Here is a 144,179-nt window from a genome sequence, read left to right on the forward strand (position 1 = left end):
ACACACACACACACACACACACACACACACACACGAATATTACTTAGCCATGAAAAAGAAGGAAATTCTGCCATTTGCAACAACATGGATGGAACTTAAGGGCATTATGCTAAGTGAAATAAGTCAGACAAAGACAAATACTGTATGATCTTACTTATATGTGGAATTTTAAAAAGCCAAACTCATAGAAACAGAATAGAGTGGTGGTTGCCAGGGCTGGGGGGTGCTCAAAATGGGGAGATGTCTGTCAAAGGGTACAAATTTCCAGTTACAAGATGAGTAAGTTTTGGGAATGTAATGCATAGCATGGTGACTATAGTTAACAATACTGTATTATACACACACACACACACACACACACACACACATCCCTAATTATGTGAGTTTATAGATGTGTTAAGTAACCTAATTGTAGTAACCATTTTGCAATATATAAGTGTATCAAATCGTCACACTGTATACCTTAAACTTACAGGATGTTATGTGTCAGTTACACCTCAATAAAGCTGGAAAAAACGGAAGAGACATCCACCTTTCTGGGAAATGCAAAGGACAATTTGGAATGTCCTTTACCCAGGGGTTAAGGGACCCACTTGATCAAGTTTATTTCAGAGATAAAAAAACAGGTCAGCTGTGTGACCATGACTTTCCACTCACCTCATTTCAACTGGAAAAGCTAGAGCTCCATCAACTCAAAGGTCTCCACTCCTAATATTACTTGCTCCATCAATCTTTGTTTTAAAGTCAGCTAAACAAGAAGCACTTTTCCCCCTTATGGACAAAAAAAGTAAAGAAATCTACTCTGCTTATACTTAATGCCCATTACAATTGTGTATGAGAATCAGGAATACCTCCTGTTTAAATATTTACCAAACACAGATTAAGTTTAGGTCTTGAATTGAACAATATAATTTAGTTCAGTTTCATTCACTCTAAAATAAGGATTCTCCACTGTAATTATCCAGGTAAAGTCATTTACTCTCTAAAACCTTCCTTGATTCCCCCAGGCACAGTTATTAATAGTTACGCCCTTCTCTGTGCTCCTGCAAGACTTCCATTACAGCTCATTTTTGCATTGAACCGTAAATAACTTGAGGTCTTTGAAATTATTTTTCTGGCTCTTTCACTGACTGAGGCCCTTGAGGAAAACAACTTGGTCTTATTTGTTCATGTATCCTTGGTACCTAGCAGAGCGCCAAGGTCATAGTGATAAAACTCAATAAAAGTTTGAGTGAATAAACAAAAGGCACTGCACAAATCTAATTTTATTATAACAAATGGAGAAGGGTGACAACTGACTCGACTTGGACCCTGAATGAGGAGACAGCCATGCAAAGATCTAGGCAGGAATAGCATTCAAGAAAGAATCACCAGTGCCAAGGTCATGAGGGGAGGAAAAAAGGATATGGGAAGAAGGCTACTGGGAGAGCGAAAGAGAGTAGAGAAGATAAGGTTAGAGGAGAGGGGCAAAGGCTGAACAATGAGGTCCTTCTAGGTCAGGATAAGAAGTTTGCGTAGTGTGCTACGTACAAGGGAATTCACTTTCAGCAGAATTACCTGATATAATCTGTATTCTTAAAAGATCATTCTGGCTATTGTTTGGAGAATGGACTATAGGGGGTGCATGTTTGGGAGCAGGGAAACCCTAGAGGCCTACTGCAGAAGTTCAGGCAAGAGAAGATGGTGCCTGCGCACTGCATCTCGAGCTGCCCCTTGATCACTGGCTTCCCAGCTTTGCTGCTCTCCTCCCTCCTCCCACCCTCTGGCCCATCTGAGTCTGGAAACAATTGCAAAGGATTATTGTGTTAGGGTTTTATATAACATGGAGTGAAGTGTAGAGCACAAAAAAAGAAAAAGAAAAAAAAGAGAAGATGGTGCCCAGGTCTAGAGTAGAAGCCACTGAGGTGGACAGAAGTAGCTGGACTTAAGACATGTTTTGGATGTAGAGGCGACCGGACTTGATAAGTTGGATACGGGAAGGGCTGCTGTTTCACTGCTAAGTCCCTAGAGAGCCCACCCAGTGACCCAAATATTGAAATATTCTATACTAGTTGGTAAACAGTCACTGCCAAAAGCCCCCAAGCAGTGCCCCACTTCAACACCCTAACACCCTCAGACTTCCCCTAGAACCAAAAACTAAAATATCAATGCCTGGCATGGTAGAGACCCCCTTGGACAGCTCTACTGCCTGACTCTGTTCTGATTGGTGGGTCCCATGCCACACTGTTTGCTAAAAATCACAACTGGATTTAAAAGACAGGGAAAAGAGAGAAATGGAGCTCTCCTAGGCTTTTGGCTTGAGCTGTTGGATGGATGCATTGCTGTTGGCTGACATGTGGAGGGATAGGAGATGAATAAGTCTGGTGGGAGGAAAACGATGATTCTGTTAAATTTTATTACTTATTAAACATCCAAGTGGAAAGGACTAAAGGCCAAGTGAAGGTTCCCAGTCACTATGTACACCACAAACTTCAATGCAACAAAGCTCTAGAATGATCAAACTTTGAAATAATCTTGAGGATTATTTTATTGTGAATAAATCTATAATGCTCTGGATTCCATTAAAACCTTGAAGGACCTCTAAGCCTTTTATAAATCCAGGCTCTTATGACCCATTTGGCTGACCAGTGGTAGGCTGAATAGTGGCCACCCAAAGACACAAGGTCCTAATCCTGGTGTCTGTAAATACTGCCTTATTTAGAAAAAGGGTTTCTATGGATGTGATTAGGTTAAGTATCTTAAGACGGGTAGATCATTTTGGATTATCCTAAATGCCATCACATGTACTATGGACTGAATTGTATACCCCCAAAATTCATATGTTGAAGCCCCAACCTCCAATGTGACTATATTTGGAGACAGGACTTTTAAGAGGTAATTAAGGTTAAATGAGGTCATGAGGGTGGGGCCCTAATCTGAGAGGATTGGTGGCCTTATAAGAGAGGAAGAGCTTTTTCTCCCTACCCCCCAAAAAATGTGATGACACAGAGAGAAGGTGGCTGTCTGCAAGCCAGAAAGAGAACTCTAACCAGGAACAAAATTGGCCATCACCTTAATTTTGCACTTTCCAGCCTCCAGAACTATGAGACATACATTTCTGTTGTTTAAGCCACACAGTCTATGATATTTTGTATGGCAGCCCAAGCAGACTAATACAGTATGCATTCATATAAGAAGGAAGCAGAAAAAGATTAGAAACAGACCAAAGAAGAGAAGGCCATGTGAAGATGGAGGCAGAGATTGGAATAATGTGGCCACAAGCCCAGGAATGCCAGCAGGCAGCAGATACTGGAAGAGCCAGGGAACAGATTCTCCCCTAGGGCCTTCAGAAGGAGTGTAGCCCTACTGACTTTGATTGTGCCCCAGTGACACAAATTTCAGACTTCAGACCTACAGAACTGTGAGAGAGTACATTTCTGTTGTTTGTAATCAGCATGTTTGTGGCAGTTTGTTACAGTAGCCACAGGCAACTAATATATGGGATGAAAAGTGGTGTCATGTCCCTCTCACAAATGAAAACCCAGAGACAGGAATGTTTATAACATTTTGCCAAACTTTCATGACTTCTAGGGCAGCACACCTGCCCCACTCCTGCTTTCTTCAGTGGGAGTAGGGCAGACGGCTTTCCCCAGGCTTCCTTTTTTTTTTTTTTTTTTTTAGTGAAAACTTTTATATTTAGAATTAGCCAGCTGGACTCAGTTTAGATGATCCCATTTTGTTGGCAACATCCAAAGCATCATAGTCAGGAGCCAGTTGAACATATTCCTTCTTCTCTCCATCAGGCCTGATCAGGGTGTTGGCCTTAGCCAGGTCAATGTCATAGAGCTTCTTCGCAGCCTGTTTAATTTGGTGCTTGTTGGCCTTGACATCCACAATGAACACCACTGTGTTGTTGTCTTCTATTTTCTTCATGGCTGACTCCGTGGTGAGGGGGAACTTGATGATGGCATAGTGGTCAACCTTAGCCAGGCTCCTCAGAGCGCTGTTCTCAACTAGGCCCTGATCTTGGCCCCCATCCTGTCTTCAGTCTGCCTACCCAGTCTTAGTAAGAATCCTGCTAAGTCAGTTTACTGAGAATCCCCCCACCCTTGATATCTGATCACTCAGATACCCCCACCCTTGGTATCTGATCAAGTTCCCCATTCCCCACCTTTGATGTCTAAGTTCTTGGCCTTCCTTTAGCAAGAATCCTAATAGGTCAGTTTAGCAAGAGTTCCCCTACATTTGATGTCTCTTCTTAGTAATTTTTGATCCACTGACCCCTTCATTCTGCTCCTTGGCTATCAGTCCCCATTTGTTCTTGCATTCAAAGTTGAGCTTGATCTTTCTCCTCTATTGCAATAGAGTTCACCCTTATTGTACAAGCCTTGAATAAAGTCTTCCTTACCATTTTAACAAATGTCAGAATACTTTTTTTTCTTTAACAAATGTGGCACTGCTGGTATATCAACTATTGCCTTCCAGAAGTTAGGGAACTTTAAACAGCTCTCCCTTCCAAATATAAAGGTTGCTGCTGTCACTAAAAATGTTGCATAGGACTAGGACAAAGAGGAAATATCCCTATTCTCTTTGGAGATACTTGTCTTTGAGTTGAAACCATCGTAACTTTTGTATTACAAAGAAGATATAATAAGTAAGCTAACCCTTTCATATCTTTTCTCTTTCCTCCTCCCTGCTTTCCTTCCTTCCTTTCACTCACTTATTCATTCATTCATTCAGGAAGCATTTACTGAGCCGTGACTATGCACAAGGCTACATGCTCTGTGCCTTAGGGTTATAAACATGTAGACATTGTAGTCATTGCCCTCAAAGAAGAAAAGAAACCACAGTAAGACTCTGAGCTGCTGCCATGTTACGTGTCACCATTTTTATGTGTATTGTCATATTTAATCCATCCATAGGACCAGAGAGATAATTGTTATTTTTCTTTTTTTTTTTTCTTTTTCTAACAGATGATAAAACTGAGTCTTAAACTGAGCAACTTACTCAAGACCACGCAGCTACTGAGCTTTGGAGGTAGCTCTCAAAAACAAATGTCAGACGTCAAAATCTGTGCCTTTTTTTCTCTCACTGTGATATATAACAATTAAGATATACACCCACATAACTATGATACAAGGTAAAGAAGAATAACTTTGCTGCCCTAGAAGAAATAAATACTCTTGGAATTCAAAGAATTAAAAAATGTAGAGGGCTTCCCTGGTGGCACAGTGGTTAAGAATCCACCTGCCAATGCAGGGGACATGGGTTCGAGCCCTGGTCCGGGAAGATCCCACATACCGCAGAGCAACTAAGCCCGTGCACCACAACTACTGAGCCTGTGCTCTAGAGACCGTGAGCCACAGCTGCTGAAGCCCACACGCCTAGAGCTCGTGCTCTGCAACAAGAGAAGCCATCGCAATGAGAAGCCCGCGCACCACAACAAAGAGTAGCCCCCGCTCGCAGCAACTAGAGAAAGCCCGGGCGCAGCAACGAAGACCCAATGCAGCAAAAAAAAGTAAATAAAATAAAATTAAAAGAAAAAAAAAAGAATGCTTATCTTTAAAAAAAATGTAGAAAGGAAAAAAATACTGCGTGTCTAGTATTTGCTAGTCATTTTACTTTGCATATCCATGTGCATAATCTTTTCATTTTATTGTGGTAACAACACTTAATGTGAGATCTACTCTTTTAACAAATCTTTAGGTGTACAACAGTATTGCTGACTACAGGCACAATGTTGTACAGCAGATCTCTACAAATTATTCACCTTGCATAACTGAAACTTTTTGCCCATTTTGGAACAACTGCCTGTTTTCCCTTCCCCTCAGCCCCTGGCAACCGCCATTCTACTTCTGTGCATAATCTTGTTCAATCCTTTCAACAACCCTGTGAAGAGAGACATCCCACTTTCAGCGAGAGAGACTGGGGAAACCTTCAAGGAAAAGGTAATGCCAGTCTGGGCTTCGGAAGATGAGGAGAGCAGAGCATGCGGAACTGGAGAGAAGACACGTTCAAAGGGAAGAAACAGGGTGCTCTAGAAAAGGAGGGTATGTTCTCAAAGCAGCTGCTGGTGAAACTGGCTGGAGCAGAAAGAACACAACAGGAAGGAACAAAAGGCAGAGGGTCTACAAGGCCATGCTCAAGTATTTGGCCCTTGTTTGGTGAGCCATGGGAGCTCTTGACCTGGAGGCCAGAGCTGAACTTTGGGAAATATGTAGTGTGAGGGTTGAATTGAAAAGGATGGAGGGAAAACCTGGGGTCAAGAGAACAGGTGGGAGGCTATAAATAACCTAATGAGTGGTTTATCTCCTAAGGCAGAGAGGCTGGGTAGGAGCGACAGGAGAAGCACATAGCGAGACGAAAGTACACATCATTTTTCAAAAATGGCATTAAAGAGAGGAAAAACTGTGGCTCAAAATAAATAGTTCTCTTCTGGAACAGAGGTAGCAGTGGGCCTATGATGCTTTCATTTAAACCTATATTTGTTAGATGGCAAGGGCGGCAGTTGGCCAGCAGTAAATTGCCCCTTATCTCTAGATCCAGGCCATTTCACTCCTCTGCCCAGAGTCTGAATAATAAATATTCTATTTTTCCAAAGAAAACAATGTCATTGAATGAGGCAGAAATATCAGGAATAGGACGGTTTGATTTTTATGGACAGAGTTTCATATGATATATCAGAACTCATCTGTTTCTTTCCCGGTTGACCCAGAGCCCAAATACCTGACCTTAGAAAGTCATTTTCTTCCTCTTTTCGGTACAGTTTAAAAAAATCAAAGTGTTTTTAGAACTGGAGAGACAAACCTAGGAATGAAGCTTGCAGCAAAGAAAGGATAATCGATCTATTCAAAGGACCAGAGTTCTCCTGATAAGACTGAATGGGAACAGCTGGAAGTGGGCCCAGCAAAGGCTACAGATTAGGCAGTGATGGGAAAGGGAACTAATTTATTGGCACCCGTTTCTCTTCAAATACTGAGCTTGGTGAATTTAACAATGAACAAGATGATCCCTGCCCTCAGGGTGCTCACAGACATATAGAAAAATCCCCATACAGTGTGAGGTGAGCACCAATATGGGGGCAGAGGTTTGGGGACTCGGGGAAGTTTCCCAGAGACCTGAGTAAACACACATCATCCAAGGCTCAGAACATCAGGCCTCCATAATCAATGTCTCCTAAACGTCCACATCACACTTCCTGATTTCAAACTATATCACAAAGGTATAGTAATTAAAGTAGTATGGTACAGGCATAAAAACAGATACATAGACCAATGGAACAGATCCAAGAGCCCAGAAATAAACCTTCGCATATACGATCAACTAATATTTGACAAGGGAGCCAAGAATACTCAATGGGGAAAGGGTAATCTTGTCAACAAATGGTGCTAGGAAAACTGAATAATCACATGAAGAAGAATGAAATTGGACCCCTATCTTACACCACTCACAAAAATCAACTTGAAATGGATTACAGACTTAAAACATAAGACCTGAAACCATAAAACTCCTAAAGAAAGCATAGGGGAGAAGCTCCTTGACATTGGTCTTGGCAGTGATTTTTTGGATTTGACTCCAAAAGCAAAGGCAACAAAAGCAAAAATAAACAAGTGGGACTACATCACACTATAAAACTTCTGTTCAGCAAAAGAAACAACAAAATGAGAAGTGCTGTTACGAAATGGGATGGACTGTCTTGAGAGGATGCACACCCTCTTATTTCCGCAGATGTTCAAACACAGATGGGATGAGCACTGGGCAGGGGTATGGCAGAGGGGCTCAAAATAGCAGGAGGTCATTTAGAATAGATAACTTCAAGCTTCCTTCCAAGCCTGACATTCTGTGACTCTACATTGAAGGTTCACGCTAGATTTGCTCCAATGCGCTCTTGAGTCCTACAGAGCTCCCTGCCCAGGATCATGCTATAAGGAATGGTAAGTGGCATCTTGGATGGGCCAGGCCCAGGGCTAGCTGGAGATAAGTAAATAAACACATAAATACATAAAATCATAATAGTGCCAAACATTTATGTATGATATGCCTTCAATCCACTCATGGAATGTAATCTGATGGCAACTTTCTGTTTCCCTTCAAATTGTATTCAGTGGGCTAAAAACTCAGGCAATCTCGTGATATTTGGATCAATTTCTGATCAAAAGTTTGACAACCACTCTGAGCTGCAAACACAGTATAAACCCTGTGATTACAAAGACCAGCCTCCTGTAATACTAATCAAAGTTGCCTCCTCATTTGAAGGAAAGACTTTCCCCTACTTCCCAGGGAGGGTGGGGACTGGAGGTGGGGGAAGGAGTGTGGTAGCTCCTCCCCCTGCCAAGACTCCCCTCCCCCAGCTTGTCAACGGCAGTTTCTGATCCCTTCAAGGTTGGGGTAGGGAAAGATCAGGTGGGGATGGGGGTAGGAAAAAAAGTAAGAGTGGCAGGAATGTTTTACCTGCCTATCATAAGTAGGTTAGGCCCTGGAGATGGACTGATATTAAAGTTGTTTTCTGGGGCAGTTCACTGATGAGCTCTCACAGGCCATGCCCTTGACCCAGGCAAAAGCCCTCTGGGTCTAGCATTGCTCACTCTCTCCTCTACCTCTAGGAATCCAGAAGCACAACTTCGACTTAGCCTCTATTGAAGGGTACTTCTCTCACCTTGGTGACTCTATTGGACAGCAGACCAGATGACCCCACCCAGAGTTGCCAGATAAACCATCTTGTCTTTGCCCAAAATCTAGGAGTGAAGAGCAATCCCCAAGCAGGAGCAGTTCTCCTTTGCTTTGCTGCTACGTCAGCTAATAGCCCAGGTTTCATCCTCTGACATCCTGGGTGGGCACAGTGGTGTGGGACCAGACAACAGGCCTGTGTGTTTCCCTAACTGCTCTCTGGTCCCAGTGAAACTCCTCTCCCTTGACAAGATGAGGGGGGAAGCTCCCTTCAACCCTTTTCCTTGGATGGGGAAGGAGGACTCACAGCACAGCCACAACTCTCCAGGGAAATCCTCATAAATTTCTCTAACTTTCCACTCTTCTAACCTTATTATATCCTTGATATGTCTGGGGGTTTGGTGAGCTGTGTTTTTCAACTTAACTTCTCTGTAATTTCTGCACATGGCCTAGACTCTCCTTTACATTGTATGGTATTGCATCAACTGAAACTTCCAATACAACATCCTGTTTAATTTTCAGTGACAAAATGGGTAAGAAACTATAGAATTTATTTATAGCTATCTAAGTGCTTGATGCTCCAAAGCAAAGCCCTTGTAAGAGAACAAAGAATGCAGGTGAGGCCTGAAGCCCCTTGCTTCCCACTCATGAATCTCTGCCTCTTCTATTCCCCAAACCCAAGGGTAAGATGTTAATCACTGCCGTGCAAAGAAAAACCACAGTGAACCACAACTACCAGAGGAAGTGGAACTAGTCAAAGCACTAAAAGGACCACATTTGATCCCAAACCTAGTGCTGAGTATTCCAGGCATCTTCTTGTGGGACGAGAACAGTAGACAAGGTCAGGTTGTCATTGGGGAGAAATTAAATCCAACTGGAGATGGCCAAGTCTCCTCCAACACAGTAGAGAAAGACCCCAATCATTCAACCAATCCTTGGAGTAGGAAGTAAAAGAGGAAGGTGCAGGAGAGCCTATCATGCATAGATTCAAGAAGTAAAAGAGAAAGAGGATGGCTTGGTCCCTGCCCCTGAGTAATCCAGAGCTTCCCAATGGGCCAAGTTGCGGTGCCATGAATGGGTTCCAGATGTGCCACAAGACCTTAAACCCCCAAGCCTTTGGGGGCTGCAGGAAACCCCAGACAGGTCAACTCTGGTCATGAGCAGCCTTATTTGGGGCTCTACAGAGGGGGGTTCCAGATAAGCAGGACCTGTCTGTACATCCCACAGTCCCTACAGGCAGAAGTGTACTAAGCACCACTGAGCATAAATGGTCAGCCTCAACATTCTGAGCAGAGCTAAGCAGGAGCCCTTCGATGTGGATAGTCATGCCAGCAACTAAGCATGGAGCCCAGGTTGCCCATCATGGACAAGTGGTCCATGGAGCTTCTGGGGGAGTTTGTATTCCTGATGCCCAAGGAGCGTGGTGCATAGCCCAGGGTGCCATGTGTCTATGGTCAGAGAGGTAGACCAGGAAGGTTGAGCTCCTGGTGGTGGCCTTCCCATACATTTGGGACTTCTGCCCATTTGTAATTGATGTGTCCTGTCAATGATGACTGCTCTCGTAATGTGTGAGAGTTTTGCACATTAATATTTGGAAGTACTAGGTATGAAAAAGTTCTATTATACTTAAAAACATTTGCGTTATCACAAGAAATTTCAATATTAAGCTTGTAAATAAAAGGATGGGCTGCTATAGTCCCTAAATATAATTTCAAGTACTACAAATTTTGAAATAGTTGTAAAACAATGGTTAAACAACTTTTTATGACCTCCTCATGCAAAGTTTCTCGTTGATGGTGAATAACCAAAATTTGAAGAGATCATTATTAAAAACTTTTGATCAGGAATTGAGTTCAGCCATTTCAAGCATCAAACTTGATATTAAAAAGTTACATTTCTAGAAGCAAACTCATTTATTTTCTCATTTTGAAAATTGACAATGCTCAGTTTGGATGTTTTATGCAAACCTAATGTCCAATACCTTTCTCAATTTAAAATTTTTCTTGCAATTCCATGATGTAAAAAAAAATGATTTTTTTCACCTTGTCCCACATAGGTGCCCCTGGAACCCCTTCAGTCTACCCACAATGTGCTGTAAGACTATTGCCATCTTCTGTATGAGCCATGACACAGAGGTAATCCTTGAGTTTGAGCACATGGTCTAATAATCAGATTAGGTAAGGGCTCCTTCTAACACTCTTAAGCCAGGTGAGGAAGCTTAGAGGGAAATTTTCTAATGAGGAAATTGCTTTGACATACATATTTTTAAGTTTGCATGCTCTATCAAGAACATATCCATTGTGTATAGTGTGTCAAAGGTGTTTCCTAAAACACTGATCCTCAACTATGGATCTCAGCTCTCCAAATTGCTGCATGAACCCCATCTTGGGAGGATTGTTCATGGCTACCTCCTTCCTCAGGATTCTCCCTCCCGTGGGAAGACAGAGAACAATCTGGGCTCTTCACTCTCCCAGGTGTTTCATATTACCAATCCACGTTTTCTTATTTGGTTGTTTGGCCACCTCAAAAAAACAAAACCAATTTAATCTAAGTCTAGCATACTTTTTGGCTAATTTTACTATTTTCATGATTTCATCTTTAAAATATTTTCTCTATTCTTTTAACTTATTTGTAATATTTTATCTCTTTTCTCCTAGTCCTTCCCCATTGTGGAATGGGAAGATTGGAGAGATGAAGGTGTGACTTACATAAGTGACCCAGGTCAGAGGACAATGTGCGGTCAGGCCCAGGCCTCAGGAAACCTTGCTGAGTTTCTCCTACGCCCTCATTCATTGTTCACCTGCTATGTGCTAGGTACACACACATGTGATTGCTAGTCAGTACAAGGACCCTGCAGTACAGGTATTAGTAGGTCCAACTTACAGATAAGGACACAAAGGTCCAAAGTGACTTAGCAACTGCCCAAGGATACATCTCTAGTGAGTGTGTTAATGTCAGGAGCTACTGTAAGATCTGTTTGATTTTGAACCTGTGCTCTTTGTACTCTGACAGTGCTTCTCAAACTTGAATATGCTCATAAGGACTTCCCTGGTGGCGCAGTGGTTAAGAGCCGCCTGCCAATGCAGGGGACATCGGTTTGAGCCCTGGTCCGGGAAGATCCCACGTGCTGCGGAGCAACTAAGCCCGTGCGCCACAACAACTGAGCCTGTGCTCTAGAGCCCGCGAGCCACAACTACTGACCTCACGCGCCTAGAGCCCCTGCTCTGCAACAAGAGAAGCCGCTGCAACGAGAAGCCCGAGCACCGCAACCAAGATAAGCCCCTGCTCGCAGCAACTAGAGGAAGCCCACGCAACAAAGACCCAATGAAGCCAAAAATAAATAAATAAATTTATTTTAAAAATACATATGCTCAGAAGTCACCTGGGTGTCTTAAAATGCAGGTTGGGGGCCTCCCTGGTGGCGCAGTGGTTGAGAGTCCGCCTGCCGATGCAGGGGACACGGGTTCGTGCCCCGATCCCGGAGGATCCCACATGCCGCGGAGCGGCTGGGCCCGCGAGCCATGGCTGCGGGGCCTGTGTGTCCGGAGCCTGTGCTCCGCAACGGGAGAGGCCACAGCAGTGAGAGGCCCGCGTACAGCAAAAAAAAAAAAAAAAAAAAAAAAAAAAAAAATGCAGGTTGGATAGGTCTGGGGTGGGGCCCCAAGAGTGCATTTCTAACAAGCTCGTAGGTGAGGCAGATGCTGCTCCTTGACCTCACTGGAGTTAAAATCTGCCCATGGGTTTAGCCAGGCCCCTCTGGGTACACCAGCATCAGGGAGACACCCCAGACAGAGCTGTCGAGGTTATCATTTACAGCTGATTTCTCCCTCTTTCGCTGACTGGCTTTTGATCAGGGTTCCAATGGATGGCTAGCAAAAGCTAATTACAATCCCAACTAATTCACTGTGTCAGTTGTTATTCATTAACAAATTATGTTCCTGACAAACTGCTCTAGTGTGGTACCCTAAGTACTGTAATTAAAATCTCAGAAAGTTGCATGTGGGCCTAATTGATTTCCTTAATGTATTACTCAGACTAAACATTCCATTATTTCATGTCTTGATGTTTATGAAGGGGTGGAACTGCCGCTGCCACCCAGGCAGCAGATAGATGGGCTCTGGCTTAATGGGGAGCTTGGCTGCTCTTGGGGACTGCCCACTTCCCCAGCAAATGACAGTGGGGACTGCTCTCCACCAGAAATATTCACGGAGAAAGGGATGGAGAGTAATTTGACTTGTGTTTATAATTAATTTGTGTCCTTGGATTTCCAGACTTTGGGGATGTTATAATGATTCCCTAGTGTACTGATGGAGAAATGGAGAGATGCTCCCCGAGGCTGTCATGGCCGCATGTCATATAGCCTCTCCCTTTCAGCACTGAGCACCACAGGGCAGAATTGGAGAGGAAGCTGGAGACAATGTTTACATTCCATCTAAAGGTGTGTGTGATGCAGACAAGTCCAAGTGCATCTGGCAAATTTGGAATGTTACAGACAGCCAATATCTATACTGCAGGCCACTGAATTAGACTATATGTACTCATTCATTCATGTGTTCAATAGCCTCTTAATGAATACGTAGGATGGGCCAGGCCCAGGGCTAGCTAGAGATAAATAAATAAATACATAAAATCATAATAGTGCCAAACATTTATGTATGATACGCCAGGCACTGTTCTAGGAACTTTAAACATTAATTCGTGTAATTCTTGCTCAGCTCCTGTGAAGTAGGTATACTTATTAGCCTTGTTTTACAAATGAGAAAACAAGCAACAGAGAAAGTGATGAACTTGCCTAAGGCCACACAGCCAGGATTCAGATCTGAACAGTCTGGCTCTGACTCCTTGCTTGAACCCCTGAACTATTCTCTTAAGTATAATAATAATAACTAATAAGGACTTAGTGTGTCCTCATGAATAACTCTAGACTCACAAAAACCCTAAAATGAGGTAGGTACTGTCATTATTCCCATTTCACAACTGAAGACACTGAGGCATAGAAAGGTTGCTTAACTGCCCCAAGGTCTCACAGCTGCTAAGGGGCAGAGTCAGAATTTGGGCCCAGCCCAGGACCACAGCCTATATTCTTTTTTTTTTTTTGCGGTATGCGGGCCTCTCACTGTTGTGGCCTCTCCCGTTGCGGAGCACAGGCTCCGGATGCGCAGGCCCAGCGGCCATGGCTCACGGGCCCAGCCGCTCCGCGACATATGGGATCCTCCCAGACCGGGGCACGAACCCGTATCCCCTGCATCGGCAGGCGGACTCTCAACCACTGCGCCACCAGGGAGGCCCAGCCTATATTCTTAATCTCTATGCATCTTAGATAAAACTAGCAGAGATCTGGGAAGTCATATGGGGGTTGGGAGCCTGCATAGGTCAGCCAATTTAAATAATTAAACTCCAGGTGGCCCTGCCCTAGATTTCCAGTGGATGAAAGTACAGAGCTGGATGTGAAGGCAGATGGTCCGGTGCCTAGGGCTGCCCCTGACCTCTATTATCACGCCTCTTGACACTATTTCCCTGCCCTCCGCCTTACTCACTCAGCATCCAGCACAACAAGGGTGGACCACGCATGTCTAAGGATAAACACATTTCTAAGGAAATGTGTTGCATTATTTGCTGCACACTGTATGTTGAAGAAACTAAAATGTACTTAATTTTGGAACTTCACTTTCATTTTTTTATGAAGGCAGACATCAAAAACTGCAAACTATAAAAGACAGATGTTTCTTACATTTTCCTGATTTTGAAAAAAAAAGGTGTCAGTTGTGAGGTCTTTGGAAGAACTAGACTATTTTGTTTGCTGGAACAGGAGACTGGGCTTTTCAATAGGTTATTTCTCACACTGCAGCGATGTGCTCAATGAGGACTCCCATTACCCACCCACTGCCCTAAGTGTGAAGTGCTTCATTAGTACTTTCAAGCTCTCCCCTCAGTTCTGGAACCACAGCTTGACATGACTCATCCCCGCTACCCTCTGAGTCACTTCCTGTGTCACCGGTTCACAGGCTCCCTCATCATGAATTGCATTATTTCTGCTTCTCTCAGACAAGTGCCTTTGCGTACACCCTAACCCAGAGTCAAATAATCTACACCCCATAGATCATTTGACTCCCAGACTTCTGCTCCAGGCATCACAAATTCCTTTGCCTCTGGTTTCTCTGACTATGTGCCATCCTTGGGGAGCTCCTTCTCTCAGCAGTTTCCGCTCATTATTAGGCATGTTTTCCTCTCAGTAAACTGATTGTATGTCCTTCCATTGGACTATCCCACCAGTAGAACAAACTGGCTTTTCATTCATCCCTTTTAACACGTCATATTCTCCAACTATCTTTAATGTACATATATACATATATTTATATTTTAATATTAGCAGCCAATACTGTAAATGTTTGTCATATTACTAAGTTCAAAGAAATTTGAATTTAAGTTCAAAGAAACATGTAGACATATATGCATCCCTGCAAACTCCATTTTTCACTTCTTATGCAGGACCTTGGAGCATTGATGACTTAGCTAATAGAAATGCTGTCGAAAGCTAAAAGTCGCTTCTTGGGGTAGTGCTACCTTTCTCTAAGAAAGTCCTTAAAAGCACTTGACAGAACTCGGTTGCCGATGACAGATTTTCCCCTCTACACTAGTTACCATTTGCAAGCAGAGAAGGAGGCAATGCAATCATCAGAAAAGCTTCAACCATTCTTTTCAATTTACTTGATATAAAGGAAAACATCTGGTTTAGGGTATGTGTTCAGAATACAGACTATCTGTGAGGCAGGCATGATGTCGGTACCCAGGAAAGACAGAGTCTCTTTTTTCTTTGCTGGAACTGCCATTGGGAGGTTGCTGGCAGCTTCTAGTTTGGGGAGGCTGAGAAAGCTCTCAGAATTTCTGGAACCGATTCCTTTTGTTTTTGGAAAATTACCAGGATTGGCTCTGTAGTTTTATAAATATAAAGCAAGTCCCCACCTATTGTCCTTGGCCACTGCAGTGAAGTCACCATAAATCTGAATGCTGATGCTGCAGATCAAGATGCCAAGTATTCTGTCCAGTGATGTAAGTGGGTATCTTCAGCCAGAACCATGCCCTTGAAGAGGGTGAGAAATGTTTTGCCTAAATGTGAATCTAGAGCAGGACCACTGGTATTTACAGAGTAAATTAACACCAACCTTGTGAAATGTATTTTCAACTATTTGAGTGTTTTCAACTTTTCTGATTAAAAAAAAAACATTTAAAAAGATATTTTGTATTTTACATAGTATTCCAGTGAACATATGCCACAAATCTAACAAATAAATTTCATAAAGCAACACCTGTCCTTATTATGCATAATGCTGATATTTCTATATATTCTTTGTCATTGTTTTTAATGTTGGTCATGTCCCACTGAATTCATATTATGACCTGTTAATGGGTCACAATTTGCAGTTTGAAAAACATCCAACTCTTGGGTCCAGTGGTCAATCTGTGGAATCCAAGAGATTGGGGGCCTTAGACTTTGAGGTTTGGGGACCTATAATGATGACAGCATTTTACTTTAAAACACTTCAACATAGACAGGGAGATTTTATATATGTGCCAGTTAGTTTCAGTTTTAACTCTATGGGTAGCTGGGGCAGTCAGCTAGCATTCTGATATAAAGTCCATCCACCAGTGCCCCTGGTGTCTGTATCTCCATCAATAGTCATACATGGCTTTGTTCATTTGCACATGGAATGTAAAAAATTGGTTTTTATTGTGGAAAATGGTGTCCTGTTGATCAGCATAACAGATACCAGAAATGAGCTCCTTTTAGTGAAATTAAAAGGATTTTCAGTCAAATATATTTCAATTTAAAAACGTAAAAAAAAAAAGAACATTTATAGTAAAGATGTTTCTAAGAATGTTTTAAAAAAAAGTGTTCTTCATATGTGGACTAGTTAAAATATCTCTACCCTCTCTACACGACCAGGGTGTCAGAATCCAGAGAGCTGGGCAGCCTACAACCCTTGGAAGACTTCATTGCTAAAGGTTCCATATGCATCACCGGTGTGTGGCCATTGACGTGGAATGTCCCTGTTGTTGGATATTGACTGAAAGGGTGACAGAATCCTGCCTCTACGGTCTTGGCTTTTGTCTCCAGTGAACAGAAGTTTATGCAAGGTGTTCATCAGACCATCCAAAAGGCCAGACAGAGGCTGTGACTTCATCAAGCTTCCAGAATGACAGTGTGAGCTGTTCTGTGCCTGCTTGTTAGTGAACGTCTGCTCTGTGGCAGTCGTGGTCTGAGACTTGCTTTCAGTATAACACAGTGGTGAGTTATATGAGAGTAGCAGATTGTCCCCCACATCAAACTTTTTTGGGTTACCATGTATTCTTTCACATATATTAAAAAAAAAATGAAGAGTTGTGTTACCAAATTGATTAAATCCAGTTCATAGGCCCCTTCGGCTCTTGCAAATCTATACAGAGATCAAGGCATCACGGAGAAGCAGGCCACCTCAAGGGTGAATGGCTGACAAACACGACCAGAGAACAGATATGTAGAGCATGTGAGTGTCCTCTTGACGCCCAGAATTCAGTTGGTAGGAAAACTCAGCAGAGGAAGGATCTTCAAAGGATGAGGACTTAGGGTCATTTTACTTTAGATCATAAAGGGAAATATGACCTTCTTTGGTAATCAGAGGCTAGTGAGGCCTGGAAATCCTTAAGTCACATTTGGAATCACGGTCTATAACAAGAAGGATTTTGTTCACGTTCCACTCTATGTAAATGTTGGTGTTTTCACTGTGAAGTTCATTTTCTCAGGATAACATTGTGGGAGGAAAAGTGGCAGGACTCCCAGTTGCGCCTAAGATATATCCACTGCTGAGTTTCAGACCATCCTGATGAGTCAAAGAAGGGGACAGACCATAACTGAACAACCACTGAGGAAGGGGCTTTCTGAATTATGGGGTTATTTGGAGATAGCGAGTGGAGGTTTGAAAAGTGTCCAAGAGCAATGAAGATGAAAGATTTGGGATCTGCCTTGTACATCACTCCCTGGCCCAGCCCATGAACTATGGGTCTGGTTAGATCTCTCAGGGCTGCAGGCAGAAACAAAAGGAGACATGAGAATATTGCTCCCGGTGTATTAGACCCGGGGAATTAAGTATAACCCAGATGGGAAGAAGGATCTTCTCTTCATTGCTGTCTGGATCCAACATAGAGAAGATCCAAGGGAGTGCAGAGCCACTTGGGAGCTACAGAGTTGGGGTCTGCACCTTGGGTATCACTTGGAGAACAGACAGTGCTGTCACCCAATGCCCTGGGATCAGTGACAGTACTGGAATGTGGCCACTGAGAGGCTTTTCCATTGTGCACACTGATTATGTAAGCCAGAGAAAAAGAATCTGAGGTCAGTGTCTGTAGACTCATGCAGTTTGGGGCAAAGACAAAAAATTTTGGTCATTACCCATGCTGAGCTCCACTGTACCTATTTATGCAGGTAAGACCTGAGGAAACTTGGATTAAATTTAGGACTCTCATTAGAATTATGGTGATTCTGGATTCTCCTTCAAAAATAGAGCCTGAGACGAGGTCTTGTGCGCGAGCAGTTTATTTGGGAAATGATCCGGAAAAGTGAGGCCAAGAGGGAATGGCAATACCAGAGTATATTATCAAGTGGGTCACTCTGTGTTACTAGGGCTTGACCCAGTAAGACCCTCTGAGAAGTCATGTAGAATATGCCTCATTTATCCACCAGCTCTCATCCCCCATTAGAAAAGAGATGCCCATTGGCTTTAACTCCCCCGCCCTTTCAGGTTCCACGTGCCTGAGTGGGTTTCCATAGCCATCTCACGGCGCAGCATTAGAGAAGTCCCAGGGCAGGAAGACATGATGCAGGTGAAGTGAGGCGCTGTCAGAATGTTTGCACAAAGCTAGTTGCTACAACACCAGCTGGAGTAAAAGGTGGGCTGAGAAACCTCGAGGATGTGGAGGGGCACACACACAGTGATACGGTACATCTCTTGCATGGCTCAGATCCACTCTCATCCGACATTAGTCCCATTCATCAGACAGCCTTCAGTGTGACAGCTTTCTACAGTCTCTACAAAAGCCTTACAGGAGGCTTCCTGGAAAAAGCTATAGTTGCTCCTGATACAACCGGCATTGCAGGAAGGGGTCCCATAGCGTCAATCTGCTACCAGATGCCTGGCCAATACCTTCCCCATACGTTCACAAGAAAGGGAAATTCTCAATTATGCGAATTGCAATTCAGTTTCAAGTAATAGATAACTGACCCAAAGTGGTTTAAACTAAAAAGGGAATTTATTGGCTCATCTAACTGAGCAGTCCAGGAGTAGATCTGGATTCAGATAGCGCTGGATGCAAAATATATGTGGTATTGTTGCCATAGAACAGAAGGAACTGATGCGAGGCAGGAAAAAAAAACAGGTGTATATTACATCAACATTTAAAAATTTTACCGATACAATAAATGAAAAAAATAGCATTTTTATTTGCATTTCCCCAACCACTGCTGGTCTGGTGGTTGAAGTGGGATTTGAACACAAGTCAGTTGACCCAGAAATTCATTTTTTTTTTAATTTTACAAATTTAATCAGTTATACATATACATATGTTCCCATATCCCCTCCCTTTTGCGTCTCCCTCCCACCCTCCCTATCCCACCCCTCCAGGCGGTCACAAAGAACCGAGCTGATCTCCCTGTGCTATGCGGCTGCTTCCCACTAGCTATCTACCTTACGTTTGGTAGTGTATATATGTCCATGCCGCTCTTTCACTTTGTCACAGCTTACCCTTCCCCCTCCCCATATCCTCAAGTCCATGCTCTAGTAGGTCTGTGTCTTTATTCCTGTCTTACCCCTATGTTCTTGATGACATTTTTTTTTCTTAAATTCCATATATATGTGTCAGCATACAGTATTTGTCTTTCTCTTTCTGACTTACTTCACTCTGTATGACAGACTCTAGGTCCATCCACCTCATTACAAATAGCTCAATTTCATTTCTTTTTATGGCTGAGTAATATTCCATTGTATATATGTGCCACATCTTCTTTACCCATTCATCCGATGATGGACACTTAGGTTGTTTCCATCTCCGGGCTATTGTAAATAGGGCTGCTATGAACATTTTGGTACATGTCTCTTTTTGAATTATGGTTTTCTCAGGGTATATGCCCAGTAGTGGGATTGCTGGGTCATATGGTAGTTCTATTTGTAGTTTTTTAAGGAACCTCCATACCGTTCTCCATAGTGGCTGTACCAATTCACATTCCCACCAGCAATGCAAGAGTGTTCCCTTTTTTCCACACCCTCTCCAGCATTTATTGTTTCTAGATTTCTTGATGATGGCCATTCTGACTGGTGTGAGATGATATCTCATTGTAGTTTTGATTTGCATTTCTCTAATGAGTAAAGATGTTGAGCATCCTTTCATGTGTTTGTTGGCTGACTGTATATCTTCTGTGGAGAAATGTCTATTTAGGTCTTCTGCCCATTTTTGGATTGGGTTGTTTGTTTTTTTGCTATTGAGCTGCATGAGCTGCTTATAAATTTTGGAGATTAATCCTTTGTCAGTTGCTTCATTTGCAAATATTTTCTCCCATTCTGAGGGTTGTCTTTTGGTCTTGTTTATGGTTTCCTTTGCTGTGCAAAAGCTTTTAAGTTTCATTAGGTCCCATGTGTTTATTTTTGTCTTTATTTCCATTTCTCTAGGAGGTGGGTCAAAAAGGATCTTGCTGTGATTTATGTCATAGAGTGTTCTGCCTATGTTTTCCTCTAGGAGTTTGATAGTGTCTGGCCTTACATTTAGGTCTTTAATCCATTTTGAGCTTATTTTTGTGTATGTTGTTAGGGAGTGATCTAATCTCATACTTTTACATGTCCCTGTCCAGTTTTCCCAGCACCACTTATTGAAGAGACCGTCCTTTCTCCACTGTACATTCCTGCCTCCTTTATCAAAGATAAGGTGACCATATGTCCGTGGGTTTATCTCTGGGCTTTCTATCCTGTTCCATTGATCTATCTTTCTGTTTTTGTGCCAGTACCATACTGTCTTGATTACTGTAGCTTTGTAGTATAGTCTGAAGTCAGGGAGCCTGATTCCTCCAGCTCCATTTTTCGTTCTCAAGATTGCTTTGGCTATTCGGGGTCTTTTGTGTTCAGAAATTCATATTTTTTTTACCAATATCCTACACTATATCTTTCACATCAGCTCCATTTGGAATCCTGAACTAGAAAAAGGCAGGAAAGAAATAAAACACTGTCTATAAGATCTAAGAAGATGACAAAAGATTTAGAAATTCTGCCTGGGAAAATTTAATGGAAATGGGGATTTTCTCACTGTTAAATTTGTAAAGGCTATGAAATAATGTAACTTCTCAAGAACTTTTAAGTGTTTAACTGTTGCCTTTTACTGACGGAGAATCATGAAAAGATTCTGACCAGGCAGAAGAGGAAAGGAATTAGCCAGAGGGAATCAGTTTAGTCATAACAATTACATTTCTCAACAGAAGAGGTATAACACAGGGATGGGTATAGTAGACACACATTGTCTGTCTACCCTGCATCCTCCCCTGGTCATGTGGTCCTAACGCAACTGTGAATAGTGATGCCACCCTACCCTCAACTCAAGAGTGGTCATGCAGCCCAGGCTGACCAATGAATATGCTCATCCTTCTGGTCATGGTGAGCGGTTCAAAGATGGGCATGTGATATAAGCAGAGCGATGATTAGTGAAGTAGAAATAGAAAGCATATAACATATTCAAGGAGATTTAAGGATCTATACCCAGGCCACAAAAAAGGAGGGAAAGGAAGACAAAAGCAGAAAATAAAATAGAAGTAATACCAGTTACCACATGATTTCTTTAGTATGTAATAGAATGTGACATGCAATAGTGCAATTTTCTTTACTAGTCCAGCAAGGCAAATCTAAGTGGAGTCCTCCCCAAGACTTTTCTGCCAGAGTAATCAGAATACCTCTTTTTCATTGGGGTTGATAACCTGGCATCTAAAATCAGCATCATCCCTGAATTTCCAAATCATCTGAGCCAATAAATTTCCTATTTTGCCTGAGTTGACTTGTTCAGATTTCTGTTTTCCAACAAGAAGTTTTCGACCAATATACTAGCTCACTCTCAAATCTGTTACAGCTTCTTCTTCTGAGTCTATTTATGTGAGAGGCTTTGTGTGCGGAAGGACGATGGCCAGTCGACACCTCTAGACGCCAGTCCCTTCACCAGGTCCCATGGAGAGTGTAATGGAAAGAAAAAGGAATGCAGGGCAAGTGTGAGTCTCACTTCAGATTCCGGAAAGTGCATTTGTTCCCCCCACATTCCTTAAATATGATTCCAGAACCCGTAGGCGAAGGATATTTAAGTGATTTACAGTGTGTAAGCTATAATCCTTTTTCCTTTGTCGCATGGGAAATGAAAAGTTGATGCCTATGTACAATCATTTAAAGAAAACAGATTCTGGACCAAGTGTCAGCTGTTATGTTATCAGCCAATACAGTGCTTTTTAAACAGTCCTTCCTAAAACTCGTCCATTAGAGCCAATTGATAAATCAGGATGTGAGCTGGAAGCAAGGCTGTGATGAATAAAGACTAACTGCAGCCCAATTAAAGCCTTTCTGAGGAACTTTGTAATGTGGGGTTTCAAAGGAACAAAAAAAGGAGCCGAACTGAGTCTCTGACCCAAAGGTGCTTAAGTTCCCTGGAGAAGGGGAGGGACATCAAACCACAAGAAGAATAGCCACCTTTTATGGAGCTGCTTCTCCATGCTAGGCACGCTGCCTGCTTTATCCCACTTGATCCTCACAACTATTTTATAAAAGAGGCATTTTTAATCCATGGATATTCACATGGAGAAACAGAGGCTCACAGAAATCAAGGTTTGCCCAAGGTTGTATAATTGGTCCATGGAGGATCTAGGAGTCAAGCTCAGTTCAAGCTTGTCCAAGGCCTGTGCTCTTCCCAAAAGCCTGTATTTTTTTCCACAGCATTATGTGGCCATTTATAGCTGTGTTTATGAACAGTTTTGCATTTAAGGCATTCCTTCCAGAACTAAACTTCTAGTTAAGACCTCTGAAGGAATCAAATCACACCCACAGTTATTACAGTATTGCTTGGTCTTCTTTTCTAGAAGGATGCTCTTCTAGAGGAATTGTTTACTGCCTTGAAATGCTCTCTTATAAAATCTCAGTTCAAAGGCTGTGTGTGTCCCAGTAAAAAAAAAAAAAGCTTTTAAATCTTTTACCACCGGCTTAAATAGTGCATTATTGTCACTCATGAGTCATATCCTAATCTATGGTAAATCACAGGATATACTCAATTTGTATTATAGCTAGTGCCCTAATTATATGTATCTTTAACTGTTTATACAATTGTGATAGAATCAATTCTATTAATTTTGCAGTACCCACAGATTTCCCCTCTTACCCAGTCTGCCAAAGAGATCCTGTAGTTAATTATCTGCTCGGTTTTCCTCCTTAGGAGACAAGAGAAAATGAAAAAATTCCTCTAATTATTTTGTGCTTATTTGTGCCTCTATAAATCCAACCCTTCTCCAAAACTGAAGCACCTGGGACACAGCTTCTATAGCGCTGCACGACAACACCTGTGAAAAGCTAGTAGTACACCAGGTACAGAATCACACATGCCTGGCGGCATGGCAAGGTGGGATGATTCCTGGAGTCTGACCATCCCTTATGTGTTCTTCACAGCATTATTGGGGGATTACATGAAATAAGATACATGAACATCCCTTCTTAACTACAAAACACTGTGCAAATGTGAGCTGTCCTAACCAGGTGGTGTGTGCAACGGAGATTACCTTTTGCCAGGGGGGTAAGCATTTCAGTTTATATAACACTTTTCATTCCAGGAGCCCCAAACCCTTGTGAATATTATCCTAAGAAATATCACTTGAAATAAAATGCACATAAATAAACAGAGTCGAACAAACGGAGGCACCAATTAGGATGACAATGATGAAGGTCTTAAAAGAGATCGTCAATATTTTTTTTTTTTTTTTTTTTTTTTTTTTGCGGTATGCGGGCCTCTCACTGTTGTGGCCTCTCCCGTTGCGGAGCACAGGCTCCGGACGCGCAGGCTCAGCGGCCATGGCTCACGGGCCCAGCCGCTCCGCGGCATATGGGATCCTCCCAGACCGGGGCACGAACCCGTATCCCCTGCATCGGCAGGCGGACTCTCAACCACTTGCGCCACCAGGGAGGCCCGAGATCGTCAATATTTTGACAAGTCAACTCTCAAGGGTGCTGCCACTGTAATCACAACACCTTCTGAGGGGAAAAATCAATTCTCAACATTAAAGGTTCCCATCAGTGTTGACTGTTTGGGTGAGCGGGGAGGACGAGGGAAAAAGAAGTGGGAAAACATTTTAAAATGTGAATTTTATTTCCCGTAGCAGTATACATCAGAAAACTGAAATGTAACTCCGCGACTCTTTCAAGAGTTTCTTTTTGTTTTCCGATGGTAAAGGGGGAAAAAATAAGCTGTCATTATCAGAATGATCAAATGCAGGGAGAAAAGAGGCAGAGGTAAGGAAAGCACCAATTACAGCGTTGCCAATCTGTGTGCATTGGGCTCCTTCCAAACCACGGTGCAAACGGATCAGAGGATGTGGGGAGGGGGACGGTGCGGGTAGGGAAGGGAGAGCTGCCAAAATACAAGACGGGAGGCGCAGAGAAATTGCCCCCTGGCGCTCTGGCAGCAGTTTAATCAGCCAGAGCCCCTACATTCCCATGCACCGATTCCACTGTGTGTGTTCACTTGCGGATTTGGCTTCTGCCTCAGTCTCTTTGTTTGGGTAGTTAGGCATGAAAAAGAATCATCCGCAACCAGAGCTCCACTTAATTCCCAGTTCCTCTCTGGAAACTATCTGTTGGCATCGTGTAATGTTCTGTGTAAAAGGCCAGGCTTTGGCAGGTCAGAAGAGAAATTTCAGACCCTCCATCAGGATCCTCATGGATAAAGCTAAGTCAATTCTTGGAAACTGACAGAAGAATCTGCACCTCTGGAATAATGTGTTGCCCTGGCATCTCGCTGTTCTTGACAGTGACGAATAGGAACCCCTGACAAATTTTCCTCCCTCTCCTAGCGTATGCAATGATGGCACAGCTGTTTTCTCACTATAAAAAGACAGTTACTCCTCTCTCCCTCCAGACTATAGCAAAAGTCCAACTTACACTAGTGATTGAACTACCATGTGTCATATGAAGAAATAAAAAAAAATTCACCAGGAGATGCTCTAAGATTTCTAATCATTTTATCCATGTCCCAGTACCTAAATTTGAGCATCATGTTCACAAGTTTTTGAATGAGCAAAAAACAAGAAATCTGGATAGATATTGCATTACCTGCTGTTTTCAGAAATCTTCATGCAGGGTAATTTTAATCCCTGCCTTTTGTCCCCATGGGTCAGGGAAGCCACTTTGTCATATTATAACTGCTTTGATTTGTATCAAGTACCTAGTGGGTTCAAGATACATTCAAGAGTGCTCTGAGAGACATAAGAAAAACTGGAAGAAAGAATAAGTGAATAGACTTCCAGTAAACATGAAAGATTATACACACGAATTTGCCTTTCCCTTCCCAAACCCCTCTAAAATGACAGTAAAAATTAAAAGAAAAAGAAAACATGAACCTACAAAAACAAAGAAAAGAGAAAAGGAGATGACAGCAGATTATAGACAGCCACAATATTTTGGAAATGGAAACCCAAGGAGGGAAAGAAAAGGAGGTACGGGAGGAGGACTTAACCAGAAACACACCGGTTTGTGCCTCAGAATCCCCAGAAAGTCTCAGGATTTGAGGATGCCAGGTGCCTCCCAAGGAAGAAATGCTGAGTGGGTTTGAAAGCAGGACAACTGACTGCAAGTTTTGTAAGGAGTGAGCGATCCCTCCAACCCCTCACCAGCCCTCTGTGGCCAGGCAGACACAATCCCTGCCCCAGTGGAACCTCAGCGCTGTCCCCCGGACATGTCGTGCAGAGGTGTCTGGACTTGGGAACATGAGGCACCACAGTTAAATAAGGAGACTGTGTGATAAATCACACAGTAAACAAACAGTCCAACCAAATCCACCCCCTTCTTCATGGTAGTTCTCAGAAATATTGCCATTCAAGCTTCAGATTGCAGACAAGAGGGGAGTTCCCTGGTGGCCTAATGGTTGGGATTCCGGGCTTTCACTGACGTGGCCCAGGTTCAATCCCTGGTCAGGGAACTGAGATCCCACAAGCTATGCAGCGCAGCCAAAAATAAAATAAAAATTAAAAAATAGAACTACCAATAACCAAAAGGACCTACTGTATAACACAGGGAACGATACTCAATATCTCAAAAAAAAAAATAACCCTGCAGATAGGAAAGAGAAAACTAGTCACAAAAAAGTAGGGATAAGAATGGCATCGTCTTCTCAATAGCAACACTAGCAGCTTGACCCTGGCTGACTCTCCTTCAATCCCACCCCACATCACTCCACATGCTTGGTTCTGCGGCTTTGACTTCATACAGAGGCTCCCACAAAATATCAGTGTTTCCCTCCGTAAGTGCTTGGTATGGCATATCCACCCAGCCCCCTCTTACCAAAGAAATGGCCTGGGTTCTCAACCTACAGAGATAATGAGGAACTGCCTTAGCAAAGGGAAGAACCAGCACGGATTGTTTCCCTGGTCTCTCTGTTCTCTGGATAGTACTTTACTCTCAGTTCCCTGTCCTCCTCTTGTGATTATAACCTAAAGTGCAACGATGGCAGCCAATCCCAAATATATTCCTGATTCCTGCAATGTAGCCAAAGACTGATTTCACCACCCTTTCCTTTTTTGCTGCTGATTGGAGGAACAAATGGATCATGGGCCTGGTTTGATGAATAAATAAATGGCCTGGTGACATCTGGAGTGGCAGTCTTCCAGATCTGCAATTGGCATAAAACACACATAATGAACCTGGGGTGGAGACATTGGGTTTAGGGACCACAGATTTGGTATTACCTCACCATCCGAACATCAGCCTAGATTTCCCTTTCTTGGCTGCGTTCAGGGGCTAAATGCCAGCTCCTCATCAACTATGCAGTGGAGACAAGAAGATGATGCTTGGAAAGTCCACCATAGTTTATGAAGCCTGCAGCAGCCAGTTTGCTTGACAGAGACTAATCCTGTTGTTACAAGTGTCCTTTTAATTTAAAAAAAAAAAAAAGAAAGAAAAAAGAAAAGGAAAGAAAAGAAGAATAATCTCATTGTTAGGTGACTGATGGAGAAGATGATTGTTTTTGCTTTCAGCAAACCAATGGAAGAGAAAGTCAACCCACATGGTCTGAAAAGGAAAATGAGAATCTCACTCGTATACTAGGAAGAATTTAAGAAAGACAATTTCCAGGCACTTGAATGGATACAACTCTATTGTGCCTCTGGTTCCTGGATTTTGTGTTTGAGCTTGGTCTCTCTGCCTTTTTGTGTGTGTGTGTGTGAATGATTTTTTTATTGAAGTATAGTTGATTTACAGTGATTCAGGTGTACAGCAAAGTGATTCAGTTATGTATATATATTGAATGTAGTTTCCTGTGCTGGACAGTAAGTCCTTGTTCTTTATGTATTTTATATATGGTAGCTGTGTATCTGTTAACCCCAGACTCCTAATTTATCCTCGTAAGGCCGGCCCCACCTCACTCATGAGGAGGAAATGTGTACATTTCCAGGTTCAGATGCTGAGTGAATCATGGAAGATAATGTTATTTGCAATAGAGGAGAAGCAGCCATTGAAGGAAAGAAGATGATAAGTTTGCTTGGGGGCATGGAGAGTCTGAGATATACCTGCAGAACGTTCAGGCTGAGGTTCCTGTGGACACTGAGGGTGTTACAAGGTAACTAGAAACCTAGGTCCTGAGCTCAGGTGATCAATTCAGTTCAGTTCAGTAGATTTGGAATTCATTTGATTAGAGGATAAAGTTAAAGCCACAATCTTGGATAAACTCATCAGGGGCTGAGGTGAAGAGTTTAAAGAAAAAAAAAAAAAAAGAAGGTTATTTCAGTCAGGGTAGAGCTAGATTATGCTGTAGAACAAATAATCCCCAAATCTCAATGACTTAATACCTCAAAGGTTTATTTCTCATCCATTCTTTATGTCAAGAGTTGACTAGGAATGCTATTCAGTGTCATCTCACTCTGGGATTTGGACTGATGAACAACCGCCCACCCAGAACACTGCTGGTCTCTGCAGCAGGTGGAAAGCTGGGTCTCATACTGGCAGTTAACTGTTGTAGCCCAGAAGTGACAGATATTGTTCCTGCTCATAATTCAAAGGCCAGAACTCATCACTCAGCCCCACCCAACCACAAGGAAGGCAGTACTTGTCATCCAACCATGTGTCTGGAAAGAGAGGAGTGCTGACATCAGGAGCCATGTTAATGACTGCCCCAAGGCCCAGGACAGACTTTGTGTAAACATGTCACTACAGAGATGCAAGAACTAAGAGTCGGCACAGAAAAAAGACAGGGAAAGAACACTTAGGCATAGGAGGAGGACCAAGAAAGCAAGGGTCATAGATGACCAGGAGGAAGGAAAGAGAGTGAAGAAAGGAGCAAGTCATCAATGCAGAAGTTTCTAATAGAAGGGTACACCATGCACAGTAAGGCAGAGGGATTTAACACATCCAACCGGCTATCTCACAAGCGACACTTCAAGATGGCACTCATTTCCTTGATGATTTTCTCAGTCACAATTTCTGTCCCTCAGCCTAACCCTAACCCCACAACTAGTCTTAATTATAATGATGCATACATAGGGCTGCCTCAGCCTGTGGCCACCAAACATTCTAAATGTCTAATCCCAAACTCCTTGCTCTGATTTCATTCTTATTAAGCAAACTTCTGCTTATAATTTGGCTTTCCTTGAAGGTCTATCTTCAGTAAGAGAGTGTTAGCTATTGTATATTAGAGCATTTGGGACCACGTGACAACTCCACTGCTCATTTGGGTGAATTTAAAAGACAAGATTCTGATTCATCAGTAGGATGAACATGGTATATATGAATCTCCTCCTAGATGGTTCCACCCTTGATATGCAGGTAAATGTATGATATGTAGGCAAACATAAGGCCTACAGGCCTTATGTGCAATACCTGACTTTTTTCTACAATAAGCATTTAGCAGGAAAAATCCAATAAAAATAAACTTCACATTGAAGAGAGACAGAGGAAGGAGTACGAAGAATTCAACAGAGGAAAAAACTGGGTAAAAGGAGTTAGGAAGTAAAGGAAATGGGGAAAAGAGACCCTGAGAGGAGACCACAATTTCAGCAACCTAAAGACTTTGGTGGCATTTTAATTTTTGCTGAATTTCAAACAGGACTACAATTGTTTGCAGACTATGAAGTCTACAATTTGGCCAAGTTTAAGTTAAGGTTATTGATGGTGGGATGAAGTATCAAAACTGAACACATGTCAGAAGCCAAGTATGTACCATATTTTTCTACTTCTAGAAACAAGCAAGCTGGGAATTATTAAATAAATTATAATAGAACCAGATTGTATATTTTAATATTATACATAACATGTATTATAATATAATAAATTATAACATTATAATATGATGGAATATAATTTGGTCACCAAAATTAGATTGTTATATAATATTAAATAGCACAGGAAAAAAATGGCCTCAATAGAACATTCAGTGGGCAAACAGCAGGGTTTTGAAATATGTGTGGATTATTATACCCAGTTTGAAAAACAGAAAAGGCTAGAAGGTCTCCAGAATGGGTGGGGAAGTACTGCTGTGATTATGGCTGATTTTTATTTTAGTCTTTATATTTTCCTGTGATTTTCAAATTTTCTATAATGAACCTAAAATTCCTTTAGATAATGTAAATGACTTGTATAGAGAAGCATGCTTCCATTAGCAACTCAGTTTTTCAATTATTTTGTTAGTTATATTGGAATTAAAAACTCATTAGATACATTAAATGTAGCATATTTAAATGCTCAGGGTATATATGTTCCCAACTGCTTTTAAAATGAAATTGTAATTAGATGGAATAAGAGAATTGAGACTAGAAAAGCTCTCTGAGGGTAATGCCAAAGGCATGAAATGCCCTATTTCAAATACTATAAAATACCAAACAAATGGTAATCTTGTGAACATATTTTGCAGAATGCAATACATATAAATTAAAACTTGACTTTAGATTGTCTCATAAGTTTTAGCATGAACAGAAAAAGTTTTCTAAATTTCAAATTAAGCTCAAGGTTTATTTTTACAATATATGAAAATGAGATGATAAGCAAACCAATACTGAAAATAAGATTATGGAGAAAAGAGTCTACCTGCCTAAGAGAATATACGATTGTCAAATAATGGAACCATCCTTTACATATTTACAATATATGTGTTAATTAACAATTAATACTCTAAGTACAGTTCTAAGCTCCATTTGGCGATGCAGAAGAAATGAAGAGTTTCCTCCCTTCTGATGAATTCTGCTCTTTCTGCCGAGACTGAGGCAAGATCATCTGAGAGTAAGGGGGCAGCATGAAGCTCAGGGATCAAGGAAGGTAGAGAGGCTCAAGGTAACTTTGCAGAGAATAGGACGGTGTGTCCACCAGAAAAAATGCTGTATTGCCATGGCTTTAAGGTCTCGACCTAGCTTCGGACTGAGATTATTTCAATGATATAACTGAATGATATCACTGAGCAAGATGGACTCCTAGGGTGCAAAGAGAAAACAATTTTATTCTTCAGCCCCAACTGCCCGTTTGAATCCTCTTTTTTGAGCCAGCTCTTCCTTACCTTTCAGATGAAATATTAGGAAGGTCTTCTAACTCTCTGATCATCTCAGATAATAAAATGTCCTCTGGTCATTTCATCCCCAAATCACAGCTTCAGTTTATAAATTAATATGCCCAGAACTATTGCAACAAAACTCCAAACTTCACTGCAAGCTTCGATATGCTTTAGAACAAAGGGCCTGCAGTGGGGAATGAGGTTTCACCTCTGTTTCCCCATTAGTGCTACTTCTCCTGACCCCTCTCCGATCTCCCACCACTTGGCTACCAAAAGGTCTTCCAAGATGGGAGCAGAGACAGCAGGAAGGTAAGCGGAAGGAAGGCCTTACTTGACTGACACAAATATAAGTTGGTGTAGCTTCCCCCTGGTTCTGGCTGCTGTTTTAAGCTGGCATTTATTCTCTCATTGGAGTATCTGTGGCCTCCCCAGACACCCTCCTGCTGGACCCTTCCAATTGGAATTCCTTTGCCTCAGGCAGTGCCTCTCCTCTAACCAGCCACCTATAATCCCTCTCTGCTTGTCTACCTAGTAGAACCTCCAACCCCTTTTTGCTGAGGACATCTCACTGACTGCAGGAGGTCCTTTGGGTCAGAATTCCTTTTAAACAACCCAGACTCACATTCCTTCTGTGGGTCCCTGGAAAAATACAGCTTTGGCCTGGCATAGACCAGAATGCGGTTATTTCCTCAATGCAGCCCACGGCTGTACATTTCAGTCAGTTCATTTCAGTCAGCCCCTCCTTGAAGACGTTCTTCCCTAGGCATGAATCTAATGCCTGTCTGTGTCCCCCAGGCTTCAGAAGATACCTATCGAAGATGCCTGGGAAGCTCCCACATGGCTAAGGTGTGGGGAGGGAGGGAGTGTCAGATAGGAAGAACTCACAGCTCAAGGTAAGTGAAAGATAAAACTCAGAAAACCTGCTTCCACCCACCTTCTTCACAAGTCATGTACAGGTGGGCCAAAGGATTTGCCTTGGAATATGACAGTATTTGGCATCCTTGGTCTTCGGGCCTCAGTGAAAACTGGGACAGAGGATTCTATTTTACTTTTATCTTCCCTCTGGGCAATTTTTTCACTACTGCTCAGCCTCCCAGTTGAAGAGAAACAAGATGGTTGGGATCACGTTATGTCAAAGAGAAATGATGAAAAATAGAGCAGCAAGGGGATTTGGGCTCTGGTAAGAGTGACCGAATTGATGCAGCATGGAACCAAAGCTGGATACGGAAGGAAGTAAAGGAGGTCAGTGGACTAAATGGTTCAGAAGATTGAAGAATGAAGGAATGGCTGAGTAAACATTCTGGAAAGATACTTTTAGCAGTTGATTGACTAAAGGGAATGGAGATGAGAGCAGCTGAAGAGTCTTTGGGGTTTGGAGCCTTGTGGACTGGTCAGTGATTATGGAATTATTGGCGGGGTTGGAGTATTGGAGAGGAGAGCTGGTTTTCAGACGAGAATGATGAACTCTACTTTGTTGAACAAGCTGAACTTGAGAGGTTAGTGAGACATCCAGGTAATGTGACTGGAGGGTTGGAGCTCAGAAGAACAGCATGGTCCATGACGTGCCTTTCAAAGTCAGGACCAGAGATAATTTGGGGAGTCATAGGATTCAGTGATGTCTCCAAAGGAGAAAGTAGAAAGACTGAACGCAGAGATCAAGGACCACTTGGGAAATGCATCTTGTTTGAAGAAAGGGGCATAAAAAGAGACTGTTAACAGAGAACAAATAAAGCTCTCTGCCATCCCAGAGAAAGAGCTGCATCTGGAAGTCAGGCTAATCTGTTCTGAAGAGTGCTTCATCCAAGAATACCTTTTCTTCCGCTTCCTTTCTAATCACATTTATTGCCTGATTATGCAGTTAAATCTCCTCCTACCTCTATGCTTAGTTTCCACATCCATAAAATGAAGTTAGTAACAGTTTCTGCCTCTGGGGCTGTGGTGAAGATACAGTGAAACAAAGGGTGACATGCCTGGCCTACAGTATAAACCCAGCAAATGTGAGCTATGATTATTATTATCATTTTTTGTCATATTTATCTCTGCTTAATCAATAATTACTCCTTTACAGGATGAGTATATCGAACTTATTTCCAGAGGCTTTGTCTTTTTTTGCCTCTCAGTTAGCTCCTCCCTCTAATGCAGATGGCACTGGGAAAGAGAGAATAACTAAAATGTCCCACTCCTCATGCCCTGGCATGGTTAAGATAAATATGTTGCCATAATGATACTGGTTTGATTTTCAAATCTAATGCTCAGAAGCCACTATTTCCTCTTAGGGACTATGCCTAAAGTTTAGACACATTGTCCCCAACTGGATGATGATGGCTGAATTATGACATTTATTTACTGTATTAGTTTTCTATTGCTGTGTAACAAATTAAAACGAACTCGGTGGCTTAAAACACCACTTCTGTCTTAGTTCACAGTTCTATGGGGCTGAAATCAGGGCACTGTGTGGGTAGGTTCTCTGCTCAGGGTCTCCCAAGGCTAAAGTCCAAGTGTCAGCTGCAGTCCTCATCTGGGGCTCAGAGTCCTCTTACAAGCTCACCAGTGTTTGGTAGAATTCAGTTCTTTGTGGCTGCAGGACTGAGGTCCCTGTTTTCTTGCTAGTTTGTTGTCTGGGGAATCTGTCTCAGCTTCCAGAGGCTGCTCCTTTCCACTGGCAGTTCACTACATAGCTGTATGTATTCTCCCAGGCCAGCAGGAATGTTTCTCTCTGATGTCTTCCTTTGCTACCAGTTGGAGAAAACTCTGATCCTAACAGACTCACCTGATTAGAGCAGGCCCATCCAAGAGAGTTTCCCTTTTGCCATATAACATACCCGAACCACTAGACTGATGTCTCATCATTTTCATATGCTCCACGCACACTCCAAGAGGAACGGATGATACAAAGGCAAGGGTCACTGGGGCTGGCCTTAGAATTCTGCCTCCCACGCTCACTTGTGGAACAGCAACTATGTCTCATGCACTGCCCAAAGCACTGTGGGTACATGATAGATTAGATGTTGCCTTTCAGTTGCTCATCCTCTTCCCCCCACTGTCCAACACAGGAGCCCCTGCCACATGTGGCTATGGAGCACTCACACATGGCTAATCCAAACTGTGGTATGCTGTAAATGAAGCATGCACACTGGATTTCAAAGAACTAATACCCCCCAAAAACCTGTGAAATATCTATTAATATTCATGTATTAAATACATAGCAAATTGATAATATTCATGATACACTGGTTTCAAAAAATATATTATTAAAACTAATTCTACCTGTTCCTTTTTACTTTTTTAAAGTGTCTACAGTTGAGCCTTGAACAACACAGGTTCGAACTGGGTGGGTCCATGTATACACAGATCTTTTTCAGTAGTAAGTAAAACAGTATTACACGGTCTGTGGTTGGTTGAATCCACAGATGCCAAGGAACCTTGAAAAGGGAGGGCCCACTATAAGTTATACACAGATTAACACCCTGTGGTCAAGGGTCTACTGCTTAAGAAAACTTAAATCACAAATGTAGCTGGACAGTACTGGTCTAGACCAAGAAAAAGACAAGCATTTCCATGCATACCAGGTGCCAACAGAGGAGAAGCCAATGATGTTTTGGGCCCACAAGGAGGAGTGGTCAGTTCAGCTGGGGAAGAGACAGCAAATAGGAAAGGCTTCCATTGCTTGACTTCCCATTCACAGCAGACAAGGTAGAGCACATGGGTCCTGTTCCAATAGATAGCAATTTATGTAAAACTGCAAAGCAATTACTAGTGACTTTTTAATTTTAGAAGGCACACTTCAGAGCAAGATTTTAAAACAAATGCAAATGCCCAAATACAAGTGAACACTTCCTGACAAACTTTTTTTTTTAATTTTATTTTACTTTATTATTATTATTTTTTTAATTAATATATTTATTTATTTTTGGCTGCCTTGGGTCTTCGTTGCTGTGCGCGGGCTTTCTCTAGTTGCAACGAGTGGGGGCTACTCTTCGTTGCGGTGCACAGGCTTCTCATTCCGGTGGCTTCTCCTGTTGCGGAGCACGGGCTCTAGGCATGTGGGCTTCAGTAGTTGTGGGTCATGGACTCTAGAGCGCAGGCTCAGTAGTTGTGGTGCACGGGCTTAGCTGCTCCATGGCATGTGGGATCTTCCCGGACCAGGGCTCGAACCCGTGTCCCCTGCATTGGCAGGCGGATTCTTAACCACTGCGCCACCAGGGAAGTCCCTTCCTGACAAACTTTTAACTGCTCTCCATCCAGCTGGACTTTCCTCTTTTTCTTGGACCCCAGCAGACAGAGCCAAATCTCTCTTTGAGCTATTTTGTAGGGTCAAAACTTCAAGGCTGTCATCACGGAGAGCGGAGAGTGGCCTGTCTTCCAAAGTCCTCGCTGGCAGTGATTCTCTGGCTTTTAATCTCTACAATAGAGGGTGGCTATTACCAGCTTAATTAGAGAGCAGTTAATTACCCTCTTGGCCTTCCCAATTAGTTCAAAGAGCTGTCTTTGGCTTCCTTGACTTATGGCAAATCAGAAAAAGAAATGCTTAAATGTGATTTATAAAATTTTGTCTATAATGGTCTTTATTCCCATTGGGAGATTCCCTGTCAATTATCTTTTTAGACTATATTCCACTTCCTGTAAAGACCCCTGTAAATAATGTGTACTCAGACAAATGCTTTTATATGCAAATAGTTAATACCCTTTAAGCACATGTTATATATCAGATGTTGTGCTCAGCACTTACATCATCTCATTTAACCTTTACAACTCAAAAAGGTAACAATAGTAGTATGATACTAACAATTATTGAGTGCTCGCTAGGGGCCAGGTACTTTTCTAATCTCTTTTTATTTGTGATGAAGTTAATTTAAGGATTAACTGAGATAAAATATGGGAAGTGCTAAGAATAGTGCCTGATACCAGGAGAAGTGCTCAATAAGTGTTAACTAAAATTTAATCCTCACAAAGGTCTTGTGTCATCAATAGTATTGTTATTATTTCTATTGCAAGATAAAGGTAAGTAAAGTGAGGCTTAGAGGGCTTAAATTCCTTGCCCTATATCAGTGTGTACCAGAATCAGCTGGAGAGCTTGTTAAAACAGGCTGCTGCCCCCACTCCCCACCCCGCCCTTGAGTTTCTGATTCAGTGGGCCTGGGGTGGGAGCCGGGAATGTGCATTTCTAGCCAGTTTCCAGTGAGGCCCGTGATGATGCTCAGGGATCACACTGCTCTGGTCACACAGCTCATAAGGACTTCGCCTCTGCTGCCCATGCTCTTCACTACTCCACACTCCCTCTTTCCACCTTATGTTAATGAAGCTTAAAGTGTCTAAAAGTCAAGCTAATGTCAGAACTTAGACAGCTTTAAACAAATTATAAGAGTTTTAAAGGACAGTGTAAAATGATTGACTCATACTACATACTGGGAAATCCTGAACCAGATAGGGCATCAGTTCTTCTAAGGACCATTAGAATGCTCATTAGTAAGGGCCTTTTGCTCACTTCCAGCCACCATATATGCCAGCAAAGATGAGTACTGTCTTGCCTAAATATGCATGTAGATGGGCCCTTTCCATGCAAATTATGGCTCGTTCTTAAGGAGGAGGGATACACACCATCTTCATGATAAGGGTTTTCTCCAGAGTGGAGTGGAGAAAACCTCCCTCCAGGAGGGCTATGGGATTGAGAGACATTCACAAAGGCTTTAATTAGAATACCAATGTTTTTATTCCTTAAAAAAATGTGAAACAATTCTGGCAAAATGTTGAGATTTGCTGAAGCTCACTGATGAGTACACAGGTGTTTATTGTTATTCTCTAAATTTTTCTGAATCTTTGGACTATTTTTTAAATATATATATTTAAAAGAACCTATGCCTACTAGTTAGTAGGGAAATCTCATAATGGAAAAACAGACACAGACCCAATTCCCATAGGAGTCACTGTCCAGTGAAGGAGGTGACCCTGAATCAAACAATCATAGATAGAGTTTCAAACCGCAGTCTGCTTTACAAAACTAAGGTTTAGAGTACAAGGAAACCTTTCAACTCTGGTACCTGACCTAGACTTGGAGTCAGGGAATGCAGAAGTTCAGCTATGAGCCGACAGACTTGAAAGTGTTGACTAGGAGCAAGTGGGCTGGGGCACAGAGAACACTGTAGAAGGGCCAAGTGCTGGGAAGGAGCAAGGAGTTTTCAAAGGGATGAAAGCATGTCTGTGGGTCTGAAGAGCTGGGAGCAAGTAAAAGGGTGGCATAAGATGAAGCTTAAGAAGCAGGCAAGGGGGCTTCCCTGGTGGCGCAGTGGTTGAGAGTCCGCCTGCCGATGCAGGGGACACGGGTTCGTGCCCCGGTCCAGGAAGATCCCACATGCCGCGGAGTGGCTGGTCCTGTGAGCCATGGCCGCTGAGCCTGCACATCCGGAGCCTGTGCTCTGCAACGGGAGAGGCCACAGCAGTAAGAGGCCCGCGCACCGCAAAAAAAAAAAAAAGAAGAAAAGGAAGCAAGCAAGGGGCAGGTCATGCAGAACCATATTTAGGATTCTGGATGTGACCAGTGCCCTAGCAGAATGTAATGTGCCTTCATGGTCACCTGGAAATAGGTTGAAACTATAAATATTAAAGCCTTGACTACTAAGCATCTACAGTTTAACAAGTGGTATACTGGCAAACTGGCTTTCCAAATAAAAAAAAAAAAAATTCCTGGTTGAAGTGTTTGCCTATGTCTGTGGTGGAAATACTCCCACCATGTCTGATTTCAAGTCACTCACGTGATGTTACAGAAGAGATGTGTAGCCAGAGCTGATACAAGCTGGCTTCTGTTCACCACCATATTGTAACTTAGTTCTAGACACATTCTAAATGGAAGTGATATTGTGTATTTTGGTATTAGTGAGAAACAACAGTTGTTGAGAGCAGATAGAATAGAATGCATTGTTTTCACAGAGAATATAAGATGTTCTCTTATTTCCTGAAACAAGTCACCACTGTGAATTTTAGGTTTTGTCACTTAATGGAATCAAATCAGAACCGACCATGATTTCAATCTAACCTTGAGTTTATAAGCTTCGTTCATCCTTTGTTTCCTCATGCATAAAATGTGGAATCCCTTGAACAGATAAAATCTTTATTATTTTATGAAATGAGGTCTTTTATAACCAAGATCTAAGTTATGCCCATTAAGGGTTATAGCTTTCTAAGTTATGCCCATTAAGGGTTATAGCTTTCTAGTTTCATTGTCAGGGTGTGGGGACACAAAAAATCAACCATCTGCTGCTTGCTAGTGGTTTCTGACTCATAAATCAAAATTTCCCTCTTCTCTGTATGTGAGAGAATCACCACTGAGGTTGGTTAAGTGATTTGACTTGGCATTTTCAGCACTTAGTCCTTAGCCTACTATGAGGAGGCATCTAATAGGTCAAATATCCGTATAACTAATGCAAGCAGTCTTTACGTCCAAAATTTATTCCACCAGGACTTGGAATTAATTCTATCATTAAAATGTTAGACACCTGATTTCCTACAGCTACTCTTGGTGATATCCCACTGTGTATGAGGGCCTCTGGAATCCCTGACTTTCTAAAGAAGTTTAAAAGAAAAAAAAATCAGTATTATCTCATGAATCCCAATTTGGTACCCCATAGGTATTTATAAACCAGATTATACAGAACGTAGAATTTCCTGATTGTGAAGTTTTGTTTTCTTTTGTTTCTTTTCAAGAGTGGTCTCCTTAACAAAGGGTATAAGACAGAATCTTCCAGCATCATTGGCAAGGGGCTATGATAATTTCCCTTGTAAAATATTCCTGTATGATTCATTTATTTCATGAAATAAAAGTGAATGGTGGCACACACTTGCATGGAATATAGTTTGAAATCTCTCCAAGGACTGCTATTACTTTAAAAACATTCCATTACAATAATTTATCGTGAAATCTTATTCATTGAAGCTAGCTTCAAGGGCTGTACTTGGAGCCCCAAAAAGCCAAGCAGGGGCACATGGCCACGTACTGCCCATATTACTCAGAGAAACTTTCTAAATTTTTATTATAGACATGCACTTTCATACATATCCCAAATGAGGGAAAACAGCAGAATGAATCACCAGGTACCCACCACCTACTTCAATAGTTATTGATTCATGGCTGATCTGGTTTTATCTTTACTCACACCCCCTTTTCATTCATCCAAGCCCACACTGAATTCCTGACAGCTTTCAAAGGAAGTTGCGGAATCTTAGCCTGTGGCAATAACAACTTCTCACATTCCTTCCTGGAAACTAGACTTTCTTGTAACCTTACAATTTCAGCACAGCCATCAAAGAAGGAATAAACACATTTTCCAAGGCATTCTATTTACATGCTCCGGGTTTTTCATCAATCATGTAAAACAGAGTGACATTTTCAGTTCAAACTAAAGTGACTCATCAAGCCAGAGGGATGGGTCATTGAGGACATACAACACCTTCCAGTTTAACCTGCTCTTTGACTATGAACACCTGTGTAGTCATCTTGCCATAAATCTTTCCCTGACCCTTCTGTAATGAGAGACCCTGTTTACATAATCCTGAGCCTTACTAGTACAGTAAGAAATGATTTCAAAATTTATTGCAGGAAACCTCAATTTTTGGAAAGTATAAATTTATATCAAATTCAACAGCAGGTCCATACTTTTACTTTAGAAGTAAAGCAAGCCACTGGGAAAAGCAATGGGAGAGAGAGAGTTTGATTCTTTCGACTAGAAATTTTTCTTAAAGAAACAATCAAGCAGTTCTTCAAAACTGTATGTTAGGGTGTTGAGTGCAGTAGATTGAATATACGAAAAATACTGGAAACAATTAATTATCCAACAATAGAGGATTGTGGAAATAAACTCTGGAACATCCACACAGTGGAATATTATGAAGCCTTGAAGAATAATGGGGAAATGTTCGTGATATATTAAGTAAAAGAAAAATGTTATCTTTAATAGGTAAAGTGCTAAAAAATAGATGGAAGAACCTATAGATTAAAAGAAACTTAAGAGAAATATTAACCAACTGTAGTGTATTGTATTGCCCTTGTAAGTCTAAGCATGCATACATGGGCATAGAACTGAGGAAATCTTAACAATGACCAGTTATTGAAAGATACTATGGGTATTTTTATAACTATTTTTTAAATGTAATAGTGGCATATTTTTTAAGTTCTATGTTTAGAGATGAAATGCTATGCTGATGGGGTGTAAGGCTATAGATGAAACAAGTTAACAAAATTTGAGGGTTCATCACACTCTCTACATCTGCACATGTTTAAAATTATGCACTGTAAAAACATGCTTAAGTTTGAAAACAGTATACACTCTGTGACTCTGTTTATTAATCTCAGTTATCTTTTTTCTCATTCTATATGAAACATGATCATCTTTAAACACATTTTTGTAATAAATTATTTAACAACTTGAACGAATGAGACAGGAATGCATGGGGGCAGGCACAACCGTTAAAAGAATGACACAGCCATTGAGAAAAACGGGATACGACAAAGACTGGTAAAAACAGACCAGGCCCAAGATGGCAGAAGATTCGACCTCCAGGAGACCTTGAGCCTGAGCATCTGCTCATTGTAACACATCAGCTAAATGACACACCCACAGGCTCCATGGCAACTCTGAGGCTGACCATAAAAGGCCAAAAAGTGGGCGGGGGCCCGATTTCTGAAGTCCCCACCCCTTCCCCAAAATAGTTAGAATATTCCTCCCACTCCTTAGCATATGAAATTACCCAGCCCATAAAAACTAACAACTCCATACCCCGGGGCCGCTCTCACTTTCTGATACAGCCGGCATTATGCCTGTGGAATACATCTCTCTCTAATAAACCTGCTTTCACTTTAATTTGGCTCGCTCTTGAATTCTCTCCTATGCGAGACCAAGGACCCTCACTTGGTGGCCTGTCCCAGGAACTCGCCCGAGACTTGGGACATGACCATTCTCTCGCTCCCCCTTCTCCTGCAACACTAATTTATGATAGACGTTAATCACCAAAATTTTGCCGTTTTCTCATTTTGGCTAGTAAACCACTGTGTTCATAAACTGTTAAAAATAGCAATCCAAGATGAAGTCACATATTGTCTCAAATTAAATTTGGTGATCTTCTATTGACCTAAGGCCCATACACCAGTTATGAAGTGACTTTTATCCTGTGGCCTGGGAGCAATTTATGCCCAAAACAAGCAAAGAGACAAGCACAACCCTTTTGAAATGCTTGGCTTTCAAGTTTCAATACGAAGCTAAACTTTCATAAACAAAATAAGTAAGCAAACTGAATCTCCTAACAGGTGAGTGTAGAGAAACAAACAAAAACTTATTTTATATAAATGATTTGGATAGTCTATAACATTTTAGGGACAATTCTGCCCAAAGTGATAAGAAAATGCAATTTTTCCAGGTACCAATTTTGCTTTTGCTTTGTTAAGGTGGCAGGATTTATCTTATGTTGGAAAAACTAAGTCACCAAGACATTGAACTTCCAAGCTCCTGAAAGAGGCATTTAAGCCTGAAATGGGCTTTCCAGAAAGTGACCGTAAGCATACAAAATGGAAAAAGGAAAAATCACATATAAAGTACTTACCATATCAGAGCCCCCGTGGATAGGTGTGTGACGCTTTGTAACTTGATCCTGCTTGAAAACTCAACCACAGACCCTGTGTGCAGGAAAGAGAACAGTCTGGAAACTGGATTTTTGTGATCCTGCTTGAGTCCTCCAAGGCTCCAAATTGTTTAACTGACTAGAAAATTCTGCTTCGCTTCTAGTATTAGTCTCTCCTCCCTGGCCCTCTCAACTACAGGCCCTGAGCCCCATTGGGGTAATTTAAGTTCTGTCCCACTCACACTCCTGAGCCCAAGTTCATCCTCTGTCCTGGGTGAGTCTCCACCCCCCAGAGAGTGGGGTCTGGAATGGGCCTTGCTGCCCTGTTGCCACAGGCAGCAGGAGGCTTCTCCCCTCACTCCTTCTCCCATGGCACCTCAGGACTTCTGTTTTGCTTTCCTGATTGCTCCCCTGGTCAATACCCAGAAAGAAGCCCTGAGTCTCAGCCTTCTGCCCCCAGATGTGGCCCTTATCCTTCTTCCTCTAGTAACTGCAGGCTGAGGCCTGGCTCCCTATATGAGGGACCACCTGGAAGCACACTGCCCCCTGGTGGATGCCATTCTTCCTGCCTGGAGATCCCTGAAGCCAGCACACCCCTCATGCGGGGTGGCTACCCAAATACCTCCTTAAGTGGGGAATTAAACTGTAATTAGCCACACCTGTAAAAAACATAATTAGAACTGTGGGATGTTCCTCGGTGGTGTGCCAACTGATACATTTTTAGGCTTTCTACAAGTTGTACTGTTAAACACTGTCATTATTAAAATTTAAATTGTATAAACTTAAAATTAACTTACATTAAAAACAAAGGCCATACATACCCAAAACTCATCCCTTCTTAATAATCTTACTAAATTTTACTATTTTCTATGCTCGTGAGTTGTTTATATCTATTGGTATCTGGATGGTGGAAATTACTCCACTTGTCAAATCATAGCTGAATTGCAACCATAGGTTGGCAATGGATACAAGAGTTCAGCAAAAAATCAATGAAGCCAGTGTGAATCAACTGGCTATATGGAATTTAAAATAAAGAGCACTGTATATTTTATTATTTATAAATTGTGTGCTGCATACCCTTTACATCAGTAAAATTTATAAATGGACATCATTTTTTTTTCTAGAGAGCTAATTGCTAAACATTTTGAAGCACACTACAGTGTCCCTTCCTCCCACTCCAGGGCCAGTTGTAGGGTCTCATTAATTCTCCCAGTTCTGCAAATACCCCATTACTGACTTTGAGAGCTGGTTGGAGGTGGGAAGCTCATACTCCCACCCTTACCCTCACCACCCCCGATTAATCCTGTCCAAGTGGAGGGGCATCATTAGCATACCACAGCTGGCGTCTTCTGTTTCCTGACACATTCCTTCCCTGCGGAAGGTGAAGTGACTTCCCTGGTTGGTGAGTTTAGAAGGAGAAAGAAATCATGCATGGCCTAGCTCCTGCTTCTGTTCCTTTTCTTAGAAGCCACCCACAGGGGGCATCTCCCTCCACATGGGGAAGTCTGCCATATTCTGGTATTGCCTGAGGCTGATGAGCAAGGTGGTCAAATTCTGGAGTTTGGTATGAAGAACCCCACTTGCTCAAAGATAGAAGCTATGCTCTGTAAAGTAGCATTGATCATAATGAGGGCCATATATTGGCCTCCATCTGCTAACTCCTTTGGCTTATTTCTCACTGGTTTAAAAACTGAATGGGGAAAAGGAGTGCTATTTATTGGGTCCCTCAGAAACTCCCAAAGCCTCCTCTTCCATCAGCCTTTGCTCCTGAGGTCACAGAATGCCTTGTGGCTGTACCCATGTGTACTGGTATGCATAAGCCTTTTCTAAGGTGAGAAAACTTGACTGGCAAATTTATTTGATTCTAATTCCTTTTATTACCTATACGTGTATGTGGAATAATAATGCTTACACAGCTGAGCACCTTGTATATTCCAGATATTGTACATAGGAACACAGATCTTAGAAAGCAAGTATTAATGACCTAGAGTGTTAAAGTAACTTTCCCAAGGTCACAAAGTAACAAGCTAGTTGTCTGATTCCAAGGCCCTTGCTCTTTCCAGTACATTTTCCCTCACTCCCCTTTTCTTTCTCTTTCCTCCCACCCCCAGCCCTCTAGTCTTCCCTCCTCTCCTTTCCTCTCTCCTTCTTTCACCCATCCATCCTTCCACCACTACTACCTTCCCCCATTTCCACATTTTCTAGCCCTTTGACACTACAGAAAACTAAGACAGCATCTGAAATCTCAGAGTGTTTTTTTGTTTGTTTGTTTGTTTGTTTTTGCGGTACATGGGCCTCTCACTGTTGTGGCCTCTCCCGTTGCGGAGCACAGGCTCTGGACGCGCAGGCTCAGTGGCCACGGCTCACGGGCCCAGCCGCTCCACGGCATGTGGGATCTTCCCGGACCGGGGCATGAACCCGTGTCACCTGCATCGGCAGGCGGACTCTGCACCACCAGGGAAGCCCTCTCAGAGGTTTTCATACATATATATAATTTTAGAATTTATACATATAATTATATATAACTCATATATAATTATATATAAATTCTAAAATAAATAAAAGTTCTACAAAATCTTACCCCAACAGCTGGGCCCTCAAGAAACTTGGTGGCAGTCATCAAGAAAACTGTAGCTGTCTTTTTAGTATCCTCCTCGGGTTTCTCATGAGCAATGTCTAGCATTCCATTCAAGATCCTGGGGGAGGAGGTCACAAAGAAATGAGTGTGTGTCAAGAGAGACCACAGGACTGCATCAAGCTAGAGTCTGTGCAGGCTTGACCAGGGGGCTGGGCTCTATGTGGAAAATGCAGCCTTACCTCAAATGGAGTGTTTTCTGTTACCTCCACATCAAGCTTTCTTTCCCTGGGGTCAATAGTTGTGCAACAGTTTCAGAGACTGAGCAAACAGTTTAGAAATTATTTGGGGAATGATTACAGGAAGGGGAAAAATAAATACATATATATATACACATATATACCTATTATATATATTTTTAAAAATGCATTCTATATGGGAGGTAACATCATCCCCAAGGGGGTGAAAATTTGTTCTCAGGGGAGAGGGTGAAAAAAATCTCTTTTTACATATAAAGCATAGATAATACTGACATACATATAGTGCCTAAACAAATACAGTAAGTCTTTGGTATTAAAATTTCATGGAGGGGATATTAAGAAAAACATGTCTAAAAAGGCTCCTTAGGGGAACAATAATTTTTTTAAAAATGGTTGAAAAACAGTGATGTATATTGAGAGCCTAGCAGACTATGTGACGCATGGTAGGTATTCAAAACATGAGACCTGTAGGTGCTATTATCATGGTTAGTTGTTCTTACAATTGTCCAACAAACTAACTAGAGAGCCATGCCATCCCATCATGGTTAGGGTGGAGAAGGGGTACTGTGGCCAGTTCCCAGATGAAGTTAGCTTAGGGTGGATTCTGCATGAGCTAGAGGTCCAAACTGCCTGGGGGTCTAGAAAATAAGCAGATTCTTACACACCACTGCGATGACCTCTGGGATGCTCAGGAACACTTGTGCAGGATGGTGTTAAAATCCAAAGAACAAGGCATGGCACAGACGTTTGTGAGCAGCGCATAGGCTACCACAATGCCCATGTTAATCCTCTGGGGAAAGGACGCACTCCTAAATTCAGTTTCTTCCTGGCTGAGAACTCGACCACCGAGTTTTGTGTGCCTGCCTGTGTTTCTCTTTAGAGAATCTGGCTTCTAGGAGGCACTCAATATTTGAGTTAATACAGGGCTGGAGCAAATATTGAGCAACCTCTGCTGCTGCATGTGCTCTGCAGGCTGAATTACCCAATGATTATTCTTAAAACCTGCATTTGTGTTCATTTCAGCATACGAAGTGGTCTCATACATAGTATCTTATTAAATCATCATAATAACCTAGTAATGTTATTATTCTATCACTACTTGAAGGATAAAGAAGCTGAGGCTTGGAAAGTTCACTTATTTTAGTTATTTGTCGTTTTTTTTTTTTTTTTTTTTTTTGGCCATGCTGTGTAGCATGCAGGATCCTAGTTCCACGACCAGGGATCAAAACTGTGCCCCCTGCAGTGGAAGCATGGAGTCCTAACCACTGGACCTCCAGGGAATTCCCAGTTATTTGTCCTCTTCAGCTGCCCAGTAATAAGTAGCAGAGCAAGCCTCCTTTCTACTACGCTACACCACCTTTGATATTCCTTTCCCACAGAGGAGAAAGACACATGAATGGTAAAGCTACAGAGGAAAAGTCATATGCTGGAATTTGGGGACTCCGAGTGAGGGATATGGTAATATCTATGAATTGACACAATTAAGTCATGCAGAAAGAGGAGTTATCTCATGGAATATGAATCTAGCATATGGCGGAGCCTGCTGAGGCTGGTCAAACTATCAACTGCCAAGTTACAGGGAAATGAAAAGCCGTCAAAATAGAGATGGAAGCATCTCAAGATGCTGTGAAATTTGGAACATAGAAAACTTAGGGCACAAATGTGGAGAACAAAAATATGACATGAAAAATGAATGGCCAGGGGACTTCCTTGGTGGGGCAGTGGTTAAGAATCTGCCTGCCAGTGCAGGGGACACGGGTTTGAGCCCTGGTCCGGGAAGATCCCACATGCCGCGGAGCAACTAAGTCTGTGAGCCACAAGTACTGAGCCTGCGCTCTAGAGCCCATGAGCCACAACTACTGAGCCCATGTGCCACAACTACTGAAGTCCACATGCCTAGAGCCCATGCTCTGCAACAAGAGAAGCCACCGCAATGAGAAGCCCGTGCACCGCAACGAAGAGTAGCCCCCGCTTGCTGCAACTAGAGAAAGCCCACATGCGGCAACAAAGACCCAATGCAGCCAAAAATTAAATAAGTAAATAATTTAAAAAAAAAAAAAAAAAAGAATGGCCAGGTACACACTTGGTGCAAATTTTCATTTCAGGGCCACAGCTTCAAATGTAGGAATGAAGGATATTTGACTAAGAATGGAGAACATTTTTCAAAGACTGAAAAGAATGTGTTTAGTCAGAGACCAACTCATCTGGCCAAAAGGGCTGTAAATGGAAAACAGATGGGAAAGGAGAAAAAAACACCTAGATAAAACTGAAATGGGTTTCCATGGATGACATGAAGGAAGGCCTGGGAAGAATTTCAACAGTGAGGGAGGTGCCGAGTGATTCCATGAGAAAACTATTGGGAAGGACATCAGAAACAAAATAGGCAGCAGATGTCCTGATATCATGCACAGAACATAGTAACCTTGAGATTACAGCACAGGGTGACAAACAAGACCTCATAGATACCAGGAGAGTTGGCAGGATGGAACAGGTCCATGGGAACATAATGATAGAAGGGTGTGCTGTGCACAAAAGACCCATTGAGAGGAGATGGAACAGCATTGTAGGCTGTAATAACAATAGATTCAGAGGAATCCCTGAACACTTGGATGAAGATGAAAGGAGAGAGGAAGAGAAGTAATGTTTTTATGGAAACTGAGCTGAGCCACATGGGGGAAAGCCACAAAATTGGCAGAGCACACACGCTGGGGATAACATTCTGGATATCTCATTCAGATAAAAGCAGAGTTTTTCACTTGCCTTCACATCCTAGAAGGTAGAGGAAGGAATAAAAATAACTATGCTCTGACTGATTCCAACCAATGGGAAGAAGCCATTTGTTAGAGTGGAAGGGATGAGACCCTGGGAGAATGTGGCCATGTCATCTTCAAGGGAAGATAAGGATGAGCTGGATAAAATGCGTACAGAGGACTTAAGGAAGCTAGACTTCAAAATATCTTTTAAGGGCCTCCCTGGTGGCGCAGTGGTTGAGAGTCCGCCTGCCGATGCAGGGGATACGGGTTCGTGCCCCGGTCTGGGAGGATCCCATATGCCGCGGAGCGGCTGGGCCCGTGAGCCATGGCCGCTGGGCCTGCGCATCCGGAGCCTGTGCTCCGCAACGGGAGAGGCCACAACAGTGAGAGGTCCGCATACAGAAAAAAAAAAAAAAAAAAAAAAAAAATCTTTTAAAATAGGCATAATTCCACAAGTTTCGAAAAGAAGACAGTACCAGGAAGTGCTCAGAAGCATGACTTTGGACAATTCCAAAGAAGAGAAAAGAGGTGGGGATATTCTTAAAGAAATTACAGAGATGGCACAGAGCTCTTTAAAGTAGAATATAGAATGAACACTCAAAAAGACGGGGGCAAGTGATCAGAGTGACAGAGAACCATACAAATAGTAGCAGGAATGTTAAAATCCTGGAGGAATCAAAGCATGCAAAACTGACAAGGACCAGAGAATGTGTTACAGGTACAAGGGAATTATGATAATGGATGGTAGAGAGGATGTACTATTTCTCAAATTTCTCTTTTAGGGTCTGAAAAAGACTGCAATTGTGGGGCTGCAAAGACAAAAGTGGATAAGAATATGTTGAAATCCAAGGTTGGGGAAGATGTTACTGATCCCTTTTGAAAGCTAATACAGGATCAAACTTGGTGGTCCACAGTCTATGGATCAAGTGGCATTCATTTGCCTATCTCCACACATTCTTCCTTCTTCCTAAGTATTACTAATAGCATGTCAGCAAGTTGATCTCCAAATTCTTATAGGAGATTGGGGGTATCACTGTTTCAGATCAGAAGAATTGATTCCATTTGGATCAGCTGCATACTTTCCTATTATCAGAGTGCTCTTAGTTGAAATATGTCTAGTTCAAGGCTTAAAACTAGCTAACTAATTACAGAAGAATAGTTTTGAAAGTCCTCAGCGGCATACTGTTTATACTTCTAGTAAGGTATTCCACCTTTACCAACACAAAATGAAATGTGTTGGAGTTTTCCAAGGGTTGTCTAGAGTGGTTTCTCTTCAAAGAACTTGGAAAAATGAGTGTCACTGTCTTTTATAAAAATTATGCAGTTAGCCCATAGTCAATACATCATTTTATGAAATTACAGAACAGGCAAAACTGATCTGTGGGGAGAGAAATCATGATAGTGGTTGCCAGGATAGATAGGGGCAGGGATAGAATGGAAGAGACCGTAGTGAACCTCCTAGGATGATGGCATACTCAGCTGGAGTACTGGTTACATGGATATCTGCAGCTGTCAAAACTCATCAAATTGTCACTGTCGCTGTATGCAATTACACTTCTATAAAAATATATAAAAAGTATATAAAAAACCTGGGCAGTGATATGAAGTGAATAAAGAATGATTTTCTCCCATGACTTGACAGCGATCAAATGAAGTTAAGAACATCAAAGCATCAGAGAAAAGCAGTCTCAGAGTTTGAAATTAGCAGTACTCTACCAGTAGATTTAGTGAAAAGTCAGTCTTACCAACACCCTTGACCTGTTAATTTCCTATTGGCAAAGTCTCCCATATTGTAGAAAAGGGGCACCACTACCCTTTTTCCTGGTTACACTGGAACCAAGTACTGCTGGTCCCCAAACTTCCACGCACATAAATGTCATCTTGGATGTTTGTTAAAAATGCAGACTCTGGGCTTCCCTGGTGGCGCAGTGGTTGAGAGTCCGCCTGCTGATGCAGGGGACACGGGTTCGTGCCCCGGTCCGGGAAGATCCCACGTGTCGCGGAGTGGCTAGGCCCGTGAGCCATGGCCGCTGAGCCTGCGCGTCCGGAGCCTGTGCTCCGCAACGGGAGAGGCCACAACAGTGAGAGGCCCGTGTACCGCAAAAAAAAAAAAAAAAAAAAAAAAAAAATGCAGACTCTGGTTCCATACCTGGAGATTTTGATACAGTAAATCTAGGTTAGTGTCTAAGAATTTCCATTTTAGTGAACATCCCTGGGGAGACTGATGGAGGTAGTCAATGGACTTATACTTTGAGAAACACTTTAGATAATCAAATCATAAAACTAGTTCCTAATTCCTCTAATTTCAGGCTCTCCAGGCCACCTTCTGATAATATAGCCTTTTTCCATTCCTTCACAAAGAAAATATGTTGCTTATAGCAATACGTGTATTCCAGCCCATGTGACCAGAACTCTTTCTTATTCAGTAATAAATAGGCATTGGTTTTGTACCTCAATCTGACGGACTTGGTATTTAAATAAATATACATACCCTTATAAATGTGGTAAACGTTTCACATGATACTGAAAAGCCATACTTCTCGGACTGAGGGACAGATATGAGCCAAATTTATGCCAAATTTACCAAGACAAAGGGTATTTACAAAATTCCCTCCTTAAAGAAATCCTATGCCTGACATCATTACGGTTGCTGTGTTCTTTTCTTTAAATTAATAGACTTAATTTTTTTAGAGTAGTTGTAGGTTCACAGCAAAACTGAGTGGAAAGCACAGAGAGCTCCCATGTATTCCCTGTCCTCTCACACACACAACCTCTCGCCTTGCGGACATTCTGTGCCACAGGGTATGCTCTTTATGAGCAATGAAACTGCACTGACGTACCATTATCACACAAAGTCCACGGCACAAATTAGGATTCACTCTGTGTTGTACATTCTATGGGTTTTAGCAAGTGTTGTGTTCTTCTAAGCCAGTAAGCTTAACAATAAACATGTAAATATAATATTTCCATTTTAAACGTAACTCAACAAATATTTAAATAATTTGTGTTGTGGTTTACTTTTCTAATGCTAAATAAAAGTTCTTTATTGACATTTTGGAAAAATGAAAACATATTTAAAAACCGCAAGTGGGACTTCCCTGGTGGTGCAGTGGTTGAGAGTCTGCCTGCCAATGCAGGGGACCTGGGTTCGATTCCTGGTCCGGGAAGATCCCACATGCCGCAGAGCAACTAAGCCTGTGCACCACAACTATGGAGCCTGAGCTCTAGAGCCCATGAGCCACAACTACTGAGCCCACGTGCCACAACTACTGAAGCCCATGTGCCCTAGAGCCTGCACACAGCAACTACTGAGCCCACATGCCACAACTACTGAAGCCTGCACACTCTAGAGCCTGCACGCCACAACTACTGAGCCCACATACCACAACTACTGAAGTCCATGTGCTCTAGGGCCCACGTGCTGCAATGACTGAGACCACGTGATGCAACTACTGAAGCCTGCATGCCTAGAGCCTGTGCTCCACAAGAGAAGCCATTGCAATGAGAAGCCTGCGCACCACAACAGAGAGTAGCCCCTGCTCACCACAACTAGAGAAAGCCTGCAAGCAGCAATTAAGACCCAACGCAGCCAAAAAAAAAATAAAATATTTTTAAAAATTAAAAAATATTTTTAAAAAATAAAATTTAAAAAAATGAAAACCACAAGTTATTCTACTACCCTGGGCTAACCATTGTGAATGTTCTGATTCTTTTTTTCTTCAGGTCATTGTTCTGTTTTTATGTACATATATTTATTGTGGTGGTGGTAATGGTGGTTGTTTATTTCTTTACAAAACCAGGATTATAATATATAAACAGTTCCTAACACTGTATCATTCTATCATATTTTAACAGTATTAACCCTCCTCTGCTCTGATTTTATTTTTCTTCTTGGCATTTATTGCCACCTGACATAATATGTTTGCTTTTTTATTTTCTGTCCTCACTGAATGTATGTTCCAGGACAGCAGTTGTTCCAGAAGGGAGTTCTGTTCATTATGAAAACACAGCACCTATAACAGTGCCTGACCCATGTTAGTTATTCAATACATATTCGCAGAATGAACAAATAAATGAATAAGTGGCATTTTATTGTGTTAGTAAATATGCTTCAAAATCATGATTTACAATGATTAAGCAATTCCATCAAATGTATACAACGTAATTTGTTGAATCATTCTTCTAAGTGATCAACAGTTGGGCTATTTCCACCTTCTAGTTTTTTACTATTGTAATTAATGAGGATATGTAAATCTTGTTTATAAAAGGGAGTTCATAGTTCATATTTCTGATATTTCCTTAGGACTAATATCTAGAAGTAGAGTTATTATATGAAAAATTATAAAAATCTTAAAGATCTTTTTACATACTGCCATTTAACTTTCCAGGAATATTGCAATTCATTTGTCTATAAACAGTGTAAGAAAATGGCCACCTCTTTTCATCTTTGCTAATAGTGAGCACTGATATTATATTTCAAAAAATTCTGTCCTGAGAAAGAAAAATGGAGATGTGGGAATCAGGTTCTCTGACTTCAGACTATACTACAAAGTTACAGTAATCAAAACAGTACGGTACTGACACAAAAACAGAAATATAGATCAATGGAACAGGACAGAAAGCCCAGAGATAAACCCACGCACCTATGGTCAACTAATCTATGACAAAGGAGGCAAGGATATACAATGGAGAAAAGACAGTCTCTTCAATAAATGGTGCTGGGAAAACTGGACAGCTACATGTAAAAGAATGAAATTAGAACATTCCCTAACACCATACACAAAAATAAACTCAAAATGGATTAAAGACCTAAATGTAAGACTGAACACTATAAAGCTCTTAGAGGAAAACATAGGCAGAACACTCTTTGACATAAATCACAGAAATATTTTTTGGATCCATCTCCTAGAGTAATGAAAATAAATACAAATAAATGGCACCTAATTAAACTTAAAAGCTTTTGCACAGCAAGGAAACTATAAATGAAACGAAAAGACAGAATGGGAGAAAATATTTGCAAATGAAGTGACCAACAAGGGATTAATCAAAATATACAAACAGCTCATGCAGCTCAATATCAAAAAAACAAACAACCCAATCAAAAGAACAAGTGTTCTTTTCACTTGTGTTGAGCTGAAATGTAATTTTTTTAATGTGTATATTGACCACTTGTGTTTTATATTTGTTTATTGCCTGTCCATATCATTTGGCAAATTTTCTATTAGACTTTTTCTCATCAATTTGTAAGCATGCTCTATTACTTAGAGATATTAACATAGCACATGGTTTATTTTTGTCTTCATTTTAATTCTGCTCTTTTTCGTGAATGAAGTTAGCTGGAGCACTGACCCCTTTCTGTAACTGGCCTAATTTCTGCAGTACAAGCTTACTATTATTGAAACATCCATTCTTCTCCCACTGATTTGAAATGGTCACCTTTATTACATTCTGTTTATATGGACCAGTGGTTAATAGTGAAAACCCTGGGATAAGACCACTGCCGTCCTCTTTGTCACCATTTTTTATGAGGTTGTGAGTGAACTGGGGCAGTGGCCTTCAGCACATAGTAAATGGTACTTAAGTGATAGCTGTTATTATTACACTGGCTAAATGATCTCTCCTGTTGTGTTTTTTGTTTGTTTTCACATCCTGCTTCATTTGGTGAGATCAGTCTCAGTAAGCCTTGACCTTTGCTCTTGGAATATTTTCAGCTATGCACCTCCCTAGAGACAGTTTGGAAACTCTCTCAAGTAAGATAAACGGAGTTCTCTAAATTCTTTGCTCTGATGCCCTCCCCGCCACCATTAGAAAATTGCCAAACGTGCCAGCTTCTGTCCTTGGATATTAGGGATATTGCAGGAGGTTACTGCGGAGGTGATATGCTGGACTTGTCATGACATGCTCAATTTACCATGGCAACCTGAAGGGTCACTGCAGCCACCAAACCCCTTACTCCTGTGATCCAGGAGCTGGCTGTGGCACACCCCTCCCTTAGCCAGCACGCCTAGCAAAGTGAAGGTCCTTAAGCTCACAACCCCACCCAATTCTTTGCATCTCAGGGCTGGCTCCTGATAGCATTGCCTCTGCTCTGAGCCTGGAACACATATAGGAAGGTCTACCTGCATTTGTTTGTTTACTGTCAGTCCACTTCCAGATGCTTTATAGCTTCTAGAATGATAGCCAAGCATCAATCAACCCAAAATTTCATGGCTTAAAACATTAACGTATTAAGATCTCTCATGACGTTATGTGTTGACCGTGTTCAGCTGAGCAGTTCTTCTCCTGGTGTCATTTTAGGTCTCTCATGCAGTTACACTCAGACGGCTATGCTGCATGGGGACATCGAGATGATGTCTTCTCTCACATATCTGGCCCCTTGGTGCTTCTCCAAATGGCCATTCTCTCCATCCTCAGGGGTATCTCATCCTCCAAGGTCTTTCTACATGGCCTCTCTCTATAGCACGGTAGTTGGACTTCATACATGGTGGCCAGCTTCCAAGAGTGGGTAGGGGCCAGAATATGCCACCCTAAAATATGCCATTGGCATAAGGATTATTTTGAGCTAGAGGCAAATGAGAATTGACAAGTGCAGAAAGACACCTTCCAGGAGCTTCCCTTACCTGACAAAAAGCAGAAACTTCTGAGAAATGAGAGCTGCCATAACTCCCTCTCCCGGGGAAGTTTTATGGCCATGAAAAAGATGGAAAGTCAACACCGACATGGACCTGCAGAAACCAACCTCACTCCATTAGCTTCCCCCACATATTCACCTTCCCACAGTTTGTCCCCTTGGAAGCCTAAAACCATCTCCCTTTGTCCTGTCACTTCTCTACAAATTTATTGTTCTTTGCTAAGATGTCATATAAGCCCAAGTTCTAGCCACTCCTTTGAGCAACCCATCACTGAGCATACACATAATGCAAGTGTTAATAAAATTCTTTTGTTCTTCTCTCTGTCTTTAGGCAGTTTAATGGGCAGGGCCCCAGTCAATGACCTAAGTTAGATACAGAAAAAAAGGTTTTTTTTTTCCTTCCCTGCAAGTGTAAAAGAGGAAGCTGCCAGGACTTTTAAAGGCTTAGATACAAAATGATCCAGTACCACTCCTGGTATTCTATTGGTTAAAGTTCTGCTTCAATATGAGAAGGGTACTACACAAGGACCTGAGTACCAATGTGCCTGGTTCATTGGGAACGCTTTTATGTAACTATCACATCACCTTCCTGGTTTTCCAGAGCTGTTATTTAAAAAAAAAAAAAACTGGATTATTTCAAAAAGATTTCAAGGAGAGAAAAATGGTGAATTCCTAGTTTTAATTCATCTTCTTCAAAGTGGAAATATTTGTCTTGAAGATGGCTATGTAAATTATTTTTTGCTATTTATGTCATCCTCCTTTTACATATGTGTATTATGTAATACAACATTTACAATACTCTACTAATTCTCCAATCCTCTCAATATCACTTAATTGAAAAAATAACCTTTCTTTGACAATGAGATCTCTCAGAATAAGAATATATTTAATTCTTATTTTAATAAACATTTTTAAAATGCTAATTATGTGCTGGGTCCTAACAATTAGGGTACAAACAGACTAATATTTTCAATTCAATTCAATAGTCAGGAACAACAAAGCATTTTTTTCGAGTGCATTAAGCTGTTGTTAAATGCCTGGTACTGTAAGGGATATAAAGAATTATAAGACACAGTGCTGTCCTCAAAAGTCCTTCTTGCAATATAGAAAATTAGCAAATGTAATAAAAATGAACATCTAATATCCACGTGCAAAAGAATGAAACTGGGCTCTTACCTAACACCATATGCAAAATTAACTCAAAATGGATCAAAGACCTAAACACAAGCTCTAAAACGATAAAACTTTTAAAACTGGGGAAAGCTTCATGACATTGGATTTGACAATGATTTCTTGGATATGACACCAAAAGCACAGCTACAAAAGAAAAAAAAGGCCAATTGGACTTCATAAAAATTAAGAATTTTGTGCACTAAAGGACACTGCTATGTTTGTGTCCCCTCAAAATTCCTATGATGAAATCCTAACCCCCAAGGTGACGGTATTAGAAGGTGGGGCCTTTGGGAGGTGACTGGGTCATGAGGGCACAGCCCTCATGAATGAGATTAGTGCCCTTATAAAAGGAACTCCAGAGAGCTCCCTCATCCCTTCCGCCATGTGAGGACACAGCAAGAAGACTGCCATCTATGAACAAGGTATGGGCCTTCATCAGACACTGAAGCTGCTGGCACCTTGATCTTGGACTTCCCAGCCTCCAGAATGGTGAAAAGTAAATTTCTGTTGTTTATAAACTACCTGGTTTACGGTAATTTTGTTATAGTAGCCCAAATGGACTAAAACAGACACTATTATTAAAATAAAAAGGCAACTCACAGGAGAAAATATTTCTGGATTATATATCTGATAAGGGAGTAACATCCAGAATATATAGAGAACTCCCAGAACTCAACAACAAAAAAACAAACAACCTAATTCAAAAATGGGCAAAGGACTTGAATAGCTGTTTCTCCAAAGAAGATATACAAATGGCCAAAAAGCACATGAAAAGATGCTCAGCATCACTAACCACTAAGGAAATGCAACTCAAAACCACAATGTGATACCAGTTCAAATCCATTACGAGGGCTATTATTTAAACGAAGCTTTGGCAAGGATGTGGAGAAGTTGGAACCCTTGTACGTTGCTGGTAATAATGTAAAATGGTGCAGCCACAATGAAAAACAGTATGGCAGTTCTTCAAAAAATCAAACACACAATTACCATTTGATCCAGTAATTCCACTTCTGGTTATATACCCAAAAGGACTCAAAGTAGAGATTTGAACAGGTATTTGTACACCCATGTTCACAGCATTATTCACAACAGACAAAAGTGGAAACAACCATGGGCAGATGGTTGGATAAACACAATATGCTATATACATATAATGGAATATTATTCAGACTTAAAAAGGAAGGAAATTCTGATATATACTACAACATGGAAGAAGGTTGAAGAAATTATCCTAAGTGAAATAAACCAAACACAGACCAAACACAGAAGGACAAATACTGTATGGTTCCATTTATATGAGGTACCTAGGGTAGTCAAATTCATAGACAGAAAGTAAGAGGGTTACTAGGGACGAGGATGGGGGGAGGAGTCGGGGGGGCAAGGGCAGAATGGAGAGTTATAGATTAATGGGTACAGAGTTTCAGTTTGGGATGATGAAAAGTTCTGGAGGTGAATAGTGGTGATGGTTGCACAACAATATGAAAGTACTTATTGTCACTAAACTATATATTTTAAAATGATTAAAATGGTAAATTGTTATGTTATGTATATTTTGCCACAATAAAATAAATAAAATAAACATATACAATAGAAAGTGATAAATGCTACGAGAAAGGCACAAGTAACCTTTCCCTAGGATTTCCCTCAGACATGGAATCTAAAATTTCAATCCTGGACTTCCCTGGTGGCGCAGTGGTTAAGAATTCGCCTGCCAATGCAGGGGACACGGGTTCAAGCCCTGGTCCGGAAGATCCCACATGCCGCAGAGCAACTAAGCCCGTGCGCCACAACTACTGAGCCTGCACTGTAGAGCCCGTGAGCCACAACTACTGAGTCCATGTACCACAACTAAGGAAGCCTGTGCACCTAGAGCCCGTGCTCTGCAGTAAGGGAAGTCACTGCAACAAGAAGCTCACGCACCACAACAGAGAGTAGGCCCCCCTCACCGCAACTAGAGAAAACCCACGCGCAGCAATGAAGATCCAACGCAGCCAAAAATAAATAAATAAATAAATTTAAAATTTCAATCCTATTTCCACTCTGATACTTCTTTCCCCCCACATCTGCTTTCTTTGTTCTTACCGCTATTTAATATTCTATAAATTTAACTTTATTTTTATTGTCTGCCTTCCCCCTTAGAATCTAAGCTCCATAAAGGTAGACATTTTTGCCTGATTTACCCATTGCTTTAACTGCAGTGACTAGAACATACAGTAAATGCTCAATAAATATTTGTTGAATCAGTAGATAAAATGATGCGGGAATTGAGAGGAAGGAAAAATGATTTACTGAGCAGTTGAAGGAAATCTTCAAAGAGAACGTGCCTTTAAGGATGAACAGGATTTGAATTCTTGAGAGGCAAGAGTGATGTGCCCATCAGATTGGCAAAGAAGAAAATTACAGAACCTATGAAGTGTTGGCTGGGGGGCAGGGGAAACTGGTACTCTCAAACCGTGTTGATAGGAATATACATGGCAATTTCGATAGAATTTTGGTAGGACCTATTAAATTGAAAATCCACATTCTCTGTTGACCTAGCAATCTCATGTCTTTGCATCTTTCGTGGAGTAATTCTCAGACATGTTCACAGAGGAGGGAAACTGAAAGGCACAGAAAGATTAAATAACTTGACCAGAGTCATCTCATAATGGATGTGAAGATTAAAAGTTAATATATTAGGCATTTAGAAAAGGACCCGAACACATAATAAGCACTGTATAAACAATGGCCCACGGGACTTCCATGGCGGTCCAGTGGTTAAGACTTTGCCTTCCAATGTAGAGGGTGCAGGTTCGATCCCTGGTCAGGGAGCTAAGATCTCACATGCCTCGTGACCAAAAAACCAAAACATAAAACAGAAGCAGTATTGTAACAAATTCAATAAAGACTTTAAAAATGGTCCACAGCAAAAAAAAAAAATTTTTAAGAAAAAAACAACAATGGCCCACATTATTATTTACTGGCTAAATGTACTTTTCCTGCAAATTTTCTGCATAAACCATTTGTGCTTTTGCCTAATTGGATTGTAATGTTTTTCTTTTTAATTTGTATGAGTAATTTATATATTAAGGCTATTAAATTTGTCACATGTTGGGAATATTTTTCAGTTTGTTGCATGCTTTTTATTCTGTTTACATTGTTACCACATGATGAGATAATGAAATCTTTATCTAGTCAATCCATTATGGCTATTTTTTTTAACTTGGATATTTGCTGCCAACCAGAAATTTGATAAATATATGCTCCTTATTTATTCTGTTTCCATAGTCTGACTTTTTATATTTACTAATCAATCCATCTGGAACTGTTGCTAGTGTACCTAGAAGTTTTGGTATTAGTTTCCTAGGGCTACTGTAACAAATTACAGCAAACTGGGTGCCTAAAACAATAGAAATGTATTGCCTCACAATTCTGGAGGCTAGAAATCTGAAATCAAGGCATTGGCAGGGCTATGCTCTCTCTGAAGGCTCTAGGGGAAGATACTTCCTTGTCTCTTCCTAACTTCTGGTGGCTGCTAAAAATTCCTGGTATTCCTTGGATCATGGCAGCATTGCTCCAATCTCTGCTTCCATTGTCACATGGCATTCTTCTCTTTGTCTGTGTCTGTGCCCAAATTTCCTTCTTCTTATCAGGTCACCAGTTGCTGGATTAGGTCCACTCTAATCCAGCATGACCCCATCTTAACTGGATTATATTTATAAAGACTCCTTCCAATATGGTAACATTCACAAGTACTGGGGGTTAGAACTTAAACATATCTTTTGCGGAGACACAATTCAACCCACCATGGTTTCTACATAGCTAACCAATTATTCTACTACTAACACTTTTCCCTATTAAAGATTATTAAATAGTCTTTTATTGTTCCATCAGATCCTAAATTGAATGGGTATATACTAAAGTCTCAGGCTGTCAGTTTTTACTCTGTTTCTTATACCAATGAGAGGTGATATATCTTTAAGTGGCTTATAATCACTTTTTATAAGTAGCTGAATATGATACCTTTTTAAAATGTCATATAAATGCAACAACACAACCAAATTATTTCCCTCTGCCAAAAACCTATACTTTGACTAGCTGAGTCTTCTTCATTCCTAACTTTCTCGGAGCCAGTGGTTTCATCATGAAAGCTACATGGAAGAGTAAGAGGTACAGTTCTGCTACGTTTAGGAGCACACCCTATTCACAGCCCCCGTATTTTTTGGTTTTATTTTATTTTTAGCCCATATTTTATGTAGCCCATAAACTACAACATGGGTTACAACTACTTTATAATAATTTGGAACTGGCAGTAAGGAGACTCAATAAGAAATGTGACAGACTGGGAATACCAGTAGAACTAAAACCATAAAACCAATTTCACTCAACAATGAATATGCAAGAAAAGATGTATCAGTGCGACAACTATCTAAGCTTCAAACACTTTGGGTCCTGGGACTCTTCTTAATTAATATATAGTGCAACAGCTCTGCAAAACACATGTATTGCATGTATTGCAAAACCACAAATAATAAACATGGGTCTGGGAAAAGGAACCCATACTTTCTATTTAAAGTAGAAAAAAAAATTTAAATGCTCTAAAGTTTCTTTAGAGAAGCCCATAGGATTATATTAATTTATTCATAGTTTCATTTATGACAAGATAATAACTTTAATATAATTTTCGAAACACTTGACCAATATATAGATTAGATAACCAGCTGTGAAACAGAGATAGACAGCTGAAAAGATGTTGGATCCCTGTGTCCATCTCCCACCCCATCAAGAGCCAATCAAGCCTTACTGCCTTCCTGGAATCTACCTCAATCCCAGCACATAACAGAGATCTTTGACTTGTTTATTTCTCTTAGTAACCTCCTGAGGGCAGAGATTCAGAGACTTATCAGACATAGGTAGGGCCTGGCATATAATTGCTCCCCAATAACTATTGGAGAATAAATGACAATAAACTAATAAACACATAAACGTGATTTCAACAAAAAGCCAGCTATGCTTTTTAGCTCAAAAGACAAGCCAGGGGCTTCCCTGGTGGCCCAGTGGTTGAGAGTCCGCCTGCCCATGCAGGGGATGCGGGTTCGTGCCCCGGTCCGGGAGTATCCCACATGCCGCGGAGCGGCTGGGCCCATGAGCCATGGCCGCTGAGCCTGCGCTCCACAATGGGAGAGGCCACAACAGTGAGAGGCCCGTGTACAGGAAAAAAAAAAAAGACAAGCCAGGTATACTTGAAATAAATCATGTATTAAAATCAGGTTTAGTGGACTTCCCTGGTGGCGCAGTGGTTGAGAGTCCGCCTGCGGATGCAGAGGACACGGGTTCGTGCCCCAGTCTGCGAAGATCCCACATGCCGTGGAGCGGCTGGGCCCGTGAACCGTGGCTGCTGAGCCTGTGCGTCCGGAACCTGTGCTCCGCAACGGGAGAGGCCACAACAGTGAGAGGCCTGTGTACCGCAAAAAAAAAAAAAAAAAATCAGCTTTAGCTAGTAATGAAAAAACCTGCTGAAAGAAAAAGAATGTTGAACTGGGAAAAAACAAAAGACCAAAACTATTTAAACATATTGAACTTCAGCAAAAGATCTATTTCACAACTTGTTGCTAACAATTTTTTTACTCTCTCTTGCAAAATTAATGAGAAAATCAGTTCAAATGAAAAAAAAAAGAAATTGGAAAAGAAATAAAACTGTCACTGTTTGCAGATGACATGATACTATACATAGAGAATCCTAAAGATGTCACCAGAAAACTACTAGAGTTAATCAGTGAATTTGGTAATGTTGCAGGATACAAAATTGATGCACAGAAATCTCTTGCATTCCTATACACTAACAACAAAAGATGAGAAAGAGAAATTAAGGAAACAATCCCATTCACCATTGCAACAAAAAGAATAAAATACCTAGGAATAAACCTACCAAGGAGGTAAAAGACCTGTACTCAGAAAACTGTAAGACACTGATGAAAGAAATCAAAGATGATACAAACAGATGGAGAGATATACCATGTTCTTACCTTGGAAGAATCAATATTGTGAAAATGACTATATTACCCAAAGCAATCTACAGATTCAATGCAATCCCTACCAAATTAACAATGGCATTTTTTACAGAACTCGAAAAAAAAATCTGAAAATTTGTATGGAGACACAAAAGACCCCAAAGAGCCAAAGCAATCTTGAGGGATAAAAAACGGACCTGGAGGAATCAGACTCCCTGACTTCAGACTATACAACAAATCTACAGTAATCAAGACAATATGGTACTGGCACAAAAACAGAAATATAGATCAATGGGACAGGACAGAAAGCCCAGAGATAAACCCAAGCACCTATGGTCAACTAATCTATGACAAAGGAGGCAAGGATATATAATGGAAAAAAGACAGCTTCTTCAATAAGTGGTGCTGGAAAAACTGGACAGCCACATGTAAAAGAATGAAATTAGAGCACTCTCTAACACCATACACAAAAATAAACTCAAAATGGATTAAAGACTTAAATGTAAGGCCAGACACTATAAAACCTGTAGACGAAAACATAGGCAGAACACTCTTTGACATAAATCGCAGCAAGATCCTTTTTGACCCACCTCCTAGAGTAATGAAAATAAAAACAAAAATAAACAAATGGGACCTAATGAAACTTAAAAAATTTTGCACAGCAAAGGAAACCATAAACAAGATGAAAAGACAACCCTCAGAATGGGAGAAAATATTTGCAAATGAAGCAACTGACAAGGGATTAATCTCCAAAATACACAAACAGCTCATGCAGCTCAATATCAAAAAAACAAACAACCCAATTCAAAAATGGGCAGAAGACATAAATAGACATTTCTCCAAAGAAGACATACAGATGGCCAAGACGCACATGAAAAGATGCTCAACATCACTAATTATTAGAGAAATGCAAATCAAAACTATAATGAGGTATCATCTCACACCAGTTAGAATGGGTATCATCAGAAAATCTACAAGCAACAAATGCTAGAGAGGGTGTGGAGAAAAGGGAACCCTCTTGCACTGTTGGTGGGAATGTAAATTGATACAGCCACTATGGAGAACCGTTTGGAGGTTTCTTAAAAAACTAAAAATAGAATTACCATATGACCCAGCAATCCCACTACTGGGCATATACCCAGAGAAAACCATAATTCAAAAAGACACATGCACCCCAATGTTCATTGCAGCACTATTTACAATAGCCAGGTCATGGAAGCAACCTAAATGTCCACTGACAGACGAATGGATAAAGAAGATGTGGTACATATATACAATGGAATATTACTCAGCCATAAAAAGGAAAGAAATTGGGTCATTTGTAGAGATGTGGATAGACCTAGAGACTGTTATACAGAGTGAAGTAAGTCAGAAAGGGAAAAACAAATATTGTTTATTAACACATATATGTGGACTCTAGAAAAATGGTACAGATGAACAGGTTTGCAAGGCAGAAATAGAGACACAGATGTAGAGAACAAACGTATGGACACCAATGGAGGAAAGCGGGGGTGTGCGGCATAGTGGTGGGATGAACTGGGAGATTGGGATTGACATATACACACTAATACGTATAAAATAGATAACTAATAAGAACCTGCTGTATAAAAAATTTCAAAAAAGAAAAGAATGTTCGGTTGCATAAATGATACTGTTTATGGGGCTTCCCTGGTGGTGCAGTGGTTGAGAGTCCGCCTGCCGATGCAGGGGACACGGGTTCGTTCCCTGGTCCGGGAAGATCCCACATGCCACAGAGCAGCTGGGCCTGTGAGCCATGGCCGCTGGGCCTGCACGTCCAGAGCCTGTGCTCCGCAGCTGGAGAGGCCACAACAGTGAGGGGCCCACGTAGCACAAAAAAAAAAAAAAAAAAAAATGATACTGTTTAAACATAAAACATGTGAATGCTAAGCCTTTGCCCCAGTGGCTAGCTGACTGCATCATTATATCAACTTTTCAAATCATAGTTAGATAGCTAAGCTGAGAAAAGTAGTTTCAGAGGTATTCATGTAGTGTGTACAAGAGTTGAAATTCCAGAAGTTAAGAACCACCTATATGCTAAGTGGCTTTCCAAAAGGTTGTAACAATAGTAAAATCACCAGCAAACTATGAAAAACATTTTTCCTATAGACTTTTTGATATTATTGGAGGTTATTAAGCCTTAAATGTTCATTTTAACATGTAACAATATCACCTTGTATTACTTTGCTTTTTTGTGATGGGTGGCTAAATTTTCCTTTCATTGCTTAGTTCTTTCTGTTTCAGGCACTCTTCCTGGTGCTTAAAGAATGTAAAATAGACAAAGATCCCTGTGTTCTAGCAGGGGAGACAGACACTAAAGAAGAAACATAATAAATAAATAATGCACTGTGTTAAAAGAGGAGGAAACAGGGTAAGGGGCATAGGGAGTGCTGGACTGGGAAATGGGCATTTTGTCACATTACATAGGGTGATTAAGGGGTTAGAGCAGGTTTCATTGAGAAGGTGAAATTTGAGCAAGGGTTGGAGGAGGTGAAGGAGAGGGCCCATATCTGTAGAAGAGTATTTCAGGACGAGAGAACAAAAGATCAGGGAGGAGTGGACCTGTTCAACTCAGGGGACAGCAAGGAGGCCAGTGTGGCTGGAACAGATTGAACCTGTGTAGCTGATGACATCAGAAAAGTAAAGAAGAGGATGGGGGAGGGGGCAATGTAAAGACTTGGGATTTTACTGATTGAAGTGGGTAGCCAGGGTAGGGTTTTAAGCACGAGTGAACAGATCCATGTTTTAAAAGAATATGGCTATTGTATCTAGAATAGACTATAGGAAGCAAGAGTAGAGACATGATGAGTAGAGTGACCATGGTGGCAGAGATGGAGACTAGGCATGGCCTCTTGGCATGAACTCTTGGTAAGGCTAATCTAGCCACCATCACCTCTGAATGTCCAACCTGCCCAATTCCCAATGTGGTACTATTCTCTGAGGGACCAACTGGTCCCTTGGTGACAAGTTGACTTCATTGGGCCCTATGCATGCTGGAAGGCCAAGCAATTTGTTCTCGCAGGAATAGACATTTATTCTGAGTACAGGTTTACATTTCCTGCCAGCAGAGCTTCAGCCTATACCACTCTACAGGAGTTTACAGAGTGCCTGATCCATAGACCAGAACCCTACCTATCACAGCATCCAACAAGGAGACCCACTTTACAGTGAAGGAGGTTTGGGAGTGGTCCCATGGTCATGGGACATGTTGGTCTTATCACATACCACCCTCCCCAGAAGCACCAGCCTGAGAGAGTGACAGAACAATCTGCTGATGGTGCAGATGAAGCACCATCTCAGGGGCAATACTGTGTAAGAACAGGGTCTCATTCTCCAGGGTGCAATCTACAAACTGAATAAAAGTACCCTCTAGGCCCTAGAGTCTAGGGCACTGTGTCCACAGCAGGAAGACCAATTGGGTCCAGGAATCAAGGCAGGGAAGCAGAATGGTCTCATTTACCATTCCCAGTGTGACCTACTGAGGATTTTTCTGTCCCCACAACTCTGGGACCTGTGGCATTAGAAGTCTTGGTCCTCAAAGGGGGAGTACTTTGCCAGGGGACACAGCAATGGTCCCACTGAACTACAAGCTATGTTGCTTATATTAAGAGACAAAAAAGCAAGAAGAGTCATCAACTTGGGAGGGGCAATTGATCCTTATCAGCAAGAGAAGGTAGGACTACCTTATACTCAGAACAAGAAGGAATATATGTGGAATTGACTTGGATGCCTCTTGCTACTCTCTTGCCCAGTTGTCACTATGAATGGACAAGTACAGCAACCCAGGCCTGAGAAGAGCAGAAACACCAAAGGCTCATCCTCTTCAGGAATAAAGGTTTGGGTCACACCACTAGGCAGTGCACCAAGACCAGCAGAGGTAACTGACGAGAACAAGGGGAATTTAGGATAGATAGTGGAGGAGGGGAATGATGACTACCAGTAGTGGCCCCAAGACCAGCTGCCAGGATGCAGTGTGGGGTTTGTCCCACTGTCCTACTTCATTTAGGTTTCCCTTTAGTAAGAGAGGCTCAGTGGGCCCCTGGAGCAGCTGTTTCCTGAGTGTGTATGGAGAAACGGGTTTACATGGTGCAAGCAGATGTCTATTTCAGCCAAAAAAGTGCACTGCCTGGATAGCCCTTCAAGAAAAAAATTACATGTGAGAACTTAGCTATGAGGAGTACAGTTAGCTGACAGCTCTTCCCGGGCAGCCTCTATGACATGACATGGGATACCATGAGTATCATGACATGACAGGGATACCAGAGTCTGGCAATTCCATCCAAAGAGTGACTGCTCTAACAGGTAATCTTCACACCATTTACTCCCATTGGGTTGGCTAATACTTTGTCAGATCTGCATCACAATCTGAGTCTTTCTCTACCCAATGTTTCCTTCTCTCTTTCCTTTTACAGCAAACGTATCAGCATTGTGCTCTGAAGCATTCTACTTCCTCCCTTGTATTCTTCACAGTTGATATCCACCAAAAAAAACTTCTTGTACTCCTAACCCCATTTCAGTGTCTGAACTGACCTAGTGACTGAACAATGAATGAGACTCACAGGGCTGAGAAACTTGGGGTGGGGGAGGCAGGGTGGAAAATGAGGAAGGCAGAGTTAGAAGACAGAAGAAATTTTCAAAGCTCAATTGTTATGGGCTGAAATTGTTTTAAAAAGTATATTTAATTGCAAAAAGAAAACGTTTTAATAAAGAGTTGAAAACTTTAATTACAATAAGGAAATATTTGTACCACTCTATAAACATCTACAACTTGGAAAGAGTTTCTATTAACATAAAGCTTACATCATAAATCACCAATAGTTTTTATAACCAATGGAGATGGGAGCCATGCGCCTTGCCTTTGGAAGGGCTTAAGTCAAACACTGCTATTTTTTTGAATAGGATCCCTAATCACTCTTTGTCCATTACTGTATATCCAACACAATGCCTGGCACAGAGTAGATGCTCAGAGAATATCTGCTGGACAGGGCGGTGCCATACAGAACACCGTCGGTCAGGACAGACACTCTTGAGTCAGGAGGACCAGAGAATTCCAAGGAAGTTTCCTAATGTGAAACTCACGTGTAGTGAGCCTCTTTCTCTCACACCCTGCATCAACCCCATCAGCAAAACCTGTAAACTCTATTTTCAATAAATTGAGAATCCAGCCACTTCTTACCACTTGTAAAGTTTCCACATTAACACAAGTCACCAGTCTCTTATGGATTATTGCAATAACCTGCTAACTGGTCTCTTTGTGTACATCCTTGCTGTCCCCCAAGCCCACACCAAGAAGTTCTCCAGGCAGCAGAGTAATCCTTTTAAAGCCTAAGTCAGATCCTGTCACTCCTCCACCTTAAAATTTCCAATGACTTTCCAAGTTACTCCGAATAAAAGCCAAAGCCTTTACAGTGGCTTTGTGCTCACTGCCCCACTTCCTTTACATCTCTAATGCCACCAGCTACTCTCTCCCCACAGCTGTCCCAGCTCTTTCACCCGACATCCTGGGTATTTCTCCAATATGTCAAGGATGCTTCTACCTCATGGCCTTGCATCTGCATGTAACAAATGCTATGTGAGTGTGAACATTTATGGCTATTATTGTTGTTTCCTCTACTTAGTCCCCTCTAATTCTACTCAGCAGCTGTATGTCTGCCTTCCTTACTTCTCTCTACTCTAGTATCAACTATCAGGAAGACTTTCCTTGATTAACCCATATATCAGGCAGAGTCTCAGCAGAAAAATATACCACAGTCAAATGAGGTATTGTTACAGATTGAACTGTGCCCCTCCAAAAGATTTACCTTAATTAGTTAAATTAAGTCATACTGGAGTAGGGTGGGTCCTTAATCCAATATGACTGGTATGAAATAATAAGAAATATACCTATTGGTCTCTGCCCCTGGTTCTTGCTAATATTTGGTCTTTGACCTTGGTTCCTGACACAGGGCCCTCCAAAACTCTTATAATTTCCTGAGTGATAGCAGTATCTGGCACAGAGCTCCTAACCCCCTGGAATTTCCTGAGCAATAGGAATGTCTTTTGTTGTAATGAGGGGACTCTTGGTGGGCTCCTGGATGGGGGCTGGTCACCAGAGAGACTAAGCCATGATTAGAAGGCTGTAACTTTCAGCCCAACCCCCCATTCTTCAGAGAAGAGAGAGAGGCTGGAAATTGAGGTAAATAATTGATCACCCCTGCATGATGAAGCCTCCATAACAATCCCCAAAGTACAGATTTTGGAAAGCTTCTGGGTTGGTGAATGTATCCACGTGCCAGCAGGGTGGGGCACCCCAACTCCACAGGGACACAAGCTCCTGCACTTGGGACCCTTCCAGATCTTGCCCTATATATCTTTTCATCTGGTTGGTCATCAGTATCCTTTATCATATCATTTATCATATAATAAGCTAGTAAACATGTTTCCCTGAGTTCTGTGAACTGTTCTAGCAAATGATCAAACCCAAGGAGGGGGTCGTGGAAATCCCAGTTTATAGCTGCTCAGTCTGAAGTACAGGTGACAAGTTGGGACTTGCAGTTGGCATCTGAAGTGGGGGCAGTGGGACTGAGCCCTTAACTTGTGTGATCAGGTGCTAACTCCAGGTAGTGTCAGAACTGAACTGAACGGCAGGACACCCAGCTGGTGTCTGCAGAGAACTGGGGAATTACTTGGTGTGGGAAAAAAGCTCACACATTTGGTGATCGGAAGTAAATATTAAGAGTAGTAATTGAGTGGTGAGTAGAGGAGAAACAATAGAGTTTTTCCTATTCTACTGGTGTCCTTATAAGAAGAGACACACAAGGACAGACATACAAGAGTTGAACGTCACATGACGATGGAGGCAGAGACTGAGGTGGTGCAGCAAGCCAAGGGATGCCAATGATTGCCAGCAAACCACCAGAAGCTAGGAAGAGGCAACAAAGAACTCACTGTGACAGGTGTCAGAGAGAGCACTGCCCTACCAACACCTTAATTTTGGACTTCTAGCCCCCAGAACTGTGAGACAATAAGTTCCGATTGTTTTAAGCCACTCAGTTCATGGAGATTCAATTAAAAGGACTCTTCACAATCATGTAGGGAAGCATATAGGGACAGTACAGCACCCTGGAGTGAGAAGTAGGGGCCCTCTAGGCCTGAAGGGGCAAGGTGGGGAGCAGGTACCAGAACCTGGAAGGAGAGAGTCACCTGGAAGGTCAGGATACAGAAGCAATGACCTTGCATCAAGAGCACTGCCAACCACAAAGAGGAATACATGGCCTAACTTCACTCTCCTCCCTTAGTCCTATCTCCTGCTGGGACTCCCCAGGAAGCCAACTGTGTTAGCCCATACAGGGCAGCCCTCTTGGGGCCAATTGCTGGGTGAAAATGGGGTAAGAAGATGGGGGAGGGGAATGAAAAATATCTGGCACAATCACTGTAGCAATACTATTTCAGCTCTGTACTATTGATCTTCTTCATGTTTTTTTTTTTAAAAAAGCACTTATCAGGGCCTCCCTGGTGGCGCAGTGGTTGAGAGTCCGCCTGCCGATGCAGGGGATACGGGTTCGTGCCCCGGTCTGGGAGGATCCCATATGCCGCGGAGCGGCTGGGCCCGTGAGCCATGGCCGCTGGGCCTGCGCATCCGGAGCCTGTGCTCCGCAACGGGAGAGGCCACAACAGTGAGAGGCCCGCATACCGCAAAAAAAAAAAAAAAAAAGCACTTATCAGTACCCCATATACTATAAATATTGATAACTTTGATTTTTAGTTTATTATCTGTTTATCTATTATCCCACTAGAATACAGACTCCATGAGGGCAGGGACTTTGTTTCTTGTTGTATCCTCAGCACCTAGAACAGTTCCTGGCATGGAGAGAGTCTCAAAAACTATGTGATGAATGAACGGATTGGAGTGTGGCATTTTTACCCTGGTATTTTCTAAGTCAGCAGCTGCTGCATCTCTGCTTGCTCATCTTCCTCCCTGAAATCACTTGACTGATTTCCAAAAATGCAAGCAAAATTCCCTGGCTTGTTACCAAGTATTTGGAATCAATGACTCCCTCCCGTCTTTTTATCTCGGCCCAATAGCTCTTGAAGAAGCCCAAGACCTATCCTACAAGGCCTTGCTCATAAGCACCCTCATCTTGGTGGCCTTTGCATTGGGGGGTTGGAAGGGGTCCTATCATCTGTCACGTGAACAGTGGGACTCTTGGCAAATGCACCTACATCAGACGAGGAGGCATACAGGCTGTCCAACCTGTACTATTTAGCCAAGCAAATAAAAAGTAATAATTTCAGGTAGAGCCATGAAAAACTTTAAACCAGGGTACTGTTGTACTATCACATGGAGTTTTGCGGGGCTCAGATGAGATTATCCATGGAAAGTGCCTCAAATGGTGCCTTGCCTAAAGGGTTAATGTATGTTTATTATATATTATTAAAGTTGTTGAAGAAGTCCTCTGTGAGGAAGTAAATTATGACTTAGACCCTGAATGATGAAAAGGAGATAGTCAATTAAAGATCTGGGAAGAGAGTTTCAAGCTGAAGTAACCTCAGCTGCAAAGGCCCAGAGACGAGAACCACCTTGGCCTGTTCGAGGGATGATGGTGAATGAGAGGGAGAGAGAAGGAAAGAGATGAGGCCAGAGGGCTTGGCAAGTATCAGATCATGTGAGCTCCCCAAGGCCAGGTAAAGAGTTTGAATTTTATTCTTAAGTATAATTAGGTATTAAGAATAGATGTGACATGATTTATATTTGAAAAAGACCACTCTGCTGGGGAGGTTGACAAAAGAGTAGAAGTAGAGAGACCAGTTGGGAGGCAGGGGAAAGATATTGATGCACTAGCTTAGGGTTGTAGAAGTAGAATTGGGAGAAATGGCTGAATTGGGGATATAACTTGGAGAATAAAGTTGATAGGACTTGATAATGCATTAGGTGTGGTGGTTGGCGGGGGTGGGAGGAAGAGAGGGAAGAGATTTATCAGGGATGATGACTAGATTTTTGGTCTGAGCACCTGGGTAGATGGTGATGCCATGAGCTAAGATGGGGGAAAACTGGGAGAGGAGCAGGTTTCAGAGGGAGGGGAGGTCCAGAGGGACTCAATGGTTCTGTTTGGCCATGGTAAGTTTCAGAGGCTTACTATATTTCAAGTGAAGATATTGTGTAGGCAGTTGGCTAACTCTATCTATAGCTAAGGGGAGAGGTCCAGGCTGGAGGTATTTCAAAACAAGGGGCAGGATGAGATCACCTGGTGACTAGCAGTAGATATACAGGAAAACAGAGGGTGGAAGGTTAGATACTGAATAACAATACAGGGAGATATGTGCTGTGAATGGGGCAACACCAGGTTAGTGGAGAGGGAGGCTGATCAGCAAAGTTCCATGGAAGCATTATATCCACAGAAAACCAAACAGTGACATTTTATCAGTGAGAATGCTGGTCCAGAGAGGTAATTTGCAATTAATTAGTCACACAGCTAGTGACCTAACTGTAACTTTATACTTGAATTACTTTAAGTCAAACCCTATTAAGAGGCAGCATAGCCAGGCACCTAGGAACACAGGCTCTGGAGTCATTCTGCTTGGGTTCAAATTCTGGACCTGCCACTTACCAGGTGGGTGACTCCAGGTACATTACTCATCGTCTCTATACTTCAGTTTTCTTATCTGTAAATGGTCATACTATCTATTTAGGGACTGCTTACTATGTTCCTGGTACTAAGATTTTACATACATTATTCAACACCCACCTCCAATAATCAATGAAGTTGAATGATATTATTATCCCCATCTTACTGATGAGAAACCGAAAGCATATTTATGCATTCACAAATATTTACCGTGCCTGCATTACATGTTTCTTCGTGCTGGGATTACATCAGGAGATACAACAAAGTCCTTGCCTTTGTGCAGCTTGTCTGTGATTTACTGAAAGGAGAAAGATGATAAACCTAATAAATATGTACATTATATGGCAATTAGAAGATGATAAATGCTATAGGAAAAACACCAGGGTAATGGAGCTAGGAAAGTTGCTGTTTTAAGTCGGGTATCCAGGGTAGACCTCTCTGAGAAGGCGACATCTGAGCAAAGATTTGAAGGAGGTGAGAGAGCGAGCCACCCAGGTAGCTAGGGAAAGAAGACTCGTAGCGGAAACAGCAAGGGCGAAGGTAGGCTCTCAGGTGAGAGCGTTTGTCTAACATCCACCAACAACGCCTAGGGCCAGCTGTGAGAGTACGATATGAAAGGAAGGGGCTATGTATCCAGTTCTAAGAACTTTGACTTTTACTCTGGGTGAGATAAGGAACCACTGGACAGTTCTGCCCGGGGGAGTGATATAACTTGACCTTGTATTCAGGCTCAAGGTCCATCAAGGCAGTCTAGCGCTGGAGTCAGTGCTCTCAGAATAAAAGAATCAGTCGCCAGCACAAGGACTCAGCCACACAGCAAGCGCCCTGCAAGCGCCGGCCCACTACTGTGGCTGTCACGATCCTTTCACTTAAACCCCGCCCCGACCTACCGCCCTCTAGTTTCCCAGCTCCAGGGCTCCGCATCCACTCAGTCCGGTCTCCACGTAGCGCTTCCCCGGCTACGGATTGCCCAACTCAGACAACCGGGCGGAGCCTGGACGTGGGCGGAGTCTGGACGTAGGCCGAGCAGCGGCGGGCTGGAGAACGCCCTGGCCGCAGACGCACCATGGAAGCCCCGAGAACCCCGAGACCGCCCACTGACTGCGCCTGCGCACGCGCAATCCAGGCCGCCGACCTTCCAAAACGGTAATCCGCGCCGCCCCGCCCCAATTCCGGGGCGGAGTTCTTGGCTGCGCCTGCGTACAGCCTCGCCGCACCCTACGCCTGCGCGTTCAGCCAGCCCGACCCCATCCCCCAGGTTTTTCGGGTGGGGGAGGGGGCGCGTCTCGGCGAGTCACGATGATGGCGGCCACCATCCTGTGGTGAGGTAGCGGATTCTCTGCTGCTCTTGCAGAGCCCCTGGCGCTTCCTGCAGACTCAGTGGCTGGCGCCGGGCGCGTGAGGAAGCACGGTGGCCCGTGCTCGCGAGAAAGGCCGCAGTCGCGGAGGCAGCGGCGCGGCCCGGGGCCAGGGCTGGGGGAGAGGCCGCTCTTCAGGGCGAATGTGACAAGCCCCCACCCCCACCGCTTTCCTCCCGAGTGTGCGAGGAGCGCGGGCGACCCCGGGGCCCCGCCAGGCCACAGACCCCGCCCAGCGGCCAGCACCCGGAGCAGGCCCGGCAGCGGAGCTGCGCGGCGGCACCATGCTGGTCACCCTGAAGACCCTACAGCAGCAGACCTTCAAGATCGACATCGACCCAGACGAGACGGTGAGTGCGGCGGGAGCGCGGAGCCCGGCACCGGGCAGGGGAGGCGCGCGAGGCGCTCGCCGGGCCTGGGCTTGGGGCGGTGCGGCGGGCCCGTGTGCGGGGCCCCGGCCTCAGCTTCTAGAGGGTCCCGGCGGCGCGCCCGAGCTGGGAGACCTCCGGTACACCCTAGAGGGCCCGGCGAGCGGGGTCTTGGGCCCCGGGCGCTGGATGAGGCCTGCGGGCTCCGAGCGCGGGCAGGGCCCGGGGGCCCGGCGGCATGCGGCCCACCGGACCTTCAGAGTTGGCTGTGGGCTTTGTGGCAGGAGTAAGGGGAAGCCCTGGTGGCAGATGGCGTGGAGTACACGCCCGCGGGGCACGGGAGGCCTCGGCCTGGGCGCTCTCGGCGGAGGGGCCAGAGGGGGATGGGAGGTCAGGGCTGCCTCGGCGGTCTAGCCGGGCTCCCCGATGGTGGGTGCACGGGTTGGGGAGGGAGATGTCGGCGTCACCACTGTCCCTGAGTGGACCTGGTTAGGCGCTGAGGTCTAGGAAGCGCTAACTGGAGATAATGAGCCTTAAATAAAAAGTATCAGATTCTGTCTGCTGCACAGTGAGAGGCGAGTGGTGAGGGGTGGTGAAAATGCATTCTTTGCCCCCTTCGCCGCAGAATTGGTGACCCTTTTATTTGCCTATATCTTGAATCGTTTCGCTGCAGTTCTCCCACCACCCAACCCACACCCATGTGTAGATTGCCCTTTGAGCCCTCTTTGGTGGTGAAGTTTGTTGGATTAGAGCCCTTCAAATCCAGGCTCAAACTTAACTCCAGATTAATGAGTTCCCTGTGTTAGAAGTCTTGAAGTTGTAGGAGTCGGAACTCTGCACCCAACCCCCAAATAATAGCCTTTCAGGGGAGAAAAAAAGAAAATAAAAACTTTGAATCTCTTCTGTAAACTTTTGAACACCTCAGAAGTTCACGTGTCAAATTCTCATGTCATCCTGTGTATTTATGACTGCAAAAAGGCACTGTGTTGAAATCAGTACAACTTTTTGCCAAGATCTAAAAATGCCATTCAGTGTAAACTTCTTGTGTTCTGGAATTGTGATGCTGTACACCATTGAGATTGTCATGAGGCTGTATTTAAAGCAGCAACTTTCAGCCCATCTATATTTTTTAAAATAGGTGATTCAATTTTGGTGGAGATCTGGAGCCTTAGTGTTAGTTAATTAAATAATCCTGAGCTCCCATGTGTGGCTCTAACTTATTTGCTATGTGCCTGTTTTGCACAGATGTGAAGATTAAATATTATTTAATTGGTGGTCAGTAAATGTAATCGATTATTAATCACTCTGTACCTTTGAGTGAGGGTATAGTGTTATGTTTTACCTATATCATTTAATCTAAAGTTTTCTACACCTTTAATTATTTTAAAAAAGTAGTTCCCAACCTTTTTGGAATTGTGGTACTAAATGATTTTAGTTCAAGATATTTAATTATATGTGTAAATATTCTGTGTGGTAAATTCTTAAAGGTGCGGGAGATAGCAATTTTAGATGAGAAATTCAGTGTTCTCAGAAGTAATTGACAACACCCTGTGGATTGCTATTACTAACAGAAATCATATTCTTCCTGAGTATTCCTTTACTGCTCGGTGTATACTTAGAAGTTAAAGGATGAAAGTTAATATGCAGCTGTTTAATGTTTTCAGACAAAACTTTTCATAAAATGTTATTGACTTTGGATTTTTGTAGTGACAAGTGTTGGTGCTGCAGGAACTTTACCAGCTTATATTCACAATTAATTCCAAGATTATTGAAACCTAAAGGATTTTTTTTTGGTAAATATCTTGGATTTATTGAAGTTATGCAGTGACTTTCTACAGCTCCACTGAATTATTTATGTTCTATAAAATTTGTATAGCTCTTTAGGCATTTTACACATTCGTTATCTTAGAGCCAATATTGTATTTGTATAGATTCTTAACCATACTTGCTGTTTTCCAGTTTATTTCCAAGGGGGTTTAAGTTATATGAAACATACTTCTAGAGGTATATTTTCAGAAAGCTCAGTTGTTACAGAGTTGCTTCTTCAGCTTTTTGTTGCTATTTGTCCAAATATAATTTTGTTGCTGTTTATGTAAATATAAAAGCTAACATTGTTAGGCTGGGACAAGAAATGAAAACACTTAATCTGGATATACTGAAACATTTACATTAAAATGACTTGTGGGTTTTTACTTTAATGGACTTAAATTTTAAAAATGGGAAAAATGTTAGAACTATTTTAATTCCATCTTTATAGTGATTTTTAATTAAATATTTATTTTTGATACAGTATTTGAGAAAATTCTAGTAAGAAAAGAAGCAATGAAAATTACATAAATAGAGGGAGACTGTAAGTGTCCTGTTTGTAATTTGTGAAAACTAGATAACCAAGGGTATTAGAAATAGATCTAAAATAAAGGGGAAAAAATAGGATTTTATTGAGACCTCTAGGGAGATTCACATAAAATGAACAGATTTTGGTCTCTAAGACCTCTATTTTGGCCGCTCAGAGGTTTTATTTTTACCTAGAAGGAACTAAGAAACCTTAAGGAACTTAAGTAACTTGAGGTGGCCGGTATAGAAACTCTTGTGAGCTTGAGATGAGCAGGAGCGAAAATGAGTGAAAGGACTGAGAGATAAGAGGAATCATGGGAGTGAATCATTTGCTCAACAAGTAAATGTTCAGTGAGCTTTGACGGGCAGAACTGGAGGAGTACAGGGACATGGGGGACATGGTCTGGGTCTTCTTGGCAGCCATACTGACATAGTCTTAGCTCTGTCAGTGGCTATAGAGTAGATGCACAAAGTAGAAAAAGCAAGAGGATTTTTTTTAAGGTGTTTGTATTTGCTTTAGTGTTTGAATGTTGAAAGTCCTCCCCTGCCTTATTTTTAACAAGTGAAACTTTAACATTCATTTGCCATTTTGTACCATTTACTTGACCATTACCATGCACTGCCTTTAGTGTTAACCATTACAAAACAGTGATTTTACTATTACAGTAATAATTCATCTCCTCATAGAATAACTGGGGAAAAAACCAACAGTAAGTTTCAGGTGAGACTTTAAATGCATAAGCTGAAATGTGATTGTATTATATAAGTGACATCAAAGTTATGTGTATACATTGGAAGTTTTTGATAAGAGAATTGTGAAGATACAGTAGTTTTAATTTCTGTAGACAGTATATCTAATATGCTATGCAGTAATCTGCAAAGAATTAACCTCACTTTGTGGTATAATGGTGATTATGCTGTAAAATACTACTTGAGTACTAGTCTTGTACATGGGATTTACTAGCCATCATTTATTAGCAAATTGTTCCCATTGTGGCTTATTGTATTTTAACAGTTGTGCTGAAGATAGTACCTTATTATGGAAGTTCCCTAGATTATTAAAACATTAAGTAGTAAACGTATTAAAACACTATATCACAGAGGTAAAACTAACGTTTCTTGGCATATTGGTAAAACAAAATACTGTAGTACCTGGGAAACTTGGTATGGTTTGTATCAGACCTTTGCTCTTTCTATACTTGGCACACAGTAGGCATTTAATATAGATCTTTTGAATGAATTAAATACATTTTTTTGTGAATTGCCAAGTCAGTGATCCCTCAATGTTTGCATGTTGATTTATTTAATGTTTGTTGAATACTTACTAAAAATATCAGGTCTTGCTGTTATGGTGTGTACATTATAGTGGAATAAATTAGTCGAAAAGCAAATTTTAAAAAACAGATAGTGGTAAGAGTTATGTAGAGAATTGAAATAGGGTGAGGTAATTTGATAGTGCATGACTGGGTGGCTACTTTTAAATTGGTCACAGAAGGCCTTTCTAAATAAGGTGACATTTAAACTGAGATCTGAATAGTAAGCACTCAGAGATGGGGAGAGTGTTTTCTGTAGGGAAAGACCTTTAAGAGTGTGTTTTGGGAATCAAAAAAGGCCTGTATTGTTGATCTAGTAGTTGAAGGAGAAGAGAGGTAAGGGATTAGAGTTAGGCAAGGGGCCAGGGCCTGTAGGGCTTTGTAATAAACTGAAGGTTTTCAATGTAAAATAGGAGGCCTTTGGGGGCTTTTAAGCAGAGGAGAAAAATTATTTCTTTTATGATTTGAAAAGGTTACTTTGACTGCTGTATGGAGAATAGATAGTAAGAAGACCATTTAGAAGACTTGCACAACAGTCTTAAGGGGTCAAGGCTTTGACCAGGGAAGTAGGAGTGGAGATACAAAGAGAGGTGGAGGGATTTGAGATATGGTTGGGAGGATAGAGTTGAGAGAATTTTTTGATGTGTTGGAGTGGGGAAAATTGAGAAATCAAAGATTAAACATAGGTTTTGGTTGTATAACTTGTGTGAATACTTGTGTTCTTTCCTGAGATGTGGAGGGATGGGAGAGGGGCAGGTTTAGGGGTTGGGGTGGAAACTCAAGACTTAAGTTTAAGATGCCTATTAAACATTCAGGTGGAAATGACAAGGAGATTTGCTATGAATTTCCATCCCAAAGGGGAATTTGGGCTGGAGTTAGAGACATGACAATAAGCAGCATGTATGTTTGACCTCGGTCCATTGGACTGGATGAGATCATCTTGCCACAGTCTTTTTCAGTGCCCATTCTTTGCAAAATTGAGTCCAAGTGCCTAGATTATCCCTTATGTGTAATTAACTTCTCTGCTACTGGAATTGAGGAACCCTGGTGAGAATGTAGTGGGATGGGGCTTAGGGCTGAAGCCTGGGATGCTATAACATGTGGAGATTGAGTACTGAAGAGGTCAGTTAAGGAGCAACCTTTGAGGTAGGAAGAATCCAAGAGAAGAAAAAAGTTTCAAAGACGAGGAAAAGGTCAAATGTATCTACTGCTTGAGAAATCAAAAGTAAGATAAAAACAGGAAACATGACTTTTGGTTTTGGCAACTTGGAGGTCATTAGTTACCCTAATGAGTAGTCTCCATGGAGTGTTAGGGCCAGAATTTAGTGGATTGAGGAATGAATGGGAAACATGTGAAAATGATCACAATAACTCTGAGCGTCACAGCCTATGGTAGGCATCGTTTAAACACACACACACACACACACACACACACACACACACACACACACACACCCCAGAATTGTGGAAAAATATGTAATAGTATATGTTTTAAAAAGCAGAAATGGGGACCAGCATGATTAGTAACTTGCCTGGGGTCATACAGCAATGGCCTTGGTAGTTTCACTGTCTGTGAATGATGTTCTTGCCCATACTCTGACCTTCTGTTCCTTAATCGCTCATCCAGTGATCTTTCCTTCTACTCTACCTCAGTTATTCAGACTCATGACTGGTAACTAGCTCTTATCACAACCATAACTGTAGCTCTTCCCCCCATCCACAGTAATCTGTTTTTAGTATCCCACTTTAACTTCCCTCTGATGCCAATGCTAATGAGACTTACGGTCTATTCGATCCATACTCCTTTTCACTGGCCCTCCCCTCGTGTTATTGCTTCCACTTTTGCCCAGCTAAAATAGAGTCAGTGTCTATAATCACTCCCTTGCAAGGGTCAGGTATAGCATGTCTCTTGAGCCAGGCTGCCTAAGTTTCAATCCTGGCCTTAGTACTTGCTGTGTGATGTGACATTTGGCAAGTTACCCGATTTTGCGCCTGTTTCCTGATCTGTAAAAAGAGAATACAGCCATGGAAGTACTAACATCACAGGATTGTTTTGAAGGTTATGTGAGTTTGAGATGATACACAGAGTGCTTAGTGACAGTGCTTAACAACATGGTCCCACTCTCACTCCATTATTCTTGTTTGAAATACTCCAAATATGATTAAATTCAAGTCTGTTTGTGCTTGCACCTGTACAGCTAGAAGGCGAACACATAGACACCTTGACTTGTCTCACTTAAATTCCTGAACAATAATTGTAATCAGGCCCTTGTAGTGACAGTCATACATTTCACTATTCACTTTTCCACTGTCATAGGCAGATTTCATATCATCTTCTCTCTTTATTCTCCATCAGTGACCCTAGATTTTAGGTTTTATTGAAAATATAGAAACAGTCGGGACAGAACTTTTACAAGATCCTACTAGAGCTCCCTACCTGCTAGCCTCCTTTTATTGTGGAGATAGCTATGTATTGTGGATGGTGCTATCTAAGGCCAATCCCCCCCACTTTTCCACAGCATCCTAAACTCTTGTCGTTTATGAAGGACATCACTCCATCAGTTCTCCTTTTCTACATCATTGGTTTTTCCATTTCTAAATTTATTTATTTATTTATTTATTTAATTTATTTCTGCATTGGGTCTTCGCCGCTCTGCTCGGGCTTTCCCTAGCTGCGGCAAGCAGGGGGCCACTCTTGTCTGTGGTGCTCAGGCTTCTCACTGCAGTGGCTTCTCCTGTTATGGCGCACGGGCTTAGTTGCTCCGCAGTACGTGGGATCCTCCCGGACCAGGGCTCGAACCCGTGTCCCCCTGCATTGGCAGGCAGATTCCCAACCACTGTGCCACCAGGGAAGCCCAATTTTTCCATTTCTAGAGTATCTAAACATTTTCCTTGTCTTAATAAAACCCTCCCTTGTCTCCATATTTGTCTACTCCCCCATTTCTCCCTCTTCCTTACATCAGAACTTAAGAGTAGCTCTTGAGTCTGTTTGCTTTTTTTTTTTTTAACATCTTGCTCTTTCAAATACATCATGCTATTCCTAAGCTAGAGGAGAGTTTTCTCCCACTTTATAGTTGCCCTGTGCCCTTGAGCATAGTACTTAAATCTCTTTTCCTGTGAGTACAATGGGAGTAATAATAATTTACCTACCTTCCTCGTAGAGTTGATTTGAAAATCAGATGAGATTATGGATCTGAAAAATTTTTGGTGAATTGTGAAATCAGAAATAAATCTATGCAGTTTCTTTTTTTAACAAGTCCTGTTTGATCAGTGTTTTCACTGTCCTTTTTGAACAAGGTTTGTGTAAGTGAGATATCCTCATTTTCTTAGCTTGATGTAATCAGCAATTTCAGTGTTGAGAGCAGTGTTGTGCCTTTTTTAGCTTGGAAATTGAGATTATTTGATAGATAATGTATAAAATTTCTGTTACCTTTGGAAAGAAATGTGCTAAATTTAAGCCTGCTGTAGAACAGTGAATCCTGCTGAAGGACACCACGTCTGTTCCCTATAAGTTTGGATAAATACATTCCTTGTGTAATGTCTCAAAGAGCTAATTTTATAATAGAATGAACTTTATAAACCCTTTAACATTACATATACCTATTCCAGCAGAGGAAGTAGACCAGCTACAAATGACTAATATGTACGAATAGGTCCTAGATACTTCAACAGGTAGATAAAAATTGTTATTTGTCTCTCCCTCTGCCCTCTCCGCCACACACTTCTGGTTGAATGAGGTAGGTGGCTTCTTTGTAGTATGTTAGATCCATTCTCTGCCAATATAGAAACTTGAAAATTTACAAGTAACTTGGGAGTTTCTACTTTTCCATTTTCAAAGTCTGTGTCTGTTTTGATTGTTTGAAACCATACTGTTAGGAATATATTTTATAATAGAAGAGATTAAATTGGCGTAAATAGGTAGGTTTAGGAGCCTGAATACCATAGTTTCTGTGAGGGAAAATTAATTCTGTATATAAAATTATATTTTAAAAAGTAACCTTTTGGATCATAACCCTAATTTGAGAATTGGTTGCCTTTGTTTGCTGTTTATCCACATATTATTAATACTGTAGTCTTAGTTATTCTTTCAGTTAAAAACAAAAAACTCTTGTGCCACATTTTTTTCATTCCTTGGGTCCAGTGGGGGAGATTTTTCCTGTTGCACTGATGTCAACCGACATCTTCATAATTCTGTTTTTAGAATTAGCAGAAACCGACCTTGTGGAAGAGATTCAGGAAATACTCCTTGGTGCCTGCACCAGTTTCTCAAATGGAAGGATACCACCCAGGGAACCAAAGAGGAAAAAGCTTTGCCCATAGCGTAAATCTATGAAATCCTTTTGTAAACATATTTGGCTTTAGGTCTCTTTTTCCTTTTGCTAATGGTTTAATTGCCAAAACTTATTTGCTCTTACTAATTTTTTAATTTGCTAGGCTATGTAGTGTTAGAACTACTGTCCAGAATTTTCTTTTTTAGTGAAATCTCTTAAATTGCAGCATATACTTGTGTAATATTAGTAATGGTGGCGGGGGGTGGGGTGCGATGAGTTTTTTTTTTTTCTTTTAAACTATTTAAATTTCCTCTTAAATGACTAAAAATAACCCAGGCTTGTTATAGTAAGTAAAGTGTATAAAGTAAAAGAACGAAAGGCTTTAGGCTCCTGGTCTAAGTAACCACTATTGGATTCTGTATATGGTTCTGGTCTTTTTAAAAAATATATATATATATATGTACATGTAATACATAAACACAACAACACTATGTTTTTAAAAATCAGTTGCTTAGCAACTAGCTTTTGTCCCTTAAAGATAATATTTCATCCAGTCATTTATATATGCATGCATTCCGTGAATATCTTTCATATATAGTCATCGTTCTTATTGTATTTCATAAGTATTCAAATGGATGTATGAGCAGTAATGTATTTTACCATTTCACCATTGATGGATGTTTAGGGTTGTTTGCAGTATTACAACCAGTAGTGTACTGCACATATTTTGTTCATATATCGTTGAAGTATTTGTGTGAACATCTCTTTAGCATTGATTCTTTTTTTTTTTTTGCAGTATGCGGGCCTCTCACTGTTGTGGCCTCTCCCGTTGCGGAGCACAGGCTCCGGAGGCGCAGGCCCAGCGGCCATGGCTCACGGGCCCAGCCGCTCCGCGGCATATGGGATCCTCCCAGACCGGGGCACGAACCCGTATCCCCTGCATCGGCAGGCGGACTCTCAACCACTGCGCCACCAGGGAGGCCCCTTAGCATTGATTCTTAGAGGTGGAATTATTGGATCAAAGGATGGCAGATTGTCTCAGAAATGCATGCATCAGTGTTCACAAATCTCAACAGTATTTGTTGTTCTCAAATACTAATGTCCATCTGAGTTACTAGCCAGGATTCAAATAGAGATCTAGCACAGAATAAATGAGATAAATATTGTGAAGCTCTTTGTACACTGCCTGACACATGGTAAGTACGTAGCGCCCATGAGCTGTCATAACAGTAATGAGGAAAATATGCTGTAGCATTGAGGAAGCTGGGTTATTTTATGAATATTCAATTGCCAGCCTAATCAACAAGCAGTAGTTCTAGAAATCTTACGCAAAAGTTATGTGTAAGAAGACTGACATGCAAAACATCATGGTACTATGGAGATACGATTTATAAGACATTATTTTTGTATCTGAAACATACAATTTAAATTCGTTGAGTGGAAAGAACTACTTTTAATGGTGGTTGGCCTGAGCTAGGGTAGTCCCATGGGATGCAATATAGTGTTCACATTGGGAAGTAGTTAGATGGTAAGTTGGAACCACTGGATAAATAATTTAATGTGAGGAATATAGGAGAAGGAAGAGACAAATACCTCACAAGGGAATGGGATGAAAAAGGATAACTGATCTGCTTTTGTGCTGGCACTTTTTCATAGTGATTATCTCCCTTTTGGGGAAAAAATAAAAGCCATGTCAACTATGTTTAGTATTAGATGTTGAGTATATTTTTCTTTTAAAATGCACAATTTCATAAGAGAGAAGTATGTGGCTAGAAAAAATTTGACTTCTTGAGTGTTAACCATGCATCGTCTCTAGTTGAATCAATGATAAACTCCCATTCTTTATCTAGGGGGAAATAAGCAGCAAAATGAAAGTTTAGTTCCTGCTTCTTGTTTGTTAGCCTTAGAGAAGCCTGGTTATTTACTGGGATCATAGTGCTTAGTTTTAGATCCATCCTGTTGAGATGACTTATTGGAAGTATTGGCACGGGGCTCAGCACAGAGGAGTCATAACTACATCAGCTGCTGGACATAACCTTTCCAAGAGAAACCATGTGCAGAGTTGCTACCTTTTCCTTCTTTGCAACATCCAGAAAGAAGGCCTTTCTTTATAGCTGTTTTAAAGTGTGCTCAATTTGATTGAGTTAGGGAAGACTTAGACAAAGTAGTCTAGAAACCGTCTTTCAGCAATTACATTATGGTTGAAATGCCTATGGGACATCCAGTGAAGGTGTCAAGTAGAGAGTCAGGAGAGAGCTGGGCTAGAGATACACATGGCATATGAATGGTTCTTAAAACTAGGAGTAGATGAAATGGATTATCCTAGAAGCCTATGTAGAAGAAAAGGCAGTCTTGGGCATAACCCTAAGTAACACTTAAAGGTCTGGCCAAGGAAGAGGATTTCAAAAAGGAGTGAACAAAGAGAGAGGAGGAAAACCAGAAGAGTGTGGTCTTATGGAAGCCAAAGGAAGACAGTGCAAAAAGGAGAGATGGGTCAGTACTGTCAAATGTGGCAGAGAGGTCCAGTAATACTACAGAGAAGGACTCAGAAGTGTCTGATGATGATGTTGCTGAATTTAGTGGTACTGGTGAGGGCAGTCTTAATGGAATTGTGGGAGTAGCACTACTGCAGAAAATAAGCTGCAAAATGAGAACAAAGTCTGTGCTTCAGTTTATCAGCATTGTGTTGCACCCTGGAGTAATAAGTGTGGGGTTATGAGTAAGTAAAGACAATGTATAGTTAATTTTTTGAAAATTACTTGAGACTAAGGGGAGGAGAGGGTAGCTGACAGGAGACGGATTGTGGGTGGTTTTGTGTGTTTTTAAGATGATAGAGAATTGGGTCTGTTAAAGTGTGAATGGAAATGAACTGGCTTTGAGGGAGAGGTTGAAAATAAAAGTTGGCGGGGTGGGGGAGTAGGAAACATAATGAATCTAGCAAGGTACTGGAGAACAGGAATTAGATTTGAAGAGAGGGATAGCTTTCATTTAGTAGGGAAGAAGATTGAGATTAGGTGGATCTGGATGCAAAAAAACATGTGTCAGTTTGGTAGCAGAAAGTTGAGGGTGTGAGTTCCTGTGGTGTCTTCTGTACCTTGAAGTAGAAAATGGTCATCTGCAGGGGGTTGGGGGGGAGTGTTGGGAATCAGATTTAGAGGAGAGTACAGGTTTCAAACAACCTCTTGGAGGAGGGAGGAGAGGGCTAACCAGGGGAACAGAAGGATTGGGGGTGTCGTTCTTTTTCTCCAGTAACATTTAGAAGACTGGATATAAATGTGGATAGGCAGCTGGTTAGACATTAAAGGTGAGATGTGTTAGCTAAGTGAGGTAGAAGAGTATGACACCACAGTGGTTGAAGTAAATTTTATTTTGAGTACTGACAAATAAATTCAACTGTGTTGGTCCAGATGTGGAGTTTTGCCTGGTAGCAGCAACAGAAAGGCAAACAGGTCTGTGATGTTAGGAAGAAAGTGATAGAAGCAGTGACATTATTGTCTAAGCTGAATAGAGCTTGCAGTAAAGATCAGAATGAATGAAAGTAGAGGCTCAAGGAACCAAAGTTGTAATGAGATGCAAGACCAGGTGTAGTGAAGAGTTACTGAGAGAGCTGGTGGGAATAGAAGGTTGGCACTTACCATTTCAAAGAGCATTTTGGGGATGATGAGATTCAGCCTGTGTCCTGAATGACTGTGAGTAGATGACTTAAGTGGATTGGCAATAAAGATCATTGGGTTGAGGTTAAGGAACAATGCCAGAGGTTTGGACAGGTCAGGGAGCCTGGTTCCAAGGTCTAGTTCACTTCTTTTCTTTCTTTTTTTTTTTTTTTTTGATTCATTTGTAAACAGGATTGTTTACTACAAGGTATTTTTTTAATCTTTATTGAGATATACTTCAAATACTACAAAAGTTCACGTATTTTCTTTGACACATGACCCAAGGTGGTTTTGCTGCGTTGAATCCACACACACACCCCCACACCCTCTTCCCCCAAAATGTCAAGGTGTCCTGGCGTATTGCCCACAAAACATTATATCATTTGATACCCTCATTCTGAGAGTGTGTCTCTTCACACTTAACACCAAAAATTGTTCAAGACAGTCTTTTCCAATATGACCGTCTATTGGATTAATGATGTCTGACATTAAAATTTGTGCTTTTGGTTACTAATGATGTTGAGCTTTTCTTTTTATTGGGTGTATAATTGTGAATTGCCTGCCCCTGTCATTTGTCCATTTTTCTGTTGGCACAAGAACCATTTTCTACCATTTCTCTTAATGTATTTTATTTGCATTTTTCCTTTTGTTTATGTGTCTTGTTTCTATTTCAGTTGTGTGCTTAGTTTATTAATTTTCCTTCTTGTTAAATAATAAACATGTTTAGTGTTAGTCTATGATTACTTTTTTTTTTTTTTTTTTTTTTTTTTTTCTGTACGCGGGCCTCTCACTGCTGTGGCCTCTCCCGTTGCGGAGCACAGGCTCCAGACACACAGGCTCCGCGGCCATGGCTCGCGGGCCCAGCCGCTCCGCGGCATGTGGGATCTTCCTGGATCGGGGCACGAACCCGTGTCCCCTGCATCGGCAGGCGGACTCTCAACCACTGCGCCACCATGGAAGCCCTATGATTACTTTTTTAACCACATCATCTAGGTATTGTTATGTAGAGTTCTCATTGTTATGTTCTTAGTATTCTTTAATCACAGTTTTGATTTCTTTGAAGCAATGTTATTTAGTAGTAAAGTGACTGGAGGGATTTTTTGTTGTTGTTTGTCCTCCTTTCCCGCTCTTAATCATACATCTAGCGGGTTGAGATTCTTGTGATGGATTTCCACTTTGGGGATATCAGGGTAGCAGTGATGCTACTGGCCCACTTCAGGGAGATCAGTATAGCAAGGGTGATTTATGTGGCATTTGCAAAATACTCTGCTCTAAAGCTTGGAGTCAGAAGAGCTGGTTTTGGATTTCAGCTACTACTTATAGTAGCAATGTGATTTGGGGAGGAACCCTCCCTTTTGTATCCCTATCGTGACAGTTTTCCACTTAAAGCTCAGAGCTATCAATTCAGACAATTTTTTTTTTTGCGATACGCGGGCCTCTCACTGTTGTGGCCTCTCCCGTTGTGGAGCACAGGCTCTGGATGCGCAGGCTCAGTGGCCATGGCTCACGGGCCCAGCCGCTCCGCGGCATGTGGGATCTTCCCAGACCGGGGCACAACAAACCCGTGTCCTTTGCATCGGCAGGCGGACTCTCAACCACTGCGCCACCAGGGAAGCCCCAGGCAATTTTTAGAAGAATTCTGGGAACTGAAGGAAGTGGAATTTTCCCCCTTGATTCTTGGTCATTTAAAGTAGTGAAATTTAGTTCCATTATGTCTCCTTGCCTTTTTGTTTTTTGTTTTTTTTTTTTTTACTCCTATGCCACCCTACTTCAGAAATCGATTACACTCTTTTTCTAAGTATCAGTACTTCATAATGAACCTGTGGTCATGTAATTTTAGGGATGGAAGACCATAAAGATCATGTGTTCCAGTCCCTCTTTATAGATGAGACTGATGTTGAGAAAAACTGAGCCACTTGTTCAAGATCATTGAAGTAATACAGTGGTTCTCAACTTCGGCCGAACTTTGAAACCAACTGTAAAGCTTTTCAAAAATATTGATGTCCAGACCCACCCTCAGAAATTATATATATATATATATTTTTCTCTTTTTTTGCGGTATGTGGGCCTCTCACTGTTGTGGCCTCTCCCGTTGCGGAGCACAGGCTCCGGATGCGCAGGCCCAGCGGCCATGGCTCACGGGCCCAGCCGCTCCGCGGCATATGGGATCCTCCCAGACCGGGGCACGAACCCGTATCCCCTGCATCGGCAGGCGGACTCTCAACCACTGCGCCACCAGGGAGGCCCAGAAATTATATTTTAATTGGTCTTTATAAAGCTCCCTCAGGTGATTATAATGAAACATTAGCCACTTTTAAAGTGAATAATTTGCCTTTTAACATTCACATTTAACCTTTTTTTTATTATTGTGGACAAGACCACTTTATTTCTTAGACCTTTTAGATTAGAGAGCTTTTCTTTACTTTCTTACTCTGTGAGAAATAAGCCCATAAACTTTATAGTGAGAATCAAAACTTTCTGCTTTTGAAACCTTTGTTTTGAATAGACTTATAAAGTCAACTGGTAAAGTCTTTTTTTGAAAAACTGTACGTGGAACAGATGGTAATACAGTTTATACTTATACCTAGTAGTATGGGTTGTTAATAATAGGTCTTTTTGACGTAATATTATAAAGACATGATCTTTGAAGTTTTTGGAGTCATTAATAGTATGTATAAAATTTTTATCTTGCATCATTTGTTCATATTCTGGATTTTCATGTGTTTAGACTTTTTCAAAAATTAAAAAATTTTTTCCTATAGGTAAGAGCACTGAAAGAGAAGATTGAATCTGAAAAGGGTAAAGATGCCTTTCCTGTAGCAGGTCAAAAATTAATTTATGCAGGTATGAATTAAATGCTGAAATTAATATGCCATTTTCTTGTGTACTGTGACATTCTTTTAGTTTTAGAAATTGCCATCTTGCAAACTGTAGTGTATACAAATTGATTGTCAGAAACATTGTATAGATAAAAGCAGAGAATGAATAGTCATTTGAATGTTATTAATATTCAGTCCTCTGTTTTTTCACATTTGCTTTATGTATTTCTCCATCCAGTGATGTTAGATAGTTTTGCTTATTAGTTTTATCTTTTGTAAGTATTATGTAACTGGCTGTATTTGTTTTGTTTTTTGAATTAAAAAAATTCTTATTGAATTAGTTTGTGTGACATTGTATAAGGTGTACAGGGTGTTACTCTGATACACTTATATATTGTAATATGATTGCCAGTGTAACGATATTTATCAGATTACATGATTAACAGTACAGTTTTATTGTCTGTGTTCATTATACTGTGCATTAGATCTCTATGGCTTATTTACTACTCATTAGAAGTTCGTACCCTTAAACACCATCACTCTTCCCTCCCCCACGCCCCATACCCTTGGTAACCACCAAGGTAAAATACTCTTTTTTATAAGTTTAGGTTTTTAGATTCCACATATAAGTGATATCATACTTAGCATAATGTTCTCAAGGTTCATCATGTTGTTGCAGACGGCAGGATATCTTCTTTCTCATGGGTGAATAATGTTGTGTATATGGGTCACGTCTTTTTTATTCATTCATCATTGATGGGCATTTTGGATTGTTTCCATATCTTAGCTATTGTGAATAGTGCTGCTGTAGAGATGGGAGTGCATATGTCTTGTCAGAATCCTGCTTTCATTTTCTTTGGGTATATACCCAAAAGTGGAATTGCTGGATCATATGGTAGATCTATTTTTAATTTTTTAAGGAACTTCCATATTGTTCTCCATAGTGGTTGGACCAATTTACATTCCCACTAACACTGTGTTAAGGATTCTTTTTTCACCACAACCTCACCAGCCCCTCTTGTTTCTTGTCTTCTTGATGATAGCTATTCTAACAGGTGTGAGGTAATACCTCGTTTTGATTTGCATTTCCCTGATGCTTAGTGATGTTGGGCATCTTTTCATCTGTCTGTTGACTATTTCGATGTCCTCTTTGGAGAAATGTTGGTTTACTCTGCTAATTTTTAATCAGATTGTTTGGTTTTTTGTTATTGAGTTGACTGAGTTCTTTATGTATTTTGGGTATTAACCTCATATCTGATATATGGTTTTCAAAATTTTTCTCTCATTCTGTAGTTTGTTCCATTCTGTAGAATTCTTTTCATTTTGTTATTTGTTTCTTTTGTTGTGCAGAGCTTTTGAGTTTGGTGTAGTCCCATTTGTCCATTTTTTTTATTTTTTGTGCTTTTGGTGTCATGCCCAAAAAATTATTGCCAAGACCAAAATCTCTGACTTTCTTCCAGGAGTTTTATGGTATCAGGCCTTATGTTCAAGTCTTTGATCCATTTCAAGTTAATTTTTGTGAGTGGTGCAAGATAGGGGTCCACATGTTTCTTCAGTTTTCCCATCAAGCTGAGCATCTTTTTTAATCTATTGAAATGAAACCATTTATACTGATTATGTGTATTAATGTACTTGGAATCATTCCTGTGAAATTAAATTTCAGTTTAGCTGTTTTTAAATAAAATACCAAAATTGAAGAATACAGAAGACCTTACATGTCAAAAGACACTATAAATAAGCGACAGGAGAAGAAAGATTAATATTCAAATTATATAAAGAGCTCTTACAAATCAGTAAGGAGAGGATGACCCAATTAAAAAGCAACAAAGGATATGAATAGGAAATTGTAAATTAACTAGCCTCACTAGTAACCAGGAAAATGTGTGTTAAAAATAGACTTGATATGTGAATTTTGTGGAGAAAATTCTTTTCTTTGTTCTTGAGAAGAAATACTGAGCACTGTCATTGTAGATGTCGGTAAGGTGGATCTTGAGTTGCCCATGGATTCTTGTCTCTTCCTATATAGAGATTTTGAAGTGTTTTCTTAACTGAGGTGGTTTAGAGGAAACACCAGCCCTGTGATGAGGAATCAGAAGCCTGAAGAGGTGCATGTAGTTGGTGGCAGACATAAAACTAGAATTTCTGCTTTCTAGTCTTGGCCTGTTTTTTCAATCCTATGCAGAGTAGAGACACTATTCCCTTTTGTCTTAATGCTTGCAGCTTTTGATTCAATAACTTTTTTTTTTTTTTTTTTTTTTGCGGTACGCGGGCCTCTCACTGCTGTGGCCTCTCCCATTGCGGAGCACAGGCTTCAGACACGCAGGATCAGCGGCCATGGCTCATGGGCCCAGCCACTCCGCGGCACGTGGGATCTTCCCGGACCGGGGCACGAACCCACGTCCCCTGCATCAGCAGGCGGACTCTCAACCACTGCGCCACCAGGGAAGCCCCAATAACTTTTTAAAAATGGAAAACAAATTTCAAGGAAAAGGAAGCCTGAAGGAATCCTGACCTCACATTTGTCCTTCTGCATGACTAAAATCTTACATAGTCTGTGTGCCTTACTCAGTTCTATATTATCTTACCATTTCTGTGTACCAGGTCACCATGAGTATCTTATTTTTATAGCAGTGGAACATTTCTGTGTTGCAGGTATCCAGTATTTGTGGGAGCAGACAGTTCGTTCATTTTTCCTTCCATCAAGAGGGATTATAGGTTATTCCGGGGAAGGGGTGGGAAATCCTTGAGCATCTCAAAATTGAATTTTATTTGTCTTCATGATCTCCTCTTTCTCAGGACCTAGTTAATATTTCCTTACCCAGCAAGTCTTTTTTATTATAAGTAATAATTTTTAAGAAATGCTTGGGATTGAGATACCCACGTACAGTATATGAGTTTGCTATCTTTTAGTCAAATGCTTATTTATGCCTTCTTAACTAATCATGTATCCACTTATGTTTATCTTGGCTGAGTGGTTAATCTTTTTCTTTGGGGAAAGTTTTAATTGATAGAATTGATGTTGGTGATTGTTTCAACCTCAGTTAGTGTAAGACAAGGTTACAGGTGCCTTCAGTAATATGTTTTTTTCTTAATGTGCTAGGCAAAATCCTCAATGATGATACTGCTCTAAAAGAATATAAAATTGATGAGAAAAACTTCGTGGTAGTTATGGTGACAAAAGTAAGTTTCAACCTCGTTGTATATATCTTTATGCATGTGAGTTTAAAAAAAAAAAGAAAAGATGATCCCAAGTCTTGCTTTACACTTTCAAGTGAAAACAGTTTATACCCATCCATAGTGGCATGCACTTAATTGTTATTAAAGGTTTTAACAGTTTACTTTGAGTCAACTATAAAGTTAATAGTTTTATATATTTGTAGTTTGAGCATAATTTTAAATATGTCAAAACAACTGATATGTGAAGTGTCATGTTAAAATTATTAGGTATTGTTGGATTAGTAAAATCACTAGTTGTGTAATTATTAGAGAATGTGATTCTTAGAAATTGAATAAATGTTTCTTATTTTATAGTTTTTAATAAGAGGGCCTTAAAAGGATTTGCTAAATGATGTACTAGACCTAACAGATACTTCAGGGCTTAAAGACATATAGATTAACAACTTCAGTGATACTTCTTAGCCAATGGGATAGATTTTTAGAAACTAAAAAAGGGAAAAGACAGCTAAGAGAATGATGGAATGATTATTGTGAGAAGGTTTTTAACAGGAACTTTTTTGCGATTTATTGGACTGAAATAAAAGTCAGAAGTTTTTCTCTAAAGCAGAGAATGAATATGGATTCTTTCAGGATTTTTGTTTTATTTATATACTTGTTTAAAGATACATAAGCATGCAGTAGAGAGTTAAGACAAATAGAGGAGTGGTGGTGCTCATGATACTTTTAGGACTGAATTATGATCCTAAATTCTAAACTCCTAATAATCTCAGAAGAGTAGTGTTACTTGTAGCACCCAAAATAAATTTAAATAGGTAATTGGAAACCAGTTTGTCAAAGACTGAATATAGAATAAATGTGAGGTTTTTTTTAAGTCTCAAAGTAATTGATATATGCAGTAGAAAACAAAGTTGAACAAGTAAATTTTTTTAACGTCTTTATTGGAGTATAATTGCTTTACAATGGTGTGTTAGTTTCTGCTTTATAACAAAGTGAATCAGTTATACATATACAAATATCCCCATATCTCTTCCCTCTTGCGTCTCCCTCCCTCCCACCCTCCCTATCCCACCCCTCTAGGTGGTCACAAAGCACCTAGCTGATCTCCCTGAGCTGATCTCCCTGTGCTATACGGCTACTTCCCACTAGCTATCTGTTTTACGTTTGGTAGTGTATATATGTCCATGCCACTCTCTCACTTTGTCCCAGCTTACCCTTCCCCCTCCCCGTATCCTCAAGTCCATTCTCTAGTAGGTCTGCGTCTTTATTCCCATCTTGCCCCTAGTGAACAAGTAAATTTTAATTATGGAATACTTTTGTAGTGAGAAACGAAAAGCAGCTAAACAATTTACATGTACTGGACTTAATTTTTTTTTAATCTATTAAGAACCATATTGATTTTGCTATATTTAAGCACTTATTAAATGTTAAACTTTAAATACACAGGAACAGAATCATATGAGGAAACTTTGCCTCAACTCGTTTTTTCAAAAATTGTGGTACACAGCACAAAATTTACAGATTTAACCATTTTTAAGTGTTTGGTTCATTGGCATTAAATACATTCACGTTGTGTAGCCATCACCACCATCTGTTTCTAAACCTTTTTTCATTTTCCTAAACTGAAACTCTGTACCTGTTAAACAGTAACTACCCATTTCCCCTGCCCCCCAGCCCCTGACACCACTGTTGTCCTTTCTATGAATTTGACTACTCTTCATACCTCGTATAAGTGGAATCATACAGTATTTGTCCTTTTGTGACTTGTTTATTACCCTTAGTATAATGTCTTCAAGGTTCATCCACGTTGTAGCACGTGCCAGAATTTGTCCTTTTTAAGGCTGAATAGTATTCCCTAGTCTAGTTTTATCATACATAGTACATAGTGGAAAATGTGGTAGCCACACATTTGGGTATGTATTTGTTATGGTCTTACTTCCTTTAGTATTATAGTAACGTTGACTATTTAGAACATAACTAAGAGTTAAGCAGGATAGGTAAGTCCCATCCCCCTACCTTGCACAAGGCACTTTTTTCCAGTACACTCTATACTGGCTCAAATAGAACAAGGCACAAATCCACTCATTGCATTTACAGTTTGTTGATTTATACTTGGGGCAGATTATGTTGAATTTTAATCTCATCTTTCATCAAATCAGTTACCTTTTCACCTTAGGTAAGTTATGAGCTAAGCAGGTAGTGAGCATTGATAGGCTGTAGGAGAAGAATAAAACTCATATAATATGATTTTTACCCATATGTAAATTGCTTTTTGCTTGGTGGGAATGTTTATGCCTCTGATTCTAGTTCAGAAAGTGCTGAGCATGCGGTTATAACTTTATTTGGCCTTTATTTGTCGTTCTAACTGTATATACATCTCAAAAGTTATGTTAATCTCTTTGTACTTACACCTATTGGCTTGTAGTCAATATTGGGATTTTCTTCCCTCCTCTACAATACAGCAGACTTTCTGGCATGTTCATTAATCATACTTCTGTTTATACTTTCATTTCAAGAAAGTTATTTTTGTTGCTTTGAAATGACGATAAATACTTTGAAGTTGTAACCAAGAAACTTTAATTGTGAAGTTTTGGGGGGGAATTATGTGGTTATTTTTCTGGATACACATTCTGTACGTTTTAAAATATTTGCTTCTTTTGGTTCTTTTTCATAATGATCCGAAGACTGAAACCGTTGGCTAAAGCTAATGGAAGTTGATAGTTAATATATATGCTCCCATCAGCTTTGAAAGAATAACATAAATAGTGATTCAGATTGCTGCTGTTGATCACTCATCATGTCACCTTACAAAATTATTTTCAAGTTACAATCTTGTATTAGTGTTATGTTTGTTTGTAGCACCCAGAGATCAGGTAATAATGCAGTGTTGTATCATAATGCATTATTTTGATTTGTAATGTGTTCAGCCCAAAGCAGTGACAACACCAGCACCAGCTACGACTCAGCCATCAAATTCTGCCACCACTACCACAGTTAGTTCCTCCACAGCACCAGCTGTGGTTCAGGCACCAACCCCTGCCCCCACTTCGGCTCCCACTCCCACACCTGCCTCTGTCACTCCAGCATCAACGACAGCGTCTTCTGAACCTGCACCTGCTAGTGCAACGAAACAAGAGAAACCTGCAGAAAAGCCAGCAGAAACACCAGTGGCTGCTAGCCCAACATCAACTGACAGGTAAGAACTGGATTCTAGGAAATTGTATAGGAATATGTTCCTAACAGTGACTTCATGAATGTATTTATTTTGACTGTTGTTTTGATCAAACTATCTGTCTACTATGTTAAACTTTTTCTAAACTTTGAACCCTGACTAAAGCAGTATGCTTGTGTCTGTTCTGTAATCTGAATTTGTATACTCTGCATTGTTTTTTTTTCCTCCCAGGGTGAAGGGAAAGGGGTCAAAGTCATTATTCATTTTGTGTAGAAAAGTTAGGAAATACAAATAACCAAAAAGAAGAAGAATTATAAAATAATCTGACAGTATATTATAGCTTGACACATTATAAATAACTTGACATTTGTCCCCCGATCATTATTATATTTGACCTATATTCTTTGACTATTGTCACATCTATCATAAACATCCTTCCATGTCAGTAGATTTTTCCAGTTGCTACATAGTATTGTGTTTGGGTCTAACATTTGTTAGGTCTTAACCTTAGAAAATAAATTAAGGTCTTTGGATTTTTCCTCATCTGTAAAATGTGGATGACAGCAGGACCTATCTCATAGAGTTGTTATAAGGATTCAATGAAATAAGTGTAAAAGATATGAAATAGCACATGGCACACAGTATGTGCTGAGTAAGTATCTACATCTTTGTGAAGTTGTATAGAAATTTAAGTTTTTGCCTATGTAGATCTTTAGAACAGAAGAAAAAGTGCTGGGATATTTTGGGAGCAAAAAAAAAGTTATTGTGGGAAGTTGGCAGTTAGAATTATTGAGTAGTTTGTGACAAAGCTTTTTTCCCCCAATGATAAATAAAATAACCAAAACAATGCTTCAGTTCTCTTGGCTGGAAGTCATACACGGGAATCTCTTCTTTATCTGAGAGCCTGAGTTGCTTTGTGTCCAGTATGTATTGGCACTGAAGCAAGCGGTTTGTATTTTGTGACTTTGGTGCAACTCAGGACCTCAGTGGCAGTAGAGTCCTGGAATCAGGACCACACACAATGGAAAACTATGCAGCATTTGGAAACACTGACATAGAAGGATGTCTGTGATAAATACAATGATGAGAAAGAATTTAATCATGAATTCTTTCTCATCATCTTTCATTTTAGTGTTCTGTCTTTGAGTGCCCTTTCTTTGACTCAGTCAACCATGTTGGGAGGGGTTTGAGTCACCTGGTTTGTTGCTGCTTAGGGCCTCTTTTCAAGGATTTAATTCCCCAGGAGAACACAGGTTCAGATAGTAAAATATTTTCCCTATGTCAGCCTGCTGTACTTTGCTTTAGGCATTCTGAAACACTGTTGCCTAATTTGGTACTTCTCCCATGTACAGCTAGAATTGCATACAATCACCCTTAACTAGTGGGAGACAACCCAGAGTCGGCCTATGCTATTGCATCAAAAGGCTGTTACATCTTTTCTGTGTATGGGAGGGAACTTATAAATTTCACAAATTGGTTTTCCAAATCATTTAATCATTGTAAACTTAATTAAATATGTCTTGAGTTGGTACAGTATATCTTATTTTCCTAACTGCTTTAAGCTCCTTTTAAAAAGCTCCATAGTGTAAGAATTTCCAAATTGATCAATCCATTTTAATGTGCTAATATCATCAATTCAAGTTTTTTTTATTATCTCTATTCTTTTTATTTCTTCTTGGGGGTACAGTTTTATTCATCTGTTCTCAAGAGTCAGGATTATCTTTTCAGACCCATAGAGATTACATAAAGGAGTTGATGGTCAGAAAAGCAGACTCCAGAGTTGCCTACTTCCTTGGGCTTTGTACACCAACCTTTTACTCTTTTTTTTTTTAATATAAATTTATTTATTTACTTACTTACTTATTTATTTATGGCTGCTTTTGGTTCTTCGTTGCTGTGTGTGGCTTTCTCTAGTTGCGGCGAGCAGGGACTACTCTTCATTGCAGTGTGTGAGCTTCTCATTGTGGTGGCTTCTGTTGTTGCAGAGCATGGGCTCTAGGCACGCAGGCTTCAATAGTTGTGGCACGTGGGCTCAGTAGTTGTGGCTCACAGGCTCTAGAGTGCAGGCTCAGTAGTTGTGGCACACGGGCTTAGTTGCCCAGCAGCATGTGGGATCTTCCCAGGCCAGGGCTCGAACCCGTGTCCCCTGCATTGGCAGGTGGATTCTTATCCACTGTGCCACCAGGGAAGCCCAACCCTATACTCTTATTTCCCCAAATTATACACCTCAGAGAAGGATAGCACAGAAAGGGAAGGATGAGGGAAGCTCAGAAAACCAGCTGCTTAAATGTGCCTTAGTTTCTTCATTTGTGCTATAAAACATTAGTGTCTTACAAAGCACAGAACTCAGTGAGATAATTATCAGGAGATACGCTGGTATGAATTTGAGGAGTGTCAGAAAGTTTATCACCCTGGCCTGACATTTCATTATTAGGGATTTGTTTCTTTAGGTCAGTTTTGTTCTTTAAAAACCACATATTGCAGTGCAAATTCCACTTGTTGATATCTACATTAGAAAAACTGCACTTGTGCACAAGGACTGTATTGCTTGTAATTGAGGACAAATTGGAACCAACCTAAATATCCATTAATAAGGGCATGACTTGACATGTTATTTGTATTAGAGAACTGTGCTATTCAAGTGTGGTAGTGAATAGGCAACATCAGCATCACTGGGAGTTTGTTTGAAATTAATTGTTAGGCTCCACCCTAGACCTCTAAATAAGAATTTCTGGGCATGGGTCCTAGAAATCTGTATTTTAACAAGCTCTCCTGGTGAATTCTTAGGCTTCCTAAAGTTTGAGGAGCTCTGATATCCAGTACTACAGGCCAGTTAAAGTATGCAGTATATATGCATATTAAACAAATGTGGTTTCAAGGCTTTGTTATCAAATGAAAATAGCAGATTGCAGAACAGTGTAGGCAATAACCACAAACCAAACAAAAGCCACATAACAACATTGCATATTTTCTGTGGGTGGCATATTAATGTGTAGAAAAACAGTAGCAGAGGGACAACACACTAACTGATAAAGCGGTTTCCTCTGCAGATGGGGAGGGGAGGAGTGTTGAGGCAGAATCAAATTGAATGGTGGTTAAACGGTATCTCAGTCTTATCTGTAATGTTTAAAAAGAAATTTTAAAACAAAGTGCAAAAATAGCACAAATTGTTCTATAAAAGAACAGTAACAAAGGGGTCTAATTCTACCAGATAGTAAAATGTATTATGCATGGTAATGATTACAATTTAGTATGGCTCTTAACTAGAAAGACTGCTTGGTGAAATAGTAGTCTAGAAACAGACCAAAATACATACAGGGACTTAATATAAGATAAAAATTTAATTTCAGACCACTGTGGGGAAAATGCTATTAGGATAAATGTCTAGCCATCTGGAGGTAAAAAAAGATGGATCACGTCTTACACTCATAAAAATAAATTTTAGATGGATAGAGATTTAATGTAAAAATGAAACCATAAACTAGAGGAGAGCATGGGAAAATAATCTTAACCCAAAAAAGTCACAAAAGGAATGATTAATACATTTGACTACAGAAAGAATTTAAAGGTTGGAAACCAAACAAAAAATGTCCTTATAGTTTAATTTGGTCAATTAAATGGAATACTGTGCACCTCTGGGGAAAATTGAGGCAGTTGTAGTTCTGCTGACGTGCAGTCATTGTTCAAACACACAACAAGACCCAGGTCAGGTCTAAGGCAGGAGCATTTGTTGTCCTATATATATAGTATGGAACTGTAGTATATAGTTCTTTTTGAAAGTTTGCCTTCTACATGTTAATTTTACTATCTAGTTGATGAAGATATGTTAAAAATTATACCAAAGGATTGTCTTAATCATAACAATCATGTTGAGCGTTACGATACCAGGCACTTTGCTGAGCACTTTACCAGCAGTAACCCTACCGACAGCACTTGGGGATACCTGGGTACCATCGTTGACCTCATTGTATTGGTGAAGAACTGACTGAGGCTTACAAAGTAATTTATGAATTCAAACTTAGGTATTTCCGTGACTCTTACTATGCTTGTAGGGTTTTCTAAGAACGGAAGTCTACTGTGTTTTGTTTCTAAAATTGGGACAGAGGTATATGTGTGTATTGTGTTGTGTGTATGTTTTACTCCAAACTGCTAACTGCTGCCTTTACCACTTTTGTAAAACCTCAGTTTATTTTTCTTCGGTCTTCTCTTTATGGTCTTTCATTATTGTGTTTGTGTCTTCTTTGTTTTCTAGACTTATCTTCTCCAATTGCCTAACAAAACTTAGTCCTTTTAAACTGGCTTAAAACTTGGTTACAGCTTGGGTCTATCCTGCCTCTGCATCTTTTTGTTTATGCTACGTTCCTTGACCTGAAGGCTTTCTTGCAGTTTCTGTGTTCAGAACTTAACTATAAGACCTAAATGAAATCCTGCTATGTAAAGACTTCCCAGGCCTTTCCAGCCTAATGCAGTTTCTGCATGTGCTGTTTATCATATACAGCTTTTGATACTTCTTTTACTGTGACTTGACTTATAGATTATTTAATTTTTCTTGTAAATTCTTTCAGGGAATTAGTTGTATGTTATCTTTTTTGTATTCCTTAAATGGTAAGCTCTCTGTAAGGATGTTCTTTTATATCTTTGGACATTTTAAATGATGGATTTGCAGAACAGAATGAGTATTAAAATTGAAAATTCTTCCCATGCCGTAAATGTTATGGATAAAGCTTTGGGGTTTAATCTGGAAGCCTTTTTGAACACTGTAGCCAGACTTCTACATTCAGTTAAAATCAGAGAGTCTCTACAAATTGGATAGCTACTAAACTTTAAGGTAAATTTTACATACTTTCTGATACATGATTTTCTAAAAACATTTTACAGTACATCAGGTGATTCTTCTCGGTCAAACCTTTTTGAAGATGCAACAAGTGCACTTGGTAAGTATCTACATTGTAAATTACCTTGTAAGAGACAGGGAGGAGGTTTAAGTTTCATTTTTCTAGATCATGAAAATGTTCATTTTCATGGTTGCTTACAATCAAGCGGCTAAATGATTTAGATAATTCAGTTGATGTTACTAAAGACTTTTGTAAGTTAATGTTTTATATATTGAATCCTTTAAATTGTATTGTTAGAGTTAAGCATACTTCTTTCCTTAAAGCAGATAATTTTCCATTTTCCAAATGTGGGTTTTAAATGAGGTTTTAACAAAGTTTGATCTGTGTACAGGTTTATTACAAAGTATCTTTGAAATGAGTATAAGATGTTACTAAATCTGTCTCACATTTCATCTTTATTCACCTCCAGCCTTTATTCCACCTTGTAGCCTTATAGGTCCCCATCTGCATGTTGTTGCTTGTATTGTACTTGCAGTGAAAGTGCCTTTTTATCCCGACTTTCAGTTTTACCTGTTGAATAATGTCTTTCCATCCTTCCCTTCACACCTAATCTGTCAAAATCAATTTGGGGTTTTTTGCCCATTTTCCCATTGTAGCTATACCTGGTACAGTGCCTGCTATAAGTACTCATTATTGGTCTGTTGGATGGCAACCCCATTCCTGCCCTTTGGTACTCTTCTGTATTACTGGAAATGGTAGGGAGGTAGAAGACTGGGAACAGGTGGGAATGGCAGCTTCAGTAGAGTATGGGCTTCTGGATTCCTTGTTTAGCTGCTACAGCAGCAAGGTTCCAACAGCAGTAGTATCTCACAAGATATGGGATTGGCCCTCTGACCTAATTGAACTTGAACTCCATGGTGCCCTCATTGCCATGGAAAATGACTGGCTGATTTCCCATAGCACATAGGGGCAAAATAGTTGTTTTATCAACTTAAGATCATCTGGATGTACCAAACCCACATTCCTATCTTTGAGAGACTGTTTTCTGGGATTACTCTGCTTCATATGAGTTAGTGTCCAACAATCAGGAAAACAGAAATCACTCTATTTCAAACACGAAAAGGCTTAATCTTAGGAAATTGTTACAGAGGTGCTGGAACAGCTCAAGATTACCCAGAGATGAGTAAAGGGCTCTGTCCACGTGCCCCTGCTGCTGTCGGAGGCTGTGGCTGTTGCCGTTGCTGCTTCAGCTGGAATGCACTGATGCTGCTGGGTGGAAGCCCAGGAGTCCACAGCTCTAGTTGCTCCTGCTCTGGTCTCTGGTGGTGGTGTCTTACCTTTTACACCTTGCACCTCTTAGAACAGCAGTTCTCAACTGTATGGTCTCGGGATCCCTTTACTCTTTCATCTTTAATTTATCCAGTCTTTATGTTGATACCTTGCTTCTTTAAATGTTTCTTCTTTGACTTCTGTGACACCACACTTTTCTTGAACTGTACCTCTGACTCTTCCTATTCAGGCTTTCTGGTTAATTCTTTCTATCTCACCTGGCTTTTAAATGTATGAGTTTTCTTTGGTTCTGCTCTAGGTCATAGTTCAAAGTTCAGACTATAGGAATGGCAAATACCACCCATATACAGTTGACACTTGAACAACACAGGGGATAGGGGCACCAACCCCATGTAGTCAAAAATCCATCTATAACTTTACAGTCAGGCCTCTGTATCCACAGTTCTGCATCTGCAGATTCAACCAACTATGGATCATGTAGTAGTGTACTAGGAATAGACTTATCTGATTATTAGTGGATCTACACAGTTCAAACCTATATTGTTCAAGGGTTAACTGTACTACAAGGATTCTCAAAATTAAAACTCTAGTACATATCTCCCTCTGACTTCCCAGACTCATTCTTTAAGCTGCCAGCTGGAAAACCTATAACCTCCACAAACTCCTGAGGTTCCAAATTTATTAATTTTTAATTCCCCCATCTGATTCTTCTCCTTTGTTCCCTTCTTGCTCGCATCATCTTCCACTCTCTACCAAAGTATTGGCATCAACCTTGACCCTCTGCCTCTCTTGGCCCAGGGAGGCCAGGAGTCCTATTGATCCTCCTTCCTAAAGTCTCTGGAATATTTGTTTCTACTGCCACTTAATTGCCTTGGTTCATGTCCTTACCCTTACTGATGCTCTTCTGTTACCCTCTTTTAACTGGTCTATTCCCTGCCACAGTGGAGTTTCTAAAAGGCAAATCTAAATGAGGTCATTTTTCCTTTCACAGCACCTCCTAACCTAGAAGATAAGTACAAGACTTTTTTTAAAAAATATTTATTTATTTTTGGCTGTGTTGGGTCTTAGTTGCGGCATGCGGAATCTTTCATTGCGGCGTGCAGGCTTTTTGTTGCAGCGCGTGGGCTTCTCTCTAGTTGTGGTGCATGAGCTCAGTTGCGTCACGCGGGCTTAGTTGCCCTGTGGCCTGTGGGATCTTAGTTCCCCGACCAGGGATCGAACCCACATCCCCTGTGTTGGAAGGCGGATTCTTAACCACTGGACCACCAGGGAAGTCCCCCAAAACTCATTCTTAATGACATCTTCTTCATCACTGCTTCTTCAGTCTCATTAGCTCTGTCTCATGTTGTTCATTGCCCCTAAGTTTTCTAGGAGTCATTTCCCTCATACTTTCAGGATCTAAAGAGTACCAAACTTGAGTGTAGGCATTTCTTTTGAGGTTTTGTAACTTGACTAAGAAGCATGATTTTAGGAGGCATAGCATCAAGGAGAGGCATGGGAGCTCTGGAGTCTAGACAGCTTGTGTTTGTGTCTCTGCACCATGAATTAACAGCCGTTGATCAAATTGTTAATCTTTCTAAGCCTCAGCCTCATAATCCTTAAAAGGATTGTAAGAATTGAATGGGAAACACTATGTTAAAAGAGTACAGTTACGATACTCCACAACTCTTAATTTTGTTTATTATTGATAATATTTTCTGTTTCTGGGAACTAGATTACTGAAAGTATATTGGCACTTGAGTGATTTGTGCTAGAATTATATCAGTGGGTAATTTAAAAGATAAAAATAGCTTAAGTACTTTATGGAATAGGTAGGGAAAGGTCATTACTCTAAACAAGGTATCAAATGCTGAATTTGGTGAGTGATACTTAGTTTTTTAAGCTATGCTTTCATAGTTATTAGATAACTTTATTGAAAATTTTGCCATCAACAAAGTAGAAAGGCAAATTATGGAATGGGAAAAAATATTTGCAAACCATGTATATAATAAGAGGTTAATATCCATGATATATGAAGAACTCATACAACCCAATAGCAAAAAAAAAAAAACCAATTTAAAATGGGCAAAGTACTTGAATAAACATTTCTCCAAAGAAGATATACAAAAAAACAACAAGTATATAAAAAGATGCTTAACATCACTAGTTGTTAGGAAAATGCAAATTAAAACCACAATGAGATGCCACTTTGGGCCTGTTAAAATGGCCATCATCAAAAAGATGAGGTATAGCAAATGCTGGTGAGGATGTGGGAAAAGGGAACCCTTGTAAACTGTTGGTGGGATTGTAAATTGGTGCAGCTACTATTGAAAACAGTATGGTGGTTCCTCAAAAATTAAAAATGGAACTACCATATGATCTAGCAGTTCCAGTTCTGGGAATCCATCTAAAGGAAATGAAAGCACTAACTTGAAAAAACATCTGCATCCCCATGTTCATAACAGCATTATTTACAATAGCCAAGACATGGAACAAACCTAAATGTCCATCGATGGATGAATGGATGAAGAAGCGGGGTGTGTGTGTGTGTGTGTGTGTGTGTGTGTGTACATGTACGTGTACGTGTGTGTGTACACATAATGGGGTATTACTCAACCATAAAAAGTGAGGAGTTTCTGCCATTTGCAACAACATAGATGGACCTTGAAGGTATTATGCTAAGTGAAATAAGTCAGAGAAAGACAGCTCCTATAGGATCTCACTTATATGTAGACTCTTCAAATCAACAAAACAAATTATCAAACTCAAAGTGGTTTCCAGAGGCAGAGGATGGGGGATAGGAAGTTGGAAGAAGATGGTCAAAAGGTACAAACTTCCAGTTTTAAGATAAATACTAGGGATGTGCAACATGATGACTAGATAGCTAGCATTGCTGTATGGCATATAGGAAAGTTGTTGAGAGTAAATCCTGAGTTCTCGTCACAAGGAGAAAAAATTTTTTTCTTTTTGTTGTATCCATATGAGAAGATGGATGTTAGCTGAACCTGTTGTAATCATTTCACGATATACGTAAGCCAAGCCATCATGCTCTATGTCTTTCACTTATACAATGATGTATGTCAGTTATTTCTCAATGAAACTGGGTTGGGGGGGGTAGATAGACCAGAGTTTTAGTGTAATATACTATATGAAATAAAAAATTCTGCAGAAAAAAATCATTCAACTGATTTTGTCACCTGTATATCAGGCAAACAGTAAAGCAAAAATGGCACGGTCCTTTGCAAGGTTGAACCTGTGTTCAGATGGGGGAAAGAAAATAGAGTGAAACATAAAATAAATTGCAAATCATGATAAATGATATTTTAAAAATTAATGGCTTCCCTAAAGAAGAACAAAAGGCACTTATATTTAGGCTAGTCAGGCAGTACCTCTCTGAGACTATAGTATTTATTAATTAATTTATTTATTTTTGCTGTGTTGGGTCTTCGTTTCTGTGCGAGGGCTTTCTCTAGTTGTGGCAAGTGGGGGCCACTCTTCATCGCGGTGCGCGGGCCACTCACTATCGCGGCCTCTCTTGTTGCGGAGCACAGGCTCCAGATGCGCAGCTCAGTAGTTGTGGCTCACAGACATATGGGATCCTACCAGACCAGGGCTCGAACCCGTGTCCCCTGCATTAGCAGGCAGATTCTCAACCACTGTGCCATCAGGGAAGCCCTGAGACTGTAGTATTTAAATTGAGAACTGGAGCATGTAAAGGAACAGACCATCAAAGAAGCCTGGTGTGTGTGAAAGTCCTGGGGCAGAAGCTGTGACTTGTGAAGCAAGTAGAAATGGATTGGTTGGAGTGGCACATGCAGGGTTGTTGAGGTTGGGAGCCCAAAATGAGATTAGGTTTTCTTTCTTAAAAGCTCACTTTTGCAACTGGCTGAAGAATGGATTGTAGACTTGGGGGCAGGAGAGGAAGCAGGGCATAATCTAGACCAGAGATTGTTGTGGACTGGTCTTGAGTGAAGGCAGGGAGAAAGAGGAAGCTTGATAGGTTTGTGATATATTTTAGAGATAGGACCTACCAGGTATGCTAGTGGATTAGATGTGGAAGGAGGGGAAAGGGAATTTAGATCAACAAGGTTTCTGGTTCAAGCACTTGGATGGATAGAGGTGCTGCTAATTGAAGTGGAGAAGGCAGATGATAAATGGTGGGACATGCTTGAGGGGGAATCTTTGAGATCCAGAGTCACATGCTGGTATTAGTTGAGTGAGCAGAATGTGAGAAGTGGACACAGCATGTACAGACAGCTATGACTGTGAAGGGAGGAGAGCAGACGGATGGACCAATTCCTGAAAGAGAATTGGGATGCAGTCAAGGGAGGTGTGTTTTTTTGTTTGTTTTTTTTTTTTTTTTTTTTTTTTTTTTGCTGGCCTCTCCCATTGCGGAGCTTGTGCTCCGGACGCGCAGGCTCAGCGGCCATGGCTCACGGACCCAGCTGCTCTGCGGCATGTGGGATCTTCCCGGACCGGGGCACGAACCCGTGTCCCCTGCATCGGCAGGTGGACTCTCAACCACTGCGCCACCAGGGAAGCCCTGTTTTTGTTTTGTTTTTTTTTTCTTTTTTTTTTTTCTTTTTTTTTTTGCGGTATGCGGGCCTCTCACTGTTGTGGCCTCTCCCGTTGCGGAGCACAGGCTCCGGATGCGCAGGCCCAGCGGCCATGGCTCACGGGCCCAGCCGCTCCGCGGCATATGGGATCCTCCCAGACTGGGGCACGAACCCGTATCCCCTGCATCGGCAGGCGGACTCTCAACCACTGCGCCACCAGGGAGGCCCTGTTTTTGTTTTTAGGATGACATTCTAGGACATAGTTAACTGCTGATCAAGATAATTAGGTGGGCAGGAAAGGGTGGGAGATGGACAGGAAGTGTGGTAGCTTTAAGTTTAGTGGGAGAGAGTTGGCTTTCTTTAAATCAGAGTGTTGTCTGACATTTCCATGAAGAGTGAGTCAGAGTTGGAGAGATCCTGTGGGAAATGCCTTACAGGGGTAATTGTACCAGTTTTATACAGTATGGGACATTCTAATTTTCTAGCTTCCAACCTCCTTTTCCCCTCTGCTTTGATAACGAAAGGTGTCCAAGGAAAACAACTTATTACAGCACAGTTGGTTTCGTGACGCGTCCCTGCTACTTGCTCTCAAAAATCAGTTCATCTGTCTCTTCTTCCAGTTTGCCTGCCCTGACTTGCTAATTCTTTTCTATGTTTGTGCTACACTTGTACTTGATATTTTTATTATGTGTATTAAACATACTGTATTTTCCATTGCTTCTCTGTACCACAACTTAGTGGTGTAAAACAACAGATTTATTATCTTATTATAGTACTGTAGGTTAGAAGTCTGATATGGAGCTCACTGGGCTAAAATCAGGCTGCATTCCTTTCTGGAGACTCTAGGGGAGAATTTGTTCTGTGTCCTTTCCAACTTCTAGAGGCTGACCACGTACCTGGGCTCATACCCCTTTCCTCTGTCATCAAAGGTGGCAGCATAGCATCTCTGACCCTGCTTTGTCCTCTCTTCCTTACATCTGTTTCTCCGACCCTCTCATCTGCTTCCCTGCTACTTTTAAGGACCCTTATGATTACTTTGGACCCACCCAGGTAATCCAGGATGATTTCCCTATCTTAAAGTCAGCTGATTAGCAACCTTAATTCCCTTTTGCCTTGTAACCTGACTTACTTATAGTTTCCAGGGATGGGAGGGGGTGGATTATTCTACCTACCACATATATGTTGTAGTTGATAACTGTTACTCATCTGTGTATTCCTGGCACTGTAGTGCCTGAAGCAGTGTATACATATATGCACTCAGATTACATGGAGATTGTTTATTTATTAAATTTTCTTTTTCTTTCCCCTTCGTCCACCCACACACACCTTTTTTTAGTGACAGGTCAGTCTTATGAGAATATGGTAACTGAGATCATGTCAATGGGCTACGAACGAGAGCAAGTAATTGCAGCCCTGAGAGCCAGTTTCAACAACCCTGACAGAGCAGTGGAGTATCTTTTAATGGTGAGAAACATTTTGCTTTCTTTGTTCTAGTTGTTTAAGAACAAAATCTCAAAGAAACAGAGATTTTAAAGGGACAGTAACAATTCAGAAGATAATAATAATGTATGCTAGATAATTTACATAATGCTTTTATTTTTCTTAGTATGTTAACATTTTGTGTTAATAAAATGTAACCTCTTCTAAAAGATTTTGATAGGATTTTCAATTAGAAAACAACATGGCTAAATGGGTTATAAAATTTGCTATCCACTTGTAGTAGTACCCTCAAAGGATGACAGCTGTGTGTTAGAGGTGTAGGGGTGGGGCAGATTTTAAATCTAATTGAATCCAACATTTTAGTAGCTTTTTGCCTGCCAAGCATAATCCTGGATGTGCTATTTAGAGCAAAAGTTTCAAGTTGGAAGCCCAAGCCAAATTTTGTACTATGTGTAAATTTCCTAATTAGTTGCCAGCTTTTAAAAACTGGGAGATTTCACTTAAAAGTTCAGATAATCTGGTTTATCTGGACAACTCGGATCCCAGATTTTCACAAGCGTTTAGGAAAAGTTTTAGGTTGTAGACTCTAATTCACTGTCTTCCTGTCCGTTCCCTATTACCTGACAGCATCATGCATTTAATTTAATGTATGATATTATGACTGGTTCTATTGGCATTTGAATTGTTAGCTTATTTATAGTCAGCAGTCGAGGGAATTTTGAATAAATTATTGGGTTTTGTTTTCTACTAATGAAGGTTTTTGAGAAATAGATTGTTGTGGGCATGGACTGAAACCCGTGATATTTTATGACAATGAATGTCTGTTTTACAAATGTGACGTGGGTCAAAAGCAAAGTGTAGAAGTTTGCAATAACATTGGATTAACGTTTTAGTCTTAACGTTTTATTCTATAATTCTTTGGTGTGTTGGAATACTATCAAAAGTCTTAATTGCCTTAAATATCTCAGATCCTAACTCTTTGGGGAATACCATCCACAAGTTTAATCCATTCCTTTGTTTCCAGTTGTACGTCTGTTAGAAACTCCTTTTGAGAGCGTAGTTTCAGGCGAGTCCCTGTCATGAGCAGATAACTGCTTCACCACCACCAGTCATTTGCCTACTTATTTGCATGAGCTTCACAAAACCTTTTCTTAGCATATCATTTTATCATTTGAATTCTTTTTCCCATTGTCCTCTTGAGAGTCTTTAAAATGCTGGCAGTTCATTTAATTATCATTTTGTTTGAAATTGAGGAATCAATCATACTGGATTGATAGTTACTGTGGATCTGTTTGTGGTTGCCGCTCATTCCTCCCCTCCCCCCCAAAACACATATTACATTAAAATATTGCCTTTCCTTTCATAGAATGGCTTTAATTTGTACCTGATTTGGAATTCTGCATAAATTTAATGATATCAAATATTTTGATCTAATAGATTTGAAATTTTGAGCTATAAAGAAATGAATCACTCTTTTCACAGTTGCTGCTATTTGGCATGAAATACAAGTGAATAGATGAGAGATAAGTTCATGAAACAGTTTAAAGTTTTATATATTTACTGTTTGTTTCATAGACTGGAAAAAAGGGGCTACCTTTAACTGTTACTAGTTTTTGACACTTCTGTATAAGTGAGGGTGAGTGTATGGGAAAGGAGAAATAATGATCTAATAAAGGGCTAAATACTATGTGTGAGAATTTGAGGTAGATCTGTAGCAATGGTGATTAACTTTTTAGTTTAACAAACTTGTTTGAGAATTTGGTGGAGGCTTTTGGATCCTCAATCTCTATATAGTTTGTTAGCACTTGATAGCTCCTCATCTAAGGGTTTGAATTGGTGGATTGTGAAAAACATTTGTTTGCAATGCCTACAATAAACTTCTAATATAGGCAGCCATTATCCTGCTGTTCATTACCGTTCATTCTTCATATGTTTACGATTTTGGATTCTGATTTACTGGGAAATGGAAGCAATTACTATTACCATTTCATATTCAAATGCAATATTTTCTCCTTTATTCTCCTTCCAAAATCTATGAAGATTTCATAAAGACTTTAATAAGTTGTATATGAGAAGTCTTATAAATCATTTATCAAAATAGGGGTGTTCCAAAAATCTTAGTGCAGTTTTAAGTTATAATAACTTCAGAAGATAAATGCCACAAACTTAGAAAAAGCATTACCTAAATACTTAATTATTTAAGGTTCTTTTATACCTATTTACTTTTTTTATTTTTATTTTTTGGCTGCACCATGCAGCTTGTGGGATCTTAGTTCCCTGACCAGGGATTGAACCAGTGCCTTTGGCAGTGAAAGTGTGGAGTCCTAACCACTGAACCGCTAGGGAACTCCCTTCACTTTTTGTACTTTCTGAATAATCAGTTTTAAGTTTTTGTACGTGATACATTTCTGGATGACGCTCTCTCAGAGCCGTGGAGCAGTAGAGGACATCCTCGCTTGGCCGCTGTCATCACCTGCTCTGTCTCCATTAGACTCTCTTTCCAGCGATCACTTCACAACTGCCATTTGTGCATCAAAATCTCTTTGGATGATCTTAAGGCTAGGGTTAAAAATACAATCCTTTCTGTCACTGAGCTGGTGAAAGTTTCTGTGAGGTTCAAAAATCAATTAGAGTGATATATAACATAAAAGCCAGATATGTCTAATTTTAATAAGATTTGTGTTGATATTTTGAAAATTTAAGTAATTAGCCTTATAATGTTAGACACCATTACTTCTGTGCAAGTTTAGGGTCTTGCCTGATACTTTGGTGTTAGATGTTAACATGTGTTGCTGGATAAACATTTCATGATTTATTTTTTTAATTGCAAAATTATTTACTTTATATCCTAGATCTACACTGTCTAATAGGGTAGCTGTTGAGTACTATTAAGTACAAGTAGCTATTTAAATTAAAGAAAATTAAAAGTAAGTTAAAATTTTAAGTGTCCTAGTACCATTAGCCACATTTCAAGTTCTCAGTAGCTACTTGGGGCTAATGGGTATTTTATTGGACAGCATAGATATAGAGCTGTTCCATCATGGAAAGTTCTGTTGGACAATGCTACTGTACATTATAGTAGTATGGGTTTATCTATACCACATTGAGCCCATTTCTAATCTAATTTGAATATGTGAAGATTTCAGATATGTCTTGATCCTTTACATTTAATTGAAGCAGACATCTGTTTGATGCTTTTAGAAATTAGACAAGGATATTAAATAGATTCATAAGTCTCTTACTCTGTGTAATATTTAACTAACTTTGAATGCTAAGCTATTTTAAAGCTTGGAAATTGTGTTATAGGGAATTCCCGGAGATAGAGAAAGTCAGGCTGTGGTTGACCCCCCTCCAGCAGCAAGTACTGGGGCTCCTCAGTCTTCAGTGGCTGCAGCTGCAGCAACTACGACAGCAACAACTACGACAACAAGTTCTGGAGGTAAAGTGGAATCTTTCAATGGGGAGGAAATGGTCCTGAATCTTTAGTATAAAATAATTTAATCTGAGATACTTTTGAGATGAGGTTCATTCCCAGAGCATCTCAGTAACTCTTAAAACAAATTCTCTATTCAGTGTTAGAGAAGGGCCCAAAAGAAATTATACTAAGTGGATTTAAAAGATATTCTCACTTATATTAAACATCATTACTGCAGTTTTGGTAAAGGGCATATTCTGTTTAGCTTATTCTAAGGAAGAGATGCTTCCCAGTTTGCATTTAGTGTTATATTCTGAAGCCGTTTGGAACGGTTTGCTCACCTTGTCTCTTTCTCTCCCAGTAAATGTCTTCAAAGCCAGTAGGATCATAATGGTTATTATAGAACCAAGGAAATAAAACCTGGGAGGTTTAATATCTTGAATCTAGAGGTGAAAGCAGAGCTTGAATTCAGGTGTCTTTACAGCACCCACTCTTCCATTGGCAAAAGTTTGACTAGAAAGCAAAGCCTGGAGCCCGTAGTAGTCCCAGGAATTATTTAATGTCCTCTTTCATTATTTCTTCTGTAAAATTGATAAAGTAATTCGCACTGTTACTTTTGAAGAGACCATTCTTTTATGTATTTTCTAGCTCTAATTATGGCAGTCATCTCTGGTTGACAGAAATCCCTAAGCACTTCGTGTGCAGTCTCCCGGAGGATAGGCTCTCATTTCCTGAGATTCATCATGGAAATAGAAGAAGAGGCCACAGCTTTGGTTCAGATTTGGGGTGCTGTCCCATTCAGTGGCAGTTATTGGGTAACTTAGTTTCTGAATCTCGTTTTCTTCTGTAAAACTGGTGTTACACAAAGAAGAATAAATAACCATATGCTGTGGCCATTTTTAATTTGAACGATTGTCTTGAATAATTTAGATGACAGTGTACATCTAAAAAATTCTCATTACTCTTAGTAACCTCAAAAGCATAATTCTTTTGTATGCAATTAAAGTAGGTAAGTTTTTTGCGTTTCTTAATCCTGGTGTATGTTTTTCTTAGGAACTTTTGAGCATCAGAAACAACTTTTAATACTTTTTATTTTGATAGAGTGCACGAAGGGCACGAGTTCTTAGTGTTACTTGATAATATTGAGCGCCCAGGGCAGTTGTAGGAACACTTCGTTCTTTTAGTGTTCTGTACTCTCTACCTTAGCTAATAGGAATAATTTCTGCAGTATGAGACTTGCGAGCTGGTGCAGTTTGAGGATGTTTTCATTATTTACTTCATTTTATATACATCTGAGAATTCAAATCATATTTTTTCTTGACAGTTTGCTGTCTAGATTATGTTTGTATATGTAATTGCTATTTTTGTTCAAAAATGTTCGTGTGTATTCTAGGACACCCTCTTGAATTTTTACGGAATCAGCCTCAGTTTCAACAGATGAGACAAATTATTCAACAGAATCCTTCCCTGCTTCCAGCATTGCTACAACAGATAGGTCGAGAAAATCCTCAGTTACTGCAGGTGACTGTTTAATCAGTTAATTTCCAAACATGGGTTTAGAGTGTGTCACATTTTGTAGAAGTCCATGAGCACCCCTTCTCCTTCACCAAGTCTATAAACTGTTCTTCTAAGCTGCACTCAGTAGAATATGCTATAGATAGATGTACTGATAAAATGAGAATTGGGGAGTGGGGATTGGGTTAGATATTTGTTTGGGAAACACTTTATTAAAGAATCTGAGAAACTCTAGCAAAAAGAAATGTTTAACTGTCTAGGACCCTCTTTCTCAAGCTTATTACTAGTGGTGCACTACCTCATAGAAAACATACCTGTGGGCTTATTTTAATGCTCAGGTCATGAAATATTTGAGTTTTGTATAGCAGCGGTCCCCAACCTTTTTGACACCAGGGACTGGTTTCGTGGAAGACAATTTTTCCATGGACCAGGGTGGGGGGATGATGGTTTCGGGATGATTCAAGCACATTACATTTATTGTGCACTTTATTTCTCTTATTATTACATTGTAATATATAATGAAAGAATTATACAACTTATCATAATGCAGAATCAGTGGGAGCCCTGAGCTTGTTTTCACTTGCCACTCACTGATAGGGTTTTGATACGAGTCTACAAGCAGTGGACTTATTATGGGCTGTGTGCATTCAAACCTCTCTGCTAATGATAATCTGTATTTGCAGCTGCTCCCCAGCACTAGCATCACCACCTCAGCTCCACCTCAGGTTATCAGGCATTAGATGCTCATAAGGAGCACGCAGCCTGGATCCCTCGCATGAGCAGTTCACAGTAGGGTTTGCGCTCTTATGAGAATCTAATGCCTCTGCTGATCTGACAGGCGGAGCTCAGGCGGTAATGGGGGCAATGGGGAGCGGCTGTAAATACAGTTAAAGCTTGGCTCTCTTGCCCGCCCGCCCGCCCGCTCACCTCCTGCTGTGCAGCCCAGTTCCCAACAGGCCACAGACCAGAACCGGTCCATGGCCCGGGGATCACGGACCCCTGTTATAGCATTCTACTGCCTACTAGTGTGGAGGATAAAATATATATATATACATACATATAACTTCTATTTTTTCTTATACATCAAGTAGTTTTTTAACAATGACGGGGGGAGTGGGAGTGTTCATGAAAGAGAATTTGGATTCTTTTAATTCTTCACTGTTTACCTCAGAAATACGAAGTTTCTTTAATGTACAAGAAATCCTATCCTTCCAAAGACTGGATAATCCAGAATCATTCTAAAATAATGCAGTTGCAAAGTTATAGCTTTCTCTCTTATTTGTATTAGAATTCTTATTTTCCTGAAGATACTTTATATCAATGTCTTGTTTTTCTCTGTCCTTCAAATCACTGCAGCAAATTAGCCAACATCAGGAGCATTTTATTCAGATGTTAAATGAACCAGTTCAAGAAGCTGGTGGTCAAGGAGGAGGCAGTGGAGGTGGCAGTGGAGGAATTGCAGAAGCTGGAAGTGGTCATATGAACTACATTCAAGTAACGCCTCAGGAAAAAGAAGCTATAGAAAGGGTGAGTTTCAGTAAAACTTAGAAATTCAGTTCCTAGTCACACTAGCCACATTGCAGATGCTCAGTAGTCACATGGGGTTAGTGGCTTCTGCACTGGATAGCCCAAATATAGAGTATTTCCATCACGGTAGATGGCTCTTACTGGACAGAGCCAAATAGAGCATTATTAACCTAGGGACTGCAGTGGAGACAGTCTCTTCTCAGCCCTGCTCTCCATTGTGTTCTTTGTGAAGCCAAGGGAGTAGCACTGAATACCAGTCTAGCATGAAATAGTTATCAGTATATCAAGAAACTAAAATTTTCATTGATCTTTTAGAATTCAGTAAGAAAAAATGATCTTAAAGTATATGCCCAATTCAAGATTATCCATTTTTAATTTATATTTCAAATTTTATTTCACTGTTGCCTCTAAAATGTAAATAGATATGTATATGAATATTTTCATAAAATACATGTATAGTAAACATCAGAACCTGGTATCCTGATTCTCTTTTCATCCTTGTCATGTCTGCCCATACAGGTTGTGGCACTGCAGTAACCTAGTTTTTATGATAGTGTGACTAGTCATTCATTTTTCTCTGGGCCCCATTGTTAACATATGTAAATAGGAAATCATAGTACTTGCCCTGTCTTATCTTACAAAGTGTTTTGAGATGGAAATCAGAGGAAGTGCATTTTAACTTAATACTTAGAAAATCATTGGAACTATAATTAGTCTTTGTTTATGACAAACATATCAAGTGTTCAGGTTTGTAACTACGTATTTCTTAAAAGATACTTTATATATTGCAGTGTTATTTTTCCCCCTCAAATAAATAGTAGTGACAAGAGACAGTTGCCTCACTTGTTCTAGAGCAACTTTTTTTTGAGGTTACAGTTATCAAATCTTGATTTCTGTGTTGGAGAAATTTTTGTTGTTGTTGCTTGTGCTTTTGGTGTCATAGAAGAGAACATTGCCTAACCCAAGGTCAGAAGATTTAAGCCTGTATTTTCTCCAAAGAGTTTTATAGCTCTTATTACATTTATGTAATGTAAAATGTCTATAATCCATTTCGAGTTAACTTTTTGTTTATGGTGTGAGGTGTAGGAGCCTAGCTTCATTTCTTTTGCCTGTGTATATCCAGTTGCCCCAGCACCATTTATTGAAAATACTGTTCTTTCCTCATTAAATTGTCTTGGCATCCTTGTTGAAAATATGTTGACCATAAATGTGAGGGTTTATTTCTGGGCTTTCAGTTCTGTTCCGATCTATATGTTTATCCTTATGCTAATCCTTCATTGTCTTGATTACTCTGGCTTTGTAAGTTTTGAAATTTGGAAGTATGAGAGCTCCATATTTGTTCTTCTTTCCCAAGATTGTTTCAGCTCTGTGGTTCCCTTGCAATTTCATATCAATTTTAGGATTAGCTTGTCCAATTTCTGCAAAAAGAAAACTGGCTAGAATTTTGATAGATACTGTGTTTTTTTTCTGTAGATCAATTTGGGGAGTATTGCCATGTTGGCAATATTAAGTCTTTACCAAGCCATGAACACAGAATGGGATGTCTTTCCATATTGAATTTCCATAATTTCTTTCAGAAATTTCTTTAGTCTTCAGTTTGTACTTCTTTTGCTAAATTTATTTCTAAGTATTTTTATTCTTTATGATGCTGTTATAAAGAGAATTGTTTTTCTTAATTTCATTTTTGGATTGTTCATTGCTAGTTATATAGAAATACAATTTAATTTTGTGTATCTTGCAACCTTTCTGAACTCATTTATTCTGATAATTTGTGTGTGTGTTCCTAAGGATTTCTATATGTAAGATATCATTTGCAGGTAGACATAGTTTTACTTCTTTTTCAATCTGGATGTCCTTTATTTATTATTTATATTTACATATTATTTATGTGTGTGTGTGTGTATTTGCTTAATTGTCCTATCTAGAGCCGCCTCTGTATAGTTGAATAGCAGTGGCGAGAGCCAACATCTTTATCTTGTTCCAGATCTTAGAGGAAAATAAAACATTTAGTCTTTCACCATTAAGTTTGATGTTAGCTGTGCGTTTCATTAGATTCCTTTTATCAGGTTGAAGAAGTTCTATTCCTAGTGTGTTGGATGTTTTTATCACAAAGGGTGTGGGATTTTGTCAAATTGTGTGTTGATTGAGATGGTCGTGTGGTTGTGTCCCTTTTTCTGTTAATATGCCTTATTACACTGATTGATTTTTTGTATGTTGACCTAACCTTGCATTCCTGGGGTATTGCTGGAATTGGCCTGCTAGTATTTTGTTGAGGATTTCTGCATCTATATTCATAAGGAATATTGGTCTGTAGTTTTCTTGTGATGTCTTCATCTGGTTTTGGTATCAGAGTAATATTGGCCTTACAGAATGAGTTCCCTCCTCTTCTGTTGTCTGGAAGAGTTTATGAAGAATTGGTGTTAATTTTTCTTTAAACGGCTGGTAGAATTCACCAGTAAAGTTATCTGGGCCTGGCTTCCGGGGAAGTTTTGTGACTACTAATTCAATCTCTTTGCTTGTCATAGGACTATTCAGATTTTTCCTTTTTTTCTTGAGTCAATTGGGGTGGCTTTTATCTTTCTAGGAATTTGTCTATTTCATATGTGTTAGCTAGTTTGTTGGCATACAACTTAGTTGTTCTCAGTATTCCCTGATAGTAGTTTTTATTTCTATAAAAAGTGGTCATGTTACAACATTTATTTTTGATTTTAGTCATTTGAATCCTCAGATTTCTTTTTTTTCCCCTGTCAGTTTAGGTAAAGGTTTGTCAATGTTGTTGATTTAAAGAAAAAAAGTGAGAATTTTTGGTTTTGTTGATTCTCTGTTTTTTCTAGTCTCTATTTTATCTCCTTCTGCTTGCCTTGGATTTAGTTTCCTCTTTTTTTTTCCTAGTTTCTTAAGGTTGAAGCTTAGATTATTGATTTTATATCTGTCTTAATACATAGGCATACTTCTTTTTATTGTACTTTACTTTGTTGCATTTTGCAGTTAATTGCATTTTTTATAAATTGAAGGTTTGTGGCAACCCTGTGCTGTCAGATGATGGTTAACATCTTTCGGCAGTGAAGCATTTTTTAATTAAAGTATGTACATTGTTTTTTTTAGACATGATGCTGCTGCACACTTAATAGACTACAGTATAGTGTAAACGTAACTTTCATATGCATTGGGAAACCAAAAATTCGTGTGACCCGCTTCATTGCGATATTCGCTTTATAGCAGTGGTCTGTAACCGAACCTGCAGTATCTCTGAGGTATGCCTGTAGATATTTACAGCTAGAAGGTTTCCTCCAAGCACTGCTACAGCAGCATCCCATAAGTTTTAGTGTGTTGTGGTTTTATTTTCATTCATCTCAAACTATTTTCTGTTTTCTTCTGTCATTTTTTTCTTTCATCTGTAGGTTATTTAGGATTGTATCAGTTTCCACATTTATGAATTTTCCAAATTTCCTTCTGTTATTGATTTTTTTTTTTTTTTGCGGTATGTGGGCCTCTCACTGTCATGGCCTCTCCCGTTGCGGAGCACAGGCCCAGCGGCCATGGCTCACGGGCCCAGCCGCTCCGCGGCATGTGGGATCCTCCCAGACCGGGGCACGAACCCGTTTCCCCTGCATCGGCAGGCGGACTCTCAACCACTGCGCCACCAGGGAAGCCCTGTTATTGATTTCTAAGTTCATTCCATTGTGGTCAGATAACATAATTTGTATAATTTTAATCCTTTTATATTTATTGGGACTTGTTTTATGGTTTAACATGGTCTTTATGGAGAATGTTCTGTGTATACTTGAGAAGGATGTATAATTTGCTGTTGTTAAGTGTTCTCTAAATGTCTGTTAGGTCTGGTTGGTTTATAGTATTTTTCAAGTCTTCTATATCCTTGTCAGTCTTCTGCCTTCTCGTATGCATCATAGAACGTGGGGATGTTAAAGTCTCCAACTATTGTTGAATTGGTTATTTCTCCCTTCAAGTCTGTCAGTTTTTGTTTCATGTATTTGGGGGCTCTGTTCTCTTTGTTTATAATGAAGTCTTTCTGATTGTTTTATCATCATAAAATGTCCTTTGTTTTAGTAACAATTTTAATCTTAAAGTCTGTTTTGTCTGATATTAATATAGCCACTTCAGCTCTCTTTTTGTAACTATTTGCATGGTATATATCTTTTTCCATCCTTTTACTTTCAGCATATTTGTGTCTTTGAATCTAAAGTGTGTCTTGTAGAAGCAATATAGTTGGATCGTGCCCTATCTACCTTTTACTTCAGCTAGCCCAGCTTTAATCTGGAAAAGGCCTAGGTAAAAAAATCATTTTTGAGTTTCTTCTCCTTTCATGGATGAATATAATCATGCTGAATTGGGACTTTTGCCCAGTTTTTAAAAGTCATTTCTTGATATAGCCTAATGCAAGACGATTGAGACAGTTGAGGAAGGGGGTTCATAAATAACATTTGGCTGACAAATATGTGGTACCTAGGGAATTAGACAGTTGACCTGAGTGTTTAAAGGCTTTTAAAAGCAGCAATTACTGAGTTACAAGTGATTTTTAATAGACTAGGAAGACAAAAATTAAATGGGTCGTATCACCATTTAAAATGCTATAAAAATTAAGCAAATAGGGCTTCCCTGGTGGCGCAGTGGTTGAGAGTCCGCCTGCCGATGCAGGGGACACGGGTTCGTGCCCCGGTCCAGGAAGATCCCACATGCCGTGGAGCGGCTGGGCCCGTGAGCCATGGCCGCTGAGCCTGCACGTCTGGAGCCTGTACTCCGCAACGAGAGAGGCCACAGCAGTGAGAGGCCCGCGTACCGCAAAAAAAAAAAAAAAAAAAAAAATTAAGCAAATAAAAATCGAACACCATATGTCTTGATTTCAAAAATATATCATGTAATATTACTAATAATTGACCACCCATTTTTGTAGTATGAAGTGTTTCATAAGGCAAGGAGGTTAAGAGTAATATATGACCCTAATGAAAGATGTGGCTCTCTTTACAAATAATTAGCAACCTCTGGTTGCTCTCATCCATAGCTTCACCACTTATGTACTGAAAGCCATTTGATTTACATATTTCTGTAAAGTCATTTATTTTTAAACCACCACAGAAACTAATTTCTAGCGTTAATGCCAACGAGTGTTATCAAAGTATCTGTTAGCCTAATAGCTTTAACTAGGAACAAAGAATTTGTAGGTGGTTACAGGAAAGGGCCTGGGTTCTATCTAGCCCCTTGAATTGGGTAATGACTCCATATTCAGATAGGGGTGAATTCATGTAAAATTCTCAAGCTTTTTTGCGTCCTTTATAGTATGTTTTCAAGCGATGATCTGTCAGTAGTGCTATGCTAGACTCCATAATATGTTTTCTTTCTTTTCTTCCAGTTAAAGGCATTAGGATTTCCTGAAGGACTTGTGATACAAGCATATTTTGCTTGTGAGAAGAATGAGAACTTGGCTGCCAATTTTCTTCTACAGCAAAACTTTGATGAAGATTGAAAGGGACTTTTTTTTATCTCACACTTCACACCAGTGCATTACACTAACTTTGTTCACTGGATTGTCTGGGATGACTTGGGCTCATATCCACAATACTTGGTATAAGGTAGTAGATTCTTGGGGGTGGGGAGGGGGGTCTAGGATACAGGGCAGGGATAAATACCGTGCATGTCTGCTTCAATTAGCAGATGCCGCAGATCCACACAGCGTGTAAAATATTATACAACCAAAAGTCAGCTTTTGCAGGTCTTTATTTCCTCTATAAAACAGTAGGTAACTTTTCCTAGGTTTCACTCTTTTTAGTGTACTAGATCCAGAAATTTAGTGTAATGCCCTGCTTTATATTTCTTTGACTTAACAGTGGTTTCAGAAAGAATCTTTGCTACCTAGAATCTACAGTCCCTATTTTATGGCAACACTGGATAATGGCTTTGTGAAATTAAAAAAAAAAAAAATTTGGAGCAACTGTAAACAGAAATGCCAAATTATTGATGGTTATTGTTGCTGCTTCAAATAAGTATAAAATTAATGTGTAAGAAATCCCATTCTTTCATGATAAATACTTGGGGTTGAGGGGGGAATCTTTTCTTAAAATGAAAATAATTACTACTATTTTAAATTTCTTGATCATTGAATGTGAGACCCTTCTAACATGATTTGAGAAGCTGTACAAGTATAGGCAGAGTTATTTTCCTGTTTACATTTTTTTGGTTTGTTTTGGGGGGGAAATTGGTAGGTGTCTAATTACTGTTTACTTCATTGTTATATTGCAGTAAAAAGTTTTAAAACCACAGTTGCATGTTTGCTTTTGATGTATCCCGTTGTGGAATTAGCACTTTGGGGCCAATGGAGAAATGCAGCATTCACTATCCCCGTCTTCCCCTTCCCTCAGCAGAAATGTGTTTGTCAGCAAGTCGTGAATTCCAACTGCTGCCTTTTTTAAAACCCACAAAATGCTGATTCAGTTCAAAATTAATGCAAATGTCTCAAAACTGGGTTTCTGATCTTTGTAAATGTTTTTCCTTATTAGATAAGAATGTATGACCATTAAAGTCATTTAGGATTATTTGCTTTCGAAAAGAGAAGGTGGACAGAACTATAATCTAGCCTCCTTTATTGCATTGGACAGACTGGAGAAATCTTTTGGAAGGGTTGGGAGATGCGGCTGGAAAAGTACTTTGGAAAATATACAATCAAGATATCTCATGGCATATTAAAAGAAAAATCTTAATAGCAGTGTTGGCTTTTATCTGGATTTTTTTCATCTCAGCTTTTTTCTTTGGAATCTCCTTCATTGTCATTGTTATTTGATCATAAAGAGGGAGCAGGTGTCTACTTACTCAGTTTTTCAAATCTGTTTTCCTGAATATACAAAAAACTAAAGAAATGTTTTTTTTCCTACTATCTGATACTGAGTGAAGAAGATGAATTTGCACAGATTTCTTCCTGCATAATCTCTTAATAATACTTAGCACAGTTTGGTGACGACTTTTAAGCTTTTACGTCATGCACTCATGAACTATCTCATGAAAATAAATGAAACCATGATTTCTCCCCTTGGTGTTATCATGTAGTTTAATCTTCACGTGTTTATTCCATAAACACAACAGGACCTTTGGACTTTGTATTACCTGTATGTTTTGTAATGGATTATGCAGAAATGTCTCAGAATAAAATGAGGATTTCTAAATATGTTCATCTTTCAAGGCAGAACAATGAGTTGGAAGAGGGGTGGCAGTTCTGGTGAGAAAATGGGATATTTTATTTTAACGATATTTTATCTGCCACTAATTGCCTAGAGCATAGTGAAAGCTGGAAAAGGGAAAAAACAACCAGCAGCAGCCTCTCTTTTCTCTGGAAAGTGACAGCAGAAGGTGATCGATCGATCACATGGAGCTTTTGTCCTTGGACAACAAAACTACAAATAGTGGGATTAATAATTACCAGAAGACAGTTCAAGCCAAGTTTTGACCATTCTTTACAGTACTTTGTTTATCTGCTTAAAGAATCACCCATGACGCTATGAAAGAAATAGGCTTTTTGTGACCTTTTGCTGTTATCTTTTAATTTACAAACAGTTTTGGTTAATCTAAGTGACTACATGACTTTGGAATTTTGCATTTGAGGTATTCTGTCATCTGTTTCCTGAAATATATTTATTGTTGTGTTGCTCTGTGGAAAATGAGGAAGCTTAGGTTTATATTTGTTCAATTCTTATTGCCATCCCCTAGTCAAATATGTCTTTACATTGTTTAAAAATACTGAAGTGGGGCTTCCCTGGTGGCGCAGTGGTTGAGAATCTGCCTGCTAATGCAGGGGACACGGGTTCGAGCCCTGGTCTGGGAAGATCCCACATGCCGCGGAGCAACTAGGCCCGTGAGCCACAACTACTGAGCCTGCGCGTCTGGAGCCTGTGCTCCGCAACAAGAGAGGCCGCAACAGTGAGAGGCCCGCGCACCGCGATGAAGAATGGCCCCCGCTTGCCACAACTAGAGAAAGCCCTCGCACAGAAACGAAGACCCAACACAGCCAAAAATAAATAAATAAATAAATTTATATAAAAAAAAATACTGAAGTGTTCCACCATACAATTTTTTCCTGTACTAGATGGCTAGGGTTCTAGAGAATTAATTATAAAATATTTTCAATATATCCAACATGGCATTTCTCATTTTTTAAATGATTTTACCATATGGAATCTGAGATTGGACGTTGACGGTGCCTCTATCACTGATCCTTCTGTTTTCTTCAGTAATTGGTGAACATAGTGTGTAAGAGGCCAGGCACTAGGTCGATTTTATTGGGTCTCCTGTTTGTGTTCTCAGCTGAAATATCAACACAGAGATGGGATACTTGATAGAATAGTCAAAGTTCATGAGAGCTTTCAGAGATTTCAGTGAGTTCCCCCTTTTCCATCCTTCTTTTCTTCTATCAGCCAGCCTAAGATAGCTACAAAATACTCAACCAAAAGTAAGCAGTTTCGGGGAGTCTTTCCTGACCACGTCTGTGTTCTGGTGAGTTCCCTAGCTGTGCATCTCAGGTACAATGTGTCCTTCAAATTGACGTCCCAGTGTCCATTTTGTTCCACTTTGTTCTAAGCCAGGGGCTGGCAAACTGCAGCCCCATGAGCCAAATCTGGCTCACTGTTGTATGAGCCACGAGCTAAGAATGGCCTTTACATTTTTTAATGTTTTTTGTTTTTGTTGTTTTTACAAAAAGGATTTTATGACATGTGAAAATTGATTCAAATTCCAGTGTCCATAAATAGTTTTATTGAAACGCAGGCATGCTCATTTATTTACATATTGTCTATAAGCAGCTACCTTTGTGCTAAAGAGGTTTGCTGTTGAACAAAGACTATGACCAGCAAAACCTAAATAATTATTATCTGGCCCTTTACAGAAAAAGTTTGCCACCCCTGTTTTAAATTGCAACCAAGGGGCTTCCCTGGTGGCGCGGTGGTTGAGAGTCCGCCTGCCGATGCGGGGGACACGGGTTCGTGCCCCGGTCTGGGAGGATCCCACGTGCCACGGAGCAGCTGGGCCCGTGAGCCATGGCCGCTGAGGCTGTGCGTCCAGAGCCTGTGTTCCGCAACAGGAGAGGCCCCAGCAGTGAGAGGCCCGCGTACCGCAAAAAAAAAAAAAAAAAAAAAAAAATTGCAACCAGGTCCATCATGTGTTAAATTATGATGCTTTCCCCCCCTCTATTTGACGTTCTTGGCCTCTTGAGGTCTTAGCTTCAGTTTGCTTTGCTTGTGACCTTCGTGGGTTCTTTCCAGAGGGGTGGTATCACCCCCATATATTCATTATCAAAGGGAGGAGCGCATCGTGTGCCTGGTGTGCTCGTTTGGCATGTATGCGGTGTCTAAAATTATTCTTTGCTGTTCCTATGCTATGTCTTTCTCTTTAGTAAGATAACTAAATTCAGCACTAAGCGCTGTTAGAAGCACCTGGCATGGTGATGAATCAGCCAGAACAGAAAAGTCAAATGAATGCATCTGGGAATCCCTGCGCTCTGGGATCAGAGTTGTGGCAATTCGAACAAGGATCTTAACCACAGCTGGAAGAGAGTAGATGGAACCTTGGAGGGAGGGATATAGCAGTTGGAACTGTTGGGTGACAAGACTAGTTTCCAGAACTGTGTGTGGATAGTTTGGGGATGGGAGGAGCAGTGACAAGGAGGCAGGAGAAGACTTGGACTTGGTAGGCAAGAGATACAGCGCTGTGCACTAAAGGTTGGGGAACCACAGGGACACTGCTAGTGACAAATCGGTTATAAAAGGCCTTCCCTATCATGATATAGTTGACATGGAAAGTGGCCCCACAAGCAGGGTTTGCACTGTGGAGAGGAGGCGAGGAGGACCAAAGAAACGTCAGCGATGACAGATTTGCGTCACGTGTGGTGCTGTGGATTCCAAAGTGAATGGAAACAGTCTCTGCCATTGAGCTTGATATACTATCTCAGAGACCGTTTGAATAGTAATGGATCCTTCAACAGGTGCAGCAGCATAACTTGTCTTCTAGGAGCACAGATTCGAAAATCTTCATCCCAGACTTCTGCCTCATGTCTCACTCAAAACGTATTTTCCATTCTTACTGATCCTCCCTTCTCACCTGGCTCAGAATGAGTTATAGTTGTTTGTAGATAGTATTCCTCTCCAGACCGTGAGGTGGCCTTCAGGGTGCCTGGGGAAGCTGGCCTCCAACCCTCGCCCCGAGCAGCCTCACCCTTTTTCTCCAATGTTTTAACTATTAGGTTTTCTGTGATGAAAATGTTGGGCACCTCTATCCTACACTTGTACTAGCTGTAGATGGGCTTCCTGTCCATGGCCTTCCACACTTCAAGCATATGTGTCTGCCAGGATTGGTTACTGCTTGTTGAATTGCCACCTTAAGGCTCAAAGGATATTTGATATGGATCCTGAGTTTTGGTATTAACAGCTTCCATCTCTATAACAAAGTCCTAAATTGTAAATCATAGAAGCCAGCTGGGTTTTATTTGCCAACAATAGCAGATTAGAAGAACGTGATAAATTATCTCAAAATCGGTTAAAAATTAGCTGAGAATGAATGGGACTGGTAGAGCTATGCCTGAGAACAGCTTGAGGTTAGAATTTTTTATTTTTGATTTTTGGGTGATTTTATGAACCCTGGAGTTGATTTTTTTTTTTTTTTTGCAACTTTTTAGCATTTTAGTCTATTTTTCGGTGGGGGCATTTTGTGGGGTTTTTTTTGTTTGTTTCATTTTCAGATTTCTTTTTTGACAGTAAGGCCTGCTTCTGCTTGTTTGACATCATTTAAGCTAATTTTTATATTATCTCCACTTCTAAGGAAATTATGAAGGAGAGGGAAATCTTTTCACTAATTGTTACTTTAATTGTAAAATATTTTTGTATCTTAAATTTTGGTGTTATAATTTTTATACCATGTTTGCATTTTTCAAAAAGCCTTAATTTTTTCATCCTTACACAATTTCAGACTTCCAGAAAAGTTGTGGGAACAGCACAAAAAGCTCCCAATTACCCCCACCCCCTACTTTCCCAAACCCATTTAAGTTTTGCAGTTGTCCTAGTAATGTCCTCCATAGCAGAAGACTTCAATCCAGAATAATACACTGCATTAAATGTTGGTCTCCTTCAATCTGTACTGTTTCTCAGTCCTTCCTTGATCTTTATGAGCTTAACTCTTTTTTTTTTTAAGATTACAGGGCACTTGTTTTATACCACGTCCCTCAATTTATGTTTGGTGTTTCCTCATGACTAGACTCAAGTCATGCATTTTTATAACTCATTATATTGACACTCAAATTGTCCCATTGTTATAGTTCTTAAAGCTAACTTATGTGTTTGGCATGTCTTTATCTCTTTTGATTACTTCCTTATTTTCTGGCACAATAATATATTTCAGGCTCTTGTACTTTCTATGCACCAGCCCTGGAATTCACCATTTCTCCAACGAGCTCTGTTCCCCTTCAAGTAGATTGTATTTAGAAACCAAAACTTTGTTCCAGGTGTGCTCATTGCTACTGGAGTCTCACTGCTCCCAAGATTTCAGTAGATGCATAGAAAATAAATACACAAACATTACATCTGTATTCCTGTATCTACATATGGGGATTGAACACCTCAGTTCACACTGGCACCTTTTTTTCCTAACAAGTTGTCATCTCCCTTTATTTATTTTATTGAAGTATAGTTGATTTACAATGTTGTGTTTCTGGTGTACAGCAAAGTGACTCAGTTTTATATATATGTAATATATTTTATATATATATATTTTTGTATTTTTTTCCATTCTATTTCTTTCCAAACTACTGTATATAATAGCATCTCTAAGTCCATCCATGTTGCTGCAAATGGCATTATTTCATTTTTTATGGCTGAGTAATATTCCATTGTATACATGGTACCACATCTTTATCCATTCTTCTGTTGATGGACATTTAGGTTGCTTCCATGTTTTGCTATTGTAGATAGTGCTGCTATGAACAATGGGGTGCGTGTATCTTTTAAAATATTTATTTATTTATGTATTTATTTTTGGCTGTGTTGGGTCTTCGTTTCTGTGCAAGGGCTTTCTCTAGCTGCGGTGAGCGGGGGCCACTCTTCATCGCGGTGCGTGGGCCTCTCACTGTTGCAGCCTCTCTTGTTGCAGAGCACAGGCTCCAGACGCGCAGGCTCAGTAGTTGTGGCTCACAGGCCCAGTTGCTCCGTGGCATGTGGGATCCTCCCAGACCAGGGCTCAAACCCGTGTCCCCTGCATTGGCAGGCAGACTCTCAACCACTGCGCCACCAGGGAAGCCCCAATGTATCTTTTTGAATTAGAGTTTTCTCCAGATATATGCCCAGAAGTGGGATTGCTGAATCATACGGCAACTCTGTTTTTAGTTTTTTAAGGAACCTCCATACAGTTTTCCGTAGTGGCTTCACCAATTTACTTTCCCACCAGCAGTGTAGGAAGGTTCCCTTTTTTCCACACCCCCTCCAGCATTTATTATTTGTAGACTTGATGATGGCCATTCTGATCAGTCACACTGGTACCTTTAATTCTAGTCCAGCACCACAGGGTTCATTCTAGCTTCTCCCTTTCATTATTTATAACTCCTCTCTTGGACAGTGAGAGACTTAGCTCCCATTATGCTCAATGTGTTTACTTCTTTGTCGTCTCCCCTGTGTGTAACCAATCTTCGTAGGCACTCAGCTGCCTGAGTGTGTTTCAGGTGCTAGTGGTGGTCAGGGAGACTGCAGGAGGAGCAGACTAATGGACAGGAGTGCAGCCCACATGCCAGACTAGTCATGGTTCCCCCCCAAGGATTGTGCTCTCTGGTGTCTTTGTCTTGGCACATGCTACTACCCTGATTCATGCATTCAGCAACTAATGAGCAGTTGCCTAAAGCCAGGCTGGCACTTGGTTTGGAATTGTTCCTACTGCTTTTATCTTGCTGATTCCTCTGTTCAAAACCATACAAGACACCTCTTTCAGGAAGCTTGCCCACGACCCCCTTTGCCCTCCAATTTGGGCCAGAGACCTCTTTTCTCTATTCCCTCAGCCACTTGTATGTACATATCTACCATAAAAGCAAAAACCCTGAATTGAGAGGGTCTATTTGTGTCTCCCATTAAACTGTACAGTGGATGAGAGGACACCTGACAAGCTCTTTAAAGGCAATGCCTGGGCTTCCCTGGTGGCGCAGTGGTTGAGAGTCTGCCTGCCGGTTCAGGGGACACGGGTTCATGTCCCGGTCCGGGAAGATCCCACATGCCGTGGGGCAGCTGGGCCCGTGAGCCATGGCTGCTGAGCCTGCGCGTCCGGAGCCTGTGCTCCGCAATGGGAGAGGCCACAGCAGTGAGAGGCCCGCGTACTGCAAAAACAAAACAAAACAAAACAAAAAAAGAATAAAGGCAATGCCTGTGCCTTTAATCTCTGTACCCCAGAACAAGTGAAGGGCGGAGATGCCTGGTCAGTTTTGGATGGATAAACAGGCAACGAACAAATAGTTGGGACAACCTTTGTCATCTTTACTAGGGCTCCAGGCTCTCCTTACCCTGTCTGCCATCCCTTCAGTTCTAAAAGCCGACTAAGAAGCTGAGGGACAATGAACAGAGTCCCAAAGCCTGCTCTGTTTTTCTTTCCTCAGCCCAGGGACCTTGGCACCAGATTCTGAAGACCTGACACATAATACAGTGAGCTGGCTGGTTGTAGGGACAGTGGGATTCTGTTGACAAATTCCAAATGGGCCTACATCTGAGACTTAAATGGAGAGCGGAGCAACAGCTGCAGTCCCAAGAATCCCACGCTGGGGCCAGGTCAGAGGGTCTTGGGGGTCAGGGTTTGGACTCAGGCTTGGATTTCTGTCTTCACACCCCATGCCAGCTGTGTGACTTCGGCCATGTGTCCTGATTTCCTCATCTGTAAAGCAGAGCCAGCCTCACAGCTTGCTAGTAGGGGTCAAATTAGAGAGTGGATTGGTGAACGCCTTTCCCAAGGCCAAGACTTTAATGTGGCTGCAGACTGCCTGTCCTGAAGGCTGGGAGAAGTTCTCTGCCTTTCTGCAATGATGAGCCTTGGCCCCTAAAGGACTGAGAGAGTGACTGAGTTATTTTCAATGGTGCTGAGTGCGCCTCTTTGATCTCTGGGTGCCTTGGTCCTCCCTCCTTCACTGTTGGCACCTCACATTCCCAAGGGGCTGGGGGGCTTTCCCCTCAGCAGGGCAGCACGGTGCAAACATTGGCATTTCAGGCACAGAAAGCTTTAATGTCTACGAACTTTCTGAGCAATGCTGAATTTTCTCCTGTCCATTTCTAGGCCAAGGAGTTAGCAGCTACATTTCATCTCTGGGTCAAATTTGGCAGAGAACCCAGCAAAAGTGCCTGGCGGAATGCCCGCTGCCCCTTTCACCCACCCCTAGGGACTCTCAGTGTTCCCTTTTGATTTCCTCTGACAGTCTCCGAGGTGCCAGAGGCACAGGAACTCAGACTGGGAAGGGCCTATGGGTGCCACCCAGTGACCAAGCACAGGGCCTCTTTCATGCCTCATCTCCAGCCTCCACTTGAAAACGTCTAGTGATGTGGCCCTCACTACTACCAGCTCAGACTTCCTACACTCTAGGGATTGTCAAGCTCCCCTCTCCCCTCTGCCTGTCCAGATAGGCCATCCTCAGGGCCTAATTCATTTCTGGGGGTCACCCTGAGCCAGTGTGCCAACCTCTCAGGTCTTTTAGAAGAGTGATTGTGTCTCCCTGACCGCCTCCCGTCCTCTGGCCAAGTCTTCTCCCTGCTGAAAAAAAATCCCTCAATTGGAATGAGCTACACAGAGTGCTTTGCCCATCCTGATGCACACAATACTTGAGGGAGGGTCTGAGCTGTGCAAAGTATTGGGCTGGCTAAAGAGTTCATTCAGTTTTAAGTAAAAATAAAAGACATTTTTCATTTTCACGAAGAACTTTGCTGAACAACATATTCACTAACCAAGCGAACTTTTTGGCCAACCCAATACTAGAGGAGCTCTCACCTCCCTTGTTGTGTGCATGGTGTTTCCATTAATGCAACCTGAATTTGAGCTTGCTGGTTTGACAGCCACATTACACTGTGGCCTTGGATTGAGCAGGTGTGCTAATAGCACCAAAGTTTTCAAGGTGCCCGTGCATTTGGAGTTCACATCTGACCCATGTTACAGAAGCAAAAACAGCCTATCCCAGACTTACATGTATCTCTTAGCTACTGAACCAAAGCTGTTTTCACAAAGTCCTCTTTTGGCCCAAGAGGAGGGAGCTAACCTTTAGAAGTCCAAATGTCTCACCCTGTGCTGTGTGCTTTACTTATACTAGCATTATTGCCATTTTACAGATGGGTTAACTGAGGTCAGTCATGCCAAAGCTACACAGTTACTTAGTGGCAGAGCCAGGAGACAAACCTGTGTCGCCCTAGGTGACATTGCCTTGCTTTCATCCCTGCCTCTTCATATCCCCTGAATTAAGTCTTTTTCCTTCCTGTGATTTTTTTAAAAGTCCCTCCTTGCTGTTTTGACAGCTGTTTGCTCCTCTGATGATTTGCCTAGCAGTTCTTAAAATGTGACTTGAAGACCACTTGCAGGAAGGGTCTAGGAGATAAGAACTATTTTCATAATAACACTGACTCTGCTTGCTGTTTGCACTCCCAGTCTCTCATAGGTGTATAGTGGAGTTTCCCAGAGGCTGCATGGCATGTGATATCACAACAGATGGAATGAAGGAGCAGATGTGGAAATCCAGCTGTCTTCTATGAAGCCAGATAACAGAGATTTGCAAAAATCAAATACAACACCATTCCTGTCATTAATTCCTTTAACAATAATTATTTTTCATAAAGATTAAAAAACACTTCAACATACACTAGGTTTATTTCAAATGAATTAACTTTTTAAATTCCTCAATTTCTAATCAAGTAAATATTGATAGATGCAACCCACATGAACAAAACCTCTTGGGTTTCTCAATTTTTAAGAGGGAGACGAGGTCCCAAAACTGGAAAGTTTGAGAACTGATGGTTTTTCCACCTTAGACTTGTTAAGTGACCCCAAAAACACTACTTGGGATGGTCACTGGGTTGCTGGTGAAAGGTTTCCTCCTGTCTGCTGCAGATATGGTTGGGAAATTGACACCTGGAGCACGTTTGGTGCCCCTCTGCCATAATGCCCTCCATTCCTGCTTTCAGGGTAATGAACTCCGAACTCCTCTCTTTGGCTTTCAGCGCCCTTTACAGGCTTGCTTCAATGTATGCCTTCAGCCCATCTCCCTCCCTCTCCACCCCATACCACACGACTCCATGACCCAGGCCTTTCCACAGCTGTACACACTTACACGTGCCGGTCACTCTGCCTAGAAATTCTCCCATATTCCTCTCTTCTCCTCTGAACTCCTACTCCACCGTTAAAACCCACTTCAGTGTTACATGCACTGGGAAGGCTTTCCTGCCCAGGAGCCAGCAGAGGACTGCTCACTTGTTCTGCTCTCTGAACATGTAGTGCACTGACTGCATATCTGACCATAATTGTTTATGTGCACATTTGTTTTATGGACATGTCAAAGCCAAAAACAAAACTTGCCATATCAATCAGCAGCAGTAGGAGCTCGGCACTCACAGCTAACAAGGGAACTGGAAGGAATTGTGCTTTGAAGCCCTGGCTACAGGTTTGGGGTGGAAGGGAGGCTGGTCTGGCACTGGAGAGGGAAAGTAAAATGCAAAGCCCAACTGAGTGATGGGGAAATGCCAGGGCCTGACGGAACAGGTTGGGAAGGGGAATGGAAATAATGGAAAATGCTCTCCACCATGCCCTGATACGCCCCCTTGTGGTGAGGGAGAGCCAGCAGTGTTTTAGGTGGGAGCACAGGATGGGGAAGAGATGGGCCCGTGACGGGGAACCAGCATCTCTGCATCGTGGAAGAGTTGAAGGCACCTGTGGGGAGTCTGGCTCAGGGGAGGAGGGGGAAAATGCTGGTCTAGAAAAGCCAGCCCACACTGGCCCTCTGTTGCCCAGAGGAATGCTGCGGTGCTCTGTGCAGGGGAAAGGAAGGAAGGGAACTAAATCTACAGGACTGTGGGCACTAAGCTACATTGACTCATTTAACCCTGCCATGCAGATGAGAAGCTGAGGCTCAGAGAGGGTGACATAACTAGAACACAGCCCAGGGAGGATGGGGACCTGTCTCCAAGCCACCCCCATGTCCCCCTTTATGCGATTTTCTGTCTGTACGAGCATGGGAGCTGGGGAGACGGTGGGATTTTCTTCATCTGACATGCTCTTGTACCTTTGCCCTCCTATGGCACACCCGGAGGGAGCAGCGCAGGGAAAGGTCTTAGGATTTGGAGTCAAATGGGGTTTTTTTCTCCTTCAGATTTATATTACTGTACATGAAGCAGGGTTGGGGTGGAGAAGACCCTCCCTTTAGGAGAATCAGCCTATTCTCCTTCAAAACCTATCCACACAGAGACTTCTCCAAGGGGCTGTGAGGGAGACATCCCAGGCTGACACCACCAGAAGCTCCCTGCTCCCTGCTGTCTGGTCCTGACCCGTCCATGTGCCACTCTCCAGCTGGAGCGATGGCCCTCTCTTAACCATGTGGATTCTTCAGCCAGAGGCCCCTGCAGCCATCAGTATTTACTGAGCACCTACTGTATGCCAGGCACAAGAGGAGGCTGAACAGACCACCTGCCTCTAAAGCTACACTTTAATGTTTTACATTTGAGGCTTCTGTAGATTGTTGTTATAGGAAAAAATAGGGTCATTGGCTAAAAAGAAACACAAAAAGAAAAAAACAAGTCTGTACCCTATTGCTTCCTTGGGGAACCACTGTAGGTTTTGTTTTTTCTTGCTGGGGGCCGGGGGGGGTAGTGTCGTTTGTTTATTTTGTTTTTAGCAGAGGAGACAGATGTGGTCAGATTTATTTTCAAAGAAATGAAGACAATTCTATGGCTTCTCAGCCCTTCCTTACAGCCACAGTCCAGGAAGCAGGAAGCCCACTGCCCACTAAAGTGGAGGCTGTTTCTCTGGGTCCTGAGCTCGGGACTGGTCCTCTTGGCCCTGCTGGGTGCTCCCAAGGGAAGACAACAGTGTCAGATAATGTGGCTTCTCTCTGGTTCCAGGAGCCAAAGGAAATGTCAGTTGCTTCTGGGACGGAACATGACCTCCTTTGAGGCAGGGAGCATGACGCCAATGCACTCAAACTACTCAAACTACTACTATCGCAACCAACCCCTTCTGCTCCCTAGGAAAGAGACAACTCTGAGGACAGCCTTGTGGAGTGGAAAGATCCCAGTCTTTGAAATAATGCAGACGTGGGTTTGAATCCTGATGTGGCCACTTATTAGCCCTGTGATCTTGGCCAACTCACTCCAGTATTCCGAGCCTGAGTGCCCTCATCTGTAATGATAATAATTCTTGTTTACACCTACCTCACTTACCAGTGATTAAGATGCATTACAAAGCCATATCCCAAGAAGCAGCACGGAAGAAAGCCGGAAATCCTGAAGCAGATCTAGGAATATAGGAGAGCCTCATATGCGAGGGAAGTTAACACCAAGGATCAGTGGACAAAGGATGGAATATTTAGTAAATGCTGCTGGGGAGACTGGCTTCTATCTGGACAAAAATAAAGTCATATGTATGCGGGTCTTCAGTTATCTTTGGTTGATTAAGACCTAAATGTGAAAGGGAAAACTGAAAACAAACAAAAGGACATTTTAGGGACTTGTCTGAGCAGAAGGCGCCATCACGGGAGTCGATATCCACCACAAGGAGGACCAAAACTTTCGGTGCACGGAGCCCAGGAGCCAGGACATCTACAGAGGCTGTTCGTAGAGCTGCACGGTTTCTGGCCCGGAGGAAACAACTCCACCTTCAACCAGTTTGTGCTAAAGAGGTTGTGCGTGAGTCGCACCGCCTCGCCGCCTCTGTCCCTGCCCTGGATGATCTGGAAGATGAACTTTGCGGGCCGGAAATACAAACAGCTGTGGTTGCGGAGCTATAACGGAGGCTGGGCGTGTCCGGAGGCGCCCACGCTGAAGGTCTGCGCCGCGCGGGGGCAGCCGCGGCGGAGCCGCACCCCCGGGATGAGAATGGGCAGGAGCGCCGTCCTTACCGCCGCCCGCTGGCGCCGCGCTCCCCCGGGGTGCGGCCCGTCCCGCTCTCTGGTCCTCGCAAGGGCCGAGAGGTGCACAGGACTTTGAGCAAGGCCCGGGAACCCGCACAGCCAGGAGTTCAAGAAGGCCCGCCTGGAGGCCAACGCGCCAGCCAAGGCTACAGAAACTAACCCCACATCCTGCCTTGTTATGAAAAAGATTTTGGATGCTGGGGAGAAAACAAACACTAATAAAAGGAATATGAGCGTCACTTTAACCTCAGGGAAGGAAAGGATTTTTTTTATTTTTTATTTTTTCTGATACGCGGGCCTCTCACTGCTGTGGCCTCTCCCGTTGCGGAGCACAGGCTCCGGACGCGCAGGCTCAGCGGCCACGGCTCACGGGCCCAGCCGCTCCGCGGCATGTGGGCTCTTCCCGGACCGGGGCACGAACCTGTGTCCCCTGCATCGGCAGGTGGACTCGCAACCACTGCGCCACCAGGGAAGCCTTAGGTAAGGATTTCTTAAAGGAGATTCCAGACGGGCAGAGGTGGGTTCTGAGGAACGTATGTTGCCTTGTAGGAAGGGGCGTCTGTACCGTCTTGGGGGGGGAGGGGCGGGCTGCACCAGGCTTCCGGCTCGGAGGGTTCAGTGGAGTCTGGGGAACTGACACATTCAGTGGCCTCTCCCCAGATGTCCCTGTCCCATTGGTCGGGATCCCAGGACTTTACCTTGCCCTCACTGGGCTTGCCCTGGTAGGCAGTTAACCGTCTTTGAAGTTCAGCCACTCAGCCACTCAGTCTTGGGCTTGTGGGCTTGCCCTGGATAGAAGATGAAGGTTTCCTAGTATGCAATTAAAGAGGCCTTGTGGCTTCCATCCCTGGCTTTCCACTGGCTGCCACTAGGCCTCAGCTGTGCATTATCTTTCAGTGGGAGTATCAATAGTACTTAGCCATGGCCATTTAATACTGGTATCTTTAGGGTTACTATGACTCCCCACCCCACCGTCACTCTCAGATGTCCAGTACACTCATGGCCTGCCTGCACACTACACCCACAGGTACACCATCCATTCGTCAACCTTGTGCTCAGGCCTGCCTGTGCTTCACCTGGCACCAGGGATGGGGTCCTCCTTGTCAGCTGAGAGGGGAGTGATGCAGTCCCAAGCACCATCTAACCACCTGCTTTCTTGGACCACTCCCAGAACCAGCTGCCGCAGGTAAGTTTCTCGGGAAGCAAAAACTGCAGTGGAGTTCAGGGGGCAAGAGGTTTGTTGGGGACCAGCACCTAACTGGACCGAGGAGGGAGGCAACTGCGATGCAGGCCTGACAAAGCCTCGGCCAGTCCGTGGGGAGACCTGGAGCCAGCCTTGCTGGGCAAAGCTGTCACACATCTGGCTGAAGTGGCTGGGCCTTTGTGCCGCCCTCCCCTCCCCCATCAGTCCGTCAACAGGTGTGGCTGCCCCAGGAAGGGCTGCTCTCTGCAGCTCGGCAGCAAGTCCTTCCACGAAGGGGCATCTGGGAGCGGTCCCCATGTCTTCCACAACCCGGGAACGTATTGATAGTTTGTGTGTGAAGGCAGACTGTGTGGATGTAATAATAGCCCATGTTTATTGAGTATTTACGGAGCCGGATGAGGCTAAGTGCCCTTTATACTCTAAGGCAGGGACCATCATTATCCTCATGTTTCTGTGCTCAGATGAAGAAACTGAGGCACGAAAAGCGTAAATGAGTTAGTCAAGGTTGCATAGCATGCAATGGAGTTGAGAGTCCCTCCGGAGAATTTTTTTAAACGTTTAATAAAACTTTTTTGGAGTAATTTAAAATTTTCAGAAAATGATAATGCAGAGAGCTCCTGTATACCTTCTCACAGTGTTCCCTGATGTTATCATCTTACACAACCATGGTACGTTTGTCACAGCGGAGAAATTAGCACTTTACTGTTGACAAAATCACTGGCTTGATGTGCATTTCCACTAATATCCTTTTACTGTTCCAAGATCAAATCTAAGATACCACCTTGCATTTCGCATCCCTGAGATTTGAACTCTTAGGTGTAAACTTTTGACCTGTCTGCCCTACTGCCTGCTGTTCCCACAGAAGTTTTGTGGCCATAAACCGTTCAGGTGTCGCTCGCTGCCCCAGGTGTGTGTGTGTGGTGGGGGCAGCCCCAGAATGTGGCATGCTGACTAGCTCACTGCTTTCTTTGTGAGTGTCTCTTCTCTGCTGGCATGTGGAGAAAACTCCCGCCGGGCCCAGCTCGGTGATGTGCTTGTTTTGCTTTGGCCCTTCCGACGTTTCCTGGTGCTCTCCGGTGTGTGTGGAGGTGGGGGCTGTACCAGGGCGCCCAGAGCTGCTGGGGGCTTGGCACTGCCCTCCCGGAGCTCCCAGCCAGCTCACCTCTGCCTCTCTCACCCGCCCACCCCCCTGGCTCACTGGCTCTGAGGTCTGGAGTGAAGCAAAGAGGAGTTAAGTAGGGGATCCCTGTTCTCATCCCCACAGCACTCAGCTACCTCACAGACCTCCTAGGTGCCTGCTGTGTGTCCGCTCTGGGTCCGGAGCCCCTGGCAGCTCCCTACTGAAAACTGGCGCTCTGAGCACACTGCCTTTATACTATGGAATGAAAGAGACTGAGCTTTACTGGCTGGGAAGTGGGGAAAATACAGATTATTGCACTCTCCTCCCAGCTTTGCTGCTTACTACTTGTGAGGACTTTGCATTATTCCAGGTCCAGTTTTCTCATGGAACTCACTAAAACAGCATCTTGCTTAGTGGTTAAAGATGGTGGGCTGAAGACAGGTGATTTGGGTCTCTGCTGCTTATTGGCTGTGTGACCACTGTCACGTTACTTAACGTCTCTCGCCCTCACTTTCCTCACCTGTGACATGGGGAGATAACATCCACTTTATAGGGCTTTTATGAAGATGAAGGGAATTAATAAATGCACAGCATCTAGAACCATGCCTGGCATGGATAAACTGGCAACAAACATTAGTTGTTATCGTCTAATTCACATGGATGTTTAGAGAGAATCAAATGAGATCATTATTGTAAAGGTGCATTGTAAATGGCAAAGCATGCCAAAAAATGATTAGTGCTATTATTTTTTCTTTCAGTTTTATTGACATAAATGACATATAGCACTTACAAGTTTAAGGTGTACAGCATGGTGATTTGACTTACACGCATATGAAATGATTATCACACTAAGTTTAGTGATCGTCATCGCATACAGATATAAAATTCAAGACAGAAAAAATTTTTTTCTTTGTGGTGAGAACTCTTAGGATTTACTGTCTTAGCAACTTTCATGTATAACATACAGCAGTGTTCATTGTATTTATCATGCTATACACTACATCTCTAGTACTTATTTATCTTATAACTGGAAGTTTGTACATTTTCACTGCCTTCATCCAATCCTCCCACCCACCCCAGCCTGTGGTAACCACAAATCTGATCTCTTTTTTTGTGTGTGTGGTACGTGGGCCTCTCACTGTTGTGGCCTCTCCCGTTGCAGAGCACAGGCCCCGGACGTGCAGGCCCAGCGGCCATGGCTCACGGGCCCAGCCGCTCCACGGCATGTGGGATCTTCCCGGACCAGGGCACAAACCCGTGTCCCCTGCATCGGCAGGCAGACTCTCAACCACTGGGCCACCAGGGAAGCCCTGATCTCTTTTTATATGAGTTTCTTTGTTGTTTTTGAAGTATCATTGACCTACAACAGTATGTTAGTTCCTGGTACACAACATAGTGATTCGATATGTCTGTACATTTCAAAATGATCACCATAAGTCTAGTTACCATCTGTCACCATACAAAGATATTACATAATGAATTATTGACTATATTCCCTACATTTCATTCTTGTGACTCATTTATTTTGTAACTGAAAGTTTGTGCCTCTTAATCTCCCTCACCTGTTTCTCTCTCCCCCCCCACCCTAGTGTTATTATTTTTTAAAGCTACTTTACTGTATCAGGAGACACAAGTAGTCTAGAGGAAATCGTTGTCCACCTGGGTCAGATTACCATGGCCCGGTACAACTGGAAAACGGATGAGTTTGTGAAGTCTGCAATCCTCTGTGGAGCCCCTATGTGTTGTCTGTATTTTTAGGCATGTTTACTTACATTTTCTCACTTAATCATCACAGTCCAACTTGAATGGCTATTTTTATCCACACAGTGGCTGTCGAAACTAACCCTCAGATATGTTCCAGTCCCTCAAGAAGCAGGAATCGGCCTCAATCAGTTGATATTTACTGAAAGCCTCTCACGTCTAGACGCTTCTAGGCACTGGGGAGTAAACATGATGGGTCCCTGCCCTGAAGGAACCCGCCTTCCAGGGAAGGTTCAGTGAGCTCTGGGCCAGTGTGCCAGTCCTTTGCCTGTCTGCCCCAGATCCTTCCCTGTCTTCCCTTTCCTCCCCTTGCTCCACGGAGGGCTTCCCTTGAAAAGTAAATTTCCCTGCCTGTCCAGTCCAAGTGAGTCTCAGGACCCTGGCGGATGGGCTCAGACTTCGAACCCCCTAGACCTGGGTAAGGGTAGGGCTGGAGTTGCCGCAGCCGGGAGCCTACTTGAGTGAGGTCAGCAGTTACTTGGAGAAAAACTGAGTCTTGATGATGTCTTTCTCATGTTGAGCCCAGCTGTGCCTGAAGCCGGGGCTCCTCCTGGGCTAACAAAGTCTCATTCTCTCTGAACGATGGCCTGAAACAGTCCTCACTGATTAACTGCCTCCCAGGTCTGCTGTGAGGATTCAGTGAGAAGTTCCACGGAGGGAATTTAGCCCAGGGCCTGCACCTAAGCCCCAGCCACGGTCAGTTATTAGGATTAGTTTAATAAAAAGTCACCGTTATTGTTTCTGTTGCCATTGTCGCTGTGGTTGTCGGCTGTGTCCGGGTGTAGCCGGCTTGCAGATGTGGCCCAGGCAGAATTCCAGCTGCAGAGATCTGGGGTAGACGAGGCGGGGGCTCCCCAGGGCTGCGTTTGTTTGGAAGCTGCGTCTCCGTGTGCGCTCGCGGTGGCTTCCCTGCGTGCGTGTAATGCCGTAATTGCAGCCTTCCCAGCTGTCGGCCACGGAGACGGCCCAGAAAATGAGGTTGGCTCGGTAAATATTGAACTAAATGATGCAAATGAGCTCCACGAGAGACTCAGCTGCAGAAACAGGGTCTGATTGGTGGGTTCTGGCCCAGCTTGCAGGAGACCCCTCCTCTTCCCCCCTACACCCCCCACCCCAGGCCCCCCAACTGTGCTGTCAGCCAGAAGCAGCCACCTGGGGCCCTCCAGAGATGGCTGGGATGGGCCAGGGGTCACCCCTTCCCGCTCCTGATGGCCATCAGGGTTGAGGGCTGAACAGCTTTGCGGGTGAGGTTAGGGGGAGTGATGGAATGGGAGGTGTCGGCAGTAGTTCACCTCCTGCCACATCCTCATGTCACCCGTGAAGAGGCTGCCTTGGCAAATGAGTCTTTGAGGGCAAAGACCTGGCCTCTCTGCTCGGTGTGTACAGCTGCTGCAGGAGGGAAGAGGGATGATGGGCTCCCTCACCCCCGGGAGTAAAGCATTGCAGTGGCCCATGCAATGCTGGCAGACCAAGGTCCTGAAAACCCCCATGGTGGCCAAGTTCACTGTGGAGGAACTCGGGGTTCTAGAACCATGGATTAGGGAGCAGGTGAGGGAAATAGAACTGAAGTTCTTTTGAGGTCATGGAAGGGGGTCCCTGTGGCCTTAGCGGGGATGAAAATACATCCAGGCACGTCTGGCAAGAGTGGGGGTGTGTGTGCGGGAAGTTCATACAAACACCTGGGAAGGGTGTTTGGCTAAAGGAGCAGGGCAGGTTGCGGCGACAGCCTCGGGAGAGCCAGGATGGGACGGGTGGCCCGGGTGGGATGGTATAGATCCTGATCCTTCCCCAGAGACCGCCCCCTGAGGGGATAGGGATGCAGCTGAAGGTATCGTACAGGGTCATAGGCAACACTTCCGTGAGACCAGGCGCCCAGGTAAAAGACGAAGTGGGGGAAGGAGAATTCCCTCAGCGCCTTCATGGACAGTGTGTGGTTTGAAGTGCTGAGGACAGCAGGGACAGAGCGCCGCTTTGGAAACGCAGGCATCTGATGCTCTGTGTGCCCTGCAAGGTGATCCCCTGGGGACAGGCCTGGGCGCTCCCAGAGGGCACCCGTGGCAGTAGATAGCATGGCCCAAAGGTAACAGAGGCATCACACATCACCAAAGGAGCTGGAGTGGAAGGATGTGCAGGATGTTTTTACGAGTTCTCATGAGTCAGCCAGGGACGCCTGTCCAGAATAAACAGTGGGACCTGGGGTGGGTGGAGAGGGCTCAGCTCCTGGGTCAGCAAGTCAGGGCATTATATCAGTTTCCCATTTCAGCTGCAACAAATCCCCACAAAATTAGCAGCTTAGAACAACACAGATTTAATATCTTACAGTTCTGGAGGTCAGAAGGTCTCACAGGGCTAAAATCAAGGTGTTGGCTGGGCTGGGCTTCTCTCTGGAGATGTCAAGGGAGAATCTGTTTCCTTGCCTTTTCCATCTTCTAATGGCTGCCCACATTCCTTGGCTTGTGGCCACATCACTCAGGCCTCTGCTTCCATCATCACATCTCCTCCTTCAACTGACACTTCTGTCTCCCTCTTATCTGGACCCTTGTGATTACACTGGGCCTACCTGGATTATCTCCTTATCCTCAAGCCAGCTGATTAGCATCCCTTTTTTAAAAATTTATTTATTTATTTGGCTGTGCCAGTTCTTAGTTGCCGCACCCAAGATCTTCGTTGCCGCCTGCGGATCTTCATTGCAGCATGCAGGATTTTAATTTGCAGCATGCGAACTCTTAATTGCGGCATATGTGGGATCTAGTTCCCCGACCAGGGATCGAACCCGGGCCCCCAGCATTGGGAGCATGGAGTCTCAGCCACTGGACCACCAAGGAAGTCCCTGATTAGCATCCTTAATTCCCCTTTGCCGTATGACTAACATATTCACAGTTTCTGGAGATTAGGACGTGGACATCTGGGCAGGGGGAGGGGAGGCATTATTTTGCTTACCACAGGCATAAACTGAAAAAAATGAGTTTTTACTGTTCAGTGTAACCCCGAGACTACCGACAGGCTGTCAAGGCCTGGGGAAACTAGGTTATGCTTATAAATATGTTCATGAAAATAAAACAATGAAGATGGCATATCAAACAAAGCAAGCGCTGGTGCACGTTGTATGTGTACAATTGGAAATTACGTGTACTATGCTATTCTTTTCTATGTACCATCTCTTGTTCAATATAAACTTTAGAGAATTTTTCTCCCCACAGTTTTAGTAAGAAACCTATCGATTTGTTTGGCTGTGTTGCAGACAGGCCATGCTAAGGGGCAGCTTTCTGTTTGTTTTGTTTTTTCTTATTTTCATCTGATCCTTCCTTCATCCCAATAATCAAAACCTTTCTGATTTTACAATTGAACATTCCTAAGTGTTTCTCCTCCCAAATTCATAAAGGATCATCTTTATCTGAAATTTTCTTAGCAGTGGGAAGCATAGATGGGTAAATCTAGGGAAAACAGAATTATCCATAAGGAGCTTGCAGTTGGGAAGAGAAAAAGAGGAGTTCATCCAACAACGAAAATGTTGTTCTTGCTGCCAGTCAGTTGTGGGGTAGCTGGAAGCACTCAGAAGTTCTGGGGTCAGAAAACCGTAATTCAAAAAGGGTCATGTACCACAATGTTCACTGCAGCTCTATTTACAATAGCCAGGACATGGAAGCAACCTAAGTGTCCATCAACAGATGAATGGATAGAGAAGATGTGGCACATATATACAATGGAATATTACTCAGCCATAAAAGGAAACAAAATTGAGCTATTTGTAATGAGGTGGATGGACCTAGAGTCTGTCATACAGAGTGAAGTAAGTCAGAAAGAGAAAAACAAATACCGTATGCTAACACATATATATGGAATCTAAGAAAAAAAATGTCATGAAGAACCTAGGGGTAAGACGGGAATAAAGACACAGACCTACTAGAGAATGGACTTGAGGATATGGGGAGGGGGAAGGGTAAGCTGTGACAAAGCGAGAGAGAGGCATGGACATATATACGCTACCAAACGTAAAATAGATAGCTAGTGGGAAGCAGCCGCGTAGCACAGGGAGATGAGCTCGGTGCTTTGTGACCACCTAGAGGAGTGGGATAGGGAGGGTGGGAGGGAGAGAGGGAGACACAAGAGGGAAGAGATATGGGAACATATGTATATGTATAACTGATTCACTTTGTTATAAAGCAGAAACTAACACACCATTGTAAAGCAATTATACTCCAATAAAGATGTTAAAAAAAAAAAAGTCCTGGGTTTTTTTTCCATCCTGCTTAAAATAGCCTCAGACTTAGAGGTCTGGTTTGACCCCCATCATGGACCCACCCCAAGCCATAAGCCAATTTTGTTATCTATTCCCCTTGCACTCGTCCCTTTTAACCTCTCTAGGCTTAGCTCTCCCTGTGCCCCCTCAGGCCACCTGCAAGGTCCAGACACATGGGAAGCCATCATTTTTGGAAAACCCCAGCACTCTCACACCTGCCGGGTTTGGCAGCCTCTCCCTTGTTTGTCTGACTAGTCACCCTTCATGGCCCAGCTCAAGATGCCAACCGTCCTGCGCAAAACAGTGCCTCAAACTCAAAGACTGGGGAGTCTAGGCCTCTCTCTGCCAGGAGCAAGGGAGGAGAACTGGATCTAATGAGTGAGTTTTTTGTTTTTTGTTTTGTTTTGGCCACGCCGTGCAGCTTGCGGGATCTTAGTTCTCCAACCAGGGATTGAACCTGGGCCACAGCAGTGAAAGCCCCAAGTCCTAACCGTTAGACCACCAGGGAATTCCCCGGTAAGTGAGTTTTTAAATCATCATCGACAGCCTTTACTGCTCACATCCAACCAACCCCTGAGATGAGTGTGTGCTATGTGCATGGCCTCATGGTCTCGTTTCATGCTGTGACCTCACAAGGGCCTTAGGATTTGTTTTAGCATCTCCACTTTTGAACTGCGCAGAGTTTAGAGTGACTGAGAATGTGCCCTAAATGATAGAGCTGGCAAGTGCAAAGCCGGGCCTCAACGCCCTTCTGTTGATCCCCAAGCCTGAGACTTCTGCATAATCCTGCCTTCACACTAGAGGCAGAAGCCAAGGGCATGCACGGTCCATGGAGGTGGCCTGGTATACCAGACCAGGCATGGGAACTGGCAGGAGAAAGCCTTGGTTTAAGTCTCAGCGGGGCCACGTGCATGCTGTGGCGTCTTAGGCAGGTCAGTTGGCGTCTCTGAGCCACCCTCAGCTTCCTTGTGCCTGTCTTGTGAGCTTGTTGTGATGACCAGGTGAATGAAGCCAGGAACACCCAGGTGCTCTTTCTCAACCAAGTATCAGGGGATTTTAATCAAGGGGCATCAGGAAAAGCTTCCCAGCAGAGGAAGCAAAACAGACACATGAACAGGCAGCCTGTGTCCTGAGGCCCTGCGGGCAGCCACGGGCAGAGAGAGTGAAGGCACAGGAGGCCCAGCTGCACAAGCACTGGCCTTCCCAGAAGCTCCAGCTGCAAGAACGTGGGTGGGACAGTCTTTGGCTCGGCCACATCCTGCTGCTCAGGGAATCAGCTCTGTGGCAAGGAAAAGAAAAAAGCCTCTGGGGAGAAAAATCCAGGCTTGCTAAAGTGACAAATCAGTGGGATAGGTGAGTGCTTGCTGTAGAGTAGGGTTCCTTTTATTTATTTATTTTTTGGCCACACCATGTGGCCTGTGGGATCTTAGCTCCCTGACCAGGGATCGAACCCGTGCTCCCTGTAGTGGAAGCTTGGAGTCTTCACCACTGGACCACCAGGGAAGTCCCTAGGGAAGGGTTTCTGACCAGCTCCCTTTCGTTGAGCCACCGGGTGAGTTCATTTGGTGCATAGAAAGCCAGCCGAGTAGACCTGGGGTCCGATCCATGGGGGTCCCGGGCCAGGTAATGCTTAGTCTCTGAATTTTGGCCTCCGCTTCCTCATGTGTAACACGGGCTGGGATCTGTCTACTGCTTTGTGTGGTGGAGGAGTAAATGGAATAAAGAAAATCAAAATTATTTATAATTTGTAAAGTACGTATATGAGAAGCCAGTAACAGTGGTCTTCTATGGGGTGGGGAACCAGGCAGCTGGGAGACAGGAACAGGAAGGAGGCTTTCCATGTGTGCCCTGTATACGTTTTGATACTTTGAAACACGGGAAGGCATTCATTATTGGAAAAAATAAACTTAGAAAAAAAACAATAAAGTTAGTAGGAAAGTCAAAACCCATAAATGCAAATAATGGCCATTAGCAGTGGCAGCATTGACGACATCATCATTTAAAAGGCTCTTTTGCCATCATCTTCCTAGTTTAGTCTCAGCTGGTACTAAGAAAACTAGGGCCTCAGTCTCAAATTCCTGGTCTCCCCCTGTACCACACTGTCTTCCCAGTGCGTCTTCAGAATTCTTCCGCATCTGCAAGGATCAGAGTCCTTGGAGAAAGTGGGTGGAGCAAGTCCAACTTAACGCAGTTTTTTGCCGTAGAATATTAAGCAGCCATTTAAGAAGAGTTGGAGCCCTTCCAGGTGACCTGGAGGGATTTCCAAGAGCACTGATGATAGAGGGCAGATGCAAGGAAACGGGTGATCTCATTTTCTAAAACAAAGACCAATAGAGCATGGCCATAGATAGCAAACTGTGTAGGATTGTATGGCTGTGGAGGAAGAGAAGGACACGTAGCAGACCGGGAACGAGGATCACTGGCGGGGCACGTATGGAGTAGGGGATGGGAGTGGGAGGGGTTGATGATTAAAAATTTAACAATACCTTCTCACGTATGGAAACTTGTGTCTACCCGTGTGTATATATGAATGCATAAAGAGGTGCAAGAAAGCTGATCACCAACATTAACGGTGGTGAGCTTAGAGTGTGAGGTTTTAGGTGACTTTTCTTTGTCCAGATATTTATATGAATAGTTCTAATCATTAAAAATCATCATGTTATTTATGTAATGAGAAAAAAATCTGATTTCAATATGAAAAATAACTAGAACAAATAACTGAAACTTACCACTTTTAACAGCTTGAGTTACAAATAAAGTCAGATTTCTTTTAAAATTCAAATGGAATGATTCCAAGACTGCTTCCCACCCCACTTCCAGGTTTCCCTATTCTGGTAAATTCAAAATCCCAGAAGTGGGGTTTTGACCCCAGGGGCAGCCCTCGGGCATCCTTGCTGCCACCTACAGGGAGCAGCGCCGCCAGTGCCTGCCTCTATGTGTGGGCTGTAGGGAGGACTGGGTGCTCAGGCGGCTACCAGGCCGTCTCCAGCACTGCCGCCTGCCACTGCTCTCTCTTGGTCCTGCATCGCGTGGAAGTTCTCAGTAAGAGTTGAGGCATGCATCGCTGATTGCTGCCGCTGATGCTACGTCCCCAGGCCATTTCTCAGGATGGGAGGCTGTCTCCCTTCAGTGTCACCCTCGGGGGAGGGACACACTGCAGAAGCCAGGGGACAGTGCTTTAGGCTGTTTTAGCTCACACACACACACACACACACACACACACACACACACACACACACGCGACAAGCCCACAGTGCCACAGGGCTCAGTGCTACTAGAACAGCCCTTCCTACTACCCGGGGATGCTCAAGATCACTGTGATAGGTTGAATGTATTATTGTTTAAAACATTTGAACGTTTCCCTTATAGAGCCCGCCCCCCCTTATGGAGGATGGCACTTTCTGCCCCATTGATGTCAGACTTGTCCATGTGACTTGCTTTAGCCAATGAAAGACAGGAAGAAATGACACATGCAGTTTCGAAGCCAAAGTACTCTTGCCTGGTCCCATCATCTTCCTTTATGATTCTGCTGCAGAAATGGCAATGTCCCTGACGGGGGCTGCTCCTTCAGCCGGGATCCCAGGACCGTGGCCAAGAATGGCCAGCATATGCACGAGTACACAACAAATTTCTGTTGTAAGCCACTGCAATTTGGGTTATTTTGTTACCACAGCATAACCTGACCCAAGTTGACTAATACCGTTGCACGGCTAGGAGGAGTTAGGCTGGGATTTAAACCTGCGCCAGTCAGGACCCAGATGGGAGACAAGCCGCATGGGCTGCTATAACAAAATGCCGTAGAATGGGTGGCTTAAACAATGAATATTTATTTCCTACAGTTCGGGAGGCTGGGAAGGCCAAGATCAAGGTGCTGACAGATTCCATGTCTCCGGAGGGCTTGTTTCCTGGCAGAAGGGGTTAGGGAGCTCTGTGGGGTCTCTTTATAAGGGCACTAATCCCACAGATGAGGACTCCACCCTCATGGCCTAATCATCTTCCAAAGACCCCACCTCCTAATACCATCACATTGGAAATTAGGATTTCAATATATGAATTCGAAGGGAGAGGGCACACGTTTAGTCCATAACAATACCTCAGACATGTGAAGAGTGCATTTAACACAAAGAATTGATAACTAGGTGATTGAAAAAGTAAAAAGAAAAACTCTAAGGAATCACAGAGTGGCAATTGCAGGAAGCAGCTACAAGAGTGGAAATCTAGAGTGGAGGGAAGAAAGGGAAGATGCTGTAATTATTAAAACTTAAAAACTCAGGGGGATTTCCCTGTGGTCCAGTGGTTAGGACTTGATGCGTTCACTGCCGAGGGCACGAGTTCAATCCCTGGTCAGGGAACTGAGACCCTGAAAGCCATGTGGCATGGCCAAAAACAAAAACAAAACAAAACAAAACAAAAACAAACAAAAAACCCCAAAACTTAAAAACTCAAAAGAGAGACCCCATGGAGCTGCAACACAGATCTCTAAGCAGGGGGTGCCAGCCAGCTGGCGCTGACATGTCTGAGGTGGACACAACGAAGCTGGACCTGCGAGCATTGGAAAACTACAGCTGGGATTCAGGTGCTGCTACAGGAGGAACAGCCACTGTGCGGGTGGGTGTGGGCTGCAGAAGCAAGGCTGGGTGACTCACAGGGTCAGGAGGCAGACAGGAAATAGCAAGTCCCTTCCCACTAGCGCCCCCTATGGACAGGACTTATCATCGGCAGAACCAACTGGCAAAGCAGAAATGAGGTTTGCAGGCTCCCAGCCTGAGCATCATAAAGAAGAGTGGAGAAGCATGGGTTTGGACCCGAAAGACACAGCACAATACCATGAAACCTAAGCATAAGCACTCTTTAAAAATTAAAAAAAAATTAAGTACAATTTTAAAGGTTGCTTTCCATTTACAGTTATTACAAAATATTGGCTGTATTCTCCGTGTTGTACAATACATCCTTGAGCCTACCTTACAACTAATAGTTTGTACCTCCCACTTTCTCACCCCTAGATTGCACCCCCCTCCCTACTGGTAGCCACTAGTTTGGTCGCAGCACCAGTACTCTTCCTACCCCTCAAGGAGAAGCGATTTTCCAAAGGCTCAGAGCTTTCACGAGATACTACCATGTCGATCCTTAGGCAGTTTACCCAGAGAAGAGGGAAGGGAATGATCTTTCTGCCTGTTGTACAAACTGGGAAGCAGGAATGGCCAGCCATAGGCCCTGGACCCCCAGTATTTTCCTCTGTGTCCCATCAGCAGATGCAGTTTCACCCCTTGGAGATCCAGGGGAGAATGCCTTGCTCTAAGCCCCATGCTTTAGAGGACATTTCACAGATACAGTTCCTAAAGAACATGTGGGTGCCTCTGTCACTTGAGACCTGGTGCTCAGCGCCATCAATATGTGCTCTCATAGCTAACTCCATTTAGGCCTCGGGGAACTATCTATGTCTTCAGATTTCCTGGCCTATGTCCTCAAATCAAAAGGCAACTGAGTCCAAATACTCTGAATGTGTATGGATGCACTGCTGCTGATATTGGACACGGGTACTGCTCTGGAGTGTGGGGAGGATCTGAGTGTGAAACTGCCTAGATAAAAGATGAATGAATTCACGTTTAAGAGGCATCTTCTCTTGCTGTGCACAAGCTTTTTAGCTTGATATAGGCCCACTTGTTGATTTTTGCTTTGGGTGTCATAGCCAGA

The 144,179-nt window shown here is 41.8% G+C and overlaps 2 protein-coding genes and 1 long non-coding RNA gene across 3 annotated transcripts; 1 reads left to right on the forward strand and 2 right to left on the reverse strand.

Annotated features, from left to right (window-relative positions):
* Nucleotides 1-3,681: 3,681 nt before the first annotated feature.
* LOC132491613 (large ribosomal subunit protein uL23-like) lies at nucleotides 3,682-4,600 on the reverse strand. Its single transcript, XM_060100470.1, has 2 exons — nucleotides 4,580-4,600; nucleotides 3,682-3,999 (listed from the first exon to the last, which is right to left on the reverse strand). Exons 1-2 carry the CDS (start codon nucleotides 4,598-4,600, stop codon nucleotides 3,682-3,684), a joined length of 339 nt encoding a protein of 112 aa, XP_059956453.1.
* A 36,409-nt stretch (nucleotides 4,601-41,009) lies between these two features.
* Nucleotides 41,010-70,985, reverse strand: LOC132491822 (uncharacterized). Its single transcript, XR_009532760.1, has 3 exons — nucleotides 70,924-70,985; nucleotides 70,244-70,331; nucleotides 41,010-41,083 (listed from the first exon to the last, which is right to left on the reverse strand). It is a non-coding gene; the product is annotated as an uncharacterized LOC132491822 (long non-coding RNA).
* A 309-nt stretch (nucleotides 70,986-71,294) lies between these two features.
* RAD23B (RAD23 homolog B, nucleotide excision repair protein) lies at nucleotides 71,295-117,770 on the forward strand. Its single transcript, XM_060101181.1, has 10 exons — nucleotides 71,295-71,741; nucleotides 86,093-86,174; nucleotides 89,250-89,329; nucleotides 92,251-92,519; nucleotides 97,374-97,429; nucleotides 104,492-104,619; nucleotides 107,902-108,034; nucleotides 109,404-109,531; nucleotides 110,882-111,052; nucleotides 116,421-117,770. Exons 1-10 carry the CDS (start codon nucleotides 71,676-71,678, stop codon nucleotides 116,532-116,534), a joined length of 1,227 nt encoding a protein of 408 aa, XP_059957164.1. The 5' UTR covers nucleotides 71,295-71,675; the 3' UTR covers nucleotides 116,535-117,770.
* The last annotated feature ends 26,409 nt before the right edge of the window (nucleotides 117,771-144,179 follow it).

Source organism: Mesoplodon densirostris, chromosome 6 (genome assembly GCF_025265405.1).
Source record: "Mesoplodon densirostris isolate mMesDen1 chromosome 6, mMesDen1 primary haplotype, whole genome shotgun sequence".
NCBI classification, from domain to species: Eukaryota; Metazoa; Chordata; class Mammalia; order Artiodactyla; family Ziphiidae; genus Mesoplodon; species Mesoplodon densirostris.

Bases quoted from the DNA above. Each gene is read 5' to 3' on its own strand.
- LOC132491613 (XM_060100470.1), bottom strand. From the start codon at position 4,600: ATGGTTTCAACTCAAAGACAA. The intron at 4,000-4,579 runs GTATCTCCAAAG...GGCCAAGATCAG, and splicing joins TGGTTTCAACTCAAAGACAA to GGCCTAGTTGAGAACAGCGC.
- RAD23B (XM_060101181.1), top strand. From the start codon at position 71,676: ATGCTGGTCACCCTGAAGACCCTACAGCAGCAGACCTTCAAGATCGAC. The intron at 71,742-86,092 runs GTGAGTGCGGCG...TTTTTCCTATAG, and splicing joins ACATCGACCCAGACGAGACG to GTAAGAGCACTGAAAGAGAA. The intron at 92,520-97,373 runs GTAAGAACTGGA...AACATTTTACAG, and splicing joins AGCCCAACATCAACTGACAG to TACATCAGGTGATTCTTCTC.